Source organism: Rissa tridactyla, chromosome 2, assembly GCF_028500815.1.
Source record: "Rissa tridactyla isolate bRisTri1 chromosome 2, bRisTri1.patW.cur.20221130, whole genome shotgun sequence".
NCBI lineage: Eukaryota > Metazoa > Chordata > Aves > Charadriiformes > Laridae > Rissa > Rissa tridactyla.
In genome coordinates this window covers 50,144,203-50,278,271 of record NC_071467.1, presented here as the reverse complement: position 1 = coordinate 50,278,271, position 134,069 = coordinate 50,144,203, and the positions used below count along the sequence as shown (strand labels likewise).

The following is a 134,069-nucleotide window of genomic DNA, read 5'->3' as shown; positions in this document are numbered from 1 at the left end:
GGGCCCGGAGGAGCCAGCACCACCCCACCGCCCCAGGGGCCGCTGGGCATGCCCGGCCCAGCCCAGCCTGCCGGGGGCCCACGGAGCTGCCCTGCCCCTGGCCTGCGCTGGGCTGGGGTCCGGTGGCTCTCGGCCAGAGGATGAGGTCGTAGGCGGGTGGGTGGGAGGCCTGGCTGTGGGGGCTTTCAGCCCGTGCTGGGCCGACTGATCGCCCTGGGCGCTCCTTGGTCCGTCACAGCACTGTACGTTCAGCCTCCTCAGATGTGTCCCACGTGGAGGAGGTCTCCTTGCCAAACCACCTCTTGGCGAGCATGCCCATGTCTCTGTCATGGGCAGCAAGCCATACATAAGGGGCTTGAGCTCCTGACGTCGGGATGTGGCCCACATACTCCCTGGCTCTTTGAACGAAGATTCCCCAGATGCGTCTGGGTGAGATGGGGGTGCAGTGGCCTAGCTTGGCTTTTCCCACTCTTGCCTTTCATCCCCTCCACCTGGTTTCTGTGGTGTTGGATCTCCTTCCCACCACCCCTCTCCCCCCACATCTGCCTTAGGTTTGTATTTTGCCCCCATGCTCTTGTGTTGCAGCACAAATATGCTGTAGCACTGCCTGCCTTCCCCTGCTGGGATCCCTGGCCACTGGCCACTGCCCTTTCCTGGTGTTTTAAGCCCTGGAAATGATTTGTAAACACAGGGTGAACTGTCTGCTTCGTTCAGGCCCCCTCCGGCCTGGCTTTAACTTCTGTGCTCAGGTGAAAGCCAAGTGAAACGCTCACAGCCAAGCAACGTCCAGACTGGGTGCTCCCACCCTCGTCTTGCAGTTTGTTGGGCACTTTTGCTCTTCCCAAAAGCTTGCCTTCCTCTTCAGCTTCTGTGGCGGCTCCGGTTCTCCTCCCTACCCCTCAAATGATTTGTTTTCCTTGGATGACTACTGTCCCTTCCCAGCCATCTTGACGCTCACTGCTTTGATTGCCTTCTGTAGGAGACATCTCCTGCACAAACAGCTCCTCAGCTGCCACTTGTCTGGGCTAATGGCTCACAGATCTTGATTGAAAACCTGTTGTCCTCTGCACAGGCAAAAATTGTGAGCACCTGGAGACCCTCTATGCATGCTGAGACATTCAATCAAATTCAACAGGACTGAAATAGGACTCCGTTAGTTTCTCTTCACATTACCTTTGTTAATGACTAGGCAATGTCGCTCCTTGCCCTTGCAAGGAGCCTTGTTGCACTTGCCCTCTCAAGAGCTTCCAAATCTTGGACATGACTTCTGGAGAGCCTTGAGAAGTGCTGGCTGCAAACATCTCCACTGTCATCTCTGGCCTCCCGGGCCATCAGGGGTGCAGGTTCCCTTTTCCCCAGGGGAGGACAGCTGGGTTGGAGTGCTTTTCCTTTTCTAGACCCCTGTGTGCGCCTACTGCAGAAAAGCGGTGGGCTGTCCCAGGCAGCTGCAGTGCTTTTAGGCTATTAAGCTGTTCCCTTTAGGATGTCTCCTTCAAGTTGGGATTTGCTACAATGCCAGTAAAAAGTTGCTGTTGCTAGGCTTCTGTGGCATCACAGCGAACACTGCAAGAAGGAAGTGCTTGCCCCTCGGCAGCTAGAGCCCTGCATCGGGGATTTCCCTCCAGCTAGTTTTGGTAGTTCCCCTTCCCAATGTGCCATCCTCTGAGTCTCTCCTTGGCACATCGCTTGAGGCAGTGGAGTCCCAAGGTGGCAGGGGCTATTTATTCCTCCCTAACGTTTACCACAGGGAAACCCTTTCCTGGAACTAGCTGTGAGTCCCAAAGCCACCACAAACAGGGCCACATCCTCTAGCACCTCCCTCGCCTGGCCCTGCTGCGCAGTTCAGGGCTGGCACCCCGCAAACTCTGTCTTCTCAGTGGGGTTCCCTTTTGCTCCCTGACTGCTGCTCTTGTCTTCAAGTGGGCAGGGATCCCTCGCAGGGAATGGAAAACAGTCTCCACTCCCATGGGTGTGGGGTTTTGCCTTCTGTCGTGCCAGCAGCAGGCTGTCTACCAATGGTGCTCAGCACAGGCTTCAGATAATTAATACTGTTTCTTTGAGCTAAGGTAGTACTTATGACCCTTATTGATATCTACAATGATACAGTCCCTCCCATGACTGGATGAAAAAAATATCTGAGAGGAAAAAACAGGATTTTTTTGCTGCCTGGCTGAACATGGATCCAAAACTCTCACAATCTCCCAAAATAAAACCATCTTCTTTGTACACCCAGGAAAGGCCCTTAGATGCTCTCCTAGGGGCTTATGTGCCTGCGTGCACCCCAGAGCTCCCTCCCCAGAGCAGCTGGTGGGGGGCAGGGGCTCAGCTTTCCCACAGAAGCACACGGGGAGGGGACAGACAGGTCACATCCACCACAACGGTCCAGGGCTTGTCTGCTACCCCCAGCACAGCTGCGGTGGGGGGACAGCATTTTCCTGCTGCTCCTAGGGAAGAGGAGCCCTTGCCCAAGGCAAAGCAGGAGCAGGGAGGAGTTGCTCCAACTCGCCGTGGTTATTTTAGACTATAAAGTTGTGGGGGATTTTTTTTTTGTTGTGTAGTGAGCAGCTCACTGTGAATTTAACAGATGAGTTTTGCTATCGGTAACAACTCCCCTAACCCCCGAGCAGTTTATTTCATGTATACAAGAGTGAAAAAGGGAAAAGTAAGAACACCTCTGGGGAAAATAAGGGGTTGGGAAATGGCTGTAAGTGCAAGCACAGGATTGCCAAACCCACACGTTCAAAAAGCATGAATCAGATCTCCAGGAATCACAAGACTGGTGGTCTGAATTTCAAATATGAAATCTGGGCAATTTCTGAAGGGTATTTCCCTCTATGTTTTCAATGCTCTAGGGGAAGCTGCATGCCCTCCGCTGGGGAGAGAGCGCCAGCGGGCTGGAGTTGAGGCTTACACGTGCTTATAGGAACCCATCCTCCCTATGCTGGAGCCCAAGATGATTATCCCACCCTCCCAGTCCCCTAAGCCTGCCTCTTTTCTCTGCTCTCCCCTGCCATGGGGCATCGCTGCCACTCCCTTGCACACTTACTGAGCTGCCTGGAAGGACGGCCGAGCCCCAGCGCCCATCTTACCATGTTGGGGAACAACAGCTGCTTGCACCAGAAGTGGTCTTCTCCCTGAGGATAGGTGGTGAGGAAGCAGCATCTCTGTTTTGTCCCACAGACTTTAATGAGAGAGAGCCACCGCTTTGAATAGTTCAAAGATGTACGTAGCCTAGACCATAAAACCAAAGCAGCACTGCCTGAGGTAGAGAGAGAGGTAGGGAGAATGGCCTGCGATGACTGTTTTGAAGGGACACGAATTGTTTCCACACTATATGAGAGCATGCTACGCGACAGAGCTGAAGATATTGTGTCTGGGGGTATAAATCAATACCTCCTCCCACAAAGTCACCCAAAAAGCCCCCAAACCCAAAAAGGGGAGCGCTGTGGCAAATTTCCCCAGTGCCAGACTAAGTCGCCCAATTTGTTGGCGTCTGAGCCCCTAGGCAGTGAGCAGCCTTCACCCACACCTCCAAATATGGGTGTGCTGGCAGGAGAGGAAAGCTTCCCGTGTCTCCTGCCTCACTTGAGGGCCTCTAGATCTATACCTGATCTAAACTGTTGTTGCCCAACTCAGCCTTGCAGAGTCAGCTTTGCTGCAAGTCCTTTCTTGTCTAGCCCTCTGGAGTCCCTCAGCCACTGCCAGCACTGTGATGTTGGTCCTTGCAAGCTCTCCAGTAGTGCTCCAGCTGGTCAGCTACAGGAGCAGCAGGGTGACCTCTGTGGGGAGACAACTCCCAAGGTCAATCGACTACACAGCACCATGAGATGGTCTTTCCAAGCCCACACACATTAGTGTTGCCCCCTTTCACTGGACCAACGCCTCTTCTGCTTCAGCAGAAGCCACTCTCATCCTTGTGTGTTGCCCCCTTGTCACTCATGTCACAGCTCACAGTTACAGGAGCCGTACCCATTAGGATTCCTATGCGTGAAACATGGGGAAATCCCAGGCTGCATGGCTTTTCCTGAGCATCCGTCAAGTAGGCAAATTACCTGTCACAGGGAGAGGATTCAGAAGTTAGAGGGACTTGCATGCAAATGGCAAGAGCAATCAAAGAGCCCCAGTTATCCCAGACCTGCTGAGGCTGAAGTCTGCAGTTGGCAGTGCACCTGCCTCAGTGAAGGGTGGAGCTGCAGCCATGCAATGGGTAAAACCTCACAGCCTTTCGCCTTCAAAACCGAGCATCATATTTTGCTCCAAAGCACTTGTACCACCCACCCATGAAAGAGGAATCCAGGTGACTTCCAACCCAATGGGCAGGGACAGCAACCAGCGGGCAGTGAAACCACTCGTGACTGACAACAGCAGCAGTAGCTCTTGCAACGGTAGCTCATGAGCAGGAGCTGGTCGGCTTCCAGAGCAGGACTGACTCAGAGCTGGTTTATGGTTACCTGTGAGCCGTCATGCCCAGCTCTGGGCTCCCCCGGGCCTGGTGTAGCAATGTCTGCTTCCCGAGTTCAGTGAATGGGAAAAGGTGCCTCACTCCCTATTGATGAGCGTGAATTAAGCCGCTCTTGCCCTAGGTTGGAGGTAATACCAATAGCACCAAGCACTCCTTCCTGCTGCATAACAAGCAAGTGTGGGAGTATCCTGGCCTGAAGGACCAGGCATATTAGCCTGACCTGTAAGTGATGTGTCTACATCAAAGAAGGGGTGAGAATAATGCATGCACGCACAGACAGCTACAGTGGCACCTCGTAAATGTGCCTGCTTGCCTCATTAGAGGTTCTTTATCTGGTAGATGGTCTCATTTGCCAATATAAATACACACTTGCTAGTGGAGAGACAAACACGGCACATGGAGTGCAGGAGAAGCTAAAAGAGCAAAATGAGCCCAGCACATGTGGAGATCCCAGGAGAAAAGCACCGTCAGAGCCCAGGAGGGCAGACCCAGACATACCCAGCATAGTTCTTGCTTTGATTCCTCTTCTCTCAGTCTCTCTTCAACCACAGCTACCTGAGGGGGAGAGAGAAGACCAACAGGAGTCTTTCTCAGTGCTCACTGGGGTCACATACAGTGCCTCAGGGCAAGGACTGAGGGAGGAAAGTCCATCCCACTGTAAGAGAAAATCACGTTTCTGACCACCTGAGGAACCTGCACATACAGAATTCTATGGGACCTGATGAGATGCATCCCAGAGTCCTGAGGGTTGATGTAGTTGCCAAGCCTCTCTCCATGATATTTGAAAAGTCTTGGCAGTCAGGTGAAGTCCCCAGTGACTGGAAAAAGGGAAACATTGCACCCATTTTAAAAAAAGGTAGAAACGTGGACCCTGGGAACTACCGACATGTCAGGCTCACCTCTGTGCCTGGAAAGATCACAGAACAGATCCTCCTTGAAGCTGTGCTAAGGCACGTGAAGGACAGGGAGGTGATTTGAGACAGCCAGCATGGCTTCACCAAGGGCAAGTCCTGCCTGACAAACCTAGTGGCCTTCTATGATGGAGTGACTTCATCAGTGGACAAGGGAAGAGCTATGGATGTCATCTATCTGGACTTCTGTAAGATCTTTGACATGGTCCCCCCATAACATCCTGCTCCCTAAATTGGGAAGATATGGATTTGATGGGTGGACTGTTCAGTAGATAAAGAATTGGTTGGATGGTATCTTCCAGAGGGTAGTGGTCAACAGCTCAATGTCCAAATGGAGATTAGTGACAAGTGGTGTCCCTCAGGAGTCCGTACTGGGATCAGTACTGTTCAGTATCTTTATCAGTGACATAGTGGGATCAAGTTTGGAGATGACACCAAGCTTCATGGTGCAGCTGACATGCCTGAGGGACAGAATGCCATCCAGAGGGACCTGGACAAGCTTGAGATGTGGACCTGTGTGAACCTCATGAGGTTCAACAAGGCCAAGTGCAGGGTCCTGCACCTGGGTCAGGTAACCCCTGGTACCAATACAGGCTTGGGGAGGAGGGCTCTGGGTGCGGGTGGGTGACAAGCTGGGCATGAGCTGGCCATGTGCACTCGCAGCCCAGAAAGCAGATCTGGACTCCATCAAAAGAAGCATGGCCAGCAGGTCAGCCCTCTGCTGTGCTCTGGTGAGACCCCACCCCTTGCAACAACAGAGCAGCCCATGTGGGAGATGCTTCCTAGGAGATCTGCCAACACAATGTGTGGGCCTCCTGCTCTCTCACAGTGAGAGGGTAGAGGACATGGAGTTCCACGGCTGCTAGCTGCCAGCAAGAACTGTACTACAGCTGCGTCTTCGTCCGAATGCTGCTCTCGGACAACACAGTGAACACCTTCCAGCGCTGTATGGGGTTCCCACTCTTCCTTGGGCCCAGGAGTGCACAGTGCGGGGTGCAAGGATTATCCTTTCAAGCCTCTTGTCCACATTGTGAGCCTGGTGAATGAATCCTACTTGTTGAGTTTCCTGATAGGACTTTCCATGCACAGCTGCTGTCTGCATCCCAGCTGGCCAGCCATTCCTTGCATCCCGCCTGCACACTTCTCCCAGCTGCCTCTTCCCTGGGAATTGCATACAGTCGTTATTTTAGAACTCAGAACATAGGCCCATGAGTGGTGAGTGAGCGCTTTTACTCATCCCAAGCTCCCCATCAAGTTCTTCAATGTGCGCAGGCTCTGGAAGAGCTCTCGGGCTGTTTTTATGAAGCAATACCTGTCTGGTGCTAGCTATGTGTGCCATCGGCCTGCTGGCCTCCTTTGGAGGGGAGGGATTTCCCACCCTTTTCTGCGATCTTTCACTGCTTGCAAGGGTACTTTGGTCTGGGCAAGATGGCCTCAGGAGGGGATGGCTCTGTTCATGATTTGTGAATACCACTGACTCTTTGAAAGACTGGGTTTGCTGCTGGGTCTTTGCCCTTGGAGCAGCAGCCCTTACCCAGCTAAATTCAGCTTGGGGAATTCCACCTGTAAGATGTGCAAGTAAGGGCAAAGACATCCTCTGCCTTGTCCCTGTCAAGTTTCTGCTCCCCAAGGCCTTGCTTTCTCTGTTGGTAGTTCCTGCATGCAGCAGCAAGTCTGCTCCCCATGTGTTTCGCTACAGCCAAGATGCCCACACATTTTTTCCATTGTGAACCTGGCTACATCCCTGCCAGCTCACGCAACCAGCTATTGTTAAGTAATTGTTTGAGTCATCCACTGAGCCCACGCCCAAGCAGGCTTTTCAGATTTGACACATGGGAGATTCTCTACTGTTGGCGTGGCTTTGGGGTACTCTGCCTCCTGCCTCCTCCCAGGAGGGTGACAGCAACGCCCTGGAGACACTGGAGATGGGTTAAATGTGACCATTTTTATGCCCATCCTTAGGTTGCCGGCTCCCAGCCAACACCGACCCTTTTCTCTCTGTAACAGAAACTTAATACAATACAGAAAAGCCACCAGCTTGCCCCCATGCAGGAGCTTGCATTTGCCTCCTGATGTTGCTAGAGATCCCTTTCTCTCCCTATCCCCACTGTCATTACCAGATAATGCAGAGCAAATATCAGAGCTGCTTCCCCCACCGGTGATGATACCTCCTCCTGATCCCTGCTTGACGTGTGGGATTTATAGTTCAATTTAAGTTTGGCATGCTTGCTGCTCCCCAACTCCAGCAATTAGGGGATTTGAGAAGTGCATTATGGGGCCCTGATTTTTCATATGGTCATTCTGGCTGACACCACCCTTTTTACCGCCTTTTTACATACACAGCCAAAATGCTCGGCACGTTTTCAGAAGAGGGAAGATTAAAAACCCAACCAAAAAAAAGCCCAGAAAAAACCCCAAAGTGAATTACTAAATTTTTTAAGGCTAATACTTTATAGGGCTAGTATGCACAGGCCTGGGGCCTTCAAGATAATATAATCTAATACTCGGAGATCCCCTGATGAAAGGCACTATATATGCAAAGTGCTTTATAAACATTAATTAGTTAATGTTGAAAATTTTGCCCAGGGCAAAAAGAAAAAGAAAAAAAAACTACGAAAAACCCCCCTTCCCTCCCTCCCTCTAGTCCCTAACTATACAAAGTTAATGATTCTGTGTGTGCAAACTTAGAGCACATTTTAATTTCTGTTTACTTCTGGGGAGATGGAAGCACTGGAAGTACTTTCATATACGTTATGCTTCTGCAAGCGTTAGTAATATGGCTGCTTCTCCTATACTGTGATTTAGGCTTCATGAATGAGGACACCTCGACATCTACAGCATAATCTTGACCACAGTGTTTGCAATAAAACTGCCCAAGCTCTACTGGCTCATGCCTTCATACTCTGTAGTCACCAACCAACCAACAACCCGTGTGTGAAGGTCTTTGCGATGATAACTTTCATTCCACGTCACCTTTCCAAACCCTGGGGAATCTCAAGCACAGGGCAGCTGGTTTCAGTGTCATCACCACATCATACGTCACCACATAACATATGCACAGAGAGCAATGAACAAAGTAATACGCTTGTTAGTTATTGCAAAGGGAGGGAAACTGGACGGTCTGAAGGATAAAGTAGACCTTGCTTTTGTAGCTGGTTGCATGCAGGATAAGATTGTGTTTCAAAGTAGCTGATGTAAAAGGCAGCAAGTTGTGCATTCAATGATATGTCCAGGAAGAATCATATTTCATCTCTCTTTTGTGATCCTTGCTGGGGAAGCGTTCAGCTTCTAGATAACACTACAGGAGCTGCTTTGCCTGAAGCCCACATCTGCGCTGGTCTGCTGGATGCTGTGTAGACCCCTTGGCAGAGCGAGCAGAGACACTTTCCACCACAGTATCTCCTGCTGCTTTCAGAGCAGCGTGCTCACCTCCATGCTTTGCAAAGCTTAGGGGCCCTTGTAGGCAAAACTCGTCCCCCAAAAAAATCCTCCAACAAGACCCTTTCAAGCTCTATGCAGTCCAAGGAAGTCTGCACCATGCACGTTTCTAGTATGACACAAACTACTATTCCAACTTGCTTGGCTCTGGCTACTCTAGACTTGTGTCCATCAGAACAGACAAGCAGGTCCCTTGGCCCATGGCCAGGATGGGTCACCACCTCCCACCGCTCTCCTCCCAGCTGCGAGGGCGGCAAACTGCCTCCCTGAAAAGCTGGTTGTATCTGCTGGAGCCGCTTTCCCCCATTTGTCCTGGTTGAATCCCAAACTCAAACTCAAGCCTGTCAGCTCAGACACTGGACTAAGTGTGCTTGATGAAGCAGGTGAAACCTTAATGATGGAGCAGCAGAACGTAACCCACTCGCAGCAGCACAGTCTGGCCCAGCAGTGGTTTTCAGGGCTGGGTCACCTGGATCCCTGTGGGAGTGCCTGGACGTGGAGGACCCCCTTTGCCACCTCTGCCAGACGGGTTTCTGCATGCGCCTGCTCCTTCCCCCAGCACCCAAAACAGCCAGCAGCGCCTCCCTGACAATGGCCCTTCGGTGTGGCATGCTTCCCTCTCCCTCTCCTGGGTCCTGTGTGTCTCCAGGGTGGCTCTGGAGAGCATTTTGGCTCCCCACGACACCACCCTGTGAGACGTCGCCTGGTCCAATCACTGCCACCTCTGGGCATAGTCACGGTTCATCTGAAGATCCAACTCAGGTGAGCTGTCTTGGGGGAGCTTTGCCTGTACACGAAGGCAAGATCAAGCTAGCGGGGAGCAATCGCTTACACACGTATCTAATACAGAAGTACCTGAATGAGCTAAGCTATACTTTCATCTCGCGCAGTTAAGGATGTTTAATTTTAATCCCGTGTCAATGGGGAGAAAAAAAGATGGTATGAAGTTCTAATAAATAAATCATGCTGCCGAGTGCTCAGATCAGCACATCCTTGCTAGAAGCAGTACAGAAGAAGTCGCCTTCCAGCACTGCAGACCGCTTTAAAACATCCCTTCAAATAGATGTTGCAAGCCAGTGATACACCAGTGCTGTTGTGTTGCCTTCACATCATGAAATGTTTGCCACTCTGAGGGCGTGCAACACTGAGGAAGAAGAAAAAATGTGAAATATTTAGTGGTTTTTGATGTTCGACTTGAGAAGTCTTGAAGACCTCTGATTTTCCGAGATCATTGCGCATCCGCTCTCAGACAGCCTGGCTGCTTTCAGGTGCATCACGCTGGGCACCTGCCAAGGCAGCCGCTGAAATCACGAGTCTGCTCAGAAAACCTAGATGGGAGATTGCGATGGAGGAAACTGTCTGCGCTGCTATTGCTGAAGCTCCTGATTTTTACCTCCTCTCTTTTTAAATTACTTTGCGGCATTCTTCACTCTCAAGGAGACAAGTGGAAATTTAAAATGCGAGGGACACCTTTTGTAGTGCAACGGGTGAAAGACTTGATTTTCCTGGGATTTCTCGAGTGCTCAGACCCTGCTTAGGCTCCCACGACAGCAGCTAGGATGGGGAGTTGGTGTGTCTCAGTCAGATGCTACCAATTTCACCAAAGCCGTCCGTCTGTGCCGCAGCAGAATATTTGCAATATGTATTAGGACGAAAGCTGTTTACCACCCACTGATGAGCTTTTATGTGTAAAATGTCCCTTTCACTCTGTGCTGAAGCAGACACTTGCTTTGATAGTTATATGAAAAAAACCTTAACTTTGCTTCAGGATATTTATAACCAAAACATGCAGAATTATTGCAACATAAAGTCTGCTTCACTGGGTCTTGCTGATATAAAAAGGAAAAAAAAAAAAAAAGGAAGAAAAAGAAGGTTAATATAATAAAGAAAAAAAAGACAGAGGAGTACATCGAACACAGTTCAGATCTACAGCACTATGTTGTCCCAGCAATGCCACCAATTCCATTTAAATCCTAAGGAAAAAGCTAATGCTGTTGAAGCCCTGCGAATTAACAACAGCCCTGGCCCTGTACATCACCCCTCCGCGACAACCAGCACATCAAACACCTTCGCTGCTCTGCGCCGAGACAGAGCGGGGGGAAAGTAGCATGAAAGCGAAATGGTTTCTCGTCCTCTGCCCTGCCAGAGGCAAATGCCAGCTCTTGCTGTTGTAAACTGTAAGGCAAGGCAATCTACAGCGTTATGGAAAGAAAACGAATACCACACTAGCAGGCAGGCAGGCAGGCAGGCAGAATGAGACAGAGGTATTTTTAATTGATGCTAGACGAACATAAATAGATGAGGCTGGCATTAAGCAGCACAGCCCTTTTTCGCTCTCTGCCAGGTACCCATTTACCCGGGCTCATAACCAAAGGCCAACATGACATCAGAAGCCCCGTGGTGTTTTGCCTTTGGGCAACAGCCGGTAAAACTGGTTTCATCTGGCAGATGAGCGTGTGAGCTGAGGTAATTGGTGTGTTCTTTTCTGCCTCAGATTCCTTATCTCATCCTGAATATTCCCATAACCTCCCTTTTTCCAGCCCTTTTGTTTCTCAACAAAAAAAATATTTACATTGAAATAAACAGTGGGAGTCTCTAGATCGCATCTTGGGGAGACACAGGTGCCGGCACCTTCATGAACAATAAGCGGCACAATGACAGCTGCAGAAAAGATGAGCTGGAAGTGGGGGACTTCTTTTTCTAGTGGGACGTCTCTCGCTGAACAGAAGGGGATTGAACAGACACCATTTGATCAAGGAGCCTCACTCAAAAACAGCTGCCGCTCCATTTTTCTTTCACTCCTGAGATCGGTTTGGATTATTTTTCCGCGGTGTTTTGCAACTGAAGAATAAAAAAAACCCACCTGAATGTGATGGGAGCACAATGTGTAGGTTTCTAACAACCAAGGCTGGAAGCAGCCGAGGCTGTCTATCAGCAGGGCTGTGTGAGCAGTGCTTTGCCAGCGCAGCCATCCCAGGTTATGCAGAGGTTGAGTGGGCTTCCTGCGGGCATCCCGCGCATCAGTCCCTCCTTTGCTGGCTGAGGAGAGCAGGGTCACGGAATAAACCCTGCTGGGAAAAGCATATTTTCGAGCATAACACTAAATGTACATTATGTGTTTGGGGTTTTTTTGTTAGTTATGTGGATGAGAGACTTCACCCATCATAGTTATTGGTTTGGGATGGTCACAGCATGTCTACAGGGTATACACGCTCAGAAAGCTAAGGTGGGGCAGCTCCACAGTCAGGCAATGTGTGACTGTGTTAGCTGGGTGATGGGACAGACATTTTTAATTTGCCTGGCAGACATGAACTTCTACGAGCTGCCCTGGAAAGAAGTTGGAAGACAAAAGATTTTCTCCTTCCTCCCAAACATACTACTGCTAAATATAAATGCAGCAGAAGGACTGGGCATGACGCCTAACAGAGACACGCTGGAGATAAGGTCTCTGCTCTGACACGTTGGATCAAACCTGGTCGGATGCTGCCTCCATCATCTGTAACATGAGGAAACATGGCCTGCTCTTCAGAAACATTGTTCTTTCTACCTACAGGTCCCTCTGGAGCTGGGGGTGCTGGAAGCGTGGAGTAGCTTGAGAAACCTGGCCATAGACAAACCCAGACACTTAGTTTTAGCCTTTCTCAGTGGAACATTTCGAATGTTTTCCCCCTGTTCCCTTGGAAATCGCTGGTGAAGCTTCCCACTGAAGTTGAGCTGGATCCCAAGTCTGTCAACCCTGGCTCATATTAAGAAGGAGAAGAAAATGCAGAGCATCATAAGATAGAAACAGGAGACTTTAACCTGTCGAACAAGGCTAAAATACAAATCTAGTGGTTATGTTAAACAGTCCAAATGAAAATTATCCAAATGTACAGGATTATAGGAGAAGAAAGAAAACAGACGACTGGAAAGAGACAATGAAAAATGGGTTAAGAGAGGAGGAAGGTATAAAAGGTGGGAAAATCCACGCTGGGATAAGGAAGAAGCCAATGAAGATGTGAAAGCAGGTGACAAGTGGAGGAATGTTGGTGTGAAACACAGGAGGTGCTGGGTGCAGGGACAGACAGAGGGGCTTTGACATCAGTTTCTGGGCTGCATCGGTGATGTGAAGAGACTCCCCTGAGGACCACCGACACCCTCAGAGAGGCTGGAAACTGTCTGAGCTGTTTGTGGTCTCTGTGGAAAAAGACACAGGGGTAGTGGGGCAGGGAAGAAACCAAGGGGTCTTGTCCTGCCCACCCTGCTGTATGTGCCCCAGGGACCAAGCCTGGGTAAGTGCTCCAGAACCCCCAGCTTTTTCTTGAGGGGCTTCAGGGCTTCCTGCAGAACTGAGGAACAGAGGGCAGGGGTGTGCGGCATGGAGAGCAGGGCCAATCCAGGTGGATTCTCCGCCACCTCCACCCTGTCCTGACACACCCCCCCTCTTTGCACCACCCTGCTGCTGCCAGCCTGCAAACCGGCACTGGGGGCTACCTATGGCCCACGCAGGTGGCCAAGGGTCTCCAGCGCTGTGCTGCCTCTACACCCCTGCACGGCACACAGATATTTGGGAGCCTGGGGGCTTGAGAGGTTGCTGGGCTAACTGGGGGGGGGGGGCTGTCCCCACAAACCCAGCCCTGTAACTGCCGGGCAGCTCAGTGACGGCATGCGATGCTCCTTGGCCACCAAATTTCAAACCAGCGTATGAAGCTGGAACTGTAGCTTTGACCTCTCCTCCTGTTCCTGTCCTTCCTCCTGCACTTGGAATCTTTTGGCCAGAGTTTGGACAGGGTGTCGGTAGCAGAGCAACGTGGTGTCTCCCCCCACTTCCCTCTCCCTTTGGTGAAATACTGGCCAGCACGCTGCTTCTGCAAGGAGACAAATGCCTCAGGTTCAGAAAACACATTTTGGACTTTTAAGAACAGTGAAATGAGGCAGCTGCCCATCGGGGGAAATTTAGCTTAATGTGATACTGAATTCAGCTGTTTAATACATGCAGATGCTCCAGCAGCGAGTGAATTAAAAAAAAAAAATCTTCAATAAATAATGGAGATATGAATAGAGGCTTTTTTGTTTGTTTCCTTTTTTAATGAAAATGGCAAAGCAGTAATTTGCTACTGTACATCTGCATCAGTTATTTAACATGACATCTTGCTGTAGTAATAATCCATCAACATCCAGTATTACATATGGATTCAGAAAAAGGTTTATGCTTGTGTTGGTGCATTTTCTGTCTGCCAAACCAATTATATACATTTTACAATAAATTATACATATTGAATTGAGAACCTGCTGTGTTAATTGCTCACATTTTTATAGGGGAAAATGTGGTCATGGAGGGATTTTTCTTTTTAAGCATATTGAAAACATGGCAGAAGAAGACGCTATGACTTCAGTTTTCCAGAGCTGAAAAATCAGTATTTAGCCCTAAAATCAGTAAAACAAACAAAAAAAATCAGGAAAAATGAACTTTGGGGATGCTTTCTCTGGTGTTTTCTCGCCCCTCTTTCCTGTAGGCATCTGCGTCTTAGCTTGGTGAGATATGGAAATATACGCACAATTTCAATACTGTGAGTGTCCCATTGAAACAAAGACTAAACTTCTACTGTACCAATGGCTGAGGATACCCTGAAATCCTCCCCAAATCTGGGCCCCACAAGGGAGCTGTGAGGAGCACTGGATCTACCTTTCTCAAAGCTCTGCTCTTCGTTTGTTCGTTCTTCGGCAACAATGTCATGTAATTATGAGCTGCAGCTTTGCTGTTCACAGACTTTCTATGAGTAATACTTTAAATATAGTTTATTACATCAAGCTCAGCACTGGCACCCGATGGCTTTCAACCCCCATTAGGACTGAATCCCCGTTCAGTTTCCTACCGAAAATCATGTAGAAGATCTCTTTCTGTTGAAATAAACTAGAGGACAGAATTAAAAACCCAGATAATACAACAAGGGGACGAAAGCCAAATGAAGAGATGTCTTACTTTTAAGAAGATGCAAGACAATTGTGATGCTCCAGAAATAAACAGCGTAACTTAGGAGTGACACTTGGAGGAAGAAATGCATTTGTGGCTTCTCTGGATCTCTGAGAAGTGCAAAGAAGTATGAAAGCCCTTTCCCTGCTGTTTTTTGTTTCTGAGGCAACACATGCAGACTATTCTGTTTCCGACACTGCTTGGAAGGCTCTGTTTTTATTTATTCTTGTTTCATGAGAATTCCTAGTTGGCACTTGGGAGTAGAGCTCTTCTTGCAAGAGAGTATCATCAACTTTATCCCACTGAGTGGAGCAGAGAAGTTCGCCTTTCCTGCATTTCCCAAAGCAAACCTTTACTCTGCCCTGCCCAGGTTCTTTCAAAACACAATTAAGTGCCAAGGTGGTGAAATGGACAGATACAGAGTGCATAGTCGTTTTTCAGAAAAACAGTCATGCCTTAGTGTAAATAATGATTGTTTCTGAAAAAAAATCTATATATTGTTTCTATTTCTTTTGACAAACTTTCTGACAGTCCGTAGCACATGTCGGGCAAGACAGAATGAAGTCATGGCCAGGCAGAAGATTGACTTTGTAATTAGTGTACAGACGGTGTCAGGAGAAAGTAGTAAGAACATAATCTGTAACAAAACAGGCTTTTTCAGGATGTCTTTTCTTTTTTGCCCAGCGTAAAGTGGCTGACCTGTATTTTTTGTGGCCGTAACAGGTGTAACAGTTCAGTTTATCTTCTTTAAGATAATTTTCTCCTCCATGCACGTTCATTCAAATTACTGTCCTTCTCTTACCCTGGCATGCTAAGGAAAAGGTATGTGCTAATCACTTCCTCGCATGCATGTTTTGCTTGCCCTCAGCGTTTATCATTCCCACATTTTGCCATTGCTACCCTGAATTAACAAGTGGCATACAAAACACAGACCTAGTACCAGAGTTGCCGGTGATGCTAAATGCTTCACCTGTGACGTTGCTGTTACCCATTTTTGATGACTTATGGCTTCGTTTTGCCACATTAAGACCCTTTCTTGTTTACACAGTGTTCTTCCTTCCATACTCTACTTCCACCCCTGCGGAGCTGAGCTTGTACTGCAGCGTGGCAGGACCGGGACCCAGGGTGCTGAGCCCTCCGTCCAGCTAACTACTCAAGCATGCGCTAATTGTCACTCGGGGATGCAGCTGGCCCATCCCAGTAATGCCCTGCTCACACCTCGATGTGCTTCGCCAGCACCCTCGGCCCCTGGGAGGCCCAGTGCCTTTCCACGACAGGCTTTGATGCCCTTCTCCAGCCTGCTTTCTCCGGTGTAATTTTTTTAAACAAGTCTTGCTGGTTTATTCAATGTGCTGGGAGCACCAGGCTTACAGTAGCGCTGTTTCATGCAGATAGTGCTTTTCCTGGCCTGGCCGCACACTTCTGTAGCCAGCACTATTGTCTACCTATAAATTTTTTGCACTACCGGTGTGTTGCTCTGCAAAAATAAGAGCTTCTTTTTGCAGAGCAACACACCAGTAGTGCAAAAAATTTGGTAGTGCAAAAAACTTGGTACCTTGATGGTACCAAGCGGGGGGATAGGGCCACATTTCACTCTCCCTGACAAGCCTTTCACATCTCAGTCAGTCCAATCTTCTTGGAAACAACAGAAACACAGAGTGGTTTAGGTTTGAAGGGACGTCTGGAAATCCTCTTGTCCATTCCCCCAGCTCAAGCAGGGCCACCTTGAGCTGGTTGCCTGGGGACCATGTCCAGATGGCTTTGCAGTATCTCCAGGGGACCTGGAGGACCTGTGCTTGAAGGATTTGCCTGAGGGTGGAACAGGGAGCTGGGGACCCAGGACATTTTGCTGCCAGCAGCACCCCTCCCACCGCTGCAGCCTGGGCAGCCCCCAACAGCGAGTACAGGAGCTGCCCGGGCCCTCGGCTCCCCCTCGCTGCTGGGTGGTTACAGCCACGGAAACTTTTGGGTGGTTTCTCCTCACTGGTGCTGCTCTTGCAGCGCTCATGCAGCAAGGCCCAGTGAGCTGGGGAGGACACCATTACAAAGGGGCCCTCGGTCACCCATGTCAATCGGTCACCACATCGAGAGCACCAGATGAGACTGGGCCAGCTGAGACTGCTGTAACAAAAATAAAGCCAAGCCAAACACTGAGGACAAGCAAATGCCCTAATTTTTAATGACATGCTTCGAAAGAGGCGGTTCATCTTGCACTGCAGCTCTTACCAGGCCAATGAGAAAGACAATAAAAAGCAACCACCAGGGATGTGGCTAAATCTGTAAAGTTGAAAAACAGAGGCATGTTTTAAGTGAAGGCATACTAGCCAAGAGAAGCTAGAAAAAGACTAAGATAAAAAGTAACATTTACTACCAAGACGTGCAGAAACATCTTGCTTCTCAGCTCCTCATCACAATACGGCCCCATATTACGTCTTTGATAGCTCTCATGGAAGAGATCAGAAAAAGGCCCATGCACATCAGGGAACAGGAAAGAGGCGTTTCCTAAATGCTTTGAGGAATGCATTTTTTTCCCCTAACAAAACAAACTATATGCTATTCTGATTGATTTATTATCTCAGCAGTGCCCTTTGGGCTCAGTGGATATATTAACATTGAGCACGTAAAGACTTCAGAATAATTTAAAATTGAGCTTACAGCAGAGTTGTGGATCAGAGTGATTTCTCCTGTTGTATGGTGTAAAAACAGAAATGCTCTATTAATTTAGGGAAATTTAGGGAAAAAGACAGTTGTGTTTAAAGGTGTCAGTGAGAAGGCGGTGAGACTACATGTGGCAGTGAACTCACTGCCAAGTCAGTGCATGAACAACGTGATGCAATTGGTTTGGTCTCACAGAGAAGGTCCTTCCTCTGAACCTGACATTCTCCGAAGAGCGACTGGACGCTTCTTCCCTTTCAGAAAGCGGCAGATCAATCGAGAATGAACTGGAATGCATGAAACATGTTAAAAACCCACCAAGTTACATGCGCTGTATTTGATTTTTCTTAAACAGTGTTTCTTTGTACTTCCTCGCTGGCCTTCAAAGTACTCCAAGTACTCTGCTCATGCAATATCTGGTTTCAGGCAACCAGCGTGGCAGTTTGCCTGAGCTGAGAAAATATGCTTGAAGTCTGCATTCACAGGCGGCTTCAACATCCTAAGGAAAATGCTTTGTTTTTGTAGCCTGAAAGTATGTCACAAACATGAATAGAATTATACGCTCGCTCTCCCTCGCCCTCGATCCTCTTTACCTTAGGAAAAAATTATACACTTCCAATTACAGGGCCAGTTAAAATCAATACAAAGGTGGGAGAAAACAGATCATTTTTCTTATGGAAGTAACTGTTTTCATTAATTTTTCATTAGTCCTGCTTTTGTTGTGCTATCCATCACTGAAGGAGGTGGTATGCAGTAGATTACATTTAGGTTATCTTACATGCTCCCAGGATTTAGTAGATATTGCCTGATAAAGCTGCGAGCTTTATGGCTTTAACTTACATCTATCAATAATGCATCAGAAGAGAATTTTTTCTGCGGAACAGCTGTCCCTGAGCCAAGCAGCTTTCTCCTGGAATAGCTGCACTGGTTACGGCTGAGGCGATAGCACAGCTTTTAAACTACTCATCTGAAGGCTACAACTGTGAGAAAGAGGAGCAGATGCTTAAGGAGGAAGATAATCCGTGAGGGTTTGAGCTCTAGTTTCCCGCTGTTGTCGTTTTTATTTTGGAGCGTTTGAAGCCAGGAGCCAGCCGTGCCTTGCCCCATCTCAGCAACCACACCTGAAAAACGTTCCCGACATCGACCGTCCTGGCGCGCGTCAGGATTTTGTTGTGATCATCATATGAATGACCAAAGTTCTTTCGCAAATTGCGCTGGAGCTTTTCATTGGTGTTCTCCCCCCGTCCCTGCACCCCCACTTACCCCTGAGTTCTGTGGTCAGGAGCCAAAACATCATGAACAAAAAATTGTCATCACTACTGAAGAGCTGAGCCACAGGAAGGAGATGAAGACATCAGTAGACTCTACTTACAACATGAAAGGTGAAGGGAATTTCATTTCATTTATTTTTCTCTCACTTAGGAAGGAATTAAAAAAACCCACAAAATCCCAAAGGTACATCAAGCCTAACACATTTGTAGTGTTACTTAAGCTTATTCAGACGTCTCAGGGATGCTTGAATAGCTTGCAACTCTCAGCTTTTAAAAAACATGTGTCATAGCACCTCACCGATTCCAGCTTCTTTCCGTACTGCAGGAGGGGTTGTGAAAGAGGGTGGCACCTGAGCGTGACTCCTGAAGCACAATTTCCCACCAGGTGGAAGCCAAGCCTCCGCAGCCTCCCCAGCTGCGAGATGAGCTTATTGCTACCTTCTTCTCTTACAGGTAGAGAGATGCTTAATTGAAGGTTTCTGCAATGCTTTGAAGAGACGCAGCATTGCGTTACGGCCAAAACTATTACTCTTGAGCTGCCCAGGCACAGCCTCAAGCAGAATAAAACCAAACCTCCTGAACTGGAGAAAGTGAGGGAAAAGAAATGCACAGCTACTTTTGTTACTTATCTGGCAATAAATGTTTTTAATGTGAGCCACCCAGAGCTGAAGTATTTTTTCAGAAGCGGCAGGGGTTACTGAAATCACAGTGACAGATCTTCAGAGCTAGTGTTCACACTCTGGTTGTTTTGTCTTTTGTTTTTGAATTGAGTATGATTGCTTGGTGCTTAATCAAATGAAGTATCAACCATCCATTGGTGATCCCTGCTAAGCCCCCTGGTTTGAACTAAAGCCAGAATGAGTTTTGGGGACTTCAGCATGTGTAGTTTTTGTTTTAAGTCAATGCCCAAAGCGAGGTGTGCACTCAGTAGGTCACTGCCCTGCCCTTCAGACTGCATCCTAACGGCGAGCAGGCCAGGCCAGCCATCCCACACTACGCGCTTTCCTCGGGAAAATTAATAACAACACTGACAAGCTACATAATAGAACAGAAGTTAGAACACCATTTGGCGTTATAGATGAGATCATTTATCAGTCCAAACTCTGGAGTACAGAGACAAATCTGCCTCCCTCCATTGCCCTCCAGACCAGCACGCCAGAGCTGTGCTCCAAGGATCAGGGGATGGGGCTCACTGAGCTGGGTGAGGACACCAGCACCCCATGCTCCCCAGGGGGCACAAACCCAGCCCATTCACACCAGCAACAGGCTCTCCAGAGAGAAGAGCTCATGGACATACAGTTTCAATGGGACTGAGAGAGAAGAGTCTGATTGAACCCCATTTCCTCTGGCCTGCAATGGAAAAAAAACTAATATTTTGAGAAGCAACACGCAACATAGATGACAAACAATTGCTGTCAATGCAACAATACCAACAGCCACGCACCTTCTCATAATCCCTAAATTACACTAATCTGTAATTCAGTTCATAACTTGAATGTGAGGCAAGTTCAGTATGAATACAGAGAAGATGGGATCCAGCCCGTAATACCTGACATCAGTTGAAAAATAATATACCCTTCGTTATTTTAGGGGACTCACTAATATACTAAGGCCCTAGCCTTAGTGGAAAACTAAGGAAACGTGGAAAAAAAATCAGCAATTCAAGGAAAAGTGGGTTTCTCCCAAACTGTTGGAAGATACCCTTGTACAAAGAGAGGACGCTTCAGCAGTTTGGCACTAGGGTTTCCCCCCAGCATGGCCATTATCAGCCTGGTTACCAGCTAGCAGCACTAGCTCAGCATACAACGGGATGAAATTGTGTGCTATGTGCCCATATCTTTTTCTTGGAAGAGGGGCAGGGATGCCATTTTAGCAGTCTCAAATAAAGGATCCCAAATGCTATGTCAGTTTTGGGGTCTTCAATAACCAGATCAATGAGGCAGCAGCCAAAGCCAACACAGGGACCTGATGCAACGTATTGATTTTTGGTGGTGGCGATCCCTCCAGACCCTCAAGAAATAATAAACCACTCAAACTGAAGTCTGAGAAAAAGCAAGCGGTCTACAGGCCCTGAGGATGTCTTGGTTTCATTTCCACTGTAAATAAACCTCAGGCAGCAAGAATGCCTACATACAAATACCAGTTGTCCCTAGAAATAATTCATAATATAGAATTCCACAGTCAAGAAATGACAGATGGAAATAAATGTTTTTATTTCCCTGAAAAATTGACCATTGGTCAATGAAAATTCTTTTCTCGCTCCCCCAAATCAAACTGTTCCTCCCTGAAGTCCCCCAAAACGTGAACTTTTGAGAAAAACACACTTGACAAGTCATTTGTGTGACAGTAAAACCCCTGTAATGAGTATAGCAATCGATTTTTAAAGGTTGCTGCAAAAAATTATGCTCATGAACAAAATGTTTCTCTTCAAATTGAAATCAGTGCCTGTTTAGCATAAAGAAATATAATTGAGTGGGTGGCTCAACTTTCATGTTCTCAGAGGGTAGTAGGTTGTCACCATTGGATTTTGTTATGGATTCCATTGGGCATCAAAACCCCATGTCTGAGCTACACCTGCTTGTGCCACTCAAGCACTGAAATGATCAGCTTGCTTCTAGACATGTAGCAATGGAGAGGAAAAATATTCGCCAGGACAGGATACCAGGCCAATAAGTACCTGGAGATAGAATAAATTAGCAGCACTTATTTACAAGTAGTGCTTCTGGAAAGAGAGATCAGCCTAGTGACTAAGCAGGACTTCGCTTTCTGCGGAGCAGGGTAAATTAACTCAGTCTCCAACGGGACACTCACAGTGTAAATGTTCATCCAAGCGTGCCAGGATCCATACTTACGTTATGTAGCTGTTTGGTACATTAAGGAGGCAATAGGGGAAGAATTAAACCCTGGGTCGATGGTTATCACAGAAATCCAGCATTCAAGTTGCCAAAAGAAAGGGGGAAGACTCAGTTCCCCTGAGTTTGTGGGAAGGGGGTGTTGGGTGGCATCTGCAATCTCTGCATGCCCACAGCACGCAGCTTCTCCTGGCAGCTGCTTAACCAAGCGTCTGAAGTACAACGTTGGCAGCTACCGTTCACTGCAGCTCTTCCTCTTGTTATTAAATACAGCACCACTGATAGCATAAAATGGAGTCATACTTTTTAATAAAAAAATTAGATAAATTTAAAGTATTGTACATGTCAAAATTACTAACCTCAAGAAGAGAGCTGACCGTAACCTAGTCCTTCTTGGTTCCCCCCAACCCCCTCTTCCTGGATTATTTGCCTGTTGATCAGTTTTTCTAAAGAACATTTTAAAAACACATGGTTAAAAGCCTCAATTACAAACAGGACTAATGTCATCGTCTCTCTAAAAATCTACATCATCTACCTTATTCCCGCATACATTTTTCATCAGCCATCGCTTTGTTTATTCGTGACCGCTTACCCCCTGACCACACTGTACTTGCAGCGACATTTACATTCAGGGTCTTGGGGTAATTTTTCACTCCATCAACAATGAACGTGGGCTCGGTGGGAGGGTGACCAGCCAGGTGGGGATTTAGGAGGAGCACAAAGGTGTCATCGAGTTGGACAAGTATGCGCTGAGCAAGCAAAACCACCGGCTGAGCACAACCTGCCGGCTTTGGGAGCATATGCCTGTACGTAAAACACGGCGGCTAGCAGGGCAGGTTGGGATCCGAGAGTACCTTTGGGCTTAACGGACAGTGTAAACATACCCCCTGGTACACTGAGGCTCCACCTGGAAACTGAGAGAGGGTTTCTGCAGTAAACAGTCTCTGAAACGTCACGTCGCCTCGCACCGGCACCCACGTACTCTCGACCCACGGGGACCAGCACCCAGCCTCTCTCAACCCATGGGGACCGGCACCTTTTTCACCATCACAAGCTCCATACCACTTCCAACAGCTTGAAGATCCGTTAAAAATATTTATTTCCCGGGGTTTTAGCTTTCCGACTTCTATGCAGACTAACAACCAAATTGTGGGCAGTAAGAGCAAGCATTTGTTTATTTTGTAAGAGGACTACTTGCTGCTAATTGAAAACAAGCAGTTTCAATGGCGCAGCTGTTTCAGTACTGTGAACAGACAGATCAGCATCACACTGAAGATCTAATAACCTGCTAATGAACCTTAATTTTTTGGAGCACCCCCTACGCCCGCCCCCCATTTCCACATTTCAATAATTTCAAAACCATTGATATGTGCTGCCAGAGAGTTATTCAAGTGTGCCCTCTGACATATTTTAATAAAAACCAGAAAAATGGTAGCTTTTTTTTTTTGAGTTATCAGACTATATTAAAAACCTTGTTACATGTATTTAACAATTTCTTTTTTTTTTTCCTTTTCTTAAATAAATAGCAAAGTGTCACCAAAATGAAAGGAACGCCGGCACCATTGCGTCAATAGAAACTTCCATACTAGGATGAATACACAGTCATATTCTGGAATATTGCATAAAAAGATACTTTGGAGGAAAGGTGGTGGTTGCTGGTGCGTCTTAGGTGGTGAAAGCATCAACCGTGAACGGTCCGTGCAGCGGTATCGTGCCGTGGTGTCTTTGCAAAATCTCACTGGCCCAAACCAGGCAGCTGCAGAGGTGGCCTCGGTGAGACTCTGCAAGAGAACAACTCGCAGGACATGTAACACAGGACATCGACTTACCGCCCGCTACCAAGAGCGATGCGAGGGGCTGCCCGTCTCACTCTCTAGGCAGAAGAACACTAGCTTTTAACGAGGGAAATGAACATTAAAGACAAACAGGCTGACTAACACTCATCAGGGCAAGGGCTTGGACAGTTGAAGCTGCCAACTCCTTAGTCAAGAGGGAAGGATGCGACTACCCACTGTTACATTGAAGGTTACAGAACCAGGTGTCATTATTTTTTTTGATGGGTTTCCCTGGGCTGAGCTGGTGTTATTTTTTCAGTCTGACCAACAGCCTTCTCTTCAAAGCGGGACAAAGCTTCTTAAAAAGGACAGCGCTGACGGAAGACCAGCAACCTGCGGCATGCCAGACAGATGCCACAATGGCGTCTGCTGCCTTTAACTCACTCCACCCATGTGCGGGCAAGTGCTGGCCCCCAGAGTGTAGCGAGTGAGCTAAATCCCACATCTCTGCTTCTGTTGGCTTAAACCAGACCCTCGTTATTTTAAACAGAGTTTATTGTATTTAATACATTATAAAATTTGAAAAAATTGTAGGAAAGCAGCAGATTCAAACCAGAGCATCTCTACCAAATATTAATTATTCTGGCCCCCTTTGAAAAAACACAAAACAAAACAAAAACAACAACAAAAAAAAAAACCTCATTCAAAAGAAAAGTTAACCTTTCACATCTGTGAGGGCAGACAAAAAGTGTGCGACTTCTGTACAAACTACATTTAAAATTTCAGTCGACTAGCTTTCCAATGCAATGGGTGGTTGATCTCCTGAACACCTGCCCATCCACCTCTAAAACAGACAGACATAAACCTCCATATGCAAATAAAGTTGAGTCAAGGTGTGTACACATTAAAAAGTGGATGGCTGTTCAGCAATGGAAAATGGGTGAAGAGTTGTCTATGCATCCCCCAACGGTAATGGCTTGTACACCGTTAAGTGGGCCTGAGTGAGGCCTAGGACACTTAAAGGCCATCACATCACCAACCTCATCTACCACTTTTTTTGTTGTTGCATTTCCTACCCTTTGACATATACATACATATATATATGTACATACATACATATACATACATATTTTTTATATATATGTGTGTTTCTGTGTTTTCTTTTACACCTTGAGGTTATTATTATTACTACTATTCCAAATGTTCCCATATGAATTCAGGTGTGGTCTCTATATTTGATATAAATGTGTCTTTTATTCAATTTTAGTTCCAGGACTTGTTTGGAGTCCAAACTGCACATGAAACGTCCCCCTTTTTTTTTTTTCTCCTCTCTCTTTGCCTTTTTTTTTTTTTTGCATAAAGAAACATGTCCATTTTAGTCCAGAGGCTCTTGCTTTATTCGAATGACGGAGGGTGCACGAGATGTCCTTCTGAGTTCTCGTCTCAGTACGTATTCACTGAATTGGGAAGAGTCCACCCCACCTCCACATGAGCCAACAATCTCAAACCCTCTTTGCTGTAACCTCTCAAGTACCTGCAAAAAAGAGGAAACAAACACCAGTGTATAAGTAAATAAACAGATTATTTGCTCTTCGAGGATGATAACTGCTATTTTTAAATGGATCCAGCTAGGAAACAAAAGTGGTTACGCAGATCCACTAACTGGTTCCCTCAGCTTCATTGTATTGGACTGATTTCTGCTGACTTCGGCCACTGAGCAGTAAGAGATAAAATAAAAGAAAATAATACTTTTTTTTTTTTTTTAGTACTGTTAAATACAGATTTCTTCTATCCACAGGAACGTGCCTGGAAAAACTCATTCTCTACTTCACAAGACTTACAATACAACAGGGCCAATACAGGATTCCACAGCAGACACCAGGGGATGCTGAGCAAACACCTCAAGTAAATGGTGATAATGCAGATACTGCAGTCATAATTTCAGAGAAGTTACCATTATATTTTCTAGATACTTAAAACCCAACTGTGACCACAAAGATCTGTGGCTACAGTTACCTGTGGCAAAACCTGCGACCTTTAAACTTTAATTATGGCACAAACGAGTTCTGCCTATTCACCTTCTTTCCTCCCTTTTCACAATCGGAGTGTTGCTTCCAGTGGGAAATACAATGGCAAAAAAAAAAAAAAATTAAAAATAAGAGCCAGGCAGGGCTCCCAGAGCTGGGGGATGCACCCACGCAGTTCACCCAACGAGTGACGGTGCAAAGACCTCAGCTCCCAGCACCAGCCCCAGGCTGCTACAAGCATGGTCTCCTTCCACACCACTATTCCACTATTTTTTTTTTGTCCTTTGTAATTGCCTATGTTCATGTTGTTTTACTGTAACTGCAGGGCTGAGGTGTTCTTTCCCTTGTTTATCCTCTTTGCTACTTTCATCTGTATCTGTGTCATGCTGCCCGGGCTTCCTTCACCTCACCTGTGAGGGAGACCCTTCCAGGGCTTCACCGGGGTCAGCTGCGACGGCCACCAGCCCCAAGGGGAGGCTCCATCCAGTGTGATGGGACCTCACTGGGGTTATGCTGCGAGGTGCCTACTGAATCTTTCCCTGCCATTTCACCAATTAGCAAATTGGCTTGCACTTGTGCTGGGACTGCAAGGGCAAGTAGAGCAGCAGGAGGCTGCAGAGGATTGAGGTGGGGGAGAAGCGAGCTGTGGTTTAAAAAACGCCTGAAACAAGACATGCCATGTCTTTACATGTTGGCGAAAGTCTTTCCAAACATACCTGAGCATGGCTAATGGCACAGCAGACAAACGTCAAAAAGGAGGGGGTGGGAAAAGAGACTCGAAAGCCACCATAAAACACCTGTGCAATTTTTGTTTATTCTGATCCTTAGCTTTTAACAATATAAGCCAAAATCCCCCAAATATGTCTGAGTGCAAGTCACTGAAAAACATCAGGAGAACTTTGGTCATGGGGAAAAGTGTGATGGTAGCAATTGTTAGGAGACTAGCCCAGCCCTGGGCAAGTCACTTAGTCTGCACCTCATTCTCCAGGTCTACTCATAGTCCCTGTCCCTCCTCACATTGTTATTAGGACTGGGAGATGCTTATGTCCCCCGGAAATGCAGCATTATAAACATAGGTTCATCATCTCTCTTGAAGCCTGTGCATATTTTGCCACTCTGACTTGGGTTTTTCACATCAGTAAATATGCTTGGCTGTTCTTATTTTGTGACAAAAATGTAAACATCAGGATAAGAGATAAACTTCCAAAGGATACAACTGCTTTGACAACTATCATATGACATGTAGCCAAATAACCCTCCTTGGAAATATCCCTTTTCCTTTGTAATCTTACATGTAAGGCTGTTCTAAATTTGCATTAGTCACTATGACAAAACAACTTTGATGTTTCAGGTTGACAGTGAAGAGACACAACTGTCCACGCATAACATGGGTTAACCATATCTTGATAGATCACAGACTCACAGAATGGTAGGGGTTGGAAGGGACCTCTGGAGATCACCTAGTCCAACTCCCCTGCCAGAGCAGGGTCACCTAGAGCAGGTTGCACAGGAAGGCATCCAGGCGGGTTTTGAATGTCTCCTGAGACGGAGACTCCACCACCTCTCTGGGCAGCCTGTTCCAGTGCTCTGGCACCCTCAAAGTAAAGAAGTTCCTCCTCATGTTTAGATGGAACTTCCTATGCTCAAGTTTGTGCCCGTTACCTCTTGTCCTGTCACTGGGCACCACTGAAAAGAGCCTGGCCCCATCCTCCTGACACCCACCCATTAAGTATTTATAAGCATTGATAAGATCCCCCCCTCAGCCGTCTTTTTTCCAGACTGAAGAGACCCAAGTCCCTCAGTCTTTCTTTATGAGAGAGGTGTTCCAGTCCCCTAATCATCTTGGTAGCCCTTTGCTGCACCCTCTCCAGCAGTTCCCTGTCCTTCTTGAACCGGGGTGCCCAGAACTGGACACAGTACTCCAGATGCGGCCTCACCAGGGCAGAGTAGAGGGGGAGGATGACCTCCCTTGACCTGCTGGCCACACACTTCTTGAGTCTCTCCAGACTCCCGTGTTAAGTGCTTGCACACAGGCACTGCCTGGTGAGCCCTCCATGCAGCCCTCTGGGGAGGGAGCAGAGCAGAGCTTCCCCACCTGGACAACAGGACCCGGCAGATGGAAAGATGCCAAGCTCAGCTTGCAAAGTCTCTTCTTTGTAAGGATTCGCTCACCAGCCTGCAGCATTTAGGAGGTGTTTCTAAACCAAACAGCATCAATAGTGCTAATGGCAATTCCAGATGTGAAGAGGTGCTCTCGCTCCAAAGTGCTGGCTGTGCAGGATGTGCTAACTAGGTGGAGACAGGTGTGTGAGGTTGGTTGTTTTTAAACCAACAAAGGATAAAACACATGACACCAGAAAATGTAAGTTTATTATAATTCTTCCAGAAATTAACTGCATTTGTCTCCCACATTTTTTCTTATCCATTTCATAACAGGTACTGATTTTAGATATTGCTACTTCCTCTACTATGCCATAAGAAATTAGGAAAAACTGCTGACAGTGAAAGAGGGTCTTCCCTGAGACCACAGAAACAGATGGGTCCCTATTTGCAATAAGCAGATGTGCCTTTGTTTTTGTTACCTCAGCAAGGAGGAAGACTGAACATGTTGTCTTCATCCAAAGTAAAACGTATAGAGTGATTTATTCAAGAAGTATTAGGGGGGTCTTTATCAAATGCAAAATACCCGAGTAACACTGGAAAAATGACACACTTGTTTTTAACCATACGTGTGATAACTTCCCCCCTACTGTACCCTCCACATGACATGCCTTGCCTGCCTGATAGTCTCGTTGAAGGGCCAAAGCCCTCCTAGGATGTTCCAGTTTGAGGGGTAGCAGTGGGGGCTGAGGCAAAGTCCCCTCTGATGGTAAGACTCATCAGATGCCTTCCCGTGCGGCTGCAGGCTGCTCCCTCCTCCAGGAACACTGGGTCCTGTTTCAGAAGGAAGGAGGAAGAAGGAGGAGGAGGATGGCTATGTTCTCCCTCCGTGGAAGGGTGGTCCTCCTTTCAGTAGCGGGCCAATGCTACTGTCCAGTTGTCTTTTTCTCATATTAATGTCCCTTTCCCCTCACTTCTCACTTGTTACACTCAGTATAAGAGACCGGGGCTTCACTTTTTTGCTCCTCCATTCTTCCTATTTAGTTTCAGAGCTCTTGTGGACTCCGGCAAATCAGAGCATCTCCTCTACCTTTCTCAGGTGAAGGGACAGAGCGCAGCGCTCTCAACAGCTCTCTGGAGACGTGACATCTCCCCTCCCTGGCTTGAGATGTTCCTGTGCCCTCTCATCAATCCAGAAAACAATTTATAACAGGCAGGGCAAGTGGCTGTAAGCAGGCTCGAATGGTCACCCTATATTGAAATGCCAAAAAATGTTTCTCCAAATATACAATGTTTTTATGTTAAGACAAACATGTACCTCCTAAAGAACGTTTTTAACACTGCTGTAGTTTGCTTGCAAAAAGATTTGGTGATGACGTGTGTGAACTAAGTTGAGAAAATGGCTCTGACCCACAGAAGTAAATAACTAGCTTAAAGCCTCCAGCTGATTTTGCTCATCAAAATGCTCCAGTGACAGGGAAGAGGGTCAACCCACTGGTACCTGGTCAGCAGGCTCCCTTCCAAAAAAAATACATACGTGACTTCCTACCTGAACTGAGTTGAGGTGACAGTATCCGTTCAGTGGAAATCGGATGACGTGCGTCGAGTCGTGATTCCAGCCGGCATTGACAGAATTACACATCACGTCACCGATTTCTGGAAACACTTCTTCTATCAATGACTTATCGCCACTCAGTGTAATCCTCTCTCCAAGATCTGGGGCAACTCGCACCACCAGGCACTCACAAGACTTTGAGAAACGGCCACTCTCCCGGTCCTGTTTCCACCTTTCCATCTCTCCTAGCATGGGCTGAAGCTGGAAATACTTTGCTTCTTCATATAACAAACTGTAATCCTGAAAGACACATATATTACTGTGCACAATTAAGAAAGAGGCATTGCTAATGTACCGCTTAATGTGTATGGTTATTCGGGCTAACGCCGCTCAGGATCTGGAACCCTTCAGACATAGTTCATAATTACTGTGTAGGAAGGCGTAATAAAATAACAGCGCAAGCAAAAAATAACCATCAGCCACTTGAGACAGACTGGGTACAGCAGCGTTTGGAAGGGGAGGGGGGGGCTGTGCTTGCTCAACTCCCTCCTGCTATGGAATAATCCAGGCAAAAAAAAAAAAATCCCACTTTTTTCCCCCATATTTTATCCCTATAGTGATGTCATAGAATAATGACCTCATTGAACAGATGGAACAGAATTCAATCAGGATTCAGAAAATTCATCACTAGGATCCATCGCGTCTTACAGCAATACTAGCAGGCATTGTAACAGGTATAAGAATGTAAATGAGGGAGCCTGCGATGGTTCTAAGTGTAAAATGATTCAGATATTTGCATAATGAATAGCGTATATTACTGCATTTTAAAAATTAAGTATTTTTTAATACCTCCCCATTTTGCCAACAGTATTGTTTACTACATCGTCTCAAACGCCAGAGCAGAGAGAATGCATTTCTAAGCATAGCCAGTATGGAAGTAATTTAGAACTGATGATCTGGAGTCTGTCTACTGCCATTTTTTAAACTTAAAAAAAAAAAAAATCTTATTTTTCTAGGTTTAAGCGTGTAAGACCATTTAGAAAATATTTATACAGAGAAAAACAATACATGAGAATTAGGGAAGACAGAAGAACAGAATGACAACAAAGGAAGACTGCTGACTGTCAATATGGCCCTGCATTTGAGCTACAAAATGCTTCATGAGAATGGGACACCTAAATTGTATTCAAAATACTGCTTACATTTAATGTGTAACAAAAGAGTCATCTAAACTATATATTTCTAAGAAACAAGGACTGCTGTTCGTTTTAAGCACCAATCTTTTGGATGCCTTAAAGCGTAACTGGAAAGGACACCCCTTTGAACATCATGTTGGTTGGGCAAACTTGCCAGGAGTTACATTTTTAATTTCAGCAGAGCTACAGCATATTTATGTATTTGAAAGGCTCTGCATACATAACTTCTTAATATCGCATGGAAGGTAGCTTTTCCTTTTTCTGTATTTCTGATTACCTTCAGGACAAATGCCGAGAGCAGCACAAAGCCATGCTAAGGCTTCAAAAGAGGGATGTGATGCTTATTGGCCAGTTCCAAACTTCCACATTATTCAGGGAGGTCCACCATCGTCACGCATGGGAGAAGTAGGTCTGCGTCTACAGCAGATGATTCAAAGGTTGCTGCAATACGGCTCTTGAACTCAACCTCACATCTGTTATGCCCCAAACACCTGAAAAATCTCTCTCAGATGCGAGGGATAAAAGACTGCACACCGTCGTAAACTGCTCTAACCCTTCCCCATCACCTCTCCTGTTCAATTCCAATTGCTGTATTTCCTACGGTGAACTAATGGCACAGCCAGCTACGCTGATATGCATTCATTAAGTAATGATAAAGATCTGTTCCGATGGCAACCGCGGTCTCCAGCGCTCTCTGCGCTGACACCACATACACACCCACACCCCTACAGGAGGATAAACACAGAACATCCCATGGAGTCTGAAGCTCTACCTCTGTAGGCTAATGTCTAGTGTGGTGAACTACCACAAATTCAATTTGCTATTAAAAAGAAAAAAAAGCAGGCTCTTTAATAAAGTTTAAATAATATATGTGCAGCTATTCATCCCTGACTTTTCTAAAACTCCAAAATTAAACTTGCAGTATGCATTCAAGAGTCTGAGGGAGAAAATATTCTATGACTTAATGCTCAAATATTACCATGTGTGCAGTTTATTTTGTCAATACTGTGATTCCCACACCATTCTCTGAATTTCAGCGTGGGAGTGGAAGCTGGAGCTGCTGCAATTAGAGGGGAAGCATAAAAGCAGATGAGAGGACAAGCAAGCCGCAAAGCTCACGAGCAGTCAGTTCCAAATTGTAACATCCTTTCTGTCTCCGCCAGCATCCCACCATATTTAATTTCCCTAGGTCAAACGTGGCAAGGTTGCTCCATAACGCTATAGCCAGGAGGGGAAAATTTAATATTGATGCCACTCTAGGAAAGGCTGTCGGATGCCACTTTAGCAACCCCGCGCTTACTTTTGCCATGTATCTGAAATCAAACACCATACCCCAACAATTCCACCCCCCAAAGTCTAGGGTTCTACTTTGACTACATGCCAGATACTTGTTTTAACAAGGCACACGCAAAACACCCAAGCCCCTTGAAATCTCACCTTGAAATCATCAGGAATGAGGAGTTTCGATGTCCTTAAAAAATTCAAGATATATCTGAACATCTGCCCATCTCTGTCGATGAAATAATGCTGCTTGAGACTGTCGAGGACGATGGGCTCCGTGCCATCGAACAGCCGGCCAATCCTGGAGAGGAGAGAAGAGGCGAGCAGCAGGGTCAGACCAAGCTGGGCTCAGTGGCCATTTTGACCACCTCTCTCAATAGCCCCCACCAGCAGACGCCATCCCCCCAGGATGCACCAACCCCCTTGACTGACTTCATTCTGCTTTCATGGGGATTGCAGGGTGAACCCGATTCAGTTTGGAAATTGCACTTGGGAAATGGTTTGGTTGTTTGGGGGTTTTTGTTTGTTTGCTGGGGTTTTGTTTGTTTTTAAACCCAGTTCATTTTTTGGATGCCATCTACTGCAACCAACGCTTGGACAGGCACAGCTGAGGGGCCAGCACATTGCGGGGAATTAGAAGCTGGGGACACAAAGCGTATGACATTTCAACGCGAGGCAACAATTTCACTGTAAAAATTAACTGTTTGCGGCAGGTATCAATTAGCCCACTCTAAAATAATCAGGAAAAATGCCTCGCTTTTTAGAGACCACCCACCGATCACCAGAACCATATGGCCACCTAGAGAGCCTCCTCCGCTTGCCAATAAGTTCTTGCAACATCAACCGCTGGGCGCACACACAGGTTTTCTAGATGTGTGCCCCACAAACCTGCTTTTGTTGGAGCAGCGGGAAGGGCTGAAAACTCTGAACCAAACCCTTGCCAGCGTAACACGAAATACCCGTTGTGTGTTTCTGCACCGGGGCGTTTGCAAAACGCTCCTGAGTCACTGGCGGTTTCCCAATGGAATCACCAGGGGCGGCGGGTAGGCCTGATTTTGTGCGCCTGTTTATACAAACGCACAGGCAATGTGGAAGTACTTTGTGATTCTTTCCAACACCAGAATTGTAAACAAAACGGTCTTGAAATAGCTCGCTCGCGATACGTCACATGGACAACTCCGCATGAAATGCTACTGACGGTTTGGGATGCTATTTCAGAGCCTTGCCGCAACCTGTTACATTTTGCAGATACCGCGTTTTCATTATTTTAATGAAAGGGCTCATTTGTATGTAGTTTTTGTCCCAGTATAACCAATCTGTTTTGGGGACCAGCACAGTAAAACCTCTGCAGGTTACTAAAGAGCATACAACAGCATCAACACGGAGCTAAGGGACCGACAGGCACTTTTATTCCCTGATCACACTCAGTTTGCGGCACAGGTAAGGTGCAAGTCTGTCTTCTCATGAAAAACAGAGAGCGAGCACAATGAACTGCCATGGCACACTACTTTTGATTTAAAAGAAGTGAAGGAACAACTAATCCTCACCGCCAGCAGAAAAAAAAATTCCCAAAACCTCAAAGGTGAGCAGCCCTCGTGGCTGCATGAAGCATCCCAGGCTGAGATGCCCCATCCATCTGCCAGCAGAAGGGGATCTTCAGGAAAGGTTCAAGGAGCAAAAGACGGAAGTGGTTCCCAAAGAAGGGGAGATGTCAAGGCTTGCAGAAGAACCCAAGATCTTGGGGAACTGCAGAGGGATGGGGCTTCAAGGTGACCACGCGCCACTTCACACCCACAGCCGTACACCCTCCCTTTGAAAATGGCAGAGCCAACCTAAACGGAGTTTAAAGCGATGTCTGTGCCTGCAGCAGGGGCCTTCATAGCACACTTATTACTAAGTTGTGAACAGAATACAAGTCTCATCTATTCTTTCTCACCAGCTGGGAGAGATGAAGACCAGGAAAGAACTAAAACCCCATTAACTTCAGCTGGCCATTTACAATTCTGTAGGAAATGCCTGAATCTATTCAAGTCGCATGAAATCTGTAATATAGAAGGAATTACATATATTTTTCAGAATGATCAGGTAACAAAATAATTTTTTCAAAGCCATCCCTTAGAACAATTCAAGCTTTCTTCCTCAGATACTTGTTACTGCCTGCCCTGCCGCTCAAAATTTAAGCTGTAACAGGCCCTATAATACAGGTTCCTGTTCACTAGGTGGATGAGCAACATTTACGTCTAATATGGATGCACTCAGCATTTAGAATTAATTTTCCCCTATACTCAAACATGTCATCTTGGAATCTATCATGGAATTCACACACAAAACATACATATTTGGCCAAGTCAGTCATTATTGAAATGTGTAATGGTAATTGGTTTCTGTAGCATTTTCCTAGTTCTAAATTACTACTATAATTACATATTTTAAACCTCTAGGCTTTTTGTCTTCATTTTATTAATTGTATAGGAGACGAACGAGATAGTATCAGAGGATGGAGCCTTCTGACAAAACCATAATGCTGACGAGAGTGCAGAGCCATCAGGAATGCTACCTGGGACATGGAAGCCCTGGGTCCGGGCTGGAAGAGTGACCAGAAAGCGTTGCCTTAGTGCACTCCTGCTTTGCGGCGGCAGAAAAAAACCCAAGGAATTGCAAATTTCCATTGCCCCCCAGGATCACTTTGCAATACACAACTGCGCTTTCACGTGTTAAAACAGCTTCGGAAGGGCAGACCCCCAAGCAGAGACATGGCTGTAAACAAAATTAAAGCCTTTCTCCTTTTCAGATGGAAAAAATGTAGATTCCAGCTTCCTTCACGTGGCCTCCAGAGAAAAGACCTGAGATAATACGGGACCCAAATCTGGTGGCATGGTCCTTCTAAGCTGCATTTGCTACACCCATCAGGAGAGGAGACTGGGCTATGCCAGGACCTGGGGGAGGACCAACACGTTCCCCCTCCAGCCTCCCCATGTACTCTTGGGTTCCTGCAAGCACAGCGGCAAGCTCTCTGCTGTGCCTCCCTCGGCAACTTTTCTACACAACAATATCCCAGTAACCATCCTCCCTGTCACCCATAGCTCCGCTGTTACTCCTGTTTGGTCTCACGCTCCAATTATAAATGCTTAAAAAAAAAAGACACCAATTCCCTGGCACAAGAAGGGACTGTTAAGTCATGTTTATTATAATTTCACTTCCCAAGAAAGCCTGAAAGATGTTTTTCCCCCATTGCCTTCTTGACAACATCGGCTGATGATTGTCAAAGATAACTTTTTTTTTTAAATAAGTGACAAATACATAACAGCTGAGTGGATTTCCAAACAGGAAACTGCTTTAAAGGAGGCTTGCAAAGCAAGCTGATAATTATATGCAGAATTAGCCAAATATCAAGGGTAAAGGATAGGAAAATGTAGTCCATTTACAAGAAAATGTACTTCTGAAATATTTAATTAAAACTAACAGGCTGGAATTTTCTGTATATCAGGAAAATTAATGTCCCATGGGTTGAAAGTGGGACCTCCAATGGGTAATAATTAATGTCTATGGCTTTAAGTATCATATTCCACTGTCGGAAAAATGAATCCTTCAAGGATAGAAAATACAACCAGTGGAAAACTCAGCTTCCGTCACAGAATTTGGTTTCACTTTCAGGACACAAAACAGGTACAGCCGCAAGCCTGGTTTTAGCGGGGAGAAAACAACGGGATATAGAACAGATCAATGTTTTACTTCCACAGAATATGTAGGGATCCTTTTCCTCACGGACTAGAACTCCCATAGCAGCGTTTCTAGACCAAAAAGCCAGCGCGGGAAGATGACATTGCTTACAGGATTTTTCAAATTCTTCAGAAACAAGTCCTGTTTGTCCAGTATAAAAACATACTTGATCTGTGGCAAAACTGTATACATAGTGTAAATGTTTATAACCTTGCTCTCTCAGTATATAAGTATTCATATATATTATTATACACATAAAGAGACTTTCCTTTAGCCTATTCTGCCTCAGTTAAGAATTTTGGAAAGCAGCACTAATTAGGAACAAGATGGCTAATATTAATCAGTCAACTATTGCACAACTTAACACTAAGAAAAATGACGTGGCTCTGCAGACTGTTTTAGAAGCTTCAGTGGACACAGCTAAAATTCTTCTCTTTTGCCACCACAGGGATACAAGGAACATGGAAAAGCAGCAAGCCTTGGTGTCTGCACGCATGCAGACTACTGCATTACTTTCAATCTAACGTAGAAATAAACCTAGTAACTTTTTTCCCCTGAGAGAACACAGATTCATTATTTTTTAATATATCCAGTATATTATTTCTAATTTTATTATAATGATCAGAGGACAAAACCTCAAAACTGAAAATTTTTTTGCAACAAACTATTTGCAAGAGTTCCAAGCTGTCAGCTCTCCCTGCTCTCTGTGCCTTTTCACGGAACAACAAAAAAGGGAGGAAAACTCCTGGTGTTTAATAAGGCAGCGGAGGGAACCGTGCAGCAGGAGGATGCCGTGGCACCCGCAATCCCCTGCTAATGGCAGGGCAAGAAACTGCCTGGGACTCCACCGAGGTCAGGTATTCGGTGGCTGGCAAGGGGCAAAGCACTCATGAAAACTCTCTCCCTCCAATAATGAATTACACAACAAAGAAAAAGTATTTTAGTTGAAATCTTACTCACCTGGCTGGAGCCACTGTGGCAAAGTGAGTAGGGGTTTGGCCCTTAAAAGGCTAAGTGAATGCAAGTTTTACTATCACATCATTATATTTATGTGGCTAATGGGAACGCTTATTTAACACTCTAGGGTGTGTGAAGAGCGAGCCGGAATAGGCTTTTACTGTTTTTTTTTTTTTTTTCTCTGTGACTTTTTAGTCCACGTCGTCCTTATTAATCTCTTTTCATTTTCTTTTAAGTGCTCAAAGGCAATTTGCATAAGAGCCCATTATAAATTAGATCTGTTTAATGGTATGCTCGTCTCATGGCTATTTAATTTTACTTCCTCGTATGTCTAAATTATATAATTTTGCACTGTCCCCTAGAAGCTACTACGTTTGAAGAGGTATCAACGCCAGGGAGAAACGCACCCAAGTGGAGAATGATGAGGTTTCTAGTCTTTTTTCAGAGGATCACTTTAGCAGTAACAACCAGCTCTTCTCTTTTTGAATACCTCACGTCCTTTGGATCCACAGCAGCTGAATACCTAGCAATCTTTATAACTCTGCGTAACAAAAGTTGGCTCATAAACATGATATAACAGAATACATTTACAATTTTCAGGAACATATATTATGAAAACCGCATTTTAACCAAATACCCCGTTGTAATCTCTTGCTCTCAGTGCTATTATAATTTGTTCTTATCTCTTCCTCCTTACATTTAATTTAAGGTTTCATGTCCATGAGTCTCAGGAATTCCTTGGCACAGGCAGTTCCTACATTATCAGAAGAGGCATGAATACAATGATTATAAAGCAAAGGTAACAGGGGAAAAATGTATTAAAACCTAAAATCTCATTAAACCTTCTATAGAAAAGGTATTTATATAGGAGCCAAAAATGACAGAGCAAGAAGGATGTACAAGAGGAGGTATTAAAACACCAGTTCTTATGAGATTTAAAAGAAAATGTTACATGGCATTTTGAAGAACAGATAAATCCCAGATACTGAGTAGAAGGATGTCAACCTTTGTGGAAATATTTGCTAAAGATTGAAGAACTGAACCATTTACATGGAGATAATTTCAAACATCTTAAGATTGTTATTCGAGCATGGAAGTGAAAGAAGAGGTAAGGGCAAGCTCAGAGGGCTAATAAAACATTTAGAAGAAATTGAGATAGACAAGAAGCAGTGAATAGTCTTAAATGCAGAGTAAAGCATGTGAAGAACAGATGGGAAGGATCTGAAATGACGAGTGAGGTGGTATCATCAGGGAACACATCAGAGACTAAGAAAAAAAACGAAGAAAAAGAAACGTAGGATATGCTATAACCTGCCTGATCAGAGGCAGCACCAGGAGCAGAGATGAAAGCAAATCAGACATATTACAAAATGAACAAATAGTCATTGGATCTAACCCACATGGACAAACCGACACATTAACTGGAAAAGAATAAATTGCACAACGCTGTGCAGTCATGTTGCAGGAATGCTACTTACAAGAGAGTGAACTACAGCTTTCTACGCCACAGATGAGCGTGGAGATGATGAGATGTGTAATTAAATGACAGCCGAGCAAAAGAGGGTATGTGGGTCACAGGAAACATCGGGGTGAACTAAAAAATGGACGGCTAAGGCTCCAGAAGTCAACAGAAATACCCTAATCTCTGTCTGCCTGAAAAGGAAGTTCTTCCAAGAAAAATTAAAACCTGTATTTTCCCCGCTAAACAGGTGATCTAGCTATCTAGGAGATTCACACCAGAAGTAATAATTACACTATGAAATACAGCTAATACAGGAACTCCCCCGATACACATAACGTACTGGTTGACAGCCTTACGGTGGGTGCAAGGTCCTGAATGTCCACCAGAAGTAAGCTCTGTCACAGCCTTCTCCCCGGGATGTTCAAACCCCCATTCCCAAATTCAGGACCATCATTCACCCAGACCCAAACGGCACTTGTAGAAACACTAACATTTTAGAAAAGAAAGGAACAAAAACTTGGGATGGGATGTCAAGAGCTGGTGACTCATGGCTAGAAAACTATATATGTGGGCAGATGGAAACCATCTCCCACATCGCACGACGGCAGCAAGGGTGAGGCCAGGAGAGCACTATCCCCAGACTGCAGACGATGGACCAGGGAGTTTCTGTTTACCATGTACCTTCTCTCTCTGCTCTGGTATACCAAAGAGATACAGACAGATAAGAGGAACAGGCTGCAACCCAAATCTGCATCTTTTCACACAAGGCTGGGCAGGTAAGTGCTTTAAAAGCAATTTCAATACTGTGGCAGCCAAACCTCCTGAACCTCTAGGTTGCATTACAGGCTTCAGATGTGGCTGAGAGGGGTCTGTCCTCTACTCTCCAGCTACTATCCCACCCCGAACCAGGATCCTCATCCCCACAACCCCCATCACTTTTGACAACGTGAGGTTACTCCATCTGACAGACCCAGAAGTTGCTGACGCTTCCCGAGACATCCTGTCTATCCCTGATCCTCGCAGTTTTGCTTGTCTCCAGATACCAAGCACTCCCTCAAGTCCTTTTGCTACCATACAGACCCATCTCCAGAAAACTTAAGTCTTGCAATCCCCAAACAGGCTGTTCCTTCAGCCAAACCACTATCTAAAGGGTGGTACCACAGGCCCTCTCCTCCTCTAGGACACTGGACGCCCTGACAACCAGCCAGCGCTCTGATCAACCCACCCCACGCGTCAAGCCAACGTGACCCAGAGCAGGAGCAGAGGCTGCAGATACCTGCTGCCATCCCTCTCACATCACGACAGGCGTTTTGCTTCAGCCATTTGTCAGGGCAAAGAGCAGCGACATGCAACAGCTGACCTGCACGCCCGCTGCTCCATAGCTGCGGCCTGGCCACTGGTATTTTACATTTTACACCACCATGTCTCCTTGTTCCTTTCTTCAGGCTCACTCGCGCACTGGATCTACTGAAGAGCAGACCGCAAGCCTTTAAGCCCCACATCTCCCTACAGCGTTTGGTATCTTGCAAATAAGTCCGTCCTTAAAAAACTTTTTAGTTTTTCCAGGGTATATCAAAAACCGCTTTTCCTAAAATCATTTAAACCAATGAAATGTTCAATCAATTATTCATGCAAATACTTTTTCCATCTCTGTTTTTTTGTAACCAAGTTTTCTTGGCAATGATAACATTTCACAGAAAAATTAACAAGTATTCTCTTTGCTTGCCAAGATAATTTTACTAAGCTCGAATCCGATTTCATTGAGGTACGTTATTTATGTTTTATCTGGAGGGAAGCTGCCTATTAAGTTAGTAGCAACCGTGTCCTTTTGCTTATGATATGGTTATTAACAAGTTATCAGGAGTACCTTTACGATTAGGGTGCAATGGCAAATTAAGTACTTTGCGTCATAATTAGCTAATAACTTTTGAATTATATTTTAATCATGTTTAAGATGGTCAGGTTTGCTGTGAGTACAGATAATGGAGGATAGGAGCAGAACCTGAGTGTTTATCATTCAACACCAAACGCCAGAAAGTAGCTAAACCGGTGAACGCGCAACATCCCAAAGGCCATGATAATCTATACATTCAGAACACTGAACCCTGTCACAGACTGCAATGTAATAAAGCAGAACCTGCGTCTTGGGATCGCGTTTAAGTAAAAAGTAAAAATGTATTCGCTCCAACCCACTCTCCTTTAAGCCTGCCAACTTTTCTTAAAAAGAATAAGACATGTTAGCAACCCAGCTTCAAAGTCCTATTGATAAATCTGTAAATGCAGATTCCACAAAGAGAACACTGTTAAAAAGCAATTTTAAAAAAGCTACCAGAGCCATTTCCCTTTCAAAAAATCCGGACATTAAAAAAAAAAATAATAATAATAAAAAAAATCAACAGCAAAACCACCCAACAACAAAATCTTCTCAGAATGGCAGAAATTCTTTGATGTATTCCTTCATACATCAAGTTTGCCCCTCAGCTTTCATGAATTTCATTCAAACCACTGTTAGCTCTCAGTATTTCCTCTGTACCCTCGAGAAGGCTCAGCATCAAAATTCCATGTACGTATCACTGGAAATTAGGAAACACTCCAAGATTCTCCATGAAATCCCTTAGAAAGCTATCAGCAAAACAAGTGCTGGATCCAAACCCAACAGATTGATACCCTAGTTAAGCACGTATACGCACCGTGATATCGCTAACTCTGCCCCTTTCCAGGATGTTACTTTGGGAACCAGGCATTGCACTTCACACGCCTGGAGCCTGCGCCCCAGTAAACAACAATCCTCCCAATGCAACCATAACGAATTAAGCTTTCCAAGGTCTTCACAACTTTGGCTACTTAGCCAGAAATCCCGGCTACGTTGTTTTGTTACCTGCTGCCTCCTCTAAGAGGAAGGACAACACGTTTCCAATAGACAGGACAAGAACACACTTGCCCTTCCCTTTGCAAAGGTTGCACAAACTCCACCTGCATTGCAGCCCACAAAGGCAAGAGACGGCACAGCTAACCTCTGCGTGCTGTACGGGGATCCCACGGGGACTGCTTCTCCAGAGAGAAGAGAGGCCACTTCTACATTAAAGCCTAAATTAAAGCTTCTCATTAACGAATAAAATTCAAAGAGAGAGAAAGCGCTTCTAAAACCTTCCACTGTTAACTACGGCGAGCCTGTGTCCCCAGGAAACACTGTCTTCCAGAGCCTAGAACAGAATAAAGTATTCCCAAACACCCTCACTACTCCACTCTCAATAAATACCCGTGAAAGTCACTTGCAAAGTTCGTAACATCCTTCTCAAGTGCAGTTCATGCAGAGGACAACTATTTGCTACCGCTAGCTTGTGCAGCAGAAGCCTGTGAAACAGATTAACAGGTTGCAGCCCGGCTGCTGAACTTGGGCTCGGACTGTCACAAGACAGATTTGCCAGGGAAGGCGGAAAGGATGTTCAGCCTGCTTTTTTTAAAGCCCTACAGGGATAGACAAAGGAAAAAAAAAATACAAAGAACATTATTAAGGTAGTGAAAACAGGCTTCACAAGTTAAGATACGTCGAATATTAGAGATGCTCCCGCAACTTTCATTTCACTCTGCACTTTAGACTTGGTCTTTGATGACCTACTGTTTTCCCACAGCACCCCCAATCCAGGCAGCACGCAATCTGGGGAGAAGCCAGGGTTGCAGAGCGTAGCAGACTGTTGCCCGTGGCACCCCTGATGAGCAGGAGAAGGTCTAATGGATGAGGAAGGGGTCGTGGGAAGGGAACGCAGGTAAGGCAGACGGGGGCTGCCTGGGAGAAACGAGCTCTGTCCAAGCGTGTGCCAGATTTCCTGCGCGACGCTACGACTAAGTATGCCTCCCTTATTTTTTTGAGCTCCTTTCAGCGAAGCAAAAAGGTAGTAGGCTAAAGAACGCTGCAAAGAAAGCAGGCAAGAATGACTCTTCAGAACAGGACTCGAATAACATGCAGAAAATACAGCCCAAGGACACAAGCTGAACTGAGGAGGAACAGAGATGCTGATGACCTGCTTATTAATTAAGCACCACATTTCTCTGTGCACAGCAGAAGGCAATCGTGTACTGGAGATGGTATTACTACACATAACCATGAACATGAGAATCTAAGGTTGCCCTGGCTGCCCTAATAACATTCTCTTCCCATAAAGCTGACTGCAGTTGTAATGAGAAAAGCTGCAAGGGCCAGCTACACAATAACATATTTATCACACTTCTCTTGAATATTTGTGTTTTGCTTTACTGCTTAGCTCACCTGCTCATACATTCCTCCACCTAGACTGAGAATGGTACTTCCAGGTTAACATCCTAGGTTATAAATTCTTTGAGAAAGGCAATGGGGATGGCACGAGAGCACACGCAACAGAGGCAAAGAAGATGTGGGTGTTATCAGCACAGAATTTAGTATGAGAAACACAGGGCCATATACTGCTCTTGTTTTGATTAACTCTAACTTATATACATTACAATTACATCGCTGTGATTCCTAGTGCGGACGCAGACATGTGCCTACATAGAGAGACATGTTTATACCCGTATAACTCCCTCCCATACATTTACATGTTTAACTGCTTCCATGCTAGAGGGTTGTAATGATTTAAGCATTTCAGTAACTAGGAAAATCACACCATTAACCAAATCAGTTAATACAAAAACCTGTGCGCTAATCAGTTAAGAGGACAGGAAAGTCCACCTAAAACAGCTTAGACAGTGGCTCTGAGCAATAAATAATGCTTAATGCATAGGTTAGAAATGCCAAAGCCACGCCTGCACATTCTGCTGGTGGTGGGGGTGATAAAAAACACACAGATAACATTATTTCCATTGACAAACTTTACATATACAAAACAGTGGCTTTATTGTTTATTAAATTAGCTGCTGTCATGGTGTAATCATCCCTGCAGCCATACCAAACCCAACGGTATGTCAGATGTATTTCTGTGGAGGAGGTAACGAGAGAAGAAAGGAAGAGAGCTGAGATACAGCACAGAAGCAATACAGCCCCCTAAACAGTGGCGTAAGGAATAATTAATCCACATATGTGAAAACAGACACTATAATTGCAGTCACTGAAATCCTCAAAAATACCACATGACAAAACTAAGTGTTACATCACGGCGCCTTTAATACATGACAGCCAGGATGTGATTCAGCTGCCTAAACACAGATGCCTGGTGCCACTCGAGATGGTCTCAGGCACCTCCGGGGCTCCCGAAGGGCCAGGGGATGGCACAGGGACACTCCTGCAGACTCGTGCCCTCCTGCAGCAGCCACAGGAGTCCAGGCAGGAGCCGTGCACGGGCAACTAGTTGCCCACGTTAAGGCAAACATAATCCTCTCACGAAATGAGCAGAAACTAACTGTACTGAAATCCGTATTTAAATACAGTTTAACACCGTTCTTCCTAGGCATTAATATCAATAGAAAACTAGCCTCTATTAAATAAAAAAAATAACAAATTGATATAACATGAAGTTGTGAGCAATAGTTTGCAGTGCTCATAAAACGCGTAGGAATTTCTAACGTTTTTAATTTAAGTGCTATTTTATCCCGCAATGCTGGTTACCCTCACACAGAGGAGCTGCCTGTCCTCTAGCTTGTTCCTGAGCTGCAGCTTTACCGGAGGAAATACAGATAAGAGTGCCATCCGAAGTCGTATGATACCCCAAGTGTCTTAGGATCCCCTTTTCCTAAATGCAGGCACAGTCAGCCTCAAGTATTTTAGTGGGGTGTTGAAGCGAGCCGACTCCAGGATGGAGCTACAGCCAACAGACAGATGGAAACACCTATGGAGGACAGCCCAGCCCAGCCCACCTACGTGGGACCGGACCTCATTCCTGGTGCACCACCGCACTGGTGATTGATCACCCAGCTGAAAACTTGCGACAACTCTAACATAGCAGCTGATAAATTCTGAGTGCAGGCAAACGAGCGGGAAACGATCTGTGGCGAAACAGTCAAATAAGCATAACTCCATCAGTCTGGAGGATTTACAGGCGTGAGGATATAGATCTTACATCTGTTGTGATCTTCCCAGTAGAAACCAGTACAAACCCAACCAGCCAAAATTTCCCTGTGGCAATCCCAGGCTGCTCATAAACAAGAAGTTGCCTACCAAGCCAAGCGCTGCTTTTAAACCAGCAGAAAGATGTTAATCACGGAGCAGCCTTCTGCTTGAGTTTGTATGTTTTCATTATTATATTCACTTAACTTTGAAGCCTTTCTCTAAAAGGACAGAACTAAATTTAACTCTACTTGGATTAAAAAAGGAAAAAAAAAAAAACACCAAAACAAACCATTGCCTATGGGTCTTTCTATACTGCATCTGCCCTTGTTCCCAGATACTGGTACTACTGCAGGACTCTCGTATCAATAGATTAAGCTTCAGTTTACACTAACTAATGACTGGTACTGCAAAGGAACTGATCAACAACCAACACGGATACGTATAGCAAAAGGCCATGACTCCCTTACCGACAAGAAGAAGAAGAAAAAAAAGCTAACAATTCAGTGAGAAAAATCCTGAATTCCAAAACTACTGTTCTTTTTAGAATAATGCAAGTTCCAATACAGGCATTTTCAGGGACAGAAAACCATTTCAAAAACTTCTCTTCCTCTCTGTGCTTGCTGAAAATAAAACATGTTACAACAACCTTGCATTACTCCCTCCACTTGTGTAGCTACTTAATACCAGTATTTTTTGCTGTATATCTGAATGTAATAAAATCTTAATTTAGCAGAAATCCAGGTGTTTTGGTAGATTCCTGATGTTTTTTTTTTTTCTCTTGCATTACCACAAGGCACAGATATAATTGTTTTCTACTATCTTTACAGGAGATCTACAGAAACACATTCTCGAAAGGTGCAGAAGCCTGAAAATAGTTTGGGGTAATCAAAAGCTGCACTGTTTCATCAAAGCTCTCCACCCTTACTTCTCCAGAAGCTGCTGGTGCTACAATAAACAGTCCGGGGCTACGGGACGATTCTGATTATTTTCCATCACCTTCCTAAAAACCTAATTTTTTAGCGTTTAGAGGCAGGCAGATGCCAGTTAGTACAATGAAAAGAAGGGTTCTGGAGAAAGAATGTCTTAAAACAACCAACTCTGCCTATGAAGCCAGACCATCAAACTGCATTCTCTTGCTAACCACCACATGCACAAAAGTCTGCATTTATTTGTGTTAACCAAGTAGTGCTCTGTGGGGGAAACCTCTGGCGCAGTCCTCAGCCACTCATGTTTACACAGCTTTTCTTCCCTCAGAAGGGAAGATTGCAAGATGCCTACCAAAAAATACCCCCCAAAACCACCAAACCACGGGAGACAAAATCGTAGAATCATAGAACGTGTTGGATTGGAAGGGATCTTTAAAGGTCGTCTAGTCCAACCCCCCTGCAGTAAGCAGGGACATCTTCAACTAGATGAGATTGATAGAATCATAGAATCTTCATGGTTGGAAAGGAACTTTGAGATCATCGAGTCCAACCATACACACACACACAAAAAAAACCCCCCCAAACAAACAAAAAAACCCCAACCTACAATCTCTGCCACTAGAGCATGCCCTGAAGTGCCAAATCTAGACGTTTCTAGATTGCTCAGAGCCTCATCAAGCCTGGCCTTGAACGTCTCCAACGATGGGGCCTCCACCACAAAATGGACCCAGGTGCCCAGTTGTGAGGCAGAACCTGCTGCTGAGCACCAGCTTTGTGATGGGTTTTAACAGGAAGGAGAAGGCACCTGAGGTCAGACGGGCTCTGCGACATTACCACTTGATACTGCAGTGATACAGTCTGTATAAAGGCAGCAAGAGGACCGAGATTTGCTTGCAGCTTTCCCTGTCAGATCTGTGCCCAAAAGCCCCAACTCCATCCCTGCTTCCAGCCGCCCACGCAGAGCTCCACCGCAGTGGGCAGCAGCAGCGCAAGCACACAAGGGTGATCTTCGCTGCCTCTTAATTGCCACCAGCTGATACCTACCCCCTTTGATGTTAAAAGACCTCTGGCAGGGACGCGCCCCAGGGATTTGCACTGCTGGAAGGAAGGAGTCTGCCACATGTACGCCATTAATGCAAAGGCAGTTAGCGACGGCTTTGTGGGGATCAGCAAGAAGTGTTGACTAAGACTTGAGCCTCGTAACAGACTGTCAAAAGGAAGGGGTGTTTCTCCACTACGCTCCAAGGGCTGGTTGATCATCGTGGAAAATCCTCTGCAAAACAATACTGAGGGGTATAGAAACAGCCACTGTATGACTGCAGATAGCAGCTCAGGCTTCTTTGCAGGATCAAAGTCAGACAAGACATGCTTTCTCCTTAGAGTCTGAGAACACGGGAAAAATTACATTCCATATCTAACTTTGGGAGCCCATCACCGGTTTATTATTTATTATTTGAACAACGTGGTCTAGTGGGAGGTGTCCCTGCAGATGGCAGGGGGGTTGGAACTAGATTATCTTTAAGGTCCCTTCCAACCTAAACCATTCTGTGATTGTATGATTATCACTGGACACTTAGACAAGACAAAGAAGGGGTTTCACCGCAGTCTCCAAAGCAGGGAAAGCTGACAGGAACACATTCTTGCTGGCTGAACCGTGCGGAGTCACTTCTTACCAGGGAGACCATCTCTCTCCTGCACTACCCATCCTCCTACCCTGCTCCCTCGCTGCCCTTGCCATGCCACCCCCAGTGTTTTGTTACTACGGCAGAATAATATTAGGACAGTGATGAAGAAAATAAACCCTCTCTGCCATGATGGATGTGCCCTCATTTCATACGTATATTTAGTCAGCAACATGCTACAACAAACTTGACCTTCATCGGGACTAAATTTCACTGACCCTGTTTTTTTTCAGGACCTCACCCCCTTTACTTTGTTTTGTCTGCAGCCTCTGCAATTTCCAGCTGATAAAGCTGTCATCAATGCTCACCTTTCCCAGCAAAAGCACGCTACAAAGCAAAATAATCAGATATGCAAGACCAAGGGACAGAGTCCTTCCTATCAACAGAACAGACCCTTGGAAAAAATGCTCCTGGAGGAGCCACGGCCAAGCTATCCCACTTGGGAACTGCCCAGCAGAGCTTCTGCAGGCTCGGGGACAGGTTTGGAGAACAACATTATTATTTTTTCCTCTACAAATGAGAGCTGCACTACCAGCTTTATGCCTTTTGCTTGGTACAGAAGCCTGTTATGTGTTCTTCGTCACTCCTAGGGCCCTTCATGTTTGTCATGTTTTCAGGACTTCATTAATGAAGAGAAGGAAGGAGGACTCACACTTCTGATTTAACTACTTAGCATTTTAATAGGGAATAAAGTGACCCACGTGGAAGCTAAATGCAATTGACAGTCACAGCCACACCAGCTGTTTCTATTTTCAAACCAATGCTTTCTGCCTTGTTATGAACCCAGACAAGCAGTGACTTCCAATAGCATCCTTTTCACCCTTCCTTTTGTTGAGCCTACCGAAGAGAGAAGCATGAAACATACCTGATTAGGGCTTTTATTTCTACTTCCCAAGCGAGGAATTAAATGCTCACTTGGAACCAGACCTCTGTGGTCCAGAGAGCAGCATCCATTTGGTTTGAGAGCGCTGCACCATTAATCCAAAGCAGAAGCGGGGAAAGCGCAATTGTAGCTCTGCTGATGAGTTTATCGGGGTTAGCTACTAAGCAAGAAAAGGCTGGTATGAAAGGCATGGCCCAAGGCCCGGCTTTGTGAGACAACAATATTAGAAGCTGGGAAAATGAGAACGCCTGATAAAAAGTGGAGCCTCCAAATAGGCTTTAGCTACAGAAAAGCAGCAGTTTTTCTCCTCTCCCTTTCCTGCGAGTTAGGTCTTCCATGGAGGAAATACAACTATTCCCCCACCATTCCCCCAGCTTACATCTTCCTGGAATAAGATTGACTACCACGTCCCTACTCCTGTCTCTCCTTTGCACCAAAAAGGTGGATGCTGTCATGGTTTTTTTTTTTTTCCTCTGCAGCAGCATGCTGGAGCCAACATGATTCCCTACGGCATTACTGCAGCGGGGCTGGAAACTGCCATGAGCCAGGGCTATGGCACAACATCTTCATCAGATTTTGGAAGGCCAGAGGGAAGATTAACGTTCAGGGGAGCTTATTCGTAGGAGAAGCTAGTAAAGTGAAATTAAACCTTCATATTCTGCAAAGGATGATGAGATTGTTTTTGAGAACGTTAGCAAGACATGAGAAAAATCCATTTAAGAGTCAGACACTGGCATATCAGGAGCCAATCATGATGGGCAGCAAAATGATTTTCAAAACTAGAAGAGGAAAATAAACACAGTCCACATGTTTGAAAAGTCTACATGCTAACTGCCTGCTTTTCATACGCTTGATGGTGACTTCAGTCATACGCAGCTGTATCCACAGCACTTGGAGAACCGGCAAATCGTCTTGTTTCAAACAGAACATGAGCAGTTTCATGTGACAAGCTCCAAGTATAAAATGAAAAAAACACAAACAAAAAACACCCACACCCATCTTTCTAAAACTCTGAAATTATACTGCTAGTAAACTAGAATTTAATAGCAAAAGTGAATAAACAATAGCTTTTGAGGCTGGAGAAATTACCATCATGGTGTTATCTAATCTCTCCCCAGAAGTCAAGAATTATGACTAAAGCCTTCCAACATAGATATAGCCTGAAATTCTATGTCAGAAGTATGTCCAATTGCATTTGGCAACCCTTAGTCAAGAGAGAGGCTGACTATAATTGGATGAATATTTGAAGTGCTTCATTATTCATGTAGGAAGGCTAGGTAAAAAGTGTTTTGTAGTCCCAAGACACTGGAGGGTGTGCGTTATTGGGTAATCACCAATTAGGAATGTTGACAGCGCTCTGCCTTTAGGATCACCCTGGCCAACAAAGCACCTGGGTGTATGTTGTTGTGCAAATGCACACACCCACTGCCTACTACTCAGTTTATTTAAGCAAACCTTTCACCAAAGGAAATGGAGGACACCCCAAAGGATGCGAGTTTGACAACTCAGTTGTGTTCTAAAATACTTCTTCATTCTTCCCTTTGCCCTCCAAAAATACTTTTTTTTTTTTGATAGCACTTCTTCATAGTTGATACTACTGATTTTTTAAAACAAATCTGATTTCTTCTCTGTTTTATTGCACATGATCTACCAAAGAGCAACACCCTTATTATTTGCAGTAAGGAAATGCTGACAGCAAAAGATCAGCTCCCAGCCACATAATCTGGTAAAAAACATCACCATGCCAGTAAGTAAATACTGCAAACAGAACAACAGAAATTAAAGATCTTCCTTTTACACTAGTCTAAGAAAAACACACAAACATATACTAACATACAGGCGTGCAAAAGATTTAAAAAATTTCGGTGTTTAGGAACTAACAGTTCTGATACACTTGCTCACAACCAGAAATTCAACACTCAATTCAGTTTATGATAGCACAGTCCCACCCTTTCAAAACCTCCCAAAACAAGACTAGAACGCACCGACGGTACAAACACTGATTGTTCTTTCTTTCCTTATTTTCTCTATCATTCTAGTGCAGAAAATCTGAAAGACAGCTTGTGTTTGGATCGAAAGCAAAGCAATTATTGTACGAGAAGCCCAATAGGACTTTCATACCCACAAAAGAAACATTCAAAACTTTTCCTGAACGAATTGCTTTTTTTCAAAGATGTAAAATATGAAATCAATTTGTTATCAGGGCAAACACATTAGTTTTTCTGCAGCTCTCATTTTCTGGCTTGTATCATATTTAGCCTGTCCTGTGGCACTGAGAGTACTGCAGCGTCTTCTCTGAAATCCCCCGAATGCCACCTCACCCTCTCCCCCACCATGTATCACCGAGCCGATGATGTTTTGATGAAGCATCGCACGCGGGGGCCCTCGAGATAATGGATTCAATGGGACACACTTAAAAGATCATTTTTCTCTTCCGTATTGACTGCTTGCGCCGCTCTAAGACAGGAAGGGCTTTCATTTTTTATGTAAGCTGTAAGACCCCGAGGGCCCTCTAAACTGTTTAAAGAGGGATCAATTTTCAGATGGTTAGAAGGGGCCCGGCAGACCTTCCCGCTTTGGAACGCCTTCCCCTCGGATCGCCGACAAGTTGGGGCAAACCTAAAATCAGCTCCCAGCGGAGCCGCTGTCTGGCAGGGCAGCGCTTCCTACTGTTTAGGATTTGTGGTTAGCATTCGCGCAGAACTGTAATTTATAGTACGCATGCAGGGAACAAAATAAAGGGGGAGGAAGAGAAAAAAAAAAAGGTTTCGCAGAAGCAAAGTAATCACTACTGCCGATTGGAGATAAACAGCAAGAGAGCTGCTACGCAAAGCAGTCCTTGGCACTGGTGTAGTGGCAGGAAACCATTACCCCGTGACAAGGGTTTAATACACTGACATTGCTGCAATTACATCCAGGCAACCTAACAAAACAAATTCATTGTATGGGAGAAAATATTTCCAATTCAACATTGCAACATTTATTTTTTAATTACAGCACAAAGACGACTTTTGGGGTGTGGAAGGACGTAATCCATCATTTGCTCTGAAGTGACACACTTATGGCAAATGCCGTGCATTATAACTTTCTATGCCACAATAAGTAACTACAAGCAATTTCTTAGGCAAGGAATGCAAAGGGCTTGGGTGTGGGCCTGGGAGATGCTGCTTATCCCTCCATCTCCCTCCTCCCCTGTCAGCAGGAGCCGAAGGCAAGCCACATGCTGCTGCACTGGGGACTTCAGTGACGCCCGTTCCACGCATGTGTCACGCAGCCCGTGACAGATCTCTACCTGCAACGCGCCTCCTATGGAAGGAGTTTTTACCATTCAAAGACGGCCTGCACGAGAACACAAACACAATTTTTAATTAAGAGGAATGGGATTTTGAAAGGTCTCTGAAAGAACAATTATGTCTACCATTTGACTGACAGGCATGTCACATTTTAACATGAAAACCCCACTGGGGTTTAAGAGATAGAATTAATCTTTATCTTTATAACTTGATGAACTACTGAGCTATACCCCATTGCATTTAATACTGCTATGCTCAACCACCTCATCTTATGAAAAGGAAAAAAAAAAACACAACCTATAATCTTTCTATTACTTTCCCTTTCTATACTTTCCCCTTTCACCTTTTTAATCCTTCACAAGCAGAAAGTTAATGCTCTCCTTCACCGAGTGCCTGTTCTGCAAAATGCAGCGGTGTGTAGAAATATAAAAGATAGGTCTTCAGTAATTAGCTTGGGTACCAGACGCAGCACAGCTGAGTTAGCTGGAAGCAGGATAAACGAGTCCAGGTGGAGCACGGCGCTATATTGCTTTGAGCATCTGAGCTGGCCCAAGTGTCTACGCGCAGGGCCCTGCACTGCAGGAGGACTGGGTGGGAAGGTGACAGTGAGACCACTGCTTTCCTAAAGGCACACCCCTACAAAGTATGCCACAAGAAGTAGCTGCAAGCTCAGCTTAAAAACCTTCAAACTGTCACAGGAGTCCTCAGTTCTCTAAAGCAGGCAGAAAGCGCTTAGAAAATTGTCCAAATGAGGTGGAGACAGAACTGTGCTGGAAGAGTCCTCCAGCTGCGAGCTAATGTTACATCACAGCTGGAAATACTTTATTCGATTACCAGTTCAAAGACTCAATGTAAGAGATCAATATCAACAAGTCTCAGAGCATCCTTTCAATTGATGTCACTAACAATGAAAGCATCATCTGAGATATCTACAAAATATGCCGGCTGCTTAACTACTCAAAGGAAGCTCACCACTAACAGGAGCCAGAAAACTAAGGATGTGCGGGGAGAAAGGGACAAGAAGCAAGCAAAGTGCCTTAATCTGGTCAGGTAAAGATCACTTGTGACCTTTGTGAGCTCTGACTCCTTCCAACAGAGATAGATAGAAAAGTGCAGATAAAAAAAGATGTGAAAACAAAGCAATGAGGGAATTCAGATGACTGAAGTAGGATCGATGCTCAGAGCAGAATGGGGACAGAAAAAAAAAGGTACTGAAGGGCAGGAGTCAAAAAGTAGCAACATCCCGAGAGCAGCAGACTAAGGGGAAAGAAAGACTGAAAACAAATGACAAAGGAGAAATAACACTTGCCAGATTACAGTTGTCTGGTTATGACATGACCACATTTGAATAAACAGCAAACCAGTTAAGTTAGAGGACACGTCCACATAACAGGAACTGGTGACGTTCCCCTGGCCAGCACAGCATTTATGTGTTATTTGCATTAAAACGACTGCAGATAACCATTGGGTCCTAAACAGTTTTCACCATTTCCTGTGCAACTTTTACAAACACATTCCCAAATGGCAAACAGACTTGTATACGTGAAACCCAGCCAGAAGGTTGATCATTACCAGAAAGAAGTAAGCCAGAAATTGGAATCTTTATCCTAAAGCTCCAAACACACTCAAGAGGTGGCCAGGTATTGATAGTAAAACTGGAAGCCAAATATTTACTTCTGCAATTACATACATACTAGATGCCAATTTGCTTAGAAACTACATTGCAATTTATGAAAGACCAATGAAGTACAAACTGTTTACGTGGGAGCAGGATGAGAACCCAATGCTAACACACAGAGGTTCCTGAGTGCAAGGACTGAGCACAGCAAAAGGCAAAACAAACCACTGAACCTGAGGACCACGGCTCAAACCTGGACCCTACCAGAAGTGACCGGTAAGCAGAATACTTCAGTGCCACCTCAGTTTCTCAGGGGCTTTTCCTTGTCAGACCAGCAAGACCCATAGACTCAGCACTCCTTTTTTTTTCTCCCTCCGAGTACTTTCATGGTCAGTTAGCATGAGAAATACTGCTTGGGTGCCTTCAGCCTGGTTTACGAAGCCACACTACTGGGTAGAAAAGTGCAAACACTACAACAACAAACTGTTTCTCACTAACAAGTTTTCATCCACGGAGCCAAGATCAAGCAGCCTTTGCAATTAAAGGATTTCTCAGAGCACAGACACTTCAACTGGTAATTGACAGCCGCCCCTCTCCCTGGACTTAACAGGCTGATCCAACCCATATAACCTCAAATAAGCCTACTGGAAAAGGGATCTATGAGCCATACTGACAATGCGGATATGGATTTTCTTCTTTCCTCTCAAGAAAAACGTCTGTTACTTCAGAGGACTACTAGCCTCAGAAATACGGAGCTGAAACCTTTATCTTTGTAACACTCCTGAATGCAGAAATTTATTCCCCTGAGTATCTCCGTCCCCACTGTCGTAGCCATGCAGCCATAGTTAAGCACGACGTGAATCCTCGCGACAGCAAGTCTGCACATCTACTTTCTCTGGGTCTGTGTATGTGCAAAGAGTACCCTAACAACCCCACTATCTTGATTTCACTGTCATTTCACACACTTGAGAGCAAAAGCATTGAACAAGCCGAGAACACTGCTTTTTATCCTCCAAATAAATAATATACAAAACCACTTCTACTGACACTTAGAACAGGAAGACATCAACTCCATGGCCCCTTTCAGTGATGACTCACCACCAGCTACTGACCACACAATGTGAGAACCTGCTAATCTGATCGTGCTATTTCTTTCACCTAGTCACCAGCCACAAGCAACAGCAACAACTTGCTGACCTCGCACGTCAGACATCTTACAGGACTAAGATTCAGAAAACATTCACTTCTACTGAGGCGACAGTGATGGCTGACCTGTGGTGATCATTAATTGAGGCAAAATTAGGTCAATATATACCCTAAATTCAATAGACATACCTAGAGATACAATTAATCTTGGTTCAGCCGGGACCAGAAAATACCCCTCTGAGCTCTTTATTGACAGAAGTGTGTTACAAAAGATTTCTCTTTACAACACCAGTTGTGTAAATTCTCTGAATTTCTTGAAATAGGCATAAAGTATACTATGATTCACAGTTCTGTTTCTATTTTTCACCCAAGTTTCTGTATGTGGTTACACCAACCAGAACAACTGTACTGCCTAACTGTATTGAGTCTGGTCCTCGTGATTCAGCATTTCATTTTTTACTAATACATGTTACTGATGATACCAACATCATCAACTGTTCTTATCTCAGTTACTGGCATCTATAAATATTTACGCTTAGAGATAGTAATCTTTTACACTTTCAATCATCATCCCAAAGCACTTTACAAATTGCTTTTTTGTTCACCTTGGTAGGAAGCAATGAAAACTCAAAGTTAAATCAGTTATCTCGGGTTACAGAGCGGGTCAGTGAGAGTGTCAATGTATTTCCCTATCCCAAGCCCTCTCTTTCCCCTGCCACATGACCACGCAGCAATCAAATGATGAAATATAGAAGGTGAATAACTAGATGAGCAAGCCAGGATAGGTAACGAAGATTAAACTGAGCCTCTGCCAACTTCTTCCTGCCTATTCCCCCCTGCCAGGAATGTTACAAAATATTAAAAATGTGCAACCTGGACCATTCACGCTAACACAGCGGCCTGAGCTAGCGTATAGCAATATCGAAAACTCTCAAGGAAGCTTGCTCTTTACAACTTGCAACACGACGTTTGTTCTCAAAAAGTGCAAGCCTACTATAGTCTAGCTACTGGAGCATCACAGTGATTTAAGAGCTACCGCCTCATCAGGCTTTTATGTTGCTACTCTAGAAAGATCACCAAATACCTGCACAGATAGAGATGTGCCTTTCAGGAAGATGAATCCAAATAAGGAGAGTGGAAATAAAGACGTAGTAACACCCACTCTGACAGTATATTCTTAAAAAAATAAATAAATTCCCAAACGCTCATTAGTTAGAAGACTTTGGATTGATTTCTTTAAGCCATTAGCATCACTTACAGCAGTTTCAGAAGTACTATCCAAGGTGAGTAGGAAACATGTGGCGGGTCTGCTCTCGTGGAGGTGTTACACAGGGAGATCTACGCAAAGTGCAGAACATCCCCCCACCACAACAGATCTCCTACCAAACCAGAAGTCTCCAGCATGGTGTTGCAACCTGCAGGAGCCTGAATTAAGGGCCATGTTGGTGTCTTATTTTGGAACTGGGGACAGTCTACAGACAACAAACTGCCAAAGCCCCGAAACAGGTAAACAGTGCTAACCTGCCTAATTCATAGCATGTCCTTGGAGGTACACCTACATAACCTATGAAGGGTAAGTCTTGCTCACAAACTGTCAAAAAAGGACGAGGATAGTTTGGGCATTCTCCTAACTAATTCTGTGCTCTGATGCAAAAGAAACCCTTACCAACAACAACAAAAAAAAATGCCAGTGTCCTAACTGGATCCAAGTGTGTGAAATTTAATTTCCCTGAGGGCTGAGAGTGAAGATTGGGTAAGAAAACTGGGACGTGAATGGATTGGTACATATGAAAACCTGAAACAGCCCTGGGCAGAAATTTGGAAGTATTGTGAAATACCATATAAGAAGAATCCATCTTCATATGCAGGGAGTAACTCAAGATGGTAGATGTAGCAACACAAACAGATACCCTGAAAGGTTCTACAAAGAAATATATACAAGTTTTTTAATGAAATCTTCCTATTCTGTTCTGGGAATACAGGATGTGGCGATCCAGTGCCATGGTGTTATGCAAATATTTGTACCAGATGACTTGGACAGAACTAATTAAAAGACCAGATGCTTTGAACCTATGAGATAGACAACACTGCTGATATTGCTGATATCTGAGATACCAGACAGCTGATGCTCATATGATCAAAGTTAAGTGTCTTCCCATTTAGTTCTGATAGTCAGCTGAGGTTGTCTTAGCCAGCGCACAATAACTTTTGGTAGATACCATGCAGACAGCATTAAGGCTGAGAGACGTAGGAATGTTGACTCCAAGCAAAGGGTTTGATCCTACTGCAAGATGATAATGCACCGAAAGAAGAAGAGTAGGCTGCTTGGGTTCAAATATCAGAACTAACAGGCCTGCGCTTCCTCTACTCATAATAATAAATCCTAAAACCTCAACCCATTTTCCTCGGACTCTCTGGTGACCACAGGGAACAATGGGACAGCATGCACGTGCCTCGGCTCTCAGGGGAAAAAGGCTCCTTTAGCAGACCCTCATCTTCTATCCAACTTCCCTGGAATAAAAAATTGGAGTTTTTTTTCTGGGCTGTGGAAAGCAAACCTATTTTTTTTTTTTTAAATCTTCGCTTGCAAAACCAAAATAAAAAAAATAATTAGCACACCCAAATCTTTAACAGATAACTTTGTGTTGCCAAATATTATCCTGCAGATCTGGTAACTTCAAGTAACCCAAAAGTTGTTGAGAAGAGGAGGGCATGATCTAGTTCGAAACAGAAGAAATTCCAAAACCGTAAGACTCCTCAAAGAATAGAAACAGTTTGGTCCATTCACATGGATATATGAATAACCATCAGTCGACAACTCAAAAACAGGAGCGATAATCTGTATATGGGTGAATACATCAAGGTCTACAGTCTTGGTGCAGAGAGCTGCACAAAAGGACACCTGCCCCCTCCTCAGGCATTTAAAGAAGATTACTATTTCTTTCAGCAGACTGACCTTACATTAGGTCTTCTTGGTAGAGATACTGATTCAAATTGCCTCTTCTTGAAGCCTAAGTCTGGCAAACTGTATTATTCAGGTGCATGAGATCATGTCTGAGGCATGGTCTCGCTGGCTTGGGAGAACCTGAAGCCTGTTGATGAGATAAAAGAGTCATCTGGGATCTTCCTTGTGAAAACAGTAGGTTCTCCCTGGTCTGGAATATAACTGGGCTCCTTTGAATTCTATGCTGGTGGCTTTTTAAATGAATTTTGTGGGGTTTTTTAGCACTATTTTAGCTTCAGAATTTAAAATTCTAGGATTACTCAATTCAAACCATCTGTTAGATAAGTTGCCTGTCTGTTGGATTGCTCCACTGTATCAATCTTTGGCCAAAACACTGATAGGCTTTGATTCCTTGGGTTCTTCAATCACAAGAGCATTTGACAGAAGCCCTCAATGGCCTTTCCATAGCAAGGGGCCGGAACCCAGCATCAGCAGCAAGATACTTTTAGAGTCTCACCTGGGTTTCTTTGGAGGAATGAATGGGTAACTGTTGGTAGGCGTTTTACATATCACGTCACAAACCATTTTCAGGGATCTAACAAAAAAATATGGAAAATGAGCCCTGCAAGCTACAAGTCTTTACCTGATACCATTTAAGAAACCCTTTTTAAAGTACTCTTTCCAATTCCTACTCTACTGTCCAAGAAGGAGAACTAGAAAGGCACAAGATGAGATGCTACTGAATCTAAAAGAAGGAAAAATACACTTGCTCCAAAGCAGAGGCTGCTCTATCAGGATAGGTCTCCTTCACACCAGCAAGTCACAGTGACTGGTTTGGATATCACCCTTTCAATCTCTCAAAGAAAGATGACTCTGGTACCTGGCCCACAGATGAAAGGTTCATTTTAGGCTTCTGGCCCTTAGACTACATGTAATACGAGTCAGAAGCCTAATGACTTTCATGTCTCAACCTGTTAGATGCTGGAGCCTGCAACCTATGCCTTGACTCATCCCTGGAGCAGTGCTCTTTCAGGCAAGATAATCAAGACCTTATTTTTCATACACAATACTTCATATGACAGTAAGCCTCAGGAGGCTTCAACTGGCCCAAAGAGATCTATGAGACCCTGCTTTGGTTTTGGTCTCATTCACACATGTGATATTGGTAGAAAAAGAGAACATACAAGCAATGCTGGTCAAAACCTTGGATTAACTAACACTAACAAAGTTAGACTGTAGATATAGACTGACCGGGTCAGTCTCCAATACACAATTTGTATTAAGGTCCAAATATTACTGGATAATTTGTACGCAGCACTGACCCTATATATAAATATAGATACATATACACACACACACACCCCCCTCCATTGGAAAAAAAAAACCAAACGTTAAGGTAAATCTCACAGACAAAACCCAAACAACTATACTGTGATAGCCAGCTTATTGCTTCATGCCATTGTCTTGACATCCAAACGAGTTTAGTAATTGCTCTTTTGAAGCTGCTAATGTTAAAAAAAAAAAAATAAAAAATCAAGTTCTGGAAGTGGCTGGGAATTCCAGGTTCTAACAGCTACGCTGGAAATATTCAACTCATCAAGGGGTTCAAAAGACACTTACTGTCAGAACTGAAACACAAACGCATGTCAGAATTACTTGAAACAGAATGACTATAACTCAGAGTTTGGGTTTTCTTTAAATTATGTTTGAAGAGCTTTAAAATGTTTAATTTATTAAACTGGCTTTGATACTACAGTCATAGCTTCCACTTTCAAGTGCTACAATGGCTCAATTGAACACAGAATACATTAAGCCTAAATTCCACTGCCACCATACACACTTATGAAAGACATTTTAGTGTTTCTTCACTTAAAGTAATATGCTGTCCCTGTGAATTTGACATTCTGCACACACAACAGTTTCAGACACCATCACTACTCCAGCTACTGAAAAAACCCTAAGTAATCCCAGCTCCTATAAGCTGAACACAAGCAGGTCCCTAAACAAAGTTCCCCAAAACGATAGATTTGGTTTTCGAAGAACAGTTTGAGTTTTTCCAGACATTGCTTCAATCTCTCCTGGCAGGCCTGCGCTTTGGCATGGCTCCTATTACTTCCCTCTGCCTGGCTTTCCTTGAGGAGGTTGTCATAAGAAAGGCCATGTGCCCAGCTGTTTCTCTTTCATACGCCTTTATTTACTGTTCTCTTCCTCTAGCACTGTCAGCTCTTAGTGTTACAAGCACTACGCCTGTCCCACCTAAAACTATCTAGGCAACGCTGCCGGGGCAGTAGTACCGGTGAAACCCACGCTTAGAACAAAATCACATATCAGGAAGAGTGCCTTGTACCCTTCAGTAAGGCAACTCAGAGTTGTGGGATCGAGAAACTCAAAACCTCCCCCCACAAATGCTGGAAAGACCGCGAAGGTAACACCGCCTTCCCTCTAGAGCAGGACCAGGCAGTGAAGGGCAAGGTATAGACCAATACTGTGAACACAATCAACATCTGCTGACTGATAAACCAACTCTTAGAATAACAATATCCCTACCTTCACCACCATGTAGTATCCACGCATGCTGCGTTCAGTGCACTGTTGTTTCCTTAAAGCTGCACTCTTATTTCATCTGCTCTACATACACCACTTGCTCATGCATGCAATTTTCTAACTGCTTAAGACCAGTAAGCTACCACAGTCATAAATGTTTCATTTAGAAGGTACATGAGAGAGAGTTAAGAGTCTAATTATTTGAAAAGCCCTAAGATTCTATAAAAAGTATTCAGTTAATGCTGTCCTATATTTTGTTACATACAACCTTACTTTTACCTCAAGTGACACATCCAAGACTACACCTTGATACTACGGGAGAGAGGTTACCGATCCAAAAGAAACAAAACAAATATCTTAACACCCCCACCTTTGGACTTAAATGCAGTATCGCTACAGTTTTTCAATGTAATAAACCACAGAATGGGTGCCCTGGCATAAACCCAGAATTCTAGGAGGTAGAAAGTAAGTGCTCGTTACCATTGACTTGGTTCTAGTACATACACGTAGGGATTTGCAGGAGTGCCATTTGTCTGAAACATAGTGGAGCAGGGAAAAGAAAAATCAGTCTCTCACCTCCTTCGAACAAAGAAACCTAATTTAATTTTGAAACAAAAGAAACTAAACTTATCATTCTAAGACAGCCCCAGGACGTCCAAGCATGAAATGGAAGAAAAGGAGTTGCCAAAGACATGCAGAACAAGCTTTTTAAAGTTACCTGGAATCGGGGTATTTTGTAAGCGTGGCCAAGCTGCTGGTGTACATGTGCCCACCCACATCAATGTGAACTGGTGCGTTGGATTTTGTGAGCTGTGCTGGAGTGGGGATGCCTTGATTGTTCAATGGAGATGCAGGGGATCTAGTGATCAGAGGTCTTGACATATTGGGACGACTGTCCTGTGAAGAGATAGACCTGGGTTAATGATTTCCTTAAAAACCTCACAAAAACCCACAGTCTCCAGTCAATAGCACTGTCTCAATAATCTCAGCTGTTGATTTTCTTCTCATTAAAGCACAGACAAATATTCGGCAGTTTTTAAAATCAATCCAGCTCTAGGAGCCTTAACTGGCTACGTTTTAAGTAAGTGGGGGAAAATGCAGTGATAAAACCCACAAAGTACGAATCATGTTCAATAAAACAAGTTCTTCCTGAATACTGCTCGTGACAGACAACCCATACCAAAAATAAAAAAAAAAAAAGCTCATTCTCGTATTTAAGAGCTGATGATAAAGGCTCTGAAAGAAAGAGCTGCAGACAGAAAGAGAAAGAACAATTGCAATTTTCCTTAATGAAGGTGACCCCAGGTAGACTTTCTGTTCCTTCCCGAGCCCTCCGTCAGTGCCATACAGTCAGAACAGAAATACAAACCCTCAACTCCTCCATCCTGCACACTCTTCTCTCGAACTCCCAATTCACATAGCACGGAAACAGAAGCAGAAACACCTGGACTAGTCAACTGCTCATGGACTGCAGACCACTGGACATCGACAGCCTTTGAGAGAGACATTTTCCATTTAAAAATTAGATGTATGGCGACAGATGCCCCCGCCTGCCCCGCATAGGCTGCAGGTCTGAGCCACTTTTCCCCCAAGGCAGGCGAGCTCCCGGAGCCGAGCGGGAGCCGATGCTTTGCTGATGAAACCAACTTTTAGTCACAAAGGAAGAGCCGGAACGCCAGCAAAGAGCAGCCCCAGCCTGCGCACGGGGCGGGTGGGGCTGGGCAGGGCGATGTGCTGGAGCCAGTAAGGCAGGCTGCATTCAAAAGCCGGGGATTAAAATAGAAACGCATTCGAGAGCGGTTGGTTTGGAGACAACCCCGCTTCGCTTGCGACTGAAGGAAAGCTCCATACGGGGCGGCATCTCGCAGGGATGCCTTGGGAACGAAAAAGCCCTTGCAAATGACTAGGTTTTACATTTAAAAGGTAAGCAAAGCAGCGAGAAGCCAGGTACACTTCATCACAAAACTCTCTTTGTTCTTTCAACACGTCTTTCAGTCCTTCAAGGTAATGGATTCCTTGTAAACATCTCTGCAAACCTCGCAGAAGCGAAGCGCAGCCAGGAGAGTGAGTTACGGGTTACTTGGACTAGCAAAGTCCTTTGCCGCCGAAAACACCATTTCTCATGGCTGTTAAAAGATTCAAACCATAAAGGCAACATTAGCCAGGTAAATGTCTAACTGAAATGATTTACAGGCCAGTGCTGCACAATAAATCCAAGTTATATGTAACAAAAGGCATCTATAAACCACAAGGTACTTAACTAATTTTCTCTCATACACAAAAGCAAGCTTAGGTCAAATACTGATAAAAACGAAGGGGACGAAGAAAAATACCTAGTCTGGATTTTGGGGGGGGGGGGGGGGGAGGGTTGGGTTTTCTTCGTTTTCTTTTTAAGCAGAAGTTAATATAAATCTGCAGAAATACCACACTTAATCACTACAATTGCCTGAGGAGGTGCCCGCAGCACAATGAAGACAAGTCCAGACAAAATAAGGTACACACGCTATGCAAAACTAATGTCTGCTATAAATGCTATGTGGTACAACCACCACCCAAGATGCTACTGATCTGCAGTAAGATATTTAGTAAAATAACGAAGAAAAAATTAAAAATGACTGGAACAGCGAAAGTAAGAAGGCAAGGAGCAATACAAACCAGGGGGAAAAAAAAGCACGCGTTGGATGATTAGCAGGAGGAAAGCAGCCAGTGTGAGGAAGGGAACACATTTCAGTGCTTAAAAGCAGACAAACAGTTTGGAAAAAAAATAATTAAATAAAATCATCAACAAAGGCTGAGACTCAAACGAAAAAACAATTTCTGGAACTTGTATGAGACAGACACCACCACCTCCCTTAGCAGGATCCTCTCTGGCAGAAAAACACAGCCCTGTTGCAATTTAGCACACTGCTGCACCACCGAGCCTGTAATAGTTTTTCAACTGGACACATTCTCCTGTATCCCCTGCCTGGGGCTGCTCGGGAGAAAATGAACAGATTTGCAGGGTTAATATTGTAGTTAGGCTGGGACCTCATTCAGCGTAGCTGCGATAGCGCCGGCTGCATGAAACGGTAGAAGAATGTGTAGTATAAACATCACTGCCAGGATGGGAGATGGGTTGAAGGACTGTGGGCATTTTACAAGGCAAAAAAAAAAAAAAAAAAAACCCAAACAAACCACACCCAAAAAGGTAAGAAAAGGGAACCAGTTTCCAAAACAAAACCAAGCTGCCATTTACAGAGTTTACCTACTAAAACTCCCAAGAAATAAAACCACTTCCAACCAGGTACTCCATGATTTATAATAAAACCTCACACTGTCTTATTTCATCCTCCTCCTTCTCAACATTCCCCCTTCAAGTTACCTGCATTTATTGTGCCTCAAAGAAACGACACCCATCTGCTCAATGTTTAGATATTAAATACAATAATGCTAGCCTTGCTCCAACTGTAGCTCACAAAGCACATTTCCCTGGATAAAACCAGTTCACTGTTTTGGAGACCACTTTGAAATTGGGCAACGGTATTTCTCCTGCAGTTGCCCCAGAGAAATTAAAGCAGAAACAGGATTCAGAGAACCGGGTGTTTAAAAACCAGTTTCTTTTATGTGGCACTACCCACTAGCGCAGCCACAGCACAGATGATCACCATCCAGTGGGTACAGCATTAAGACCACCGACATTTGCTTAACAGATCAAAGTTAAATCACTGCGTTAGTTAAATCACTGTATTTGTTCAGCTATGGACAGGATAACACAGAGGCAAACAGTCTCTCTGAAGAGATACACGGCTTGCTTGCCTTGGATTATTGCAAACGTGGAAGTGAATGAGCTTAGTTTAACTACGAGAGTGGTTAGAACAAGGCACGGCTAGTAAAATAAGCTTCTACTACCTAAACTGATTACAAATGTAATTCCTAGGAAAAAACTACTGGAGAAAAGAAGGGAACCATAGAAACCAAACTCAATGAGATCCAGCAAGCTAGCTAGAACAGCTGATGACAAAAAGGATCAAAAAGTTCTTCGGAAGCCTTCCTTGGTGTGCTTGGTGTCAGGCAGGTGAGACCTGCACCCAGGAAGGGTTTCTAGCTCAGCCATGGCTGTTCCCACACGGGAGATGACAGAGGTTGTCATCTGCCTTGGGAACCGCATGAACTTTATTCATGAATGGGACACAAAGCACAGCTAGAGCCTGTGCAGGCTGGATGAGCAGCAGCCTTTGCTGATCTGTCAACTGTCCATTTTTGGCTTCGTACCTTTCCCTCTCAATTATCTGACTGTTTACCCTACAAAAAATTAAGAACAGGAAATCAGTGCTTCCTCTGGACTAAAATATTTGAAATACCCTGTAAAACATTTATCAATATTAGTACTCAAAGATATTTTTTTTCCCCCCAACAACTTTTCAAAATAATGACTTCTGATTTTAAATCAGAATTAATTTATTACTGAAACTATGTACTCAAAAGTGCTAAGATCTATGTGCTAGTCAGGTTAAAGACATTAAGGTCTTAGAAAACTTTTCAGTTTTGGTTCATCACACAAAACTACTACTCTACCAGAGCAACCTCTAAACATTTTGAGGCTTCTCCACTTTCTTGCTGATATTTGAAAGAGTCTTTCAACAAGCAGTTGGTACGCCCAAGTCTTTTGAGTATATCTGAACCTGCTTCTCATTTTCTGCCCTAGGCAAGCCTTCCTGTAGGCTCAACAGGAGCTGCAAAAGCAGCCCTGCCTGAACTCCTCCTGCCTGAGATTTCCAAAAATCCTTGGGATTTAGAATTCTTTCTACCAGAGGGGGCTGAGGATCATGGAGGAGAGCTTTCAGATCTCTCCTCCTCCCTGCCTTTTTCTTCTATATCACCTTCTCCCTGGCTCCATTCAAGAATATTGTTAAAGAATAAGCCTTTACATCTGTGTTCAAAAAACACAGTAGCTGTAGGGCTGAGACGCACACCCATGCAACTAGTCTACCAAAGAACACCACAGGAACTATGTCGACCTTCTGGTAGCAAGTGGAAGAAATAAGAGTTATCTGAAGAAAATCAGTTATTACAACATGCTGCTAAGTGTACAAAAATCAAAGAGACAGGAGGCTTCCTCCTCCCCTCAAAATATGTGCTCAAGTTAGACTGCCATGATTAGCAGTGGTTTCAGAAGTGTTATTTACACTCTGTGGTCTTGAGTAAAGTCATTCCAGTTCCCTTCTTAAGACAGAAACCTTTACAAAAACTATACCACCACAAGACAACCCAAGCTCACTTACCGGAGGACCAACATTCAAGTACAAACCATCTACTTGACTCACAGGACTGTGGGGATCATTTTAGGTTGCAAGTCAAGGCATTGCTGGCTACGGCTATTATAGCCAATACGTTCCCTGTGAGCCAGCCCAGCTGCAGGAGGAGTGTATATTGGCTACTCGATATACTGTAGCTCTAGCCTTTGTATCAAATTCTAAAGTTATTGGAGGCTCCCTGTCACAGCCCAAGCAATTATCACTCCTGAGAAACTCAAAGCTACATATTTCAAACTCTCTTGGATTTTCTGGGGGGAGGTGAGGACAAGCTTGTCTTATCTAGACGTTAGAAACAATAATCATGCAGTAGTTTATTCCAAAGCATCAAATCTGTCTGTATTCAGTATCTTTTTCTCCACAACAGCAAGCCACAAGAGAGGTCTTTCTCCTCACAAAAGCCTGGTGCCCAGGAACATCTGGCAACAGCAGTCAGCACACCAGTATCACCCATCTCCAGCAGAAAAGTCTCCTCTGAACACACGCACTGTATGGAGAACAAACCAAATCAGTGAACAAACTTTGGAAGCTGGAGACATAAATCCCTTTTCCTTCAGAACAAAGCAGAAATCACTCAAGTGTCATGGACAGCTGTGCGCCCAGCTCTGAAATAAAAAACAGGCCAATGCTTGGGGGTGCTCATGGGATGTGGGAAACCCTAGTTTGACTCTGTCATCATAATGAGGAACAGTAGAACCACTTTCGGATTCGGCTCCCGCACAAGTGCCCCCATTTGGAGGATGTACTTTTTCAAAACAAACATTTCATTAAAGATTAAAAAAGAAAATCATGATCATGTCTCACCACAACACTTAAACAAATGCCCCCCACTTTTTTTCAATTCAGCAAAAACAGTCGCCACAACAAAGAGGCTGGAGAAAGTATTTAATCAACATAAACAGTATCGGTACAGTACAAACGGCACTTCTGGAAGGTGTAGCAAGCAAAGATAGAGAGCTACGTGTTCAGGAAGCCCACGTGCTCGCCTTGCTGGAAGTGGAAAGCCCCATCCTGGGCACCTCTGTGGGCTGGGGATGTCCTCACACCGAAGTCGCTGGCTGTGGCTGTGGTACGCTGCATCCACAGATGACACTGGGTTGTGCTGACCCCTCAAGAGCCCTGAAAGGTGGTCAAAGATGACCACGTGCATAGTGCAGAGCGTGCAAGCTGGATTTGGGTCTCTTAACGTGTGTGCGCCATTGTGGTGCCTCCTCTTCACCTTCACTCTGAAGAGCCCATAAGCACAAAGAAGTTGCCCAGATCTTTGGCAAAAACTCTTTACACGTGAGCACATCCATGCCCTTTCTTCTGCTTCTTCACCCCGACACTGATGGCCAGTAGCTCTCTGAGGAGATAGTTGGGCTGCACTGGTGCCACTGGGTCTGCAAAACAAAGAAATAGTACATCGTTTTTCCCAACGAAAATATGCCAATTGCACTGTCATGTTTTGCCTTTCATCAGTATAATCCAAGTGCTCTTTCCCTTGCAGCTGCGAGCTTTAGGATTGCTGACTCTGAACATTACGAATTATGTTTATAAAGCAAAACTCTAAAACAATTGTGTTTGAGTGCTGTGTGAGAAACAGGCCCAAAACACTATCAGCTGCAATTTAGTGCCACGGTAAGCAGAGATACCAGGTCCTCTGAGACTCAGCGGTAGTACCAGAATTATTATTTTAGACCTCTGAAGGAAAAGTCTCATTTTAAATCCTGAATGTCTGTCAACATGTGACAAAGGGTCAAAATTATCCCATGAAAGACAGTCAAATACAGTGGAGAGCTTGAGAAACTGGGAAGGTTTTCTTGAGCTGCTGAAGCACCCAAATGAAGCAGAAGACCTACTACTATACCAAGCAGCTGCTCGCTCCTCCCACCACCGCCATGTTTGCAGTGCTCAGTATTATTTGCAGAAATACACGCAGCAACGCATTTTAGAAAGGTGGGTGCCGCAGGGCTGCCTGAGAGGAGGGACAGAGATACCCAGAGGGGTCCATCGTAGCCACAGTTTTAGGTATAGGCCATCATGAAACAAAGCCTTGGATTAAACCTTTTCCTGGAGGTGCCAGGACAGATTTTCAAACCGTGTTGGGCTATCTTCTGTATCCTGCAATAGCCCAAATACAGATCAAGCCTAGAAAGGCAACGATGGACCTCTCGTTACACCACAGTGGCTATAGCAGCGGTGACTGAAGCACTTACCTGACAGGACAATTTTAACTGCTACATCCTCCTTGTCCCAGAGGCACTGGCCCCCAGGGTGGAGCACCAAATCTGGCCCCTCGAGATGGAGGTCCCTTGCTCCACATCCCACACGCTGGCTGCTCACAGCCTCCTCCTCCTCGAGATGCTGGCGCTGCTGAGCACATACGCCTGCTCAGTGCTGCGAGCGCTGGAGAGATTGTGGGAGCATTTCCTTGGTAGAACGAGCCTTGCTGGGATTTCATCAGAGCTGATCAGGACCTAGAATAAATGCCAGAGGTGCAGAGAACCAAATGCAAGGCCAGGGGCTGAGGGAAGTGAGGTATTAGTGCTGGATGGAGAGAGCTGCCTACCTGGAGAGGCAGGACAGATAAAAATGCCCTTGGACAAGAGCTTGAAGACACTTTGAGAATCTCAGCACCCAGTAGCCGAGTCTGCAACACACAGCTAACTTCAGCAGAACAGCTCTAACCAACCCTCCATCAGAAACTGGACACTGAGAGTTTAAGAAAAATCTCTAACTACAGAAAAAAGATTTAGGGATAAGGGCAGGAGTCAAATAAGGATCTGTGCTTATACCAGTATGGCGAGGCCAAAATTCGGAAAAGGTCAAGTTTACAGAGACAGGATTTATCTTCTCAAGCACTTATAAACTTCTCTGAAGATTCCCCTAAGCCTTGAAACTGCAGACAAAAGTTTAATACCGCCCTCCAGATATTCCACGAATTTGTACTCTTTATGGAAGATTAACCCCTTGCTTGTTTGGGTAAGCAGCGCTGAGGCCAGCCCAAATGTTTTCATTTATTACATTCAGAGCCTGCAACTAAAGCTCCATTCTTCTGCATTGCCTACCCATTTCTTGCCGTGCACACCCTCTACACTTTGGTCAAGCAAGTGGTAAACGCGGCTGACACAGGACTTGACCTAAGCCCATGAACACAAGCAGGATCTTTGGCATATATCCAACCCATTGCAAAAATCCACGTTGCAAAAAAAGTCCAGCCCAGATTGACTACCCCAGAAACCCCACATATCCACTAGCCACTTTGACTTTCATAATGGAAGTAGACAACTTCTACGGTCTTCCGACACGCTGCTGATTCAATTCTCTCTCAGTAAAAGCGGCCATTTAATTTACAAGCAAAACCGGATTTGAAAGCTGCTCTCAATTACCGCACAGCACACCACTGCCCACCCGACACTGTATAATCACGGGGTGTTTACCTCAGGATGCAGCGGGCAAAAACACCCCCTAACCATGCTGGAAGAGGCAGTGTTTAGACGCAGGAGAACATCGGCCCAAAGGTCAAGAGACCTGTGCCGCTTCTAACGGCGTCCTGCGATAGGGGTTGGACTGGATACCTGGCATTCGCTTGCTTCACCGGGAGCTCGTCTGTTCTGAACTGGCTTCTACTCTAACTAGCAATAAAATTGATTTAGGATTGACCCAGAGGAAGTGTAATTGCCCAGCCTGAGCCTTCGCTAACTAGACATGCCCTGCTCAAAATATTTCACGGGGTGGCAAAGTAAGGCACCCCAGTGACCTTCACTCAGCCTTCTTTATTCTCACAGGCAAAAGCGGGGTCCCGCCAGATACCGCAGAAACTATTACAAGCCAGTAAGTGCCAAAAGATCCCTCAGTCTCAGTGGAAAAAGGCTCAGTCATCCTAGACACTTTAAAAAAAAAAAAAAAAAGAAATGCTATTAAAAAGATGAACAGTCCCTGGGAAAGAGGCTGCCAGGTCTGAAGAGCCTTTAGCAGCCCGGCAGCTCTGCCCACAACGCTATACCAAAGACAAAAGTCTTTGCATCTGCTACCCCGAGGACAGTTTCATTTACTTTCCTTTAAACCTGGAAAATAGGTCGCTTTTCTTCTCTTACCTCTATCAAACCTCAGGTAGCAGAGACAACGTAAATTTACCTGTACCTCATAGGAAAGCAAGCATGCAAAAGGAGTTTCACCTTTCGGCAAAGGACAGAGACAACAGGGCAGTTCTCCTCTGTACAAGGCTCCATTCATTCTGGCGAGCAGCAGCATCGATCCAAACGCCTTGGACCACTTCATCCCTGCTGCAGGAGGTGTGGCCTGCCAGCACCTTTGCAGATATCATACCTATGTACTCTGGGGCACCATCCAGAGTCCATACCTCTGCCCTGAGAGAGAGTGCCAGCTCTCCCCACTTGCTGGGAACAGCCCAGCACAGGGCAGCCAACAGCTCCTGCTGGCTCCATGAGGGACAGAGGATCTCCCAGCTCATCTCCTGCACCAGTGAAGACAACCAGTGAAGACAGGCGTGCAACAGCCACCTCCGCCCCACGTACATGAGGTTCATGCCAGGAACGGACATGGAAAGGGGCAGAGGAGCTCTGGACACTGGAATGCATCTTCTAACTGTTCCCAGGTGGACATCTTGTAGGTTGAGATATATTAATAATGTATATTTTGTCAGACTTCTCACTCAAGTGTTGTTGCCTTTTATCCACTTCTAGCAGGCACTCTCTGAATATTTTGTAAGAGTCTTTACATAAGAAAAGGACAAGAAAAAAAAAAAAACAAACAAAAAACAACACTCCCTCCTGGGTTTAAAGGAAAGGACTTCTGCTTGCCAGAACCATGCTGGTACATTTGAATGCAAAGTTAAACAAATCCTTAAAGATGGTGTCAAAATTTGAGTGGGAAAGAAACCAAGTGCTTACATTCTTCTCGGACTGAGTTTGCAATTTGTCCGATAATCTTCTGGTGAGAAGCAACACCAAAACACAAGCATTGCTAAAATCTGTCTGTTTTGTTTGCGAGTTAAGATCCTATCAGTAGTACATGAATAAAGATTAACATCTTGAATTGCAGTCATATCTGAAGATTTTAAAGACCCATAAAAATGCAGACTTCAGTGGGATAACTGGGAGATCGTCATGAACTGTCAGAATTTGAGAAATGACGTTTTCTTCTTTAAATTTGACTCTCAAACTGAACAAAAACAAGCCCGCACTGCCTTATTTGAAGTTAATTTACACTCCAGTTTGAATAGCACCTGCCCTTGGGTATGTTCCAGAAGAACGTCTACCTTTCCACAAAGGGAGGCTAACACCCATTGTAAAACTTCCAGAGGCACATTAGATGTCTGTTCCCCCCCCAGCAATTTCACCCTTAGAAGTAGAAGGAACGCTGCCAGTTACAGCCTGTGCTGAGGAAACATGAGTTATAATTTTACCCTGGGAAAATTGCTGAACTGGGAGCTTCTGGTGTGGCATAGGTCTTGCCTTCGCAATCCAATGGTTCTTTTGATTCAGAGAGGCTTTGAAAGGGTGGTGATGAAAAACATAGCCTCTCCCTTTGAATCAGCCAGCCGCCTGCTTTCCTTAGCACTTTTTAAATTTGGTTTGTTAATTTGCCTAGGAGCAGAAAGAGATAATACTGACCCATCTAGAGAAGATGCGTTTTTGGACATATCTACAGAATATTACCTACTTCAGACTGAACACAAACAACAAAAAAACCACCTTTGGACTATCTGAAGAATTTCATATCTGGAATCACCTCCCCAGACTTAAGAAAAAACACAAAAACGCCTCTATTAGCTCTTCCTCTTTGTATGGCAGGAAAAAGGAAAGGGACAAATTATAAGGATCCAATAAAACCGTGTCTTTGAAACACTGTAACACACAAGAGCTCCAAGCACTCTCCAGATGTTTCTTGCAGCAACCAATAAAAAAAAAATATTCTCAGATGGAAATGTAATTTTGAAGACATTGCGTCCACTTAGTAATTACGAGACTAGACAATAAAACAGATAGCTAGCTTCATCTATAACCTAACCACAGAAAAAAAAAAAAAGCACAAAAGGGCTTTAAAGCCATACATTCATAATTCTCTAATTTATGATGAAGATGTAAAACAGAACTGCAATTTTGACAGTTACAGTTCAGGCTGGCAGAGAATTAGAAATACAGTGTGAAATTGTAATCTTAAATTATACATCCCTCACTCTAGCATTGATGCAACGCAACGGGGAAAAAGGACCACCTTTTAGAAGCCCTGTTGTCATTGCTGGGTTTTTCTCCTCTCTCCCATCCACCTCCCCTCCCAGGCGGTCTCCGAAGCTGAACTTTGCAAAGCAATGACCCTATCCTCTCAAAAATGATGATCTACTGAAACCCCAACAAAAGGGAGAGAGACTGCCAAGAGGGAGGACAGCGCGAGGAAAGGATAAAAGCTGAACTTACTGAAGCGACAGGCTTTTTGGAAGTCCTTGTTAAGACAGACTGCAAGAGGGAGCGTTTACCCAGCTCTACCACGATCCCATGCATTTCCAGGGCTGGCTGGGACTTTTTCCCTCTCCTCCTGTAACTCCCATTAAAATTATCAGCCTACAGATTTCATAACAAGCAGGAGAATGAGAAAGTCCGAACACTATCGTGAGAGAAATCATATTATCATTAACTATTTCAAAATGCACATGGGTTACCTAACACCTCAGGACAGGCGGCACAACACCACACAGCTGCTGTCGGTGCGGGGACAGCTGCTAAAAAATACGTGTATGAGGCAACACGCAATGACGGGGGGCCTCCCCAGGGCTCCCAAATCGGGCTACGCACACGGCGTATGCAACCTGAACCAAAAACTATCAGCAACCCAGATACTTCCCTACCCCCACCCCATACTAAAATCGGACCATCTTTGGATTTTAAGTCCCTCAGAAGAGTAGGTATGCTTTTCGGTGGCTGGCAGGAAGGGGCTCAAGGTCTAAATTAAGCTAAATAAAGGTTAAATCCAAAAGACCCCTTCAATGTAGTAGCGCATGAAGGTTTTTAGTTCATTTTACCTCTTTTCTGGTGTTTGAGGTTTTCTTAGATGCTAAGAAAGCATTTAAGGACAAAGGGAGAAAAGGAATGGTAGGCATATGACCATGGGGTCAAGTGGCAATTTCCTTTGGTTAGTGCGAAGGGCAGGATTTGAGGAAAGGAGAACACAGGACTCTGCTCTGGAAGGCAAGAAGAGTGCTTGGCAAGATGACAACCATATGGCATAGGAACAAAGCATATTTGAGATCTGGTTCATTTGATTCCATTATGTGTAAAAGATACGTTAGGATCCAAGGCTAAGAAATTTTTATTATTATTGTTTTCAGACCTGTAGGGATTTCTTCAAGTAGTCATTGTAGCTCCGATGATACAAACATCCATTTGGCAGCTAATATTAGACCACAAGGGTAGGTGAAACCCGAATCTATATAACCACGTGCTATATGCTAACAGAAGCTGCCACTGCCAACCTCATGAAGTAGCAATCCACTATCCAGGTTTAGACAGTATGACTTCTGCTAACTAGATCAGAAAACTCTTAGTTTTATATTCAAAGGCTATTACCTGACCTGACACCACAACAGACCATGCACATAACCTTAGAATAGTGGATGAAACCTTATACAATGCACATTTCTTTAGATGGCATGGCCTGCTTCTAAGTTTGTTCTTCTTGTGCTAACTTTGTGCTTCTCTGGTCATTACTAACACGCAAAGCATCAGTGCTTGGACAACAAAAGGACCTGCAAATGTTTAAAGAAGCAGAAAAGATTACGCCTGTCAATCAACAAGAAATGCCTATCTCACTTTCTCTAGCTATTGGCTTCTGTTGCCTCCACTGTACAACACATTTCGATAAAATTGACAAGCAAGAAATAAAGACACAGTAACATAAACTGATAGTACGTATAGCTGTGTTATGACACAGAAGCCAACGCCAGAGAAGCAGCACATCATTAGAGGATTCTGAGGGAGAGCTCGAAATTAAAAAGTCAACAGGCAGCTTCATCAATAATAGCTAAACAAAACGAACAGTTATTTTATTTTTAAAACATACAGAAGTTAAGTGAGACAATTGAGGACACACTATCAATTGCCACAACTGGACCAGCCACCACAGGGTAAGCATTTAGGTATGAAATTTTTCTTTCAGTAGGCTGTTCTGTAACAAGGCTCTTGGAGAAGCTGGCCCTTGCCAAGAGGCTCAGCTCGGCTAATTTAACTACTGATGAGGTAGTAAGCTTTATGTGAAATTATCCTCATTCAAAATACTACTTGAAGAAGTCTTTTGTTGGGATGGGGGGAAGACATCATCTAACTAGTTAGAGAAAACAAACCCACTAAATATCTTGAGTGGTAATAACCAGTAAGATCATGCCAATAAGGCGAAACATCCTCTATAGGTCCAAGATGACAACTCTGAAATACACCTAACTTCTGCAATAGAGAAAAAAAAAAACTTTAAAAAAGGATCAAAACTATAAGATCTGGAAGTATGTTAAAAAAACCCAAACAAATAAACAACAAAAAAGATCTTTAAAAGAGCAGTTTGAGCGTCAAATATGGGAGAAGGTGTCAGGTAGAGACAACCACCAACTACGATGAAACAATAATTTTAAAAAAACACGTGCAAAAACCCCACTACATTCCAACAGAGGCCTGAAAAGTGGAAGAAACTATCACAAGAGGAGGACTTGACAGGTAAAGGGACAGTCGCACACAGTGACACATCTGGAGTCTTTAAAAGGCCAACTCCAGAAAAAGTCTGGGAGATAACGTCTGCAAAGGATTTTATCTGGAACCAGGGAAGTTTGAGGGAAACATCAGGAAGGCCTTAGAGCTTATGTCTTAATTGATGCTTGTCTCCTGCCCAGAGGAGCAGCACAGGAAACCATCAGCTCCCTCCCCAGCATGGAAGGGGAGGAAAGCAGAGAGGCTGAAGCACCACCATTCCAGCAAGAAGCAAGGAAAGGAGGCAACAGAGACACAAAGCATGTGTAGAGAGTGGGGAAACCAAAGCATCCCCCATTGGAACAAAGCCCTGCAAGAAAAAGAAAAGGGCAGGACAAAGAAGGAGGTGGCATTTAATCAGTAAGAGTGTGGAGAAGAGTGGTGAAATTAAAAAAAAAACAAACCAAAACCCACAAAAACATTTGACAAGCTTTGGTCTCCCCTCTAGAACAAGTACTCGAAGAGCTTGCCTTCGGAACAGATGAATTGTAATGTCAGAAAGAAAAGAGCATTTGAAACAAAGCAGGAAAGGTTTTAGGGGTCTTGTGGTGATCATTTGGTAGAGGATAGCAGAAATTATCTTCAGCAACAATTCCTAAATTATGGATTTGTCTCATGGCAGCCATTTTCCATCCCATTACAGACACACTCGACTGAGCACTAGATTTTTGCTGAACACCACCCTGAAGAAGGGGATTAGTTTGGGGAGAGGTTTTTCTGGGGCGGGAGAGGGGGTGGAGTGGAAGGATGCATGGTGAGATTCTTTTGTTTTTCAGCAAAAACACTAAATGTCACGATTTCTACCTGCACTGCCTTGCACAGCAAACAGAGCTTCAATCCAGAAGACAACAACGGGTGAGAGTATGTGTGCGCCTTACTCCACATATTTGACAAGCAGTGTGGAATGAGGTGTGGCAAGTGGAATTTGTAACTCCAGCCCTGGCCAGGAACGATGGCTGGGTGCCAACCACACCGTAAAGGTCCCATCATCTAAACTTCAAGCAAGGTCCTGAAGATCCCGACGTTTTCTCATATTGAGGTGTGCCACAGATATAGAAAAAACATTATATTGTAGTCACAGGGTTTATAGCCGCAGGAGTCTTACCTGCCACACGCTTGCTTTAACAAAATGTCTTAACCCATCTCATGGTGACGATCCTTACAAAGTGCTCAGCACAGAGTAGTTTCACCAAGAATAATACGATCCTGCCAACAGCAACTTCACTTGGCCACAAACAAGCATGGAAGTTTCTAGGAGGCTGAAGCCGTGGAAACTGGTGGAAGGCATCTAGCAATAAGGATGGAGGTTCACCTAGTGGGGGCAAAATGAAGCAAACCAGGAGATTCATCCCCATGACTATGAAACCCAGAAGAAATCTGAACACATGGCTGAGCTTAAGCAGTAGCATTTACATTAGAAATGGTTTTAAACACAAAAAGGGAACTGAAGACAACCAGATAAACTCTAATACTCACATGCAAATTAGAATCAATGACGACAATTGATTTTTATAAAGGGTCTAATGATATGGTGCAAACTAATTCCTCCCATATGAAGCCTGGCACCATTTGGTATCTTTTAATTCAGAAAAACCCCGAGTGCCTTTTTATTTCCTCTCCTTCTTCTGGCTCTTTTGCCATGCCAATGCTTGTTTGCATTACATCTATTTTGAGCTAAATTAAATAGGAGAAGCAGAGTTTTGATTCAGTAGTAGCAATAAATGGGGTTAGCCTGGCATTGATCTGTGTAAAGGGGCCAAAGCTAGGACTGCCAGAAGCAAAACGTGGTCAGTGAACTCCACAGCACCAAGAGTGACCCTGCAGCTGAATTCCTAGCCCTGATTACAACAGAAAGAGACTTGCTTTCCTGAACAAAGAGTATTTCAGGCAGCAGATTAGCAAGAGAAAGTCTAGTTGCAACGGCAGACCAAGGAAGCGGACCAAAAATAGGAACCACAGCACACTGCGGAGGATTTTAGAAAGCCTCTGAACAGTGCAAAACAAATACCTTTCTTGCTTTATGTTTCTTGTAAGCCAACACTAGACCCAAATACTGAAGAAACTATTTTTCTTTTGCATCTCAGTTAAATAGCTTCAGTAAACATGCAGCAGGAAAGATGAGCCAAACCCACGTTTAGGATAGCACGCTGACGAAGTTACCCTGCACACTAAGAACATTTGTCTTCCAGCCCTACAGAAAAGGAAATCACGTTTACTAGGAGAGGAAAGCATGATTTATAAAAGGGGCATTAAAATTCAGCCAGCAAATTTATACAGAAGGAGAATTTCACAATCCTTAGGAAACACGGATCAAATTCGCTCGCTCTGTGGGTGTTTGTGCTGTTGTGCAATGCAAAACAGCGAGAGCACAGCAGTAAATCTAGCCTCGTGACTATAGAGTTTAATCGCCGTGCATCTACGATGGAGAACAAAGTGCCTCTTATTCCCGGCCATGCCGTGGTCCCACCAGATTGCAGGCCAAGCAGGGTCGGTTCAAGCCGGCATTTGGCTACAGTCCGGCAGAGTTCTGGATTGGCTGCTCCAAGGGTGAAGCCAGCTCTCACCTCGCTCCCAGCCGCTGGAATTGGCCACTCCACACGGGCGGAGTACACAAGGTGTTGGGTGCTTGCAGACATCCCCATCGGCACCTGCCACTGCTGCTCCCACCGCTTTGGCAGGTCCGCTGGCGATTCGCAAGCCCTGTAGGCAGCCAGAAGCTGTCGAGAAGCGCAGCCCTGCCAAGTGACGCCAGCCTGCTGAGCAGCACCGCGTCCTAGCCTCGGTTTTTGATCCGGGACATTTGGGTGGCACTGGGCTGCGTGTCCAGAGCTCACCCTTGCTGGGAACCCCGAGGTGGGCCAGCTGCCCCATGGTGAAGCCCTACTCCTCACCCTGGCTTCACTAGGAGCAGTGGGCAACTCAGCAGGGAGAGGAAAACCAGAGACTCGCTCATCATCACTACGTCGACTTTTAACTTACTTCTTTTATGTATTTTACAATAAATGCTCGTTAACGTGAGCGTTTCCTTAAAAATAAGGATCACAAAATACTGACCCATGTCAAATCCTGAGGAACGAGTCATTAAACATCTTCAGCCCATTTTCCCCCCCCCGGCAAAGTCCCATAATGGATTTTTGCTTGTTGCTTCAACCAAATAGCAAGGGGCAAGGTGAGGGCCCACAGAGGAAAGGGAGGGTGATGTAAAGAGTCTGTCAGTGTACCAGCAGCCTGCAAAACGTTAAGTCAGAAGTCTGCAAGACAGCACCCTGTTTTTTTTTTTTAATGCTAGTCATTTAACTCGCCACTCTTATTACGGGTTGATTGCACCCTTCGCTAGAGTTTTGTGGTGGCTGCAATGTCAGAGCATGGGACGTGGTTGTCACGACTGGGAACTTGCTGACTGATTTATGGAAGCTTACAAACCCACAAAACCAAAAGATATTTGTTATTCACTTACATTCGGAATGTTCCTTTCACCTCTCGTTGAATAATTCTCAGGCAAGTCAAAGTTTATTTCTAGTTCAAAATACAGCTTCCCTTCTGTAGAAGGGAGCCTAAGCACAATATACCTTTGGTATGGAAATCACCCCACAATATCCCCCCTGAACAACTCGAGGTCAATCTACCTACATCGGTAACAGCATCCTGAAATTAAGCTGTCATTTTAACTGTTTAGCGGGCATTGAGACATCTCACACAGGTCGGTTCATTATTAAAAGCAGCAATTATTGTAAATTACGCTCTTAACAAGAAGAGCGGCCTAAACTTTAAATAGGTTACGATACCTGCCTGACCATTCATTTTAAATGAGGATAGCTGAGGGCTCAGACTCACCATCATGCAGCAAACAGCTGTGCAATTTAGGACTGCTTTTTTTTTTTTTTTTTAAACCCCTCCTCTCCCCAAGGCTACCACCCCCATGGCAGAGCTGGCAAAACAGACCATATGCCCATGCCTCCCGTGTTCCAGTTCACAGCCTAAACACGGCGACTCGAATTGCTGGTGACAACGACGGCACCCCAAAAATAATAATCCCTTGACCAAGGTTTGCCGTAGCCGCTGAAGCGCAGGCACACGGTTCCTTTTGCTGACTCCGCAAGGGAGCAAAAGCCTTAAGCAAAGGAGGAGGGCGGCCGAGGGCAGTAACATCAAGCTACGATTTGCCAGGGCTTGTCCCTCAGAGAATGAAGTCTTACATTTTAACCATTTTTGGCACATTCCACATTCAGTATTTTCAGGAGCTTTCTAGGATGTTTATGAAACAACTGCAAGGTAGGCAACTAAACTGACGGTGGCACAAAGAATGCCTTCCCACATTCCTCTCCCATACTCTGCCGTCGAAATAAATGAAGATGTAGTTTATGTTTCTGTAATTACTGTTTGTTAAAAAGGAGAACAGGTTGTTACGTTATGGTAAGGAGTCCGTGAGCTTTGAATACCACAGCAATGTAGATTTCACCAAATAAAAAGGATGGTCAAAACATTACTCAGAAGGAATCCACGCTCTGATATCACCCAGTGTAAAATAATCTACCTTCAAAAATTCTTGATCTACCTAAACTTCAAAATGATCTAACTTTAAACATTAATCAAACCAATCAATTGGAAATTGTTCCTTATAGAGCTATTTTAACACAGGTGACATTCAGAACACTGTCAAGTTTCAGTCAATTAAATACTGAAAGGATAATATTACACACTTTGTTTATGACATTTTTGTACCATACATCATCTGCTGTTTGCTTTTAATCCTGCATTTCCCCCATTAAATACTTACAGTATTTATATAGCCTTGTAAAACCCCAGTACAAAAGAATAAGCAACAAGAACTTTTCCCCATACATTACTTACCAACTTAATTACGTAATGTAATGTGAAAGGTTTATGCACACCAGCTGGATCTCATTACTGCTAAGTTTCTCTCTTTTTAAAGTGTACTTTATCTGGAATATGGAAGTCACTAAGAATTTCGCTTGAAAGTACGCTGAGCTGGCATACACACAAGTTTATACTGCAGGACACTAACTCAATAAAAAGGTTGACAACAAGTCAAGTTTGTGGATGCTTATTTCTGAAGTTTAAAATGCACCAGCTAAATTTAAATATTTGAAGCCAAGTATTGGATTAAGAGCTGAATGACAGCCTATTTCAGTCTTCTCCTAAGTATCACAGTAACCAGAGAGATGCTACTCCCTGTACAATAAGAAAACTAGCAAGAAAAAACAAGAAAGGAAGAGTTTCAAGAGACCATTGGTATCACCTCCCTACGGATCGATCAGTGCTAAGACTCAGAGGTGTGCCAGCTCTATATACTGACTAAGATGCATCTAAAAAGCAGGAGTTTCAGAGCGGTGAAGAATTCAATAGTGAGACCTTCAAAGAACAGGTTACTGAATACCCAGCTGAACCACAGCAAGCTTGTCGCACGCTTTGGTATCGCCAATTGACAGGTTCCTGCTCAATCATGAGGCAAGAATTGTGGTTTAATAAATGCAGAGAACAAAACCAAGCACAAAAAAAAAATAATGTGGAGTGATTTTATTTTTGTTGTATATTTGACTGTAATTACTGTCTTAAGTACTTTAATTGCCTGGCATCTCCTCAAGTGCCTTGCCTGTGGGGAGGGGAGGCAGGGCAGTTTACAGTTTGTTATTAATGAATAAAGTACAAACAAGTTTACCTTGTCTGTAATCAACATTCCCATCAAAACCGTTTGAGATGAAAATGCAAAGGGGTCTGTCCACCCCACAGACTCAACGTGATTGTGTTAATATCTGCTTTTTGTGATTAATGTCCTTCTGCCATGCCCCTTACGCCTCAGAGGGGGACCTGGCAAACATCTTTATAAGACCCACATGAGAAGCACCACCTACTCGCCCATACCTATTCTCTTCTACAGACATCTGCTCTTGGCCACCGCTCTGGGGATGGGGTACGGAGACAGGCACCCCTCAGGTCTGCCCCCATATGACCTTTCTTGCATGCATTCTTGGTGAGAAAAGCGGGGGAAGTATGTTCTGCTTTTTGCAAGCGAATCTGTAGGGTCATTTACAATTGCTCTGGAATGACACGCATCCAGCCCCTCTCAGCTGGAAATAATTTTTGCCTGGAGTGGAAATGGAGTGGAGGGAAAGAAGAATGAGTGACAAAATGAAGCCCATGCAGGATAAAACAAAATATACTCGCCTGCTTCATTAAGAAATGATTAGACACAAGAAGCCATCACTAAAAGTCAGTGCAATTATATGAAGAAAATGGTAAAGCCAGGAGGATGGAGAAGCCAACTGCTATTTTTCACGATTAGTGAAACACACATAGAGTACGAATTTGGCCATTAGTCTTGGTTTTCCACTTAAATTGGTACAGGAGTCTGCTACTTTTAGGTAACACCGCATACGCAGCCCAGCAGACCATCCAGACAGCAAGCGCAGCACCAGCAGAGCAAGCTTTCTCACACGGCCGTCAGCCTGTCCTGATGGTCAGGAGCTCACCTCTGGGGCAAGGGCAGCTCCTCCCCCGCTGCAGCACTCAGGCTGCCAACGGGAGTGACAATTAGTGTCAGTGCTGGTGGCCTCCTCCCCTGTGAGGACACTTGTCCACTAGTATCTGACTGAGACCACTAATTTTCACATAAGTCAAAAAAAACCTGCTTTAAGAACAGCTAATGATTTTCCATTACTACAGATGAGCACTTTGTTCCCCGACTCTCTTGTGCTAGATTGCTGGTGCAACCAGATTAACATCTCTTCCCAGCTTCCTCAGCCATGTAGGAAGCCACTAGGAAACTGAGAGTCTCCCCCTTACAGCCTTTAAGCAGCTGGCACACCATCTCCAACACTGCCATCTCCTATCTCTTGAAGCACAACTCCTGACTCTTATAGCATCATCCCACTGACACACACGCCATGGATGCTTTATGTTGTGGTGGCCACTTCTTCTATGATTCCTACCCCCCTCCCCATGGTAAACCACATAGCTTTTATTTTCAAGTCAGAACAAAACCAGCATATTCACCAGCACTCCAAAACACAGTAGGACTGCTTTTACAAGAGTGCTTAAAGCATCCCCATTGCCAACAGGTAGACATTGCTGATCAGATGAACATCTCGCCTTGAATAAGTTTCTTAGCAAGCGCGTGACCACACGCCTTGATATAGCTGCATGTATCAAGACCAGGCTGGATGAGGCTTTGAGCAGCCTGGTCTAGTAGGAGGTGTCCCTGCCCATGGCAGGGGGGTTGGAACTAGGCGATCTTTAAGGTCCCTTCCAACCCAAACCATTCTATGATTCTATGACATAAAGCACAACAGCAGACGCTGTAAATACTGATCTGAGGTCTTCTGCTCGTTAAGATGCACAGGCAGAAACTTGACAGAAGAGAGATCTGAAAAGAGCCTGTACAGAAGTTTAAAATATATTTATGAAAAAGTGGAGTACAGTATGATAGCAGTTTAACTTCTTCCCAATAATGGGTTGCCGAAAGCTAGCAGCCAGCCATCTACCAGGTCACGAGAACCAGCAAGAAATTCCTAACTTCTCAGAGCTTTGACCCTACATTTGTTTCCTTCAGGGAAAAAATGTGTGTTGATTAAGGACATCGCTAAGGCATTTAAGGTTCTCATATATAACATGAGCAGACTACCCTACAAAAAAAAAACCAAACCAACAGACAGTAACATACAGAATAGACCAGCGTACACAAGTCATTTTGGATGCAGACAGCTACTCATGGAAATAACGCAACAATCCTAGTATTCCACTAGGAAACCGAGAGTCAGATAAGCATGGGAAAAACAAGATTCTCCAACTGTCTCCTCTCCTCTAGACCCCGTAAATCTCCTGCGTGCCCTCCCATCATGCAGCAGAGCTGCTCTCTCTCTCTTTTAAGTCCAGGTGGGATGAAGCTGTCTTTGAGAGCAGGAACCCACCGAGGCTCTTCTCAGGAATTTTATGAAGTAGCTTTAAGATTAATGGGGTAGATGACTAGTTTATACAGCACTTTGATCAAAAACATGTTTCCTCAACTTCCTCACTGAGTTTTAATAAGATGTGAATGAGAAATTGATCCGGACACTTTAGTTTACAAGGACTATTTCAAGTAGCTTGAGGAAACTAGTTTATTGTCTATTAGGCATAAAAACAAACACAATGCTCACAAGCCATTTTACCACAGCGCTGACAGTGGATTTCTTTCGGGATACATACCCAAGAACCAACACTTCCTCTGACACAAAACTCTATAGGAAACCACTGGTTTAAATGTCACATTTTTTAAGGTTAAGAAAAAAAAATCTTTAGATTTTTGTTTCCATAGGAGGCAATAATACAATGTACTTAAATTAAGTCATACTCATTTTCTTTTAACAAACTTTAAAGAAAACCAAGACTTACCCCCCCTTCACTGTTCTTTTACATTTTTCTCTAGCATTTCTACTTCAAAGAAAAAAATGCAGAATTCTTCTTTGCCATCCCTCTGGGTCTATCTTTTCCTTGATCAAATCTTGCTTCAGTGCACCTACTACATTTGTTATTTAGCATTAGGAGAGAAGGATTTATTTTTCTTTTAATCCTAATTTCTTCCTCCAATTTTAGCCCCTCTCCAACCAGAAGCATTATTTCCCATCCCTTGAATCAATTAAACTAATCCAGCAAAAGCACACTGGTATACAGAAATTAATCTAGTTTCCAAACTGACATGCCGCAACAAGATAGTTGGTACCGTTTTCTCAGTCTGCTTTCCCTCTCCTCTTTGTTTTCCACTTCAACTTATTTCCAGATCTTTTTCTTCTCGCTAAATTCTTATCTTCTGCCTTTAAAACACTGCTAGCACAGTTACTTAACCCCTGCCTTCCGACCTCCAGATAGGTCGGTAAGCTCATCTCCGCTCTTCTCTCCTCCTAAAAATCTAGTCCCTTCAAATAAAGGGGGTATAAGCTATTTCAGACCACTGCCATCAACGTTGAAGAGAATAAAAGGTTTTCAGACTGGGGATTGTTTTGGAGCTTTTTGGTTTTATAAAGAGTTGGGCAGGGGGAAAAAAAAAAATTAGTTTTTTCTTACAGTATTAGTTTACTTTTTTGGAGGAAAGCCTATGAAGATCCAAGCAGGCCAGAGCGGCGGGCTGGCAGCAGCGGTGCCCAGCATCCCTGCACGGTCGCTGCTCAAGGGGCAGCGCTGCGTTGGTTTGTGCTGCAGCCTGAACTGATTCCCCACAGGAACAACAGGGCTACGGAGGACTCGGCCACCTCACGCACCCAGCAAGGGCCCGCTGCTGGGAAGGCTCGGGGAGCTGGGTAGTCATTGCGGCTCTGTCACTGGAAATCTTCATAGAGGAATGCCAGAAAATCACCACACCTGAGCATTTTACAGAAACTAACATTGGTAAGATCACAATCCTGTAACAAGAAAGAAAAAATAAAAGTGTCCACTGGAGTCAATCCAGCACTTTACAGAATCAGAAATACTGTAACAAATTAGAATATTCATCAGCTAAGTTAACAAGCACAGAAGTGGTGGTGGGGGATTGTTTTACTTTTTTAGCATAAATTTGGACATGGGTCTCATGAAATCTGAAAAATGCAATAAATTATTTATCAGCAATTATATCTTTTCCTGGAAAGATATGGATTTGACCTGATGCTTTGGTATCCCTCAACAATTCAAACAACACACATAAGATTCTGAAAGTGTCTGCCGTACGTTTTACATGACCGCAACAATTACTACCATATCATTATTCTGTACTGCAAATCTAGCCTACTATTATATTCATGATCCTGAATATATTTATTAGCAGTTTGGAAATGAATATACCATATTGAGAACTTTAACACAGGCAGGAGGAGTCCTTTCCTAATCAATTACCATAGTAAACTTTTTTTAAAAAAAAAAGTGTTGAATTCTCCTCCTCCATACCATGGGCATACTTTTGCCATTTACACAGCAGTGTAGTACTACCTCCATACACCAACGCGTTAACATTTCAATTAATACTGTGTTTAGTATTATTTGAGTCATTGTACATTTTAAACTCAGTACCCATTTGGACATATTTGTACTTGCTAGTTACAATGAACCTGGCTTTTGCTTAGCTATTTTTTTTTTTGGCGTTCCTTACTTTTGATACTTTCCAATGCCTAGAAGTGAAGGGACCAGCTTATATTTAAAAGTACTTTCAGTGGAAACAGCTGTATCCAGGCTCTACTTAAGAGGTATCAAAAAGCCTCACAATGTTTTATTTGAAACCAGCTGGCAGATGCAGGTGCATTTCAAAATAATGCATTTAAAAATAAATAAAAAAAAGGTAACTTGCAAAGACTTCTAAAAAGATAAAACCAGAAATAAGGCTGCTTTGGAAGTGTGTCAAATACCCCCAAAGGAAGGCAAAACTACAAAGTTCTGACTGGACATTAAAGTTGTTTCTGCTTGTTAAAAATCAAACCGTAGCTGTGCTACACAAACTGCTTTGGATTGGCAGCAGCTTGAGAAAGCAGATTTTGAAGCAATTTAAGTCTGAGACTGAAACCATGTTAGTCCGTTTTATTTTCAAAGAGTACTTGGGCAAAAGAACCAGAGTCAAAGGCTGGGGGATTTGCATTGCCATCCCTGCCAAGGAATATCACTTTTTACAGCGTTTGTGCTGGAAAGAAATCATATTCCTACCAACACCGGTCCATTCTACAAAACTTAGTTCTCCTCATGTGGCTCCACAGAGCCATTATCCCTTTTGCCTCCAAGAACAGTTACTTTTCCGCTCCCAAGCTTGCCAGTCACTGATTAGTATGCATTTTCAGAGAGGTTTTTTTTTTTTTCTTCAGAGAAACTGTATTTTCAAGAAGAGATAATAAGCAAGATACATACTTCAGCGTTGCCAAATTAAAAGACAAGAGAAAGTGTGAAATACACTAAAAGGCTACACAGTTCTTCCTGATCTGGTTATTTGCCAAAACCCACATGCTTAGAGCATTTTATTGTTTCCCGCCCCCGCCAAAAAAGCATTTTAAAGAATTGAGCAGAAATGTGAACCTGGTCTAGGGAGAGCTTCCAGAAACTAGCGTTATGATGACAGGAAAAAGACAACATTTTATCTAAACCCAAGATGGAAACTAGTGCCGATAAACTTGATAAAAGCCTACACAGAGCATCATCTCCTGATCACCACAAACGTGGTCTGTTATAATTTTCGAGCTAACTCCTGTGATAAACAACTGCAGCCAGTGTGGCTGTCATATCTGAGATGAAGAGGAAGAGCACACAAGCACCCTTTACATGAGCACCGCTAGTCATAAAGTTATTAGAAACACTGGGAAACCCTCAAAAAGGGCAACCAATTCAAGCAGGTTCCCGCTTTATCTGACATTCACACACGGCTCGTACTACAGCTGTAGGTTTGTCTGTCACGGCATCTGTGCTCCCATTTATGCTTTCCAACTTGTCAGCCTGACTCTCACAGTTAGGTCCTCCTAATTTGGCATCAAAACTATATGGGTTAATTACAGCACTTCAGATGACTCGCGTACTTCCGAACAGGGCGATTTCAATACGAGGGAGGGAATTTATCAGGCGTGTCACAGGTAACAGCCAGCCCTTGTAAGAAGGGAGGAAGGAAGGAAGCTGTTTAAGCCCACTTCACCTTCCTCGCTCCTCCTCTTCCCCACACTTCAGGCACAAGGAGGAAACGGTCTCGACCCACCCCAAGCTGAACTGGGGTGAGGAGGGCAACGCGAGTGGACTTCCCCTTCTCTTTTGTGCTAAAAACCCACATAGCCCATGTTCCCACCCCCACATCAGCCAGCCACACCACATGCTTCCGCTGCTTCTTCTCCAGGGGAGCTTTAAGCCAGAGGACGCTCGGTAATTAACCACTGATGATTTCCTATTGCGCCTGAGAGCTTCAGTACCGTTCCTTCGGGTGCACTGCAGACACCTCACCCGAGAAACAAGACCTCACACCGGCAAAGCGAGCACAGGCTCCGCCGCTGGTAACCCCGCATCAGAGTAAGCGCTTGGGATGCCCACGCTGGACCTTAATCGCTCAAAGTCAAAGCATCAGACATGGTCCGCTCTCCTTACTCCTCTCCCTGCCACTACTGAAGCCTGATAGGAACATACAGAGAAGACTCCACAGCAGCTATATATATCGCTGCCCTGAGTAAAAGCTGAAGGGTGTTCAGAAATCGCTGTTGAAATTTCTCCAGCAATCCTTAATTTTAAACATAAACAGACACGCATTTAAAAAAAGACGAGCTTAAAATACAGTGGTGTTTTAGGGAAATCATTCATTTATGCATTGCATTTCTGACAGACAGATGCAAAAGCAGTAAGAGCGTACACAGGCGCCAAGCTGCAGGGAAGCCCGAGCTGTGGCTCCTTCGTTAGAGGTACCAAGCACGAGAGTCCCAACTACACACCCTCCTCTTCCTCCCACGCCTCATATCAAAAAAAAAAAAAAAACCCCAAACAACAAACTAAACCAAAAGAGAGCATCATCACACCCAGTTCCTGGGTACTTTAGGCAGGAGAGTGTCAAATGAAGCACTGTGCTAGAGATACGTCCCAGCTCAGAAAACACCCCAGCACCTCCACAAGAGACCTTTGGGATTAAAAAAAAAAAAAAAAACAAAACACAAAAACCACAAACACAAAACAAAACCAAAAAACAACACTGAAGGAAAGCCAAAATTCATCCTCGCATCTCACCTCCCATAAAAAAAAAAAAAGATTTCTTCCCTTCTCCTTTTGCAAGGCCAAGTGCTCCCACCTGTGCTACCTGAACAGCACCTACCAAACAAACTACCTACCCTCATCAGCTACCCCCACTACCAAAATAGCTACACTCAAACCTCCTCCACTGCCCCACCTTGGGGAAGCTTCACCCAGGGATCTGTAGTCCATTCCTCCCTGCAGATCCCATCAGCTTTGTCTTCCTGGACTCTTCTTGTTCTGCCAATGGAAAACCATGAGAGTATTACAGGACAAGCATCGGTTTCACACTACTGGTGCCACTGTTCAAAGAGAAGTGATTATCCCTTGCCAAAATCTACATGATAACACGTTATCCAAGCTGCACTACCCAGTTTAAGTACCAGAAACACTGCAACCACATCAGCACAGTGCTCCGCTCAGGCCAGTACAGGCAGCAATTCAGAAGTCCTGAGGAGGTGCACAGCACTGCGTCATATGGAGCAGATATACCCTAACCATACCATGGAAAAAAAAATAATAATAAAAGTGTTGTCATACATTGGTAAAGTGAACAGGGGTTAAAAATTTCCACTCAATTTCAATTTAATTAAACTTATCTGCCCTATCTACAGAAGTGTACAGAAGCATACAATAGGTAAGTGTATCAATCGAGTATGAATGTACTGGAAATGTATATACTGCATCTGCACACTGTAACTTTGATTATTTCCCAAACTGAAAACGGCATTAAGAGCACATCAAAGGCGCTTGTCCTCATGAGGAATTAAGTCCTTAGCAAGTTTGAAGGTTTTCAGAACAACTAACTAGAACTGTCTGAGTGCAAAAACACATGAATTTCTAAAAGCCCGGAAGAGCCATTTTTCCTTGTGGATAATCCCCAAAAAACAACCAGAACATAATTCAATTGCACGTCTTCCAATGTTACTTTTAGATCAAGGTATTATGAGAAGTTCCAATCCCTTCTTTACTCCCCCCTCAAATGCCTGGAAGAACATTCCCTAGAAACATGATTATATATTTTTTACTATCACAACACTAATAAATCTCTTCCACATCAGATAAAATGCAGTTACCAACACTTGTCCCTTGAATCCAAAATATGATAAAAAATTATCTCGCACGTACATATTTGGCTACATGCCCTTAACGATTTCCTTCTGGAAAAAAGAAAAAAAAAAGAGGGTGCATTTATTGCTTCAGAAACAGAAACGCAAAATAATAAGAAAGAAAGGACACAGGGAAAAAGATGAACAGAAGGGCTTCGAAAGTGACTGAAAATCTACAACATCGCTAATTAGGTTCCAGCTTCTAACACAATAGAGGGTGTACCATGGTCTGTTATCAAGTTTATAGCCAAGGGCACAAGACAATACAACCCCACATTCAATTTAATTACAGCCTATGGCTTCTGCAGTAGTGGTGTGTTTCAAAGGCTTTAAGCACTCATTTATTTCTACACCATACATGAAATAAGGCAGCTCACTGTCACACAGACTCACCAATTAGACTGAACAGTTTCTGATCTCTTGCTCTCTAGAAGGAGAGCAGTGGGCAATGGGAAATCTTTCACGGGATAATCACAGAAGACTTTTTGTTTAAAAAAAAAAAAAAGCTCTCTGCTGCCTTTAAGTGTGTGCATTTTATCTTTGATGTGCACAGAGTACCAATGGAGTCATTTCAGATTCTATAGAATTAAAAAAAAGTGTCAAAATACAGCAGCACTTCAATGATGCCAGTTTTTCCTCCTAATTGTACCAAAAAGGTCATCTTCATTTGAGTCATACAAAACGGATCACCTCTTGCATTCTTACCATCACTGAAGGCTGGACCAAGCAAGTTCTCTAACTAGCTCACATGACGCAACTAAGTACAAGGAGTCTGACTTCTAAAAAGCAAAAATATTTTGAAAATTAAAGTGATAGTGGAAGAAGTCACCATCTGAAATAGTTACAATATTTAATACCTGCAATATATTGCGCCAATGCAACTAAGAGGACCTACAAAGACAGTATTGGACTTTAATCTCCCCAACCACAATTCTAAATGTGTGTATTGAAACAGCATTCTCTGATCTTCTATGAAATACTCTACTGAGGCACCTTAAATAACTCCCTCCCTAACAGCTGATCCAAAATGGACCAACTTCAGTCTAGGAAGGAAAAACTAGTTCCCTTCATTCCTTTCAGTGCACATACAGCCCCCCAAGCTGTACATGAGATCACTTAGCCTAATCTCTATTCTGCTTTTCTTGCACTCACCTTGGGAAGCGTTCACATGCCTGCCAAACCTCGTGTTAGCTATAAGGAACAGAGCCTGGGATATCCTTATGTCTTCAAAAAAAATCCTATCTCTGTTCAATAGTCTTTAGAAGCATCCAGTTACAAACAACACTGACTGCCACCGAAGAGAGCAATAGCCAGGATTCGTGTGTTTCGCTATGGAAATTGCTAAGAAAGCTGCCTTTGGGGACCATGTTTGACACCCCTGCTACCCTAGCCCCTGCCTCCTGATGATTTCAGAGCAATTTTGATGACTATGAGGTATAATGGGTCCCTTCTACAATTAATCACTTTCCACATCTGTAACTTAGTGAAAGATTAAAATCTTCCCCATTAAAAAAAAAAAAACACAAACACGAACAACAACTAAGACGACAGTAGCCTCTCAGATTTTACAGCTCCTTCAGTCCTCACACTTTTAAGATTTTCAACTAATTAAACACTAATTAAAGTGTTTCTTTTTCAAAAGACACCAAGCAAATCCTAGATATTCTTGCAACCTGGGATAATCCATTAGCCAAAGAGGATGGCACTAACTAGGCAGCAGGGCAGCCAGTACTAACCTCTGAAACCAGATCAACAGAAGTGCTGCCACAGGAACTAACAAGGTATTTAGCAGTCATCAGTCTTAATAGCGGCTGTACTTTAAGCCTTTAAGATAGGGATATTGCCCCATCTATTATCTGCATAGAAATGGTGGCATCCTAACGCCACCATCCTAAGCATCCTTCCCTGAGGCTGTCTGAGGAGTTCTCCTACCCTGCAAGGCTCCGAAAGCACCCAGCGATGATGCTAGTCAGAGCACTACAAACATTTGTACAGAACACAAGCCCTTTTTTGTGGCCTTTTTATGGAAGCGTAGGATATTCCCAGACCAAAGATCAAGCAGAAAGATTCTTATCCACCTACAAAAAAGCCCAAAGACTAAAAAAAAAAAGCTAGACTAACTTATTAGTTACTTTGATTTGTTCCCACTAGTGCCTGCTGCCTACTTACATTCATCATGTACTACTGTTTTGCTTTCTTCTGTGAAACATGCAGTCAGAACCAGATTTCTGGTTCTGGTCAAAGTAAGCCCTTCAGAGAGAGCGTAAGGCAACAAAAAGACATGTGCCAGATCAAAGGAAAACAAAACCCCAGCTCTGGATTTAAAGCAGGAGGAAAAATGGTTAAGGATTCCCTGGAACAGCCAAGACAAATGCACGTAGGTCATGTTTTAATGACTGAGTATTTGGTAGATATCTTAATAGCTGATGAAACTCTTCATTAGTAGCCCAGAGAAACATGACTGAGTTAGAGAACCAACTTAACAGAAGCATTTTCAAGTGACACGCAACTCTCCTTACCCATGGCAGAAGCCGATCTATTTTCTTAGACCTACTTTGGGGTATTACTACTATAGCAAGTTCAGCGTGCACCAGATCTCTAAATCTCAACAGCTACCACCACACTGTAGCATCAAAAGCTTAAACTTTAGCTATTGTTCGTCTTTCAGTAACACATGAGATGAACAACAGCCAAATTACATCCCTCTGTCATCAACTTGAACTGAAGTACTGCTGTCAGTGGCAGGAAAATTGCTACACTTCAGAGCAAATACGGACTGAAAAGAAAGTTGTGCCATGATGGCACAGTGCTGTATGCTTAAAATACACTCTATAAATGCTGCTCTCAAGGCTGCAACCTAAAGCAATTGTTGGATCAAGATGAACATTTAATGTACCTTTCCCTAGCTCTGGAGGAGGCTCCTACAAACCCAGCGTTGAAAAGACATCTTGTGGCTAAAACAAAAGATGGGAGCAACCATGATAGAAAAGCATAAAATTAACATCCTTGCTCAGATTCATAGACTTAAAAGTTTGTCGTCAGTGCAAATTGAAGACATCCCATTTAGTGCCTTTGTTTAACCTTTTCCGTACCTTGCTTGATGCTATCAATGCTATAAAAAAAGAGCATACATGTGTGCTAAGGAACCCACTCATCCCATCACCATTTATTCACCAGAGTATTGCACAAGTCTACAAGGGCAACAGAATCTGTCCCCTGGAAGAATTATTACAAAGATGCCCACTAAACCACAAACTTATGACCTTCGTGTTTTCAAGGAGTCAGTAATATTTGTCAACAGCGGAATTTAGCATCCAGTTACTTGATGAGATGTAGTCAGTAAAAAGGCCTGGAAAGTCTTTGTTTATAATTAAGCAGTAACGATTGAGGGCCAGGGCATTTCCTGGGGATTAATGACCGGCTGGGAGAGTCGATGGCTTGAGGCAGTGCCTTGGGCCATTAACCCTGGCCAGTCATTAATTTCCCCAGGAAATGCCCTGGACCTCGATTAGCGTAGCTATTATAAAAGGTAGCTAGGGAGAAAGAGTTTAGCATTAACATTCTCCAAGAAAATCTATTCCACAGACAATATTTTTTCATTTTGTCACATCCTAGAAGTAGTACATAAGTTAAAACTGACACAAGAAGAATCAGTGACTAAAAAGAAAAAAAAAGAACACACTTTTCCTTCTCCTAAAGACTTACATTAACAAGTTTTGTAGCAGAGGCAAGATGCAGCTACAAAAGTGGCTGGGCAGCTTGTTTAGCTCATTAAATTGTGAATGGAGATGAACATTTCTATATAATTACTGAAAAAAAAAAAAACCACCACGCTGTCTAGTATCCTTGCCAATTGCTCATTTTCTTTCTTGATACGCTTAAGAAAACAGCACATGCCTGTGTACTCTATCATCTATTTTAGATATTTCTCCCCATAGCCTGCCACTAATGAGAATTACAGTTCCGAGTGCTTCATGTAGGAAGCGCAGCTCCACGACAAACGGTATAAAGCAGCTGGATTTCTCCTCACCTAAGCTTTATACAAGTGTGAAGAGATCTGTGGGCCGGGGTAGAGATGCAGCTCTCCAGCCTGATGACTGAAGGTACCAAGACACCTCATTTGACAGGTAAAAGCACACATACTCCATTACTGCTCACTGGATCACAACTGCTCTGCCCGGTTCCCTCTAGCCTTACTCATGTGCGCTGCTGCTGCTCTAGAAAAAGCTGAACTAAGCCTGAAGTTTCAAAATTACTTTCAAGGTCATTAAAAGCAAGGGAGAGAGGAGTCTAGGGTTAAATACAGCAAAGAGCATTAGCTTATACCTGAAATAATGAGCTAGAACTAAAACATTATCTGCACATAATCAAGCCTCCAAGCCATTCGGAGACACCAGATACACACAGCAGGAGATCAAACTACAGTACTCCACTGAAGTGGTCAGGAAAAAAAACCCCAACCCTGCTAGAAAGGAGAGGTCACAGGTATTTTAAAGAACACAGATGCTTATGCAGGCATTCACTGGAAGCCCCCTCTCCCTCCCTCCCCGTTTAGCCTTCAGGCTGGTTGATTAGCTGGCAAACTCTTTGAAAGGGTCAGTCTGTCCAGAACTGGTATTTCCACTTGGGGAACAGCTCAGGCATGTCATATATACCTGTGCTCGCCCAGCACCGCGCTCCCGGCCGAGCGCTGCCAGCCCTGTTATTACTTGACACAAGAATGTCAGAGGGCTTTTGTAATCGTGTAGGGCAGCCAGCAGTAAAGTTCTTGCCTGAAACACAGCATTTTACAGGGCACAACGTAACCGCGCACGCTTTATAGATTTAGTTAGAAGGATTTCCAAACTTCAAGCCAATTGCAGAGGTGCGGCGAGTCGGTAATTGAAGTCATTTAGTTCCAGCGCTCAAACACCCGAAAGGAAAGTAGTTTTGGAGGGGACGGGGACACCATGGGCCGGCTCATGGCAGAGGGGGGACACAAGGCACAGCATCAAGGCACAGCTCAACAGCGCTTTTAACAAGACCGCTTTACCTCAGCGAAACACGCCTAACGAACTTGGGCTCGTTCCATGGTTAAGCTGTACCTAAACCAGTTTTAATTGTACTCTTAACTGTATATTTCGCCACTATGGTAACTAACGCAACTAAAGCCAATTTGCCTTATAAAAAAAAAAGCGGGGGGGGATGGGGGGGGGAGAAGAGGATCACTGCCAGGGAACAGAGCTATTTTAAATAAACAAATACAAGATGAATGCAATTGCCGTATTAACCCTCTTGTTAACTTCTGAAGTTTAAAATTACACCCTCATTACTAGTGTGTAATTGAGTATTCTCCCGGCTGTTTCCTGCATTTGAGGTTATTCAAATAGTTCATTAGCACATCAAGAACACCACACACACTAATGATACCTGACGCCCTTATCTACTATTTTGGCCCGACTTCCGTAACTCGCATCTCCCACAAAATGAGAAAGTAAAAAAAGGGGGAAAAGAAAGAAAAAAGGAGGGAAAGAGGGAGCCCACGGGGCTGAGCCGTTGGTGCTGCCACCAAAGGGGAGCGTGGCAGCACCCGGGCACCTCTCAAGTCTGACCCATAGGCACACAGCGAGCGGCCACCAGACCAGTGGCAGGGGGGCGGGCAAGGGAACTGGGAGGCAAAGAAGTTGGTAACTTGCGTCCCGGCTCATTGAGGGCCTGAACAGTGAGAGTCCCCCCAGGAGCCACCCCAGGGCTGGCAGTGTGCATTGGCGCCCGGCCTTGGGGGAGACAGAGAAGAAAAGAGGGGTGCAGTGGGGGCTACGTGGGAAGGGCGGGATGCGGGGTTGCCACCTTTTTTTTTTTTTTTCTCCTCTCTTTTCCCTTTTCTCCTTTCTTTTTTTCCTTTTTCCAGTTACCTGTGTGGGGGAAACAATAGCAGGTGAAACTACTGTGGGTGAGGTGGTGCTTCTGTGCCCATTGGCTTCGGGGAGGAGGTGAGGCAGGGGGTCGTGTTTCACTGAGACCACCACCACGGCAGGCGCGGCGGCGTCCAGGGGCTCAGCGGGGCGGCGGCAAAGTCTTTTGGGGGATGCGGAGGGCCCACAGGCATCACCACCAGCCGCGGCCCCCGCCGGAAACACCGCCTCGTAGAGTGCCCGCTTGGCTGGGGCCACCGCGGCCGCTTCCGCCTTCACTGGCGCGGCATCACTGTCTTTGGGTAGCACGTAGGGGTTGGCGGCAGGCGGCCGGGGCCGCGGTCCACCATTAAGGGCAGCAGGGGTGTAGCAGCCCCCGCCAGCGGGGTGGTGGAGGAGGTGGTGGTGGTGGTGGGGAGGGGGGTGGTGGTGCGGCGGCTGTGGTCCCCCCAGCTTGGTGCCGATGCCGGCGATGCTGTTGAGGGTGGCAATGGAGACGGCGCCAATGCAGTGGTTGGTGTAGGTCTTGGAGAGCTTGGCCGCCTTGGAGAGCATCTGCATGCGGGTGCCCAGGAGGTTCTTGCCGATGGCCTTGTTCTCGTACCAGGTGATGTCACCCTCGCTACAGTGGTCCCGCGGGCGCTGGAAGAAGGCCTTGCAGAGGGGGTTGCGCTTGGAGAGGTACTTGACGAAGCTAGCGTAGGGGCAGAATTCAGTGCCAGTCTCATACATGCGGGGCAGGTTCTCCTCATCGCTGCTCTCTGCCCGCTTCTTGCTCCAGGAGGATGAGCGTGACTTGTGGTAGGGCCCCAACGCCTTGAAGTAGACAAACTTGCGTCCGTCCTCATCCACAGCCAGCCCAAAGGAGTCCTCCTCTAGCTCACGCTGGTTCTCCCGGCCCCGGGTGCAGAAGTACATGCAGGTCTCAAACCAGACCTTGTTGAGGAGCCCGAAGGGGCTCTGGGTGCTGAAAACGCTGCAGGTGTAGAGCTTGCGGAGGTCGGCGCGGGTGATGGCCTGCTTCTGCACCACCGGCCCGGCACCTTGCTCCTCCAGCTTGCGGATGACGGCGGCCAGGGTGAGGTTGGCGGCGCGGAGCTCGGGGTCCTTGGTGAGGTCGAGGGTGCGGCAGTAGGGCGGCTCGTTGAGGTAGCGGTTGAGGGAGCTGCGGATGCTGATGAGGGAGGACTTGGAGTAGAGCTGCCCGCTCTTGGAGCGCGCCTCGGCGTAGAAGGAGCGCAGGACCCGGCAGAGCGCTCCCTTGTCCATCGTCTCGAAGTCGGGGCTCTGCGCCTTCTCGCTCAGGTACTCGCGGAAGATGCGCACGGCGTAGCGGGTGGCCAGACGCGTGTTCTCGCTCAGCCGCGCCCGCTCCGGCCGCTGCAGCAGCAGGGCCGCCTCCAGCTCCGCGTCCTCCGCCGCCCCCCCGGGGCCACCGCCGCCGCCGCCCCCCGGGGCAGCCGCCGCGGCGCCCCCCGGGGCCGCCCCGACGCCGCTGCCGCCGCCGCTGCCGCCGCCCGGCGTACGGCCCGGGGCGGGCGGCAGCGGCTCCGTCTCCTCCTCGCCGTCCCACTCCAGACCCATCTCCTCTTCCTCCTCCTCCTCCTCGTCCAGCAGCAGCCCCCCATCGGCTCCGTCCTCCTCCTCCTCGTCCCCCGTTATCTGCACCTCCTGGATCTCATCCTCCTCCTCGCCCTCCTCCTCCTCGCCGGCGCTGCAGTAGCGGTGCGGGCGGGGGGCGACGCCGCGGCCGCGGCCGGGCGGCCGGTCCCCGGCATTGTTCCCGCCGCCGCCGCCTCCTCCTCCTCCGCCTCCCCCTCCGCCGCCGCCGCTCCACTCTCCGCCGCCGCTGCCAGGCATTCTCGCCATATTGCCGTCTCCCTGCCAGTCCTCGGGCAGGGCGCATGCGCTATATTGGACCGCAGCGCTGGAGCGCTTTTGTGTTTTAATGACCTTCAGCTACCGGGAGGCAAAGCCGGGCTCTTAAAGGGCCCGCGCTCCCAGTGGCGGCGACGGGGAAGGGGCGGGAGGGGTTTGGGATGGATGGGGAGGAGGCTAAAGGGGTACCGCGGGGAAGGGAGCGGTACTTACCGCGCCCGCCGCTCACCTCGGGTCCGTCCCGTCGAGCAACGGAGATGGGCGCCGGGGGTGGGGGGGAACCGCGGGGCCGGGGCGGACGCCCCGGCCCGGCGGTTCCCCCCCACCCCCGGCGCCCGTCCCGCCTCCCCATCCCCGAAAAAAAAAAAAAAAAAAAAAAGCACTCTATGCGTGGAAAGCGGCTCTTTCTGTAGGGACGGACCGCCACCAAGCAGCTGGGACGGAGGTCGGGACGCCTCGCACCTCCTCATTTCACAGTAACTTAAAAAACAAACATAGCGGGAAAAAAAAAAAAAACACAACACCCCAAAAAAGCCACCCACACAAAACCCACCAACCCCAAACGGAAAACAAAAACCACCCCCAAAAAAACTCATCCGGCAAACACGGCTCTGCCCTCGACGGGATGCTGGTGGCCGGGCGGATGCGGTCCCCGCCTGCGGGACCGCCGCGGCATCGCCCGCCGCCGGCCTCGCACCTTGAGCCGGGCGCCTGGATTTCGGTCGAGGAGCTCGGGAGGAGGCGGACGCTCGGGGCTTTGCATCCGTGCGGCTCGGAGTCCGCCCGGGAACAGCCAGTCGGTAGCCGCGGCGCTCGCTCGACTTGCGGGAGCCCGCGGCGAGGCTGGTTGCGGAGAGGGAGAAATAAAGACTCGGGGGCTGACGGTCGCCCCGGGCCGCCCTCTAGCTTGCTGGGGCTGCAGACTTTAGGGCAGCCGGATGGCCATCAGCCCCCCTCCCCCGCCCCCCCCCCTCCCGGTGCCACACAGGGAGCCCGGCTCCTTCCTCAGCTGTCCCCTTCAGCGACGGGGCAAAAACAGAGGGGACTCCCGCAGCCCACGCAGGGGAGGGTACGGAGCCGCCGGACCCCGCTCTGCGGGGGCTTTCGCTGAGGGGAGCCCCCGAGCAGCCCAGGGCGGGCGGGGAGCGGAATCTCAGCCCTTCCCTCCGCGGCTCCTCGTCCCCCCCCTCCCGCGCCGCCTCGCCGGGGAGCTCCTGCCCGCCGTCCGGCTCTTCCCCGGGGAAGCCGTACCCAGCGGCGCTGCAGCCGCACACTCCTTACCCTTCCTTCCCCGGGAAGGGTCCTTTGCCGGGCTGGGCTCGGGCAGGAGGGCACAAGCCTCAGGGGAGGGGGCCTGTCCCACCCGGGACGGGACAAGAGGGGGCGAGGTAACCAGTCCCCCCACACCGGGAGCACCGACACTACATAAACCAAACTACCCCAAAAACCTCCCCATACCGCCTGACCAGGCGATTTCTTTTATTCGGTACGTTGAAATAAATATTCATTACGACCACTGTCTACACCTGAAATTATAGCCTTAATTGCAGAGCTGCTGGCCTGAGTTACCACGTTTGCTGCTTACTCATCCGTAGGCAATTGCTCAGCGCCGGGCCCCAGCCGTGGTGGTTATCTGAGGGGGGGCTCGGTGCCGGGCAGTGCCGAGCCCCGCGGCCGCCCCCCCTTTCCGCCCCCGGGGCGGAGACCGGCGGCCACGGTTCGGGGCAGCCTCAGCCCTCGCCGCCCGGGCAAAACGTGGGATCCCAAAGAAGGGATGCGCAAATTGTTGAGCAAATTAGGCCAACTCGAAACAAATAAGGGCTCCGGGAAGAGAGCGTGCCACTCCCAGAAAATAATTGAAAAGAAACCCAGCACTGTTATATTGATGTAAGCCTGGAGTAATTACACGGAGGTCAAAGTTGTTGCATGCACTAAAGAAGTTGTACTAGCTCTCTAGTTTGAGAGCAGATTATGTTCCCTCTTAGGTTGACGGCATATATATTCTAGAGAATTTTTCCTATGCACACAAAGAGGATATAAATAACTTCCCCCCCCCCAACATATGCTATCTGCAACCCTGACATATGCTATCTGAAGCAAAGTCTCAAAGACCTTCCAATGATGGACCAGATGCTGAAATCATGTTGTGGTTAAAACCTAAATGCCTTAGACAAGGTTCTTTCAGGAGCGTTGATAACCCACCCTAGAAGACAGAGAACTGCAGGGATTGTGGCATATATCTTTTTTATAGGGATCTTTTTTTTTTCCTTTATTGTTCCCATAAATGCTAAAATTGACATGGTTGACATTGATCTTTGAACTTGATTATGTCTTAAGATCACAGAAAAAATGAAGACACTTTCCTTTTTTTTTTTAGAAGAGCTTTTCAGAGCCCCACGAGTGAAAAAGGTAATTGAACATTTGGGTTTTTTAACTTTAAAAAAGACGAACACCAGGTTGACAGCTTCTGTACTTGGATGTTCATTTAATCACCATTTTCTGATTACAGGAGGTGAACTATGTTGACAGACTTGGAGATGAATATGGAGCCCAGTATACTAATAGTAAGTATAAAGGACATGAAGAACTTGCAGTGAGGTTGGAGGGGAAAAATATATATGGAGCATCCATATTACACACATCAATTGGAAGCACCTCAGCAACCAGGAGGAATTCAGAGAGTAGCAAATGAGGTGTTTAGGGTGCTGCAGGCACCCATAATTGGGAAGACACATGTGCATAAGGTATATACCTGTCTAACCTATATGTATATATGTGTGTGTATACATATGTAAGTTAATCACATATATATGTTAACTTACCTATCTGCCTACATTCCTGAAGATAAGATTTAGCCTAGTCAGTTGTATTCCAGAAGTTTAAATCCTATTGTTTGAGCTCTCAAGTTAGACAAGGTAATCGAACTACATTCCATAACTGTCCAAGTTGCACAAGGTTGTCTGATGGAAGTTGGCATAATAACATTAAACTTACATCTACTCCACCCTCCACGTCACTAATCATAGTTTTATCCTGCTGAGAGCTCTGCACAGGCATAGACAACGTTCTCCCCTAGGACTCAAGGTTTGAGACTGATTCTAATATAGGTCCTGTCCACACTTGGAGAAAACCTTTTATTACCGCTGTCGGTAAAGAAGATGTAATACCCACAGAACACTAATAATGCACCTGCCCCACTAAGGTTGCAACCCTGGACTAGATTACTCTTCCTTTTGTATACTTGGAGATCAGTTCACTTCCCACAGAATTATCATGCCAGGTTAAAAACCAAAACCAAAGAAACTTCTCCATGAGTCAGTTGGTTTACAACAAAGGCAATGCTTGTAACCATGTTACCAAATAGTTTCAGGCCTTTCCTCACTTCTCTTTTAAGTTACTCTTTCCCCTGGCTCCTGGTCTCACTCCTGGCAAGCACAGAGCTTGCTGGAGCCACACTCTTTGACAATCCGACTATTGTGCTAAAGCTCTCCACAGCCTTATTCTCCTTCAGACTAACACAGGCTACTTCTCCTATAGCCTCCGTAAGCGGCTATTTCACTTGCAGCCACCTAAACCTTCCTCGTAGGTGTTTCATCAGGAAGCTTCACTAGGAACTAAACTGGAATATCCCCCAAAAGCCAAGAAGCAAAGAAAATCCATTGGGCTCGATTGCTCCCCAGGATCCAGTCTGGGCATCTAGAAAAGGTTTTAACAAATATGCTTAAAACAAGCTTGTTAATTAACCCTAAGGCTGACCACACAGTATCTTTTTAAGAAAATAGCTTTTTCTCCATGTACACTTCTACTGTTAGTTTAAATGCAATAAACATGTTCTTAAAATGTGTTAATATGTTTTCTAAACACAAGATATTTTTGCTGTAGAGGCAGGCTATGCGGAAATCAGTATGAGAAATCCATATTGACACTACAGAACTAGAAGGCAAATAACACTTGGGACTCTTGGAAAATTCACTTAGGGAAAAAGCATGTCCTAGAAATCCTTCTCCCACCCAGAAACATGTGGTTCTGAGATAAGCTTTTTTAGCATCTCAGAACTGTCACTTCAAAATGCTAATTCCATTTTTATTTTACTCTTTTACTTGTGTATATGATATTTCTAGATGTTTCATTACTTCTTGATACTAGGAACAGCTGATGCTGACATATAATGTGCTATAATAGATTTTAAATCTCTTTTGTTTTAAATTTTACTTTTTTAGATTAGCGTCTCCTGTCTGCGTGGCAATGAAACGGCTTTATATAACTCAACAAAGGAGATATTGATTTAGGAAAGTAATGATGTATCCATCAGCACTAAGTTGCAGCTGTTCTTAACGAGTTTTAAAATACAAAAGCTATTTCACCTCTTAGATTGTCATATTATGAAATGTTAGTGGTAGTTGCACATATCAAAGCACCAGCTACTATCGACACATTGTGAAACGTGAAGGCAGCATCAAACCACCCCCCTCATGAAGCTCCACGATGCCAGTCGAAAGCATATTTCCAAAGTACGCTCGTATTTTTTTTCCCCTGCAGGTATTTGCCGTTATTCACTTGACTTCTTCTTTTTTTTTTTTTTTCTTTTACAAAAGCAATATTTTTGTTGCTGAGGACACGATTGGTTTCCTGATTGCTCCTTTTTCAAAACAAACTGGAGAACACCTGAGTCATCATCTTTGTAAGAAAGCACGCGTTTAGCGCTTGGCAAATCAAAAGTCAAGACTTCGTGAATCATCATTATTTTCAGTGTTAAGCAGCTGGAGCCTTTTTGCTTCCAAAAATACAGAAGAGCTTTGTTGTTAGACAGCTTGGAGAGAATCAGGTAATAAACTGCATCGCACTGCATAAAGGTTTTAAGGATCTTTTAAAATGTGCTGGAGGTAAGTGGCCAGGAGATATAATAATGCTTTATTTAGCTCTGTTTTGGTTTATGCTTGTCTTTGCTTCTGTAGTGATGAGGACACTTGAAACAAATTGGCTGGTCTGTAAGGCACAGCAGTAGCCAGTACAGTTGCTTTAGCAGTTGTCCGCTAATTTCTGTGAACTACTCGCACCGAGCACCCTGGCATGTTAGTGCCATAACGTTTATTCTCCATGGACAGAAGGAGCTCTTTCCATCCAGGCTGATAATTTAAGTTGGTTTTTAGTCCTTCTCAACTAGGTCCATAAATTCTATGTGGGACTGAGAGAAATTTGGAAGGACCAAGCCAGTAACTCAAGAAAGGAACCTCCAAAGAGAGATCGCTGTGAAACCACAAAGCCTTGTTTATAGGTGTTGCAGGTCTGTGTAAGTATAAGTTTTCACTTTATGCAGTGCTTTTTGGTACTACGTAACAGAGCACAAATTAATGCTGTATTGAATATGGAGTTCTTCAAATCCTACTTTCCATTCATAATCTTCCAATAAAAATTTATTTTGAATTAAAAGTTCAGGCTGGAAGTCACACTGGTCTGGACGAAGTCTAGAAATGCAGGGAGGGATGACCGGTTATATGACAACAGGGTCTGGCTGAGAAGGCTCCTTAAATACTTCTTTAAGAAAAAAGAGAGAAACTGAGTCCTTACAATTTAACAAACAAAAATGTAACGTAATGAAGCTCTGAAGAAATGCCCTTTCCACCTTGTTTCTGTACTGTATCACAGACTCACAGAATGGTAGAGGTTGGAAGGGACCTCTGGAGATCATCTAGTCCAACTCCCCTGCCAGAGCAGGGCCACCTAGAGCAGGTTGCACAGGAACATGTCCAGGTGGGTTTTGAATGTCTCCAGAGTTGGAGACTCCACCACCTCTCTGGGCAGCCTGTTCCAGTGCTCTGCCACCCTCAAAGTAAGGAAGTTGCTCCTCATGTTTAGATGGAACTTCCCATGCTCAAGTTTGTGCCCGTTACCTCTTGTCCTGTCACTGGGCACCACTGAAAAGAGCCTGGCCCCATCCTCCTGACACCCACCCTTTAAGTATTTATAAGCATTGATAAGGTCCCCCCTCAGTTGTCTTTCTTCCAGACTGAAGAGACCCAAATCCCTCAGCCTTTCTTTATGAGAGAGATGTTCCAGTCCCCTAATCATCTTGGTAGCCCTTTGCTGCACCCTCTCCAGCAGTTCCCTGTCATTCTTGAACTGGGGGGCCCAGAACTGGACACAGTAGTCCAGGTGCGGCCTCACCAGGGCAAAGTAGAGGGGGAGGATAACCCTATCTTGTTTATGTTTTCCATCCCCATTGCATGACCCGAAGTTTCTGTGTTGCCAGGAGCCGTGCTGAGTGCTGATGCCCACGCAGGGCCAGAGGTAGAGTTTTACACCACACAAAACTTATTCACGGCAGGCTTTTCTCAGAGCTGGGGGTCCTCAAGGGACAGGGCAACAGCTGTCCTTCAGCGCAGCCTGGAAAAGGGAATCTTCTTCTGACCATCGGCTAGTGGCTTTAATGCCACTTTATACCATGAATTCACTGTCAATATACTTTTGTTTTGACTTAGTGACTGAAATAAACTGATTATTCCCCTTTTCCACCAGTATTATGTCTGTGTCATAGTGAATTTGGAAATTCCTTTTCAGGTATTTATGTAGCAAAAACCCCAGCACCAATGGCCTGTCTACTTGGATTTTCTTTTCTCAATTGAGTTATCTCAGCTGGGTTGACATAAACCCAGTTTAAGCAACTTTAAAACTGCGTGAGTTCAAACGAAGCCCACAGAGGCTGTAACCATACTGTTAAATAGTGGCAGAGCCCCGCTCAGGCTGCCACCCAGACCCACCTTTCTGCTGCTGAAACAGTACCTTACAATTAAACACAACGCTCTGATTTTTGTATGCCACCCCTTCATTCTCCCCCATTTGTACTTTTTTTTATATGTTGTTTACAAATATGACCTGTACTCCTATTTTCTTTTAAACCATTATCCGGTCATGATGTTTTCTGGCCCTAACAATGGAATGCCACATTCCCTTCTCAAGGTGTGAGATGCTAGAGCATTTCTAGTTACCCTGTGAGACCTGAACACACAGAAACTGTCTAAATAAGGTTTAAAGCACAGATTACACTAACCTGTAAACCGGCATTCGAGTAGAAGGGAATAAATTCATAGGCCATATGGAAGAAGAGTACAGGGATAAAAAAGTATAGCACTTTTACTGCCAGCCCCTGTCACGTCCTTTATGACAGCATGATTTGATTCATATCAAGAAAGAAGCTGCAGAACATGTGGCAGAATATTAATAGATAAAGAATATTTGTGTGCTTATTTTGATTTGACTGATCCTTTACGCAAAAGCACTTTTAGAAACTAAATGTTGCTAGCGTATGTAATTTCAGAAAAAAAACTGGGGGAAAACCTTGAGGATATTGTCAGGACTTTCATTTGAGTTTTAAAGCCAGAGGCCATGAAGTAAGAGAGACCTGAAGGTGCAAACTGCAATAGAGTGCTGCATTTTAAGTTATTGAGCATAAAGCCTGGAAAAGTAAAAAAAAAAACAAACCAACTGAATTGATTCAGAGATACGATAAAGCAAGCTTACAAAGTTTAGTGAAAAAGACTGGACGCGTTGGATGTACCTCTCTTGGATTTTCAGTATCAGCTAATACTAAAATAGATGAAAAATACCTTCTAACAGCTGATGAGCCTCAGTATTTTCTTAGAATTTGTCATTTTAAAAAAAATAAATATTTCTGCAACTGTTGAGAATGCTTAAAGCACAACATTTTTTGTCCGTCCCTGAGTTCCACCTTGCTTTGAGTATCTTTGCCTTTTTGTGTCCATGGAAGATTAAGCTGTGCCTGATACAAAGTTTCCTTATTTGAAGATCAAGGCTGAAATTCAGTTTCTTTTGACAGAACTAAAGGCGTCATCAAATAAATAAAAATAATTGTAAAAAATCCTTAGAGCCAACACTTTGCACATTCATGGACTGAATTATTTAATTACAGACAGGTAGTTACTTGTTAGTAAAGACCTTGGGTTTTAGGATCAATGAGCATTGTTCAAATAAGCAAGAAAAAAATTGTAAGCTCTTCCTTTGCCTTGGACCAAACAAGGTCACATTTGCAATTTGCAGTGCACGATCTCTCCATTAGCAATCTTGGCAAAGGTTTATCAAGTTATTCTGAATAATTTCCTCCAAGTTATGAGTGTATCACTTGGCTTGGTACAGACTTGCGCCTGCAGTTTACTCTGCTGTTTACCTGTGTATTGTCAAACTTGTTCTTGCTGATTGGTGTCAAAGGAAAAAAAAAGCACTTTTTAAAATCAAAGCTTCAGTGTGGAAGGATATAAAGTGTGAAATCCAGACCCATTGCTTTCATTCTGGCTTTAGTGATCATAGAAACCTGCTGTAGGGCAGGACTAATCTGCCAGAAAATTATTATGGAGCCCTGGTAACTCAGATATATGTGCAGACTTGAAAATGTTGTTCTTTGTGCCAACTCCAGGTCCTACAAGAACCTCACATGGTATCCTCCACCTGGCTCAGAAATATGCTGCATTCCACCGTAAAGAGGAGGAAGTTTCTTAATTCCCAGGCAGCTGTGAACAATTTAATCTCTTTCCAAACAGCCCGGTATCCTATTCCAATTGCAAAGTTTCTTGGGAGATGGATACTTTGAAGAGCTGGTGAGAGATAATAGGGCCTTTATTTCAAGGTCATTCCTACGGATTTGGCCTTGAGAGTAATATCTTGGTAACAGGGCTGCCAAATCTCACAGCCTCATGATACTTAGTGGTTTTGGAGTTGCCTCCTCCATATGCTGGAATGGAGGGGTTGAAAATCAGCATTTGGAAGACAAGTTTGAAACCTTGAACGACTGCTCTGTAAAACTTGGAAATCAGGTTGAGAACCACACTTCTGTAATTTTAGGAAGAAGAAATCCCTGTGATTTTTAAGATGGACTTCATATTCCGAAGACTGGTGGCTGGCACGCCTGGGATTTCCCAGATAAACTTGCCTATGCAAACTGAGCTGGTAACTCAATTTGGTTTTCTGGACAAGTCTCTAAATTACTTCTTTTCCTCTCAAGATTTCTCTATCAAAAACCCACCATCCAAATCCCATGCAAGCTATTTTTTGCCACCTCTTTAGCAATATGTTTAGAAGAGTGAAAGAATCACAAGGAACTACTTCAAGAAATTCATATCAGATTTCTTCGAGTGCTCAGAACCAATAACTTTGTTCTGATTATTAGAAGGTCTCTGCATTCAAAAGCTGTCGTAAAGGTATTTAAACCAGCTGTACTTTTAGACAGGCTTGCACCTGATATGGTTTCCATGGGAGCTGCTTGGTGCTTAGCCATTAGCAAACATGGCTGCTTATGTAGATAATTAAATTAGAGTTAGCGAACAGAGCGTTCTTCTGAAAACCTGACCTTTGGTCTTTCTGGCACACTGCTAGAAGAGTGAAGGAAAACATATCATATTCTGTACTACAATTTTTTTTGCCTCTAAAACTAGCTAGGTGTGACTTTCAGGGTACTTCTACGAAAAGCTCCCACTATTTCACTGCATTTTCAGCAGTTTCAGTTGGATTGTTCTGCCCAACTCTAGACACAGCATTTAATCAGCTTAGTTCTTCTATTTTCACTGGAGTTCCCAAATTGTAAAGCTTTTCTTTTGTTCGGCAAGATATATTGGGCTTTGCTTACACTAAAATCTTTAGTAGTATTCTTTAAGAACTAGTTTTATTCCATCAGAAGTACCAGTGTTAAGTTCTTAGGAATCTCAGTCAGACATAAAGTGGAGAGGCAGAATTACAGGAGCTTTGTTTGTGGAGTTAAAGGGACCATAGAATCACAGAATCATAGAATGGTTCAGGTTGGAAGGGACCTTACAGATCATCCAATTCCAAAGTATCTGGATTAATTTGTAATGTTTTGGGGATGGGCACTGTGTTTGAAAGGAAATTCTAGATTCAATTTGTTAACCCATCACTTCAAATGAGCTCGTCAGATCCCAAATAGAGAGGGACAGGATTTTGCCCTCTGAATTCCAGTTTCAGCCACAAGTTCCTGGGCTAATTAGGGCCAGGTAGAGAGAACCCCACAAGCTGCTGAATAAACTAGAAAAATCCTGATGTCGCACTGAGGTCAGCAGCGCTAATTAGCACCCATGGAAAGGAAATCTGCTTGAACATACCTGCTGCACTTCCTGGCTTTGACCACATCCAAAATCTTATGGGAAGACAATTCTGATGTCATACCATGGCACAAACACACAGTGAGTTGCTCATGGGCTAACCTGTCCACCTAGGAGTTTTATAATTATTCTCACCTACTGGGGTTGCTGAAATATTGCTGTACGGGGGGGGGCAAGCCCAGAGTCTTTTTGGCCCCCAACAGAAAAACAAGTTTGCCCCTTGCAGGAGTACCACTCTGCCCAGCTCTTAAGCTCTGTGAGGTCCAAGAAGCCTGGTACCGTTTCGGGAAGTCATGGTGAGAGTTTCTGCTCTCAGCAGTAGTACCGGTAACAAGCAGAAGCTACACAACCACATCCACATTGGGGAAGTCTGTCAGGTCTTCATTTCTTCATGCTTTCTGGCCACAGACTCTGAGCTTTCAGGAAGGTTCTCCCTGATGCCATGGACAAATACCACTACCCCCCTTCTCTGTCCTGCTCAGAAGCCCACCTGAAGGACAGGCAGCTGAGTTCTGGTTTTACACATGTTCTCTAAAGGGCTGTCTCATCTCTTAGGCTTTGTCTAGAGCAGGGTGACTGCTGTTAAAACAACCAATATACCTAAACCCAGTATTTTTTCAGTATTTTTTGATATATTAGTGGAGTAATAGCTGCAAGCTTATAGTATTTTTACCTTTTTATCTACTGGTCAGTAGGAGAATTTTGAAATAAAAAAAGTAGGAAGAGTTTTCACCCTCTGAAAGCTTCAGAAAAGTCAAACAATACCTTTCATCATAATTTGAATATAAGCACTGTGATATTTGTATTAGGCATGTGTCCTCCACATAGTACGTCAGTAATAATACATTTTTAAATGAAAGGTGGTAAATACTGGCCCTAGAGTAGTTTCTCAAAGTCCTGTGCATAAACACTTATTTTGCTAGGCAGTAGGAAAGCTAGCACTTGCCTGTATGAAAGGTTTACCCTTCCTTTTAACCTCAGAGAGGGAACCATTCCTCTCAATTTCTTCTGCTTTGCAGAAAGGACATGAAACAACCAAAAAGTTGTTGTGAATGTTCTACAAATTTGGATATGTTTTAAACTGGAATAAAACACCAAACCAAAACAAAAAACCACCGAAGCTGAAAATAGACTACTGTAAATAAGGAAACAAACAAAATCAGGTAACAAAACTTCTGGCTTGGATGACACAAGAAGTTTTACACAGTGCTAAAAGAGGATCTTTTCCCTCAAGTGTATCTAAAATGTCACTGAGTCAACAGAAGAGTATGAAGAAATGGTCAGTAATTGTATTGTATTGCCATAGCCAGTTTGAAGACACTTGGCTGGATAATGAAGAGGACACATTTGTCATGTGGAAATTGTCTATTACTACAAAGCACCTATAACTTAATACTACAAAGCAAAGTCCTTCAAGAAGCACCCCAAAAGTAAGAAAAGATAAAAACCTGAACCTAAGACCACTGGTTACGCCTGTTCTTCTGCATCCTACCATGAATAGTATCCTTGTGGTCTGGGTTGACTCTGTTGAATCTGCCAACAGAGTACGGCTTAGCAAATAGACTGGGGAAAATAGAACTGAGTCTCAGCTGCTTGCAGTCATCTGAGAGCTTGTGGTGATCCATGCCACGCTGTTTGTACTCACTGCAAAACGTATACACCTTGGGGGAAAATGTTAGTAATCTGGGCACAAGAACTAAAGACTTTCCAGTAGAATAATCTGCATCACATATTTGGCTTAGTTTCCTCAAGGAAGAAATAGGAAGTCATCTTGCTCTGCTGTCATTCAACTTATATTTTGATTATATATTGTATTTTTAAAGGACATTCTCAGTAAACAGCAAGGATATTAAGACTGCAGCTGTGCCCTAATGGTACACATGAGACCTGAATGTTCCCCTGTTAATACAGAGCTCAGAGTCATGAAGATTTTCTAGGAGAGAGCAGGAACTCTAGAAAATCTCCCACCATGTTTGCAAAACCAGCAATAACGGGGGGGCTCATCTTGGACTCATGCCAACCAGTCTGACACATAATGACTTGCAAAGGCAGAACAGATAGAAGTACCATTTCACCATGGACATTTCTCTTGAATAAAGAAACAAAAAAAACCCCCAAAACCCCAGAAGTCCAGACCAAACATATGGCTATTTCCTCCATTAGCATCCTGTCTTGTTCCTTTTGAACCACTGCCACAGCTGTATCAGAGAAGATCTGATACCAGGATGTCATGCCTGGGCTGGGTTAACCGAGGAAAATAAGCTGGAACAACAGTGAATGACAGGAAAAGGTGGGGGGCTGGAGCTAGACTACAAAAGAAAATGAAATGGGGTCCGAATTTATTCCCACTCAGGTTGTGCTTTCCTCCAACGCTCCCTGCGTGCCTGTAAGTCTGTTGGCAATTGTCTGAACCTTTACAGCCCTAAAGCCATCCTGTTGTCAAACTGTGTGCAATTCATCCTATACTTTGCTGAGAGGAACATTTAATAGAAGAAGATGTGGTCTGGCTGCCTGCAGTTTCTTCCCATCAGCAGTCCCAGTGGATAGAAAGAGCTGCAGTGGGAGCAATCCTATAGCCCTGCTCCATCTATGATACTTGGGCTCTAAACCCAGAACAGGTGAACACTTCTCAGTAGCACAACTAAATTTGAACTCTGCTGTCCCAGCGGAAGGGCAGTGATGGACAGGGTTCAGGGCCAGAGCACATTTTACACAGAAAAGGGAAGGGACAGATGTGACAGGGCCAGAAAAAGGGTGATGTAGAGCCAGACTTCCTTCATCCCACAGCTGAGAAAGACGTGGGATCTGACTCACCCCGAAAGTGGCTGAAAGTGAACAAGAAGTCTGGTTTTAATGGACACCAAGGCTTCTTGCATTTGCCTTTCTTGCAGCCTCCATAGAGGTACAAACCTACTAGTTTCTCACTGTTCACTCTAATTAAAAGCAACTGGGGAGAAATTTATCTTAGACCCCTTCTCCTGCCATTTCTCCTTTGATGCCACTCTCAGCAGTCCAGTCTCATGCTGATAAAATTGGCTGAAAAATGTCCTAAGCCTTGGCACTCTTTCTCTTATTCTTCTATGAGAAACTCCCTAGTTTTTCCTATCTCCCTTATGCATCTCACCCAGGTAACGGAAATGCTGCATATCAGTCCCAGCTCGGACAATGCTTCCTCTCCTCATCTGTCCTCCACTGTCTCTAAGCCACCTCGTTCCTTCTCCCATATCCTCTCCTTCACCACCTCTTCTTCCTTCAGGAATAAGCAGAGTTACGCACCCAGCTGCCTGAACTGTTTCCTAGATTTCTCTTGGTGGGGATCAGGAAGATGAAAGGGAAAGGTGGGGCAGAAAATACGCTGAGCTGATATGCAAAACTACTGTGAACATCTCTCCTAGTATCTCCTTCTTCTGCTTTATCTCTTCTCCTTTTCAATCCCCTGAAAACTGGCAGGAAAAATCTGCATGCCTGTCAGCTTCAAAGCAGGACAAGAGACAAAGCCCTTCCTCTCTGAGCTGTGAATGTATCTCAGGGTGGACGACTCCCCACACTTCTCTGGGAGAATCCCTGGCTGCTCCGTTGTTCCTATGGAGGCATACGAACAGCTGAACAGACAGTGCTAATATCTGTGGGAAAGACAGGATGATCTTCCCCCTCCTTCTCCAGGTTGCTCCATTTTTTGTATAACTCTGCCTTCCTCCTCAAGAGGTTCCAACTCCTCACATGATGGAAACCAGCTGTGATGCTCTACTCAAGGTGGCACCAAGTGCTGCAGTGGTCTGCCAGTACTGATCTCCCTTGCAATATGTAGGGGAATCTCCATGCTTTCAGCCACGTGTCCTTGCAAGTGTTCGGGTACCATAGTGCCCAGCCCTTGCCAGTCTCAAGTATTCGGGACCACAAGTTGTTCCCAAACGAAGCATGAAGAAAGAGAAAAAGCCTTGCTTATTTTTTAAACAGTGTATTTGGGAGTAATCACCTAACTTATGGTTTTGAGTTTTCAGATTGCATTTCTTTCGTTTTCAAATCCTATTCTACCTTCCTCTTCTCCCACTGCCCTATCTGTTCACCCTCCATCCCAAACATAAGGGCTAAGGATGATTGTTTCTCCCTTTGAAATCTGAGAATGTCTTGATTCCTGGATATGAGGCACTGGGAAATATACTAGGAGGTGAGGTGGAGGAAGAGGCTTGGCAACCCAAGAAAGAAGGCAATAAACCAGTCATTTCCTTCCAAAGCATTAAACTACACATCCTAGAGTTAGTGGTCTTTATGACAGCCTAGTTAAATAGAAAAAGACTCAGAAAAGCAGAGGAGAAAGGTCCTATGTTTCCAAACTGATGCACGGACAAGGTGCCAAATGATTGCATTTCTTTCATTTGCCACAAACTGGGTTAGCTTTGAGCTCGAAGGAGAGAGAATAGCAGGTTTTTAAGTACTGCTTCTGGGCCTGGCATCAACACTTCTGTTGCCATAATGAGTCAGACATCAGAGGCAACACACGAAAGGATGCAGGCCAATGCCTAGGCAAATAGAAGTGGGAAAGAAGGACTGAAAAATAAGTGCACATGGCAGGGAAGAAGGACTCCATGCCCACAAATGTTTTGAAATTATAACCTCAATTTCCTGCATTTCAGCAAATAAAGTCACTTCAAAACAAAACCAATGAAAAAAAACCAAAACCAACCTCTAGAATTCTGTGCAAGGTTAATTTGCTAGAGGCAGATTTTGTTCTCTTAATTGCCATTTGCCATGTACCAAAGCCACAGTCCCCAAATGCTTTTGCACGTTTCCCATCAGGCAAGCACACACACGATTAAGAACGTTTGAGCAGTCATCCTTAGAACCGTGAAAAAGATAAATACTTAAATGAAGGGAAATTAGTCTTCTCAGCCACAGAAACCACGGCCTCAGATGCTCCTTCCCCTTGCCACCTACCCTTGCTCTTGAAGGGCTGTTGAATGACTGGGGGTAGATAACTGCCTCTAACTGCCTCTGGGGACAGACTATGGGATGGAAAGTGCACTGACAGAAAACATTTGAAACTTTGATTTGCACCCTTACTGCGGGGCTCCACCGGGAACCTAGGGCAGTCTGGAGACACATATTTGGCACTTCTCACCTACCTCAGCTGTCAAGTAACTCCCTGATTTGTTCTCTTCTGCCTCGTTCTTCCCTTATTTTTTCTTTCTCCTGTTTATTTTCAGACCATTCCTTCTTTTCTGCCCCTCTTTCAACTTTTATCACCATGACCTGGAGAATTGGTATGCATTGCGTAGTGCTCTTCTTTACTTTCCCTTATTCTGTCCAACACTTCATCTCAAATAATTCTCATGAAGAAAATAGTTACTACAAGAAATTATAATGATCTGTTAATCAACTAATACAAAATAACCAACTACAAACCTCTAAAAGACCTCCCAAGTCCCTTCCATTCTCTGTTACTAGGCTTCTTGTACCATTTCAGGACTTGTCTACCCTTGACAGCTTTATTAATGGAAGAGTTTAATTTAATTTTGACTGGCAGTTGTACTGATACAGTCTCATCACCATTATCACAGTTGCATTGTTGTGAAGATGACCTACACAAGCCACCTTTCTGATGAAAACACCTCCACCAAACTGCTGTGCAGCTACAAATGGGTATCACTTTTTTTGGTCTTGGATACATCATGGAGCTTGCCCTCCACCTTAGAAACCAGAGCGACACACTACAAACTTTTGTCTTACAAAACCATGTGACGTAAAAAAACCACCTCGACTAAAGCCCACAGAATTCAATAACCATGTTTGAAAACCTCTGGTACCTCCATTTCCACGGTGTTAGACAGCACTAACATGATACAAGTCAAAATGTGGAGGTCACCATTCCAACGGGAACACAGTAATGAGGTCCAATATCCACAAAGGATTTGTATTGACATGCCATTGTTCTGGAGTCAGTTAATGATTAACACAGATTAACTCCCGTGCCTTATGGACTTAACATCAGGGTTTATCTAAAATGCAGGAATACACAGATGTACTGTAAGGGTTTTGAAATAAATTATATTCTTTAAGACTGGACAATGGCAAAAAGCAAAAATATTACAGAATATTAAAAATGTACACAATTCTTGACTTTGCTGCCAAAGACCAGCCAATATTTTACATGTAGTGTCTGCATATTTCGGGTCATGCCCGCTTTGTGTGATCCCATGTGCATGCTGCAAATAAAGAGAATGTGATAACGCATCAGGAACACGATTAAGCTTTGATCTGAGGATGGATCCTGACTGAGAGTTGCTGGGAGTCTGTTGCTGAGAGCTTGTGGGCACCAAAGAGAATACGGTAAGTTTGCTCAGCAAATTGAGGGTGTGACACTAATGCAAATCACCCAACACTGGACTCTTCCATACAGCCACATCTCCAATAAAACCGTTTCCCCGCTAGTTAGATTAAAGCCAGCATGGCTATGCTTCTTCTCCTCCTACCACATTTTCTTTTGCACTTAACGATCTAATCACATCCTCTTTTTTCTACAGGGCCTTTGCCTCATTTAGTGGCCAGGATGGATGGGACTCATTGAATAGGCATCCGTAGTCTGACAGTTTGTCTGCAGATTTGCCTGGAGCTGAAGATACATCCTTTGATTCTATCTCTGGCTCTGCCACAAAGTTCCTATGTTAAGACACTGGACTAGTCACTTAAACCAAACCAAAGTGGGCACCAAGAGCCTCTTTTTTTATGCTGTGGGCGCCTGACTCCAATCACTTGAGATATTGTTTGTGAAAGAGCTAAGCACTCATTGCACGCAACTGGGGCAGAATGCTACAAAGATGATAAATATTCTGAAAAAAGACAGACACTCAGCAGCTCAAACTTAAAATTAGTAGACAGTTGTAGCCATGATCTCTCTGGACTTCCTTTCCTGTATGCAAAATGTTTCTTCCAGCATGGGGACAGCGTGACAGTTACAAGCATGTCTTTTGAGAAATGGTATTTTTGAGGTTTCAATTCCTCATTAGTACGAAAAAAAACCAAACACCAAAACCACAGTTATGTGGGGGGACCTCTCATACAGCTTCGAGGTGTTCAGGTTGTCCCATGCTGTTGCTCAAATAAGCAGACTTTTGGCATTCCTTGGTCATTTGTACACTCAGTTTAACTAAGAAACTTTTTTTCCCATCAGGATTTCATCAAAACTGAAAAATTCCAGCAAAAGCTTCAGTTTTGACAGAAAATTTCTTGTCAGACAACTGCTCTGTACTTTTCCTGTCTGGACTGCTGAGACTATCGCACGATTCTCTAGGAAGAGTTTACCAATCCCACTACTGTACAAGTTTCTGTTTCCAAAGGTCGTTAGTCTGGGTGAGGTCAATCTAGGTTTGCAAAGACAGCTCTTTCATCTGAACTCTGCTGTACCAACTATGGATGTTCCAGAGCTCCAGGGGAGCTCGCCTGGCTCAGGTCATCATCCCGTGCTACAGACACAGAGGGTAGCCAATCTCCTTGGAAATCTGGGCCATCTATCCAACTTGTGAGGCCTTCAGATTTGCTGAAATATGTACCCTGCTTCAGACTCAAAGTAATCAATCTGTACAGTTTTTTGAATGAAGCTATTTGAATGAAGCTTCCACCTATGTAAATGTCAAGGCTTTGTACTTTCTTTATATGCATATGTCCCTGTCTATGCTACCTCTGAATCTCTTCATCTTTCAGGAACAGACAGATCTCTCAGAAGAGGGACCACCTGTCCTTCAAGGCCTGTGTCCACGGGCGGCAAGGAGCACCTTGAGTGGCCCTATTTACAAGGCAGGTGTAATCAAAGCTGTTCAAAGAGAGAAGACAGTCTTCCCATCCCTCTTGGACTCCTCCGAGGTATTTCTATAGCCTTTTTCAGCAAAGCTTCCCACCTTTGGAGGACAACAAAATTTAGACAAGACTGTTAAAAGAGACGGAAAGATTTCAGTGGGCTGTGGCAGCAACTACAGGCTTTGCTGTCTGGGTTCTGTGCGTGCCACTCCTAACAGGGATCAGTGCAATCTGGCATTTAAATAATTTTACTGTGGGAGCAGTTCTTTTCGGCAGTGTGCTACAGTTTCTTGTGCAGTGTCAAATTTGGTATCATTTTGACATCTGGTCTGTGGCACTCATCCATCTGTTGTAACTGAGTAGGTGTTGGGTGGGGTTGGCAGGGGAGGCTTGTTTAAGTGTTTGTTTTCATCCTGTAGAGGAACTGCAAAGCCAGCTCAGTAATTAATTAAATTCTCATCTTTAAAAAACTGTGTGTACCCATATTCTAAAGAAATGGTGGATAAGGCAGCTGGTGCTTCTCACTGCTGAAACACAGAGACTTTGTTCCCATTTCTCCTTGGTTCCATGTTGTTTTAGGAAGCCTTCCCCATTGGGCTGGCACTCTGGTTTCTATTCCTGACTCAGCCAAGTGCCTCCTGGCTGAATTTGGATAAGTAACTCCATCTTCTGTGCAGCAGTATCCCTCTCTGTCAAATGCATCCAAAGTTAAACACCTCTTTTATTATAAACTTTGAAATCTGCTGATAAAAAAAATGCAATGGAAGAGGTGGCCATTATCATTAATACAATCATCTTGCTTTGTGGTTATTCTTTTCAAATAATCATAGTTTTAAATTAACCTTTGGCGTCATCTGCTCATAGCAAAAAAGAGATCCTCCTGAGCACAGTGGAAACATGTCCACAATTTCCATGGCTGCCTCTCCACATAAACCCGTGTCTTTGGGAACTTGTTTCTCTCAGAATAGAGCACAAAAGCACGTGTCTCTGTTTAACTGCCTACCCATGACCTTTTAGGAGTGCATGGCGTACCAAGCAACCCTTTTCTCCTCCATGTGTGACTAGAGAACGCTCCACCTGCTCAGTTTCAACTTCTGGACAGACCCCAGTATTCATTTCTTTGCCTTGGGACAGTGACTCCTGCTGTCCTCTTCTCCAGTCTACCAGGACATGGTTGCACTTTCTATCTAGCAATCAGTTTCACCCTGCTCTGTGATCAATTTAAGGATTGAAGAAGTTATTGATAGCACTTATTAATGCTTTCAGCAGAACAATTATTTGCAAATGTAATAAATAACCAAGGAAAGAGGGGAAGTCCCTATGCACAGCTAAATATAGTGGGTTTTGTCCAGTGTGTCTAATCCTGTGAGGTTCTGACCACCTCCGTGGAAACCCTGGCACAGTGAGGGATGCTCTGAGCAGCTCACAGCCTGCTGTTTTGTGGCTGGCAGACATGAATGCCGAATTCATTAATACTCAGAATATATTTAAAGATGTGCACCCACCTACGGATATTACACGCTCTGCCCTTGAGAACAGAAGAGAAAAACGTGATCCGGCTGTTCTCTTTCCTCCCCTCCCCTTCTGATGTACACATAGCGATAGGTGTTACCCTAGGAGTCTCTGTAAAAGAGTTTGCGGGAAGTTCATCGCGTACTGAATGCTTCCTATTTTCTGGAGGTCCCTGCAAGGCCTGGCATCTCAGCACTCTCACAGGTTAGGGATTTCGTACCTAAGATTATCAGTCCTGTTAGACAAAAACAGAAGTTCAAATACTGGGCTTTCAAATGCAGTTATAAATGCAGTTATATCTTACAAAATACTCTGTAAGAGCAAGAACAGAAGCATCCACTGAGGACACTGATTAAAAAGGACAAAATGTTACCTTCCTTTTATTTTAGCTTAATAACAAAAAAATTCAGTGTTGGCAATATCACCTTGCAGTCACCTACATTTTACCTATGCTGTCACTCTTCAGTACTGGTACTCTTTAGATCTTCCACTGTGATTTGTGTCATAATAAACTTTAGTTTCTTCTCTGAATTATTTCCCTCTCTGTAATTTCCTCTAGTGATTCTTGGATCCTGAAATGACACTAGCCGCACAATTACAAATAGGAGATTTTTGAACTCCAGTCATTCAAAAAACTCGTAACCCTGACATCCCAAAAATATTGTATTTTCTGTGAGATGAAAGGAGCTTATTCTGTGCTTTAATCATGTCCTACTCATTTCCATAAACTAGAATTTATCCTTATTCAAGCATCTCTCCAGTTCTCTCTTGCCTACCCCAGGACTGACAAAATTTCAAATAACCCATACCAGACGGAACATTTTTTGGTAGTAATTTTGCAGCAGAACACAACCATTGCAGGAGTAAGGGAAGGAAAATACACAAAAACAGTGAAACAAACCTTTGGATTCCAAAATTTAGTAATTTTTGTAGACAAAAATTAGGAAGGGTCCAGTACAGTTCTCCTTATAAAAGGATCCCAGCTTTGTTGTAGGGCACTAAGTCCAGTCTTTGGGCAGCCTTGTCTCCTGACTCTCTCCCAAGGACCAGCCCGGGTGAACCTCGCTGTGCCAGCCCTTGCTGAGCTGAACAGTATTTGCTGTCATTTATGTCCTGCACCAGGGAATTTCCATCTGCTATCAAAATAATTCTTCTTATCAGCTTTAGACTTGCTGGCTTTATGTTGTATTGTATTTCTGATCTTTGCGAGAACATTGCCCTGGCTGTTTCAGTTTGCAAAGGTGGGGAAAGCACACAGAAATAGGCAGGAGTGATGCCGCAGCCAGTTCTGGGCAGAAATTTAGAAAAGCTGAGTCTTCCAGAAATAACACCAATTTCTTTGTTACAAAGTAACACTGCCACAACAACCTTTTCCTAATATTATGAAAGAGTAAAATGAAACATATAATTTCTTTTCTCGACTGTATTTCATACATGATCTACTTTTATCACGTTCTCAATCATCTCTCTAAACAAACCAGCTCTCGCACAGCCAGGTTGTGACATTCCATGACTCTCTGTTTTTGTCCATTTTGGGTCCCTTGTGTGTTTACTCTAACTTTTGTACAACAGAGTGACCAGATCTGCTCAATCAGTTCAGAGGCTCTCTCCTTGCAGGTCAGGCTTTGCACCCCCTGGGTCCTGGGCATCCCCCCAGCCCAGGGTGAGGAGCCTGGCGGCGCTCCGGGAGCCCCCTCTTGCTGCTTGGAGCCTCCGCAGCTCTGCCTTCAGCAACCGGGCACCGCAGTGTGCCCCTTCCACCGCTGCTCCGCTCTCACCTGACACGGAAAATAAGGCTTTCAGGGGTTTTTCATAACCTGATGGTGTATGCAGAGAACTCAAAATATTTCTTCTCACATTTGTCATTTTCTGTGTTATCAAAGTGAAAAAATGAATGTCATCCCCCTCTTTGCATAACTGTATTTGGGTCCCTAATTTTCAGAGTCCCATTTTTCGGAGTCTCGTCTCACCCAGGGGGCCAGACAATTTTTGACAATGTTGTTACCTCCAGATATCCCAGCTTATTGTTTTGATAATTCATCAAAGTCTTAAAGATCACCGCTAGGGTCTATCCGTATGTATTCTACTGCCATCCTTGTAAAACTTTCACCTTTCTTTCAATACCTGCTTTCTTTTGTAAAACAGACGCTAGGGCAGAATTTTGCATCTCACCTCATGACTGCTAGATTTTCTTAACAGCATCCTGTGAGAAAAGTTATCAAAGACTTTCTGAAATTTCTTCTAAAATTTGTATTAAGTGGTTCTGCTGCACAATCCATGCCTTCATTAAGATTCTTCAAGGTTCTTTTAGGAAGTTAAAAAAGGCATACTTTTCTGTTACTGGATCAGTCATGCTTAGCATTAAGCTCGTGTGCAGATTTTATAACTCACTAACTTAAATTTCAACTTTTCTTTTTTATGTGGCTGAGATGATTTTGATTTTCAAGTAAAACACATGCCACGTTCCATTGATTTGGTATAGCTGAATAGTCTATTTTTAAAGGAAACCTGCATGATTTTGTTAACAGCTATCAGCCTTGATTGATGCCATCTGCTCTGGGAGGTTTCTTACTTTAGCATGTCAATTCTGCAGTTTCTCTTCTGATACCTCAGTGTTTGACAGGCTCCCATCTTTAGTAATTAAATAAAATATGTAGAGAGTGCATGTATTTCTAATCAGTAAAGACTAACGGGGGGACATAACGTAGTCTCTGCAATACCCTTGTCATTTTTAGTTGCCCCTTTGATCTAGCAAATCCCCTAATTCTCTTTCAGATACTTATATTTCTCATTTATTTGCAGAAATGTGTCTGTTTGTGCTTGAAATTTCCTCTCAGTCCTCCTGTTTCCCATCTTTCATTTTTCCTTGCCAGTTTACGTTCCTTTCTTTCGGGTTAGCCAGGGCTAGATTTCCTTTTCCCGAAGGTTACCTGTTTGGTTCATCATACTGTGTTTGTTTTTTCTTGCCTTCCTGCTTCCTTTTTGGTTTCAGGGTATGCATACCTTCTGTGATGCAATTATGGTATGCTTAAGTAGTTCCATGTTGAGGCTAAGGATTGTAATGTCTTCACTTCTGACTCGTTTCCTTCTCCGTACCTCTTTCCAAGCGTCTCCTCCCTCCAAATACAAGAAATTTAAAGGATTATATTTTAATTGCAGTGCAGTTTAAGTCTTATCTAGCTATTAGATTTCTATCTCCACCCTAGAAAGCTTTATATGATGTTTTGGGTTTCTTGTGTTTTACCAGGGTAGGGGGGTATTTGCATTAGCTTCTTTATTTAAAACTGGCCCAGACCCAAGTCTCTACACTTCAGAATACTGCACGAAACGCGGTTGTGACCCAAACAAGCAGCCAATGCAATTTTAAATAGAAGTCCTGCCAAGGCACTTTGAAGGGAAATGACAAATTCAGATTGGTCAGACCATTTGATGCTGTAGCACACTTCAGTAAGTTCAAGGGCACTAGCAGGGTTTTGGAAAAAAGCTGGATGTGTTATCAGGCTGGTGCTCTCCAGGATGGGAGGAGCTGCTTTTCTTTTTTACACCATGGTCATGTTTAACCATGTTCACTAAACAAGAAACTATGAAAAGGGTTAAGAAAAATCCTGGTTTAAAACCAAGAGACACACATGCTTTGTTTTAGCATATCCTTGCCATGGCAGGACAAACTGCTTTAATCAGTTTCAAAAACCATGCACAGCGCTGGAACCTAGAGGAAGAAAAGAGGCATTTAAACAAAAATGCCAGGAGCACTGAGAAGGGGGGGAAACGAGAGGATCAGGGAGGAAAGAAGTGACATCTTGCCTTCTGTTCATGCACTGAAAGCAGGAGTATGATCCACACAGGAGGTGAAGAGGGGGGAAAATGAGGAAAGGGTCAGGCAAGGCTCTGAATACCACCAAATGGTTTGCATGTAGAGGCTGGCCAGAAACAACACCAAACCACTGGACTGCAAAGCTGCACCCAAATCCACACAGGTCCAGCTTAGAGCCAGGGACCTGGGAGTGTTTCAAATCTGGGTGCCTGATCCAGTCCCATTCCAGCTCTGCTCTGAGCAAGAACCTGCTTCCCTTCCCTGTGAACCAGCATGGCAGCCAGGTGGGAACTGTGAACCTTCAAGCCACGTCCCCGGTTTGGACATCTCAGGAGCACAGGAGGCACGATGCCACCACACACATCAGCGCAGTGGTATGGGGCCCATTTGGCTATGGTTAACAAGTCAATGGGAAAAGTGTCCTTCCTGATGTAAGCGCAGGACTGAGACCTGCACGGGAGAGGAAGAAGCAGCCTCCAGTTTTATTTTAAGTTCTCTGTGGCCTCGGCAGTAAGGCAACATTACGTTCACTTGACTTCAGCTTTAAAAGGAGATGCATAAAAGAGAAGAATAGCACCAACATATTTTTAGAGCACGGAAAATTAAAAAAATATATAATTTTTGAAACTGACCCTTGGCAGCCTGTTTAAAAGAGCTTGAAACTATCTGAACTACACAAGAAAAAAAAAAAAGAAAGAAAAACATGCCCACAAGGGCTGAAAAATCACTTCAGTAATAGATGACTTTTAACTTTACATCAGAAAATGTTTGGCAGGCATAATTTTAAAGTGTTAGGGAAATGTGTGTGATAACTGCTTGGGTGAAAGAGCAAATGTAGTCCACAGTGAGATTTATCAAATGTTCACATAAGCAATCAGAATCTGGCAGGGCCAGCTGCCCGTGGAGAGGGGCAAAGAGGATCACAGCTCTAAACTTTGAAAATTTAATGAAGTCCACTGATTTCTCACAGGAAATTTTTCTTTGAGCGTGTTCATGTGTCATGGGAATGCTAGCGAGCAGAACGCTCTGACAAAATGCCAGCTATAAGGCATAAGGGGAAAAAAAAAACCCTCCAAGCCCCACCAAAGGCCAAACCACCCTTTTTCTCTTTTAAAGCTGCAAAGTCTCTGGATGGCCCAACATCCCTGAGCATTCTTATGTGTTACCCTTAATCAGACAAACCGGCCTATTGACCTGATTGAGGTTATCAGGAGAATCTTGTAGAACTGGCCCCTTTTCAAAGAGACCAGAAGAGCACTGAACTTCCCCGGGCTTGAGAAGGAATGTGGGCAGAGGCTGGAGCCAGCCAGCAAAAGGAGCAAGCAGTGCCATCTGGGGTATTCATGGGAGCAGTAGCTGACTATCCGCTTATATAAGGAAAGAAGGGACATCAAGGCAAAACAAGACGTACAGGGCTAGGAGGATAACAAGCACACAAAAAAACCCCGCAGTTTAAACCAGAATTTAAATATTCTTAGCTTTATGCTACAAATATGGAAGCAGCTTGCTTTTGCTATTCTGCTGGAGTAGCATCCTATCAATGAAATGCGTTTTTTAGCACCGTTTGTGGCACAGGATGTTTAAAAAAATAGTAGGTTTTATAGTTCAGACACCTCAAAGATCTCCTATCCCAGTGCTTGAGACCTGACCATTTTTCAGCAAGCGATGACATTTGGGAATGTGTTTGCTTGTGAAGGTCCCTGGGTGCGTGAGGCCGTGACAATGGCGCAGACCCAGCTGCAGTGGTGCAGGCTCCTGTGTGCCAGAGGTGACCAGGCACCAGTTGACACCAAGGCAGTGAAGTGCCCCAGATCTGAATGAAATGGACTTTTGGAGAGCGATAGAGTGCTAGAAATGTGTAACAGCCAGGCCTAGCTGCAAATGTCAGGGAACCAGATGGGTGAGTCTTACATTCCTTGTGAGAGTCTTGACAGGCTGTGGATAATTAGCTCATTTAGACTGGAGACAAGCCAGCAATACCTTAGTCTTGATCCTGCATGTGTGAAGTATGAGTGGGCATGAGGGATACCCAGCGCCTCCCAGGAATGGGCCGTGTCCTACATGTAAAAGGTCGGAATTTGATTCTGTTTTTCACTTTCAGCAGGGCCGCACTGGCTTTCCAAATCCCCAAGGATGCATGAAAGCCATGTGTCTTTTTGGCCAAAATTATTTGTAACTCATACTTTCCATATGAAGTTCACCATAAAATAACAAAGAGAAATGGCTTAATTGAATTTGTTTGGAACCCAATATCAGAGGAGTGTAACAAATAGAAAACAGTGAAGCGCCATACAATCAAACAGTTAGGGAGAAGTTACAAATTTCAACACACATGCAGCTGCCTTGTGTTGAACAATCGAAACTACTACATGTAATATGGCTGTACTTCTATAATAATTTCCATCCAGGCACAGAGAAACACTTAACATATTTTGCTTGAAATTTCCCCATGCTGTTTCCTGGGACTAAAAGATCCCAGGTGGATGTGGATGTCTGCAGGTGAGTGATTAGCCCAAGGTCACAGGGCAGGGGATCTGGAAGCAGAACTTTCTACTCTTGGTGATGTACTTTAACCACAAGACCATCCTTCAGTCTCCTTCACGCTGATGACTTTGGAACTAGCTTTAAAAGATCCAGTGAGACGCAATGATGGGAGTGCTAGATAGCTACACTAGATAGCCAGAGGCAACAAAAATGATTAGAGACATGTGGGGGTATTTCTAAACAAAAAGATTAAGACCAGAAGTATTTCATTTAGAAAGGAAAACAGTAAAAGATGATAGAATTGAGGTATATAAAATAATGAATGGTGTGAAGGAGAAATCAGATGCCCTTCATAAAACAAGAGGGCACCTAATGGAATTAAAAAAGGCATTAGCTTATAAATGGCTAAGGATATCGCTCTCCAGCTTATCTCTAAGCAACCCATGGAACTCTCAGTTGCAGGATACTGATGTAAATAGTTCAAGAACATTAAGGAAAAAAAGAAAGGTTGTATATAGCCAGTAATAAATACAGAAGATCTTTGAGCTAAAGAAAATATGTCTTCAAAGCAACAGTCTTCCCCTGAAAGAACCATCTCTTTCCCTGAGAAGAAGGTAACTCTTTTTATCCCTGGTTGAGTTTCACCTGCCTGAGTGCAGAAGGCCCAGCAAAACCTGTACCTGCATTCTCGTATGTCCCAAAACAAGAACACTCCTGCCTACTCATTTTTCAGGAAGCCTCTTCCGCAGAACAGCATCAACAGTCTTAGAAAATCAATTTTCTGCTAATAGCAAAAATCATGTCCTCATTTTGCCTCCAGGAATCCCAAGCTGTCTTTGTACCACAGAGGCCACTGTTAGGAAAAGATGGAGAATAAGGAAGGTGGCACCATCTTGTTCTTTTCCCCTCAGCTCACATCTGCAGCCACCTTCAAAATCCACTGCTTCTTTCCCTCCAGAGTCAAGCTGCAGATCCATGTAAGATCCCACCTGGATCTCAGTGACCATCTCTTGGATGCCTAGGGTAAATCCATCAGTCTTTTATTTGTCTACACAGAATGGAGCACTAACTGTCCAGCTCTCACTTTTGCCTCTCTCCATTGGTGCTGCATCTGCTGATTCTCACCGGTCTTCAAGTCTCCCCCTAACTTCCCTCCCATCAGTGAGCTCCCTTTGACAATCAGTGTGTTAATTGTCCTCAGTCCACCTAGTCTGTCTTTTTCTCATTTTCTCCTATAACGGTCTTCATGCCTTCACCTACAGTCACCGGCTGGCACAGATGCCTTGACATCACCCGTAAGGCTCCCTCCAATACAGACGGTAAGTCTGTCTAACCCCTTTCCTGTCATACCACCACTTACAGTGAAACAGGCTGCTATAGATAAATGGTGTCAAATTTGCCTGTTACTGGCAAGCTAGGAAAGTCTGTTTACCTTGTGTGAATGGTCCTTAGTGCATGGATTATGTCTCTTCAGTGTTTAGAAAAGTGTTTGGTATAATGGGTACATAACAGGCTACAGAAATTATAATGATCCTCTGAATAATTCAGCACTGTTTCCCGGTGCTGAATGCATGGACCATCAATCAATCTCCCTTAGGACATCTTAACTAAACCTCCAGGTGAGTCCTGGGTTATTTAGAGAGCAGTACACCTTGGGGAGACCAGCATCGGTATTTTAGTCAGAGACAGCCGTTTTATTCCTTCCCCTGGGTCTGGGCAACCACAGCACTCCTCCCTCCCTCCCTTATGACCGTGGGATCACGCTGATGGGCCTGGACTCCCTTTGTAAGAGCTGATATGCCCAGCGCCTCTTCCATCAAATGCCGCCACCAAGTTCAGTTCACACAGGGAAATAAACCTGTTTTTATTTCATAAGAGCACTTTGCCTTAACTTTGAGCTACTTCAGCAGCCCCTGGACACTGTGGTTTCCAACAGTTATTTATATGTTCTCAATGTCTGCCACTCCTCTCCTCTCTTCCTTTGCTCCTCTGGCAACACTGATAGCAGGAGCTATTATTAATTACTTGTTGAATACCTGCAGTGCCCTGCTGCAGCAGGAGAGACAGTCCTTCCCCACCAGGAGTTATAAGCTGGGTATGCAAGTGAACGAGCGCACAGAAAGTTTGTCGGGTGATTGGATGATGAAGAGGATGGTTTTAAGTTAATGTTTGTAAGAAGGTGAGGAAAAGAGAAAAGGGCTCTTTGTTCATGTTTCTTTGTTAAATCTCTCCTCTCCTTGCTACACAGTATCATGAAAATAAAGTGAATGCCAGTAAATAAATCAGAGGAAAACTGTAAGCATTAAAGGTCTAACTAGGAGATAAATGAAGAACTACAGAAATAGTTTTGCAGCTGGAACTAAGAAATGATGAGAGAAAAATATCTAAAAAGCAAATCAGAAATCCCTCCTGTTGCCAAACACTTAGGCAAAATTTTAACTGATCATAAAAACAGACCTTGACCGAGGATTTTTTAATGTGAAAAATTCAGGTTATTTTTTTTCATTTTTTTCTGTCAGATGGTCTTTTTCAAATTTCCATCTAATGAAAATTCAAAATAAGTAGTGTTTTTCAGGTGTGAGAAAGGTCTGGTTTCAGTTTTGCTAAAGAATCTCAAGTTGCTTTTTGACAGATTATATATATATATATTAAAATGCATTTTTTCTTTAAAAAAACCTAAAGCTTTCCTCCACTGACAGAAATGTTGATGAAAAAGCTTAGTCAACCGTAGCCTATTGGGACTGTGCAGGTAAGGTCACTGAGGTAAAGGGTTGGCAGTGCTTCTTTTTGTAAATATTCTCCAAGTAGACCAGGTTTTAAAGACATGCCCAAAGCAGAGAATTACCAAATTCAAGGTCTCACTTTCAATGCTGGATCTTCTAGATACTGTATCAGAAAGTGTTCCTGGAAACTATTACCTAAACAGGGCCAGTTTATACCCACGTTTATTGTCATTTATCTTGAACAGTTACTTCTCTTCTCTCTGGGATTCACTACCTGTGTGTATTTATAGGGAATAGCTGTATCACTTTGCTGACTACACTTTGCTAACGTGGACATTCAAGCCTCTTCTAATCTCCTTTCACAAGACAGACGCTCCATTCCCCGATAATCATTCTAGCTGTGGTTCCAGCTTAAGCTCACCTTTCTCAAAGATGGATGCTCAGAGCTCCACACTCTGCTCTAGATCAAGTTTCACCTGTGGCTTCCATGGAAGTATTAGTATTTCCTCATGTCTGCTGGAAATACCTTGCCTGAGACAACCTCCCATCACTTCTGCCTGACCAAATCACAATGTGGCTTCGCAGTCCTTCCGTGAGAACTAAAAGCTGTGACAGGTGAGGTCTGGCAAAACCGACTACAGCAGTAGGAGACAGTTTTGCCCCCACACCAGCTGCCTGTTTGATAGAGGCAACCACAATCACAGACTCAGGAGTGGGGTGCACGCGCCTGAGCCTATGTACTACCAGTTCCAGTCCTACGTTGGCTATCCTGCAAATCATCCTTAATTACATCAGTGAAAATTAAGGAAAACCTATAGATGCCTATACTGAACCTGAGGTTTGAGGTAGAAATGAGTCAGAAATGCTGGCTGAGGGGGAATGACCACAGTTGTAAAGGTCTCGTTTGAGAAGCAGAAAGAGCCATTAACTGGGGTGAGACAGAACAGTGTTACTTTTGGTTTTTTTAAAAGGCTGTTCCTTATTCATGAGTGCGTTGGGCAAGGAAAACCAGTTGAGTAAAAGCCACTAAATAATTTGTCAGGATGAGCTGTCCTTTGCCCCAACAAGCACTTCTAAGGTTCGTATCCCTCACCCGTAGACTTCGGCTGCATACAAACCACCTGCAAAGCCGCATCTGCGCTAACCTGCCAACCACATCAAACCGGTAACTTCCATTGCCAGTGGGGGTAGCCAGCCAGATGAGGAGCTATCAGGAAAAGGTTATCAGGTGAGCCATTCATCTCATAAACACGGGCTTACAACAGCTGAACATGCAACAGCATCAGCTTTGGTTCAGTTGGATATGGGATGTTGTTTATTTGATTTCTGGATCAAAAGCATGATTAAAATACACATTGGAGAACCCAAGGTTATTAAAGCCACAACATACATCATCAATATGGAATGTGCTAATGGCTTTCACATACATTAATTTTTTTTGAACGTATTATCAGATAGGAAGATAGTAGTTACTCCCTCCTCCCGCCTATAGACGTTCTCTAAATGTATTTTCACATTCAACTTAATTTACCAGAGAAGCAGTGAAAGAAGAGGTACCTCTGCCTGCACAAGTAGTAAAGTTGGACAAAACAGAAATTAAGATGTGCATTTTATATTTTTCTCCTTCAAACTGAAAAAAAAAAAGAAGTTGTATTCTGTGAAAAGTAGGACAACAGAAATCTGTATTTTAATACAGGAAGGCAAATTAATTCTTTGTGAAACAACACAGAAGTCAATGGCACTACACCAGAGATGAATTCTACCCAGGCTGTAAAAAGAAAACATAAGTGCAATGCCGACCAACAGAAGAGATTCCATTTAAAGTAAGAATTATGTTTCTGTCAGAAAAAAACAACAACTAACTAAATTTGTTTCCTGGAAGGAGATCCAACTTGGCTCTGCTGCAGCAGTGTAAAAGGATCCAAAATAAGTAACAGCAGGCATCTCTGCTAGAATTTGCTTCTGATCGACATAATTTTTCCTCTGGTACCAGAGAAGAATTGAACACACATTGCAAGTGAGGCACAGTAGTTACTGCACAGAACACGAGAAAGAGGGCTAAAGCTCTGGCATTTAAAACTCAGCTCAGCCAGTGAGTCAGCACATGGTCTTAGACAAATCGCATACACTGTGTGGGGTGAATTCCCTCCCAAATGCTTTCTAATTCAGAGACATACAAGTCCTGTTGGGACAGCGGGGGAGAATATTCTTAATTACAGCCATGTTCTATGTCTACATCCCCATACATTATGATGGGGGTCGGACCCTCCCTGCAGGGGTGTTAGCAACACTGAGGGACTATCAGCTCCCTGAAGTGCCAGCATTTTACGAACGCAGGAACTTTACATCATGCTTTAGTGGTGGCAGTTTGTATATACCAGCACACGTTAATAAATGAACAGTAAAGCACCATAATCACAATCTGTGCATCTGCGTCTGTTTTATGGTGTCCTGAAAATGTTTTTAGAGTGGTTGGAATACAGAAAGCAGAAATTATCATTCCTTCCCAGCTAGGCTCATGTGAAAGGCTGTCTGACTGTGACTGGCAGATTTGATATTTCGTTAATTGTGAGACACCCCACTTTGAATAATGCACTCACATTTGTTATGATCAGTGAATATTTCCTTTCACATCGCATTTTCTCCATACATAAACTTATCATAATCCAATAAAGAGCCTATGTGAGCAAGTCTTCTACATGCAGCCTTTCCTCTACGCAGGGGAAAGGCTGGCTTTTTTGTATACGATAGTCATGCCATTTTTCATTTCTGCCCGAGTGAGGTCCACAATGACTGGAAGTCTTCCTCATGCAAAACGATTTGTTCTCAGGTTGGTTCGACCTAAAGCTGAAGGCTTCATTCAGAGACATCCAGTAAGAAGCGCTTCTCGGAAACCAGTAACAAAAGCTGCACTAGACATGAGGAAATTGTTCATTAAAAAAAAACAATACCAAAAACCAACTAGGGAACTACGCTGATGTGACAAATGAAATTGTAAGGGGCGGGGGGGAAGAATAATCAAAAGCCAACACAGTCCTAAAGTTTCACAGTATTTGTCTTTTAAAAATTAGATGTACACCAAATATTCCCCCCAAAATCTTGCATCTAATTCAGTTGCATTCGAAACCAAATTTAGATGAAGGCAGTATTTCTAAGGGAAAGCGCAGCACCTAAGGTCCGAATCTGACTTAAATCCAGAGGAATTCCCCTGAAATCAATGGCTAAAGCAGTGCATATCAGCAAGAGATCTAAATCTGTCCTAGCTGATTCCAGATCTATCTTTTATTTGCTATATGGCTTTAGGCAAGTCAGTGACCTTCTTTTTATTTTTCAGTTTCTCCATCCGTAAAATGGTGATAATGCTGCTTGTAATACATGAAGACTGGGGGGACTGGTTAGTTCCGTAACATGGTCTGGATATGAAAATTGCTGGGGATCAATCACTTTTAGTTGCCTCCATCACCTTTATTGACGCTTTATAATTTTAATACTCAGCTTTTCTGCTTGCTTGCATATTTCTCTTTTCAAAAGTGCAAGCCATAGCCTGGAATCCTTATTCAAGTTTTAGGCTGTTTACTTCCATGGCACGATTCACACAAGAAAACCAAGTACGAAATTTGGAACTTGGCCCCAACAACAACAAACTGTGAGGATATTTCAAACAAAACTCATAAATCACTGCACGAAATCAATCCCGTTTAGATTCGTTTTTCAGAGCGCAGAGGAATGTGCACATTAACTGACCCACTGATGCCCATGCAACAAGGGCACAAACAGAAACGTCGCAAAACCTTCTTCACCCTTATTTGATTAATGTACACTGCACTGGTATTTGCAGCAATAGTCAATGTTGTTCAAACAGTGAAAATGGGGAAAAAAAAAATAAAAAATACAGAACAACCCAACCTGAAAACACCCTAACGTCTGACAGCTCTGAGAGGGACCTCTAGCGTGTGCTAGAACATTTCGCGTTGCGCTTCGGGCGTCATTAATACACCAAAATCACCGCAGTCATTTTGAACAGGCGAAGGGAAGTTTCGCCAAGCGCCTCCGACCCGCGGGGCCAGCCAGCATCCCTGCACGGCCGCTGCTGAACCCAACGTTACAAGTGGCATTAAATTGCCACTTTTTCGTTGTTCCCAGGCACCAACTTCCTCAGGTCGCCCCGCAGTTTCCCCGCTCGCAGCCCCCGGCGGTCGCGGGAAGGGGGGGGGGGGAGATGAAAGATGGAAAGTTGCTTTTCAGGCGCAGCTTCTCGCTCCGTTCTTGTGACAGAGAACAAAAATCATCAGTCGGGCCATCAAGCCCCGCACCCGCCTGCTGCCCTCCCCCCCCCCCCTCACACCGTGCGATGCTCGGAGGTGCAGCGGGGCGGTTCTGGCTCCTTTCCCTCCCCCGCCGGCCGGCGAGAAGCGCCCGCAGGCCTCTGGCCAGCCCCCCCCCCCCCATCCCCGCCTCTGCCGCCGGAGAAGGGAGAAGCGTTTCGCCCATTTTTAATTTGCCCCAACAATCCCAGCACGCTAGGTGCCCGCAGGGCGCGCTCAAATAAACTTGTATCTCGCTGATTGGAAACAGGCGGCGAACGGTTGTGGTTGGTTTTTTTTCTCCTCCTTTTTCTGTTTTTTTTTTTTTTTTCCTTTTTTTTTTTTCCTTTTTGTTTTTTGAGGCGGCGGACCACGTTCCCTCTCTTCCGGGACGGCGTCGGACACCGGGGGCAGCAGCGACCGGTCCCGGGGGCGGGGGGGGGGGGGGTAAGCGCCGTCCCGCCGCCAACGGTCGTGTCAGTCACCTCAACGGCCGCCAACGGTCGCGGGCGCCTCAGTCACCTCAACGGCCGCCAACGGGCGCCTCAGCCCCGGCGGCTGGCGGCAATGGTGGCGGCGCCTCAGCCCCCGCGGCCGAGGCGCCGCCACCGTTGCCGCTAGCCCGGTGGGGAAAAGGGCCGCGGGGCTGCCTTTCCCTTGTCCGCCCCGGCAACAAAGCCCGCCGCGGGGAAGCTCCGGAGGAGGTGCACGGCGGAGGGACGGCGGTGCGGAGGTGGAGGGTGTGTGTGTGAGGCGGGGGGGGGGGGGGGAAAGGTGCCTCCCGCTCTCTCCTCACACACACAATGGCGGCCCCCTCCTTGCAGCCCGACGGAGAACAATGCCAGCCGCGCACACCACACACACACACCCGCGCGAAAATAGACAAATTTAAATTAAATAAATCCTTTCCCCTCCACCCCCCCCCCCCCCCCGAAAAAAATCACCCCCTCCTCGGAGAGGCGGTGGGGAAAAGGAGGAGCGCCCCCCCACCCGCCGCCGCGCAGCCCCCCTCGTTCCCTCCCTCCGCTCCCTCCCCGCCTCCCCGCGGCGCTGCGCGGGTTTGCGCGGGGGAGCGCGGCGGGCGAGAGCGGCCGCGCCGCGTCCCCGCGCAACTGGGGTTGCGAGCGCCCCGGCACATGCGTGGAAGCGAGAGGCGCCCGACTCCCTCCGCACCCTTCGCTGCAAACAACAACAATCCCGAGGAGCAGCCCTTACCTGGAACATCGGAGCCGCAAAAGTGTCCCTCTTTTTTTTTTTTTTTTCCTTTTTTTTTTTTTTTTTCCCCCTTTTCTCCCCTTTCCCCCCACCCCCCACCCCCAACTCACACTTCCGATATTTCTCTCTCCCGGCAGCGGTCTGCTCTCCTCGCTACACCAGAGAGAAATGCAATAGCTTGGCTAAGGTAGACAGAGCAAAATACAGAGAATAGTTGCTCCAGGGCTTTGAAACCCCTCAAGGCAAGGATCAGGATACAATTAGCTCATGTCTCTACCTCCAGTCGGAATCAATCTCCGAAATAAAAGTTAAATTAAATTAACTGATCACACGGGCATAAAATTGATCTCCTTCGAAACGTGCATATAGATATATATATATATATATCGCGTGTATTTTTTTTTTCGGATTTTTTTGGTGGAAAAAACAGTCTCATTCCAGCCTCCAACTTGCTTTTTACTCTCCTCTTGCACAGAAAAGCTGATTTTAATCGTTGTGATTAGTTTTGATGTAACGTTTCCGCGGGCGATTTCTGCAAATGGATGGAGTGTTTCTTTGCCAGAAGAGGGAAAAGCAGCAGATGATGATAATTATAAGGATTGTTGGTTGTTTCTTTCTTTCTTTCTGTCTCTCTCTTTCTTTTTATTTGTATTTAGATCTGTCTCTTCACTTTCCCGAGTTGACCTGACATTGCCATTGCACTAAGGTCGCACAACTTGTTGATTAGGATCACCTCCCGTTTTGATCGAGGGATATGTGATAATTTGGCAGTGGAGCAACACATTTTCTGTTCCCTTGGCTATATAACTTCCCAAATGACGTGTATAAAAATAAGCACATGGAGTCTGCTTTGCCCCAATCAAGTCTGAATCAATGCCTGGGGGTGATACACAAACTCATTTCAAATGCTCAACCATGCAGAATTGCAGAAAGATTGAAGGAGTTGCACTGCATTTTTTATTTTTTTTTTTTTTTAAAGCAGCAAAATTAAAAGAAAACAAATACATGTAAGCAAATCCAGGAATTTACCACTGAGGTTCATGTGACATCGCTCGCAAATGCTACTAACTTTCCTTCTCCAATTATCCAATTGAACTGGAGCCTTGCCTTTTTCCTCTTCTGCAGCCGGGAGTTTGCAGCTCCCTTTTCCTGAAGAAAAGAAAACCGGGGATAACCAAATGATTTACAAATCTTATTATTTATCGCTATTCCCTTATTCTACCATTCTTTACCTCCCACTCCGCTCTATATTGCTTTCTTCAACGTCACCGTGTATAGAAGCCGTATTATTTTTTTTTGTTGCTGTTGTTAGAGTGGGCTATTTTGTCGTAAACCCATGGGTCACCTCCCATTAGTGTCACATCCTCGCAGTACACTTTTGTGAAACGGTATGTTTCTAAGCACTTCACAGTCCATTAATTCAGAGTCTTTGCTGACATTTCATATGAAAAAGACCAGGCTGCGAGGCCAAAACTGCCCAATAAAGCCCCTGAATGGAACCAGACGTGTCCAGCGAATACCTACAATTAGCTTTTTATTTTATGGTTTTAGTATTTTAAAGAAAGCAATGCAAAATATAACAATCGCCTTTTTCTCCTAAGGCAGTTGCTGCAGCCTAAAGAATGACTAATTCTCTTGCTTAAAAATACATCCAACCCAATACATTCTCTTTGTCCTTCCTCTTCTCTTCAAATGATAAGCATAATAACATGGTAGGACTTCTCACGTAGGGATCGCACCATTTGCGAATGCTTTATTATTGCGGTATAACGAGCACGAATATGTTAGGTTAATTAACCAGGAGTGGTTGACAGGAAAACTAAGTTTACGTGCCCCAAGAAACACTTAACATGGCTTCATCTTCAAATTTAATTTTTAGTATTCTTCCAAAAGCTAGTAGCACGCAAGAGGAAAAACTCTCCTCAACCATTTATGCCTTCTCCGGCTGGGTTTGGGTGGGACAGGGTCATTGCAACCATTACTAAAGTTACGCAGCCTTAGCAATGGAGTAATTTTTAAGTAAGTACTTAAATCTGGATTGATAGCATAAAGATTCTCACAGCTTGTCAATTAAAATGCGGTAAAGAACATTTTTGAAGTTTTCCATCCAGATGAAATGAACAGTTTACGAGTTCAGTAGACCTGTGTCTTGACCTAACTTTATTTTTGTCTTACAGTGTGTCACCGCAAAAAAAAAAAAAAAAAAAAAAAAAAAAAAAGAAGTGTGGCTGTTTGTACGTGACTGTTTTAAATGCCTCACTGCTCTTCTCCTTCTAATAAATAAATAAGCCAATGCCAGCAGCCTGGCACTCATTAGTGACCTGCATAATACAGAGAAGAAAAAAAGTCAGCAAAGGAACAAATTTTAATTTTAAGCTAGCAAGTGGCTATTATGGAGAAAGGTGAAGAAAAATAACAATGTGGCATCCTTTAAAAATGTGGAAAGTATCCTTGTACTGTTATTTTACCTGCAGCAAGGAGTTTATCAAATGATGTCAGCAATGGTTAAGAAAAGGTGTATTTTCTTAAGAAATAAGAAAATGCATTTATTACCTCAAGAAGGCTCATTTGGTAAAACTTTCATCTCCGAGTCATAAAATCATGGGTTTAAGTCTCACATCTCTTCCGTGGGACAGGGCAAATCCCCGCTGGAGCAGCTGCAAAACATTTTGGGTAGAAATTGTTGTTTGTCCTCTGTCATATTATGACGGGACTGCAGCCTGGCCTTTCCTCTACACGGTGGTCAAAAATACAAACACAGGTGAATAAAATGGAGGCGTTCTCAAAGGAGTCGATGTTAACTGCTACACTAAAGTCCTATCTGCACCTTTTCACGTGCAAATTAAACATTTCCATAGCACTTTCCCAGGAGAGGAGAGGAAAAACCCTTGGCTTTGCTTATCCTTCCTTCCCTGCAGCCTTCCTTGCCTCAGCTCAGGCCTGAATTTATTCCTGGTGTGGCTGTACTCCGATCTAAGGGTGTATTTTTGACGTCAGCAAAGTGCGCAAGAGATCAGTATAACCCATAAGAGCTGTCACATATCCCGAAATAAGTTAGCAAGGTTTACCTTTATTAACTGCTTGGAGGTAATTTGCATACAAAGGAGAACACATTAAACCAAATTCTGCTCTGTTTTACTTGGAGTTATCTTTTTTTAAACAGGTTTACATAAAACTACATTGTGTTTGTGCATTATGAATATTTTACTGACGCTGAATAGCAACCTTAATGAGCTCAAACTGAGCTCAATATTTGATTTCTGAATTTTTTTCCTCAAATCGTCACCTGTTCATAATTAGCCTCTGGAAAACTATAGTAGTTTTGCCGTATCATTGTCAATGTTAAGAGTTTGGAAAATTGCAGGTTCTGAAGAGGCAGGTTTTCCAACGGCTGCGGATCGTATGTGTCCCCTTGCTAAAGGGCATTATTCCTGATTTAGCTGTAATCCTGTCTGGAAACAAGTACAGGGGCTCTTCTCAGGAAGGCCCTCGTGTCAGCTTGACCTTCTTCTCAGAATTCCCTCCTGCAGTTCCATAAGCTTCATGCGTGTAGCAATCTTGTTTCAAAAATATTAAGAAGAGCATCTCAGTGTGGAAATAAAAGCTAGCAACAGTTGCCTGCATTAGATATTTTGTCGGTGGCTCTTTTTTGAAGAATAGAAAGGATTTTACATTGCATTTGAAGGAGATTTATGAACACAGTTTCTCCAGATTTGTTTCCCCCAAGGAGTGTTAAAAATAAGGTATTTTTTCTTTGTGACCAGCAACATTTTGATGCAGCATTTGAAGAAACAGATTTTGTTATTTAACTGTGAAATGAACCAGGCGACCCCATCCCTTCTATGTTTGTGAGAATAACGGGGAATAAAGCCACAGCTCTGCTACAGGAAGGTGGCTGAAATGATGCAGCAACAAGTACTTGTTTCTAAGTAGTCCCTATGTCCCACTTGTACTTATTGCACATATGCCCTTTCACTCAGCTGAAAAATAGAAGCTGAACAAAAGTATTTCCATATCCCACTACAGTTCCTGGAAAGTATTTCCATATCCCACTACAGTTCCTGGGTGTGAAGTTGTCTCTGTGTTAGGCAATGCAAATGCACATAGAAACAAAAGTAGGAATGGGTTTTCGTATGGATCCCTCAGCTCTGCCCTCAGCTGCCCAGACATGACATGCCAGTCGCTGTGAGACGGGGTGTTGTCTCTCTCCGCATCACAGCACCAAAATCTCCTGAACTCCATGCCCACTCAGTTGTCTGCTTCAGAGAGAAAGACCAGAAAGTCTGTGGGTGTGGGTAGATGTTTTAAAGAGAAACAGCATCACTGGAGTGGAAGATGAAGCTGATTTATGTAATTTTATCATTGGTATGAGAACTCTCAGATTGAACTACATTCTTCTCCAGAAACGTCAGGTTTTAGTGTGCCAAAATCTCCTGTGAGTTTCTGGGTCCCTTGTGAAGATATGGATAATCTTACAGGCCGTATGGGTATTCAAGGGACCACAGAGTAGTTTCACAGAAAGCCTCTCTTCAGGTTTTTGGGGCTCTTCCATGGCTGTCTTTCAGAAGCCTTCAGCAGCCTTAAATCCCTCTGCCAGCAATGGGAGCTCGAGATGCTAAGACCTCTAGCAAATCATGACCCTTGTGGACAAGTAGACAAAGAAGGGCTTAGAAGTTTGCCTTTGAGTCTGCAGGACTGAAAATGTGAGCCCTGGTGTCATTGCCTCCTGTGTGTATACGCATTTATAATGAACTTTGGGAAATTCTCTTAATTTCTCTGACATTCTCTGCTTCCCTCTTCCCTCCCCAGTTATTCCTTCCCCTGAGAAACAGCCCCTTGGCTCGCTCGATGGTTGCAGAGGCTTTCTGAGGGGTGCAACGGGATAGTACCACGCTGGCTTTGTTTCCTGCCTTCAGGCATTCGTTGCAAGGAAAATCTGCCTTTGATGCAAAATGGGTGGGAGAAGACCAATTCTGTGCAACCTGTGAGGGCAGAGAACAAATCAGAGTTCGCCTCTGCCTCTGCTGTCCTTTACTTTGACTGGATTTCCCCTATGCACATTCAAAACCTCTCCTCCCAGTGCAAGCCAGATGTTTTATTCGGATTAGTAAGTATGCTTTGCAGAAGGACTAATGTACCCCTTATGGTCACTGTAAGCTTTTCTGGGCTGGATCATGTGGGATCAGCAGGATTGAACATGGACGAAACTTCAATTGGTCTAACTGTTCAGCTACAGTAAGCAGAATTCAGGGCATAACTGATAATGTATCTCATAAGATTGTACAAATTGCTCTAAGATTGTTCCAATTTAACTGCTCAACTCATTCTAATTAAAAGACTACGCTGAGGAGAAGAGGGTAAAGTGTGTGCGTTTGTGTATATGTGTGTGTGTTGGGGGGCGTAGGGAAATATTGTTAAGGAGAAAAATAAGCATTTGATTAACTTCTCTTTGCTATTTTATATTCCAGTACCTTATAACAAAAACCACGGCTTCTAGAGGTACTATAATCTACCTCCTTCTCAGTTCATCTAGACCAGAACCACTCAGCTTTGCTTCACGGTTCTACTGCCTGAGCCAAAACTGCTCACGAGAAGCGCTATAATACAATGGAAGTACCTTCAGGGCACCATAGAAATTTATGTTCGTGTATCTCTTTGTGTATCCTTTGGGTGTCAGAATCTCTCAGCTTTCCTACCTGTAAAAATTATTCCCTGAACACACCTATACACATAGAGACAATAAGCAGAGGTATTTGGTGTTGTTAAATAACAAAACACACAAACAACCTTCCCTCCCAGATTTTTGACATTAAACCCACCATT

At 44.5% G+C, this 134,069-nt stretch overlaps 1 protein-coding gene across 3 annotated transcripts; it reads right to left on the bottom strand.

The window, feature by feature from the left end:
- Positions 1 to 21,961: 21,961 nt before the first annotated feature.
- KCTD1 (potassium channel tetramerization domain containing 1) lies at positions 21,962 to 128,390 on the bottom strand. 3 transcript variants are annotated; one of them, XM_054192736.1, is made up of 5 exons: positions 128,357 to 128,390; positions 59,389 to 59,567; positions 31,633 to 31,777; positions 28,994 to 29,299; positions 21,962 to 24,851 (listed from the first exon to the last, which is right to left on the bottom strand). In XM_054192736.1, the coding sequence occupies exons 2-5, from the start codon at positions 59,550 to 59,552 to the stop codon at positions 24,693 to 24,695; spliced, it is 774 nt and encodes a 257-aa protein (XP_054048711.1). In that variant the 5' UTR covers positions 59,553 to 59,567; positions 128,357 to 128,390; the 3' UTR covers positions 21,962 to 24,692. The 3 variants fall into 3 exon arrangements, with proteins under 3 accessions (XP_054048711.1, XP_054048710.1, XP_054048709.1); XM_054192735.1 differs by lacking the exon at positions 128,357 to 128,390 and adding an exon at positions 128,247 to 128,315; XM_054192734.1 differs by lacking the exon at positions 128,357 to 128,390 and adding an exon at positions 60,040 to 60,225.
- Between the last annotated feature and the right edge of the window lie 5,679 nt (positions 128,391 to 134,069).

Excerpts from the sequence above, each read along its gene's own strand:
- KCTD1 (XM_054192734.1), bottom strand. Across the intron at positions 31,778-59,388 it reads ACAAAATACCCCGATTCCAG|GATTGGCCGGCTGTTCGATG; the intron begins GTAACTTTAAAA and ends TCTCCTCTCCAG. Across the intron at positions 29,300-31,632 it reads TCATTCCTGATGATTTCAAG|GATTACAGTTTGTTATATGA; the intron begins GTGAGATTTCAA and ends TGTGTCTTTCAG.